The following is a 144179-nucleotide window of genomic DNA, read 5'->3' as shown; positions in this document are numbered from 1 at the left end:
CCGCGGCAGACGACGGGCCACGTCTGGTGTGCTCCAGCATGGCGCCGCCTTTTGTCTTCCTTCGCCGCCTGCAATGGAACACGCGCCGACAACAGAGAATTCCCAAGACGATCGAACGAAGTTTGCGCCCAATGTGGAGCAGCTTTCCTCGGCGAACGAAGGCAAGGAGGCGCGCTGCAGTTGGCTTCAGTGCTGGCAAAGGCACGAGCGCGAGAGCGATCTGCGGAATGCTCTGGGCTTCCCTGTTTTGAACAAAGGGAAACCGCTCGGTCTCGCAGTCGCGCCCACGGCTTTGCAAGCACTGAAGACAACTTGCGAGATAGAGCACGGACAACGGGGCCACGGTTTTGGCTACGTGAAGTCGAAGCGGGCAATGATTAGGCACGATTGCGGCATTGGAGTCCGGCTGGGACTCAATCAGCGAGCTCACAATTTCCAGCTGAAAGCTAAGGCAGCACTCCTCTCCAATAACGAAAATAATCCCTGGGGAAGGGGAACGAGAGGGACAAAGGACAAACACAAATCTCCAAACACAGCTAGGTGACTGGTGCGCGACTGAAAGAGTCCGCCTGGTCCGGGTATACGAACCCGGGACCTCTCCATTTCCAGTGGAGCGCTCTACCAACTGCGCTAACCAGGGCTTAGACGTCAGTAGAGCCAACAGGTTTTATCAGCCCCCTCCAGTGAGCCTCGAAGCAGTTTCCCGAACGCGCGATAGGCCTGTTCACACGTACACCGTCGGAGCGTTATAAGCACAGCGCTGACTTTGCGCTACGAGCGTGCCCACGGGAGCGTTCACCAGATTTGTACCGCACCGTCAAAACTGTTCCTCATGGCAGACGATAAGAAGCTGACGACGCGTGAACAGTGGCGCCCTCGTTAGGTTACCTTTCGTGACGTCATTACCTTGCGAACAGCAGTTCGATGGTGTTTGTAATTAGCATGGCGGAAGCTTGAAATCATAGCGTTCTTGAACCAACACTGTAAACACCGTCAAAACTGAAGTCCTCACGCTCCTCTTATTTCCGTCCATGAGAACTCCTTTGCTGACGTCATAGTCAGCATTCGGCCAATTGTGGAAGGCCGACCACCGCGACGCTTTCGATCGCGCACGTCGCCAATATCAGCGTTCTGCCGCATGTGGGAACCGGCCTTTAAAAGGGCGAGCATGAAGCACTATCAGCTCGTGCCAAATCGCCTCGAGGGAATTCCACATTACAACATTAAGCGCAATAAATAGTGATACATAGAAATAAATAGCAATGAATAAACACAGAGCCCCAAAATCTGCGAGCAATATACGGCTCTAATGGCCAATAGGAATCGCGTGACTGAAGACAGGCGTGGAAGTAATGTCTCCGAGAGATAAAAAAAAAAAAAAAGAAGTCCTCCATCTCCATGAAGGGCGCTTTCAACGTTCGCGTCGAACGTCCTCGGTCGTCCAGTGATCCGTCAGGAGCGGCTGATCCCTCTTCCCCGAGACCGTCGACAAACACGTGCAAACGATCGACCTCGAAAAGCATCCATCCGTCCGCGCTGAGAACCTTGAGAAAGCCCCACCCCGGTTCCAGAGTCCCTCCGGCAGGGACAGTGAAGACGAGCGGACCTATCTGGCAAACTTTGCTCAACAAAACACGACATGGTCAAACCGTGTAAAGACCTCAGCCGTATCACGGACTGCCAGGCGCCTGGGCCGGATTGCTAGAACAGCGTCTCAGCTGACGTTGGGTGAAAAAAAGCACTGCAAAAGCTGGGCGCGCGAACGTCTTGAGACGCGGTTTGAGTCCCGCTCAGTTCGTGCGCTGCCTTTAACAGTGCTTTCTGTCTCTCAGTCTCAGCTGAGACTGTTTCTAGCAGACTTGTTACTGAAAAAAGTAACCGATTACAATTACAATTACTTCACTGTAAAAAGTAACCAGTTACAATTAATTCACTGTAGAAAGTAACCAATTACAATTAATTCACTGTAAAAAGTAACCAATTACAATTACAACCTCAAAAAAGTAATCGCAAAATTACCCTAAAGTAATCGATTACTTCCTACGTCACTTTTCATTCAACTTTTTTATTACAGTAACATAATCCTTGGAATCTCGCGCTCAGTTGTTCCGAAAAAGAAAAAAAGCCTCTACCGTTTTTGTTTAGAGCTGAGTGAGTCACGAGGGACGCCAACACTCCCATACCTACCCCCCCTCCCCCCCGCCCCCCGAACGTAGTCTCCGGTGTACCAAAAAAAAAAATGTACCCAGGAAACGAAGCACAGTGAAGTGGCTTATAGCGAGTTCGTTTCACACGCACTGGCACCGTTCGAGTTCTCTCCCAGAATGCATCGCACTCACAGAGTGTTGCACGGAAAACTGGACTAAAACGAACTCGCCAAATGCACCGAGTGCAGAAGACTGATGTTGCCGCCATCTATGTTGTAGAAAAGGTACCGGCTTCAAACCGAAACTGGCGCCTTTCTGTTCGGAGTGATGCGTGGGAACGCGAGAATGCAGTCGGCTACCAACGTTTATCTACAAACGTTGGTCGCTGCAACCTGTAGTTTATAGTTGCGATGACTTCAAGCAGCTCGGCTGCCGTAGAGATAGTTACAGACGGCGTAAATTTCCGCACCCAGTTGTGTACAAAGCAGCTGGTTGCGATCTTTCAATTCTTATAACCGTTTACACTGAAGAAAACTGATGATGCTGTCCGAGCAGAAGCTTGATCCGTTTGAACATGGTATTATGCGTGAACCACTGAAAGGGTACGGCTTAAAACTAGCCTGTTGGAATATCCAGCAAAACTGGGACTTTCGATTTGGATCGTCATTATAGGTGGATCAGATATTAGCCTTGGTGAGGGCGTCAAGAACGAGAGCTTTCTCGAACAAAATACGACGGGGCAAGTCAGCTGACGTAGGTAAATGTTAAACATGATGTTGCCCAATCCTCGGGTAAAGTTACCATCTTTAGCTTTCTCTGATGCTTATTGGGCAGTCAGAGGTTTCTGCTGGGGGAGTTTTGCCGACAAATGTTAAATTTTTCACCCGCACACGGATGATGATGGACATCTCGGGGGCCGCTGTTACGTTTGTTCTGAGCATTTCTTTACACACTGGTATAAATTTCAGCGTTTGTACGGCAACAGAGCGATTTAAAACCTGCAAATAAATCACGGGTTGTCAATTGCTTCCTTCGGGAAATAGCAGACGCCCACAATTCAAGCTCGCGTTCGATTTCGTGGCCCGCGGGACGCGATTTCTATCAGAAAATCTACTTTTTATTCCGCTCGGTTCCGCGACACATCGTAGCAGACGAACCCTCGTCGTCTGCTCCCGCTCCTCGCCGGCCCCGCCGGAGCGAGGCATGACGGGATTGCATTTTGGCGCACTCCCGATTTTCTCGGTGCAGCGAGTGCATGCACGCGTGGGGTATCAGCGCTGAAACGAACTCGGAGAGTGCAACCACTCGTGGAGTGCCGGCCGAAACGAACCCGTTCCACGCTGCGAGTGGGCACGCGTGGGCACGAGTGCCGTGAAACGAACTCGCTATTACTAATCCTCGAGATCACGTGTGTAGTAGCTTCGAAAAAAAAAAAAGACTGTTGCCCAAAGTTGAGTGACTCCAGCACCCCCCCCCCCCCCCCAAAAAAAAAAAAAAAGATATTGAGAAAAACTGTACTGAGTAATTTTGTAATCGATTACAGTGAAAAAGTAATTCGATTACCAAGGATCGTTACTCCTTAAAAAAGGTAAATGAAGCGTCACAAAATTACAGTAAAATGTAATTGATTACAAGTAATCCACTGTAATGCGTTACGTACAAGTCTGGCTTCTAGGTACGCGTTGTATTCGTCGGAACCAACGTTACTAAAACCCTCAGTTGGAAAACTCACCCTTGCAACCTGGGCCGCTGGCGTCCACCGAGACCGAGCTAAATACGATAACAGCGCCACCCTGTAGCGACGAGTTGGAACATGAAAGTTGCTTTACATAGCTACTGCGAGATGGCCCAGCGAGATGGCGCCCTTGACCGACTCGACGTGCAGCCGCGCAGTTCCCGGAGTGGACGCTGCGTGAGAAATGGCGGCGTTGCGATCGCCATTAGCTCGGTTCTCGAGTACGGATCGGAGTCACTTTTTTAAAAGCAGGCTCTATGGCAGTTTCCCAACTGAGGGTTTCTCACCTTAGCATGGACTATTGTTAGTCGCGTATGCTAAAGGTGCGAGCTAGCTGCTTGGGATAAAGCCTCTGCGGCTGCACGAGCGCTCGAGTAGCGAGTGCCCCTGTCAAGGTATGCAGTCAAGGCAAGCCGCTCGCGCTTGCACAGCCTTCGCAGTTAGTCGATGCTAAGGTGAGACTATGTATAAAGGTGTCGCTAATCTGTGGAGGAGCTTCGAGCTTGGCCACGTTCGACTTCTTCGAACTAGCGCGAGGCATACGCGGAAATTGAAAACGAGCTGACGCCGTCTGGCGAAGATAACGAATTAAATCAATCGTTATTACCCGCCAAAGTAATGTGCGAATCCATACCCGGGGAAAGGGGAAGGGGACGAGGGTTATAAAATAAGAATTGCAGTGTGAAAAGGGCTCCCTTTACTGTTATGGGAAGGAGAAGTGAGAATCATAAAGTAAAATGATGAATTGGTGGACAGTTGGTGACGGCTGTACCCTTTATAACAAGCGGTAGCCTCTGCCACCTAACGGTTGAGGCGAGGGCTCTGCGAACTCCAAAAATGGCTTCGCGGATTCCAGAGGGCTCAAACCACTAAACTACTTTATAAAAGTTTTTTTTTTTCTTAATGAAAACTTTAACATTTTTGTGTGGAAGTGTGTTAACACCGTTCAAAAGTTGAGCCTCGTCGAATTTTGGCTAATCGTTTGGCAAACCTTGAATATCGTTAAAACGCCCCTGTAAGTTTCGATTCAGTATCACTTTAAGTTTGGCTTCAAAGCCCGTTCGACAAAACTTCACGACGTCGTAGCCGTCCGATCCTGACTTAGAGCGCCTAGTACGACCCCTATAGAAATGACTTTTGACTTTTTATTGAAAACGTGTTGACTTCTTGTTGACAAAAGGATTACGTCCTTTTGACTTTGACGTTCTGTTGACATGGTCAACAGAAAGTTTGTTGACTTTGTGTTGAAACTTTTCTGATGATTTTCTTCAGCCTGAGTCAAAAGAAAAGCTGTTGACTTTCTATGTACTTTATGTTGATTTTTTTTCTGCTGGCTTTCTGTTGACATGGTCAACAGAAAGTTTGTGGACTTTGTGTTGAAACTTTTCTGATGATTTTCTTCAGCCTGAGTCAAAAGAAAAGCTGTTGACTTTCTATTAACTTTATGTTGATTTTTTTCTGCTGACTTTCTGTTGACAGTGTCATCAAAATGACTGCAGACGTTGTTTACTTCGCGTTAAAAAGTTTCTGTTGACTCTCTGTAGCCAGTGTCATCAGAAAATCAACAGACGTTCTGTTGACTTTTTATTGAACATTGTACACCTCGACTAGATGTCAAAAGTTGCTAAGTTTTAAAATATTCTCTGACAAGGTGAGAACGGGAAGCAGCTTCAGTTGTCCCGCCTCCAGCGCGAGCCTACTACCCTTGACAACGCTTCGGCGTTCGCGCACCTTGAGCGCGCGCGTGCAGTAAAAGCTCGACGGAAGGCATGGAGCCTTCCGTCGTGGAGGCCAGGAGCTCGAAAGGCATGCCCTGCCGCTCTGACTCTGTAAGTGACCATAGTGACTTTAATGACCATATTGAATAGTCAGCTAGCAAAGAAAAGCAAAATAACTATTTGAAAGTGGAGGAACTGCCTTGACTCGCTTCGTCCTGAGTGGTAATATGCAGAGAAGCCATAATATTTCTTATAGGAGCCGTTTTTGTGGATGTTGTTTTAGCGACTGTGCCGAATTATTATAAGTAGTACCAATGCTTTTTAGTAAGAGATATTGTCCACGAACTTTGAAAAACTGTTTCCCTTTGACAGATTCCCGAGGAGAAGTTCAAATACTTGGAACCTAATAAGTGCTGAGGGAATCACCGACCAAATGATTACCTTCAATATGTAGGCTATATAAGGCTCTCGGGCAGTCAATGGGCCTGTGATTCAGGTGTTCAGTGCAAATAAAGAAAAATAATTCAGGTGTTCAGTGCTTTGTGTTCGTCCCTAATGTGTTTGTTTGTGGTGTTTGTGTTCGTTCCTAAAATGTAGTTGGGGTACACGTAGTAGTGACCTCAAATTCCACACAGACACCGTTTACTAAAAAAATATAAAAAAAACAAAATTCGCTTTTTTTAAACTTTATTTTGCTGCAGCTAATTTGGAGGAGTGGAAAGCCATAGTAAGCTTCCAAAACATTGTTGAATGAATAGCTACGCTGTCAAGAATTTTTTTTTCTTTTTTATCTTCTGTAGCTTTTCAGTTGAAAAGCTGCAGAAAAAGCATCTTGGAGGCGACAGAAAGTCTGTTGACTTTCTTATTACAAGGTGGGCAAGTATTCAAAAGAAAGTCAACGGAAAAGCTAGAGAAAGTCAGATGAAAAGCTGTTGACATTTTATATCCTCTGATGACTTTTTTCAACAGCTTTTCAACAGAAAAGCATAACAATTTTTTATAAGGTTTCGTAAAGTTTAAGGTGTCGATACTCTATAGGCTTCGCCTATAGAGTATCGACACGTCACACTCTATGGGTGTCCTACGAAGCGGACCTTCCACTGTAAAACGAGCCGGAAAAATCGGCGCCTGCCTATATAAAGATCGAACTTTGACCGAATGTTTACTGAATAAGTCAGTCTTACCGTTTAAAAATTCAAAACGTATACTCTTTCTGTAAAAAAAAAAAGTTTTAAGGTTAAGTTTGGGTGCGTTCGCAGACCACCGAGTTAGCGACTCCATTTATTTGTGGCGCCGTCTCCCGACAGGCGTAGCGAGCAGACGACAGTGTGCGTCGTCTGCTGCACCTATCAGGAGATGGCATATAGCGTAGCTTACTTGGTCGTGTGCAAACGCGGCCAACCTTAACTTCGGAAAGTTTTAAAGCGATAGCATTCTTTAGCTACGAACCCCCCCCCCCCCCCCCCCCCCCCCCGAACGTTTTGGACTTTCTGGTCTCCTAACGCGCAGTAGACCATTTCTGCTCACATTCACTCCATCACATTCGCGCTCTCTTCGAAGGACCTGACGGCCTTCACGTGGTCCTAGAGGTCGTCCTTAAGATCGCCCTACAGGTCATTCTAGACGTTGCCCTTGAGGTCGCCCTAGACGTCGGCTGATGTCGGCCTCGACATCCCCTTAGACGTCGTCCTTGAGGTCGTCCTAAACGAATGCTATCGCAGTTCATGGACAACCAAGACGAGTAGTTTCCGCTGCCAATTTGTTTGCTCTAATTGTTTATTGGGAGTGAACTACGCCTTGAAATTTCTCACAGTAAAAATGATCTGGTTAGTGCACATTCAGTGAAAGATTGAGTTTTCTATGCGCAGATGGCGATTTTTCCGAGTCGTTTTACAGCGAAACGATTAGTTTTGCTGTAAAACAGGTTTACTCCTGCAAGCTTCACTTCCACGACGTTGGTTTTTCGCAAAGCGACAATCGCGCTTTTGTACAGAACACAAGTTTGTCTGTTCATGGCACTCTTACAGAAGTCCCCTTGAAAATACTTATTAAGATAAAACCCTATTGAAAATTCCATCAAGCTACGTAATTTGGGACACTGACTGCCAGTCAGCAGCCTTGGTGGAACGTGATGGACCATCAGACGTCATCTGATGGTCCATCAGATGACGTCTGACTGCCACTGCCAAGGGATTTTCATCAACAAGGGCAGCATTTATATAAGAGTAAAGCTATACGCACTCATAAATATCGCCAAATGCCTCGATAAAACAAAATGTCCGAGAAAAAAAAAAAAAAAGCAGGACCACCGCGCATCGACCCGCGACCACATGCGTACAAATCGGATACTTAAACCCTTATGCCACGCCACCGTTACAGACACTCGATTTGACTATTCGTTTTATACGAGATGTTTCGGCTGCAAATGCAGTTAAGCCGTCAGCATGTTATGCAAAGCACTCGCACATCACTCTCCGTACTTCAGTTCAACTCACCTGCCATGTAGAGTACTTTCGCGCCGTAGAACGATCCTTTTGTTCGCGCGTCGCCGGCCCAGTAGACCTGGTACACCTTGTCGTCTTCAACTACACCGCTAAAGTCCCTTACATCGTCGGAACACACAACAGGCTGGGTCTTGTCGAGTAGAAATTCTACTAAAACATAAGACATTGTAGAGCCCGGGCAGGATCGACAGGTTGGAGCAAGCGGGCAAACAAAACGAGTCGAGAGCGATCGTTCATGAAAGCTCGGCGAAGCCTCTATGGGCGAAGCGAAGTGTCGTGTTCGGCGCTTCGGCGGGCTTCTGATCAAGGTTGTCGGACGGTTGCGTGTCATATCTCTAACGTCAGCGGTTTTATGGGCTCACGTCCCGAAATCGTTTTCTCGTGCGTAGATTACTTTTCGTATTCATAGATTTGACGAAATAGTGGTATCCGAACGAACTTTACGTGCTTTGACCGTACGTCTGTCTGCACGTCAAAGCTTTCTGACGTACAGTCAGAGACAATCGATGTACAGTCAGAATCACCACCAAGACGTCCTGATGGCATTTCGCGGCGGCCGACTGCCACCAGGAAACCATCAGAAAGCCGACAAGCGGGGTCTGACGGGAGTTTGACTGTCGGTCAGAGTAACTTGTTCGCCAATCAGACATGCTTGACGTACAGTCAGGCACAGTCAGCGGTCCACTAGAAAACATTGACTGCCAAACAGGGTTACATTGATGAATTTTTCCTTCGGGAAGATTGACGAGGAAACAAAAATCTTGATGACAGGGCAGAGCATCTTCATCCCTTTTCACATACTTTCCCTGAAACCTGAAACAAAAAAAAAAAAAAACATTATTTAGCACACAGAAGTGTAAAAGCAACCGTGAGCTTTTATTTTTTTCTGTCACATTGGTGATTTCGTGTTTCTTTTCACCATCCATGCAGTTGTTGTTGAAGCGATGTTTATTAGGAAATCGACGTTCTGTTAGTTACGCTCTGGGCGCACTTGTCACTGTCGATGGGAAAGGGAATTAAGGGAAAAAAGAGATAGAAGAGGAGAGAGGGGGAAGGGGGAAGAGGATTTTTTCAGAGTGTTGACTTTCCTACTGCTTTCGGTAGAGAATCGCGGCTCCTGGAACTCCCGAAAACCTCTGGATGTAAGATCTCTAGGAGCCCCAGGAGCCGCAAGCAACCCAGATCTCTTGGAAGTCTTAGATGATCTCAAGGAGTTCCGCGCTCCTCAGGAAGCTGACTACACTCTTGAGTGCCTTGTCCGTAGTAGCTCGTGAGGCTCTTACACGCAGGAGTTCCTCCAAGTTGGTACTAGGTAACCCTAAGCGGGAAAAGGCATCACGGAGGTTGGTGCGCTCACCTTCGTGATCACTGCAGTGCAGGAGGAGATGTTCGGCGTCGGCCGTTTCCTCGCAGGTCTGGCATATGGGGTTAACATTGAGTCTGAAGCGACTTATCCGCGCCGGGGTGAAGGCGCTTCCGGTCCGTAATCTGTGCATTACTGCGGCAGTTTGGCGTTCGAAGCCGCGCGGTACCCGAGCTGGGAAGGCACCCGCCACCACTACGGGGTCCGGGTGCTGTAGGGCGATGTCTCTTCTCACAAGGAGCTTGGCGTCTGAGAAGCGGGGAACGGTTGAAAGCGGGCACTCGGGGTCCTTGTGAGCCCGCACCGCTAGAAAATCGGCGACTTCATTGCCTCTAATGCCACAGTGGCTCGGGAGCCATTGGAAGGCAATGTCGTTGCCTTCTCGCTGAAGCTCGACCGCATCCTGCGTGATTGAACGGGCCAGGGGCGTGGGCCGTTCGAGCCTAGATAGCAGCTCGAGGACTGATCTTGAGTCGCTCAGGATGACCCAGCGCAAGGCCTGTGTGCAGCCTGTCCAAATACCCCAGAGGGCGAGCCGTTTGGCTGCTACCTCTGCCATGGTGGAGGATGCCTGGTGAGCCAAGCGCTCACTTGTACCCACAGCTGCTGCCTCGAAGAAAGCCGCTGCTGTTGCTGTGCCTCCGGAAGGGTCCACTGATCCGTCGGTGTACACTCGGGTCCACCCATCGTACTGGGTAACTAAGTGATCTTCCGTGAGTTGCCTTGCTACGACCACTGCTACGTTCATCTTGGGCCGCAGTCCAGAGATATGAAGGCTGATCCGCAGAGGGTGGGGATCTTTGTGCAGCTCTGGGAGTGGAGCGAGTGGTCCTGGTGTGCCAGCTATGTCACCAAGAATGCAGAGGTGCGCTCCTAGTCTTGATTCAACGCGCTCGGCGATCCTCATTAGGAGCGTGATGGTCGAGTCGCAGTTGCTCATTCGAGTCAGATGGCCCAGCGCCCGTTCTTGCATGATGTTTTCTACAGAGTTAATCCTGGATTCTGTGAGCGTATGTCGAGACGAGGCTGTGCGGAGAACTCCAAGGAAAATCCTGAGTGCCACGCGTTGCGTTTGTTCAAGGTTTTTGAGCTGGTCTGCACTGAGTGTGGTGAAAGGTAGGGCGTACAACGGGCGGGCCAGGATGAGGCCCCTATACAGTTGCAGCATCATGCGAGATGAGGTTCCCCAAGTAGTTCCGCCGAGCATCCGGAGGATGTTTGTATAGGTTCGCATCTTTTGGAGCACTTCCCTCATTGCTGGGCCCCAGGATAGCCTCGAGTCCAACGTGACGCCAAGATATGTGGCCGTTTTCGCCAGTTTCACTGGAATGTCCCCAATGCGTAGTGTGGGCATAAACTTGCTTCGCCTCTTTGGAGCGCAGCACAGCGCAATCGTTTTTTCGGCTGACATTGCCAAGCCCAGTTGGTGGAGACGATACACTGCATTTGTCAGGGCTCGCTGGAGAGCGCATACCATACGTTGCCTTCTGTAGCTGGGGCAGTGAACCAGAGTGCCACGTCGTCTGCATAGACGGCCATGCTGATAGGGTACGCCGGCTCTTCTCCAACCCTTGCCGCCGCTGGGAGTGACGCGATGGCCAGAGCAAAGAGCAGGCTAACAACGCTCCCTTGGGGAACTCCACGAATGATTTTCCGGGAGTTGCTCACCGCGTTGGCCTGCCTTTACACACATAGTGCGTTCACTAAGAAATGCACAAATGTATTTCAGTGGACGTCCGTTCACCCCGAAACGGTGTAGAGCTGAAATGACGGCCTTGTGGGGAAGGGCATCAAAGGCTTTGCGGACGTCCAGAAAGACGGCCACCGCAGAACAACCCTGCGCTTTTGCCTCTTCCAGTGAGCTGACGATATCTCCCATTGCATCTACTGTGCTCCGATGGCGCCGGAAACCCGAAAAACAGTCCGGTAAAGCTCTTGCCCCTTCTAGGTGGTAAACAAGACGGCGTAGCACCATACGCTCCATCACTTTCCCGAGGCATGATGTCAAGGAGATAGGCTGGTTTTGGGGCTTGCCGGGCTTCGGCAGTGGTATCGTGGCTGCTACCCTCCAGGCGTTTGGCAGCTCAGCTGTCCTCCAGACTTTGCTGATGAGAGCTAGCATCGCTGGGAGTGCCGACTCGTTGACGCTTCTCAGGGCCTGGTTGGTGACTCCATCCGGTCCTGGTGACGCGCGGTGTCTGGGAAGGGAATCAAGGACGTACTGCAGCTCGTGCAGAGTAAAGTCGGTGTTCGGTTGTTGCATCTGCGGTGCCGTGGGATGACGGAACTTGTCCCAATTCTCGGGGGACGGTCCCACTGTACCAGCGGAACTTTAGTGAAAGTATCCGCGAGGAGTTCTACCATGTCTGTTGGTCGGAGGTTCATGGCCACGGCCATTCCAAGAACTGGGTTTCGGGGAATCGGGCGGCCCGCCAGTGTTCTCGGCATCCTCCAAGCCCGGCTTCCTCCGGATGGTCTGTCTAGAGTACTACACTTGAGACGCCATTGTCGGCGCGCCAGTTTCTTTCCGTGTTTCCTGAATCTGGCGTCCAGTCGCCTATAGGCCAGGATATCCTCCGGTTTACCGGTGACCCATGACTTTCGCAGGGCTCGCCGTCTTCTCGCTCGGAGTTTAAGCCATTCGAGGTCAGGGTTAGAACGTGTTAATGGCACGCTGACTTCACGGGTGGCTTCTTTGAGGACGTGCGACAATGTTTCTGAATTGAAGGGAAATCCCCCCTCTAGTGCTTCTCCAAGCAGTGTCCTGTAGTGGTCCCAGTCGACTATCTGGCAAGTCCTAAGGGGGACTTTCGGCGGTCTTCCAATGACAATTGGAAGGAGATCACTCCCCCAGCTGTCCGGCTGAGGGAGTGAGCCTCAGGGACCAAGTTGTGAAGGTGAGATCAATCACGCTTCCCGTCGCTCCAGGGCGGATATACGTCTGGCTCCCACTTGTGATGTTCCCCAGGTCAAGTGCTTCGACCGTTGCCTGCAGCTCCCGTCCCCGTGGGGAGTCTTGCTTGTCTCCCCAAGACTGCGAGTGCGCAATGAAGTCTCCGGCTACTATAAGGTCTCCCTTGGCTCGGACTCGAATGTCCGCAAGTACATGGGTGTCCCAGGGTATGTTAGGGGCCACGTATGCTGAGACGATGGTGAGTGGACGTCTTCTCCATTCCACCGTCACCGGCTGTTAAGAATGGAACCTTCGGCGACCTTCTTCCGGGTTTCAACGCTGCGGAAACGAGTCAAGACGAGTCCGGGACCGTCGCCCGCTTGTCGGGGCCTGCGCGAAACGAGTCCCGACGAGTCCGGGACCGTCGCCTGCGTGACGGGGCCTGCGGCAACAAGTCTCAACGCGCCCGTGACGTTAGCGGGACGTGTGTGTGTGCGTGGTGGTTGGTGCGCTCGGGAAAGGGAGAGAGGCATGGCCTAACTGCGGAGAACTTTGGCTACGTCGCACTGGACGGCGGACTTTGCTGCGTCGCACTTGACGGCGGGTTGCTGCATCGCACTGGCTGCCCTGGCGGGGAGTGAGGGAGAAACGGACCCTATATAAGGCGGAGCGCGAGGCTGCTCCGTTGTTCTCTCTGATTTGACGACTGTATCGCTACCATGTAATTAAACCGTTCGTTACGTTACCAAGTCTCCCACCTCCACTGAACCCCTGGGTTCTTCACTTCGGGGAATGGACGTCGTCTCGAGCCAGGAAGCCTCCGGACGTGCGGCCTAAACCCCGCCTCGAACAACTGGTTGGCAGCGGTTGGGATCGGACCATGCGACATCGTGCTACATCTGTGGGTGAGCGTTTGGACTTTGTTTTGAGATTCGCCAGGCTTCAGATTATGGGTAATTAATTTTGAACTGCTGGGAATCCTTAGTGTTTGACTCGTGCGCTAGGTTTTTGTACAACCTCGCGACAAGTTTTAGAACAAAGCCAAAGCTAAAAAGCAGCGATCATGGATCTAATGAGGTTACTGAGAACAGATTTACTCTGTTTATGTGAAGAATTGGGTGTGGAGGTGGAGCAAAAGATGAAGAAATCTGAGATCAGTAAAGCAATTTCAGAGAGCGCGGAAGCAGAGGATATTAAAATTGCGTGGGAATTACTTCAGAACGCTAAAAGTGAGGCTGCAGCAAGAGAGGAACGAGCGCAGGCTGCAGCGAAAGAGGAACGAGAACAGGAGCAGGCTGCAGCGAAAGAGGAACGAGAACGAGCGCAAGCTGCAGCGAAAGAGGAACGAGAACAGGAGCAGGCTGCAGCGGCAGAGGAACGAGCGCTAAAAAGGCGAGAGCTCGAAATTGAACAACAGCGATTAAACTCGCAGAACAGTAGAGTTGGGGCTCCGGTACGAGCAAGTGAGGCCGAGTCGTATCAAATGAAGAAGCTCCTGCAGCCGTTTAAAGTTGGGGAAGACGTGGGCCTATTCTTAGTTAACTTTGAGAGGACATGTGAGAAGTTGAGCTTCGCCCCAGAAACGTGGCCGCAACGGCTTTTGACTTTGTTGCCCTGTGAGGCTGCAGAGGTTGTCGCGCGCCTTAGTACTATAGACGCGGACGACTACGACAAGGTGAAGTCGAGCCTTTTGAAACGGTATCGCCTTTCTGCCGAGGCGTTCCGTCAAAGGTTTAGAAACGCATCCAAAAAGAGCAGCGAGGGCTACTCGGAATTCGCGTACGCGCTTAAAACCAACTTGATAGAATGGTTGAAGAGCGAGGAAGTGTACGAAAGCCGCGACAAGGTAGTCGAGTGTGTGTGCCTCGAACAGTTCTTTCGTGGCATTCCGCAGTCAGTCAAGCTCTGGGTGCAGGATAGGGTAGGAGTCGACTCTGTCGAAAGGGCCGCTGAGCTAGCCGAAGAGTACGCAACGCGTAGAAAGCTGAGCGGAGAGGAAAGCGAACCCGGCCGGAACGATCAGCGCAAGCCCTTCCAACAGGGAAACGGCTCGCGAGAAAAAAGGCCCGAGAAGCCAGAAACAGGACAAAAGGTCCCAGAAAAGAGCGGAGATCCCTCGAGCGGAGATCCCTCGAACGGAGACGAGGCACGGAAAAGCCAAAAAGGGCAGTTCGAGGCAAGGAAGCCGTTCCTGTGCTACAACTGTCAGGAGCCGGGACACACAGCGGCCAGGTGTAACAAACCGCGGGTTGTGTTCTCGTACGTGAGCGGTAGTGACAGGGACCTGGAGCTTCTTCGTCCCTATCTTCACGAGCTCCAGGTAAACGGAAAGCCGTGCAGGGTGCTTCGTGACGGGAGGCACTCACTTGATCGAATGACGTTTTAGCGAACGCCCACGTTTGATCGAACGACACTTTAGCGAATAGTCGGATGCCGCGAAGCGGCGTTTTCGGGTGGGCCAAGCGAGTTCATATTTTTGTAATGAGTTGCCGTAGACTGTCGCCGCGAAGCGGCGTAAAGCGCAGCGCGACGGATGGGTTAACGCGCGCCCCCGTTATTCGCTAAAACGACCATTCGCTCAAATGTCGCCGTTCGCTAAAATGTCATTCGCTCTTGTGATATGGACCCTTTGGATCAAGCAGCTGCTCGAGAAGCACAGTGTCTGTCTGCCTATGGCGAGAGTAAGGATAACTGGCCCGTTCGGAGAGCTAGTGACAGAGGCGGCTGTCTCGCAAACAGTCCCGTTGGAGTATCCCTATTTGTTTTCTAACCGGTCAGATTTCCTGCTGCGCGAAAGGGGTCAACAACTGGGAGAAGGACTCGTTCAGTCGTGTACGAGGGCCAAATCGCGTCAGCTCGCCCCTTTGTTAACGAGTGATCCAGAGCGAAAGGCAGCTGACGGGGAGCAAGCACTCCCAGAGTTGGGTCCATATCACAAGAGCGAATGACATTTTAGCGAACGGCGACATTTGAGCGAATGGTCGTTTTAGCGAATAACGGGGGCGCGCGTTAACCCATCCGTCGCGCTGCGCTTTACGCCGCTTCGCGGCGACAGTCTGCGGCAACTCATTACAAAAATATGAACTCACTTGGCCCACCCGAAAACGCCGCTTCGCGGCGTCCGACTATTCGCTAAAGTGTCATTCGATGAAACGTGGGCGTTCGCTAAAACGTCATTCGATCAAGTGAGTGCCTCCCCCCAGAGTTGGAGGCAGAGAAACGGGATGAGGGGGTCCGGGTTGTAGAACAGCCCGACCTCGTGGCACCAGAAAGCGTACGCCGTCCCAACGCGCCGGCGAAAAAGGCGGAGGAAGACGGGATCATTAAAGGATCTCTCGTAGCTCTGGCGTCACGTAACTTTGGTCCTCCGTTACGAGTAGACAGAGTGTCTTTGACAGTCGAGCAGAAGAGCGACCCTAGTGTGTCAGGGTTTCGCGGTACAGCTCAGGAGATTGCTAGGACCAATGTGACGGGGCATGAAAAAGGCAGATTGTTTTATCGGCGCTATAAGGACCGCATTTTCACGTCTAGAAATCACGTGAAAATCGATCACTATGACTTAAGCGTAAGAAACAGGAAAGGCAAAATTTAACGGCAATGCCGAGGAGTTGAGCAGATTTTTCTGATATCACCAAAATGAGTAGGGATGATCTCAGAGGTTTTCGTCATCCACGGGAATGAGGATCTAAGTGGGGGCACTTCGTTAAAACCTCAAAATGACCTCACAAATTGCGAAGAGTTTTTGTCTTTTTGTATTTTGTTCATAGTGACCTTTTTGGAAAAATGAGTTTTGCTTTGGCGACAGCGGGTCTCGATACCCGAAATTGTCCTAAGGTTTTAAATTGCATTGTTTTGGCAAATTTTGGTAATCCGTAATTCAGTCTGGCGGGTCTCTGGCGGATTCCGAGCGTTTGACTGCGGTGTGGCGTGGTGTTGTGGGGGACGTTTCCGCTGATGCCTCCGTTGTGAGAGGTTTGGGAGTTTGCTTAGTGCTTGCAGCATCGTCTCAAGGCCTACTCCAAGCCCACCTCTTCAGGCCAGCGATAGTATCACCGGCCATTCGAGGTTTCCCTGGCCCCGGAGGGGCTGTTAAGAATGGAACCTTCGGCGACCTTCTTCCGAGTTTCAACGCTGCGGAAACGAGTCAAGACGAGTCCGGGACCGTCGCCCGCTTGTCGGGGCCTGCGCGAAACGAGTCCCGACGAGTCTGGGACCGTCGCCTGCGTGACGGGGCCTGCGGCAACAAGTCTCAACGCGCCCGTGACGTTAGCGGGACGTGTGTGTGTGCGTGGTGGTTGGTGCGCTCGGGAAAGGGAGAGAGGCATGGCCTAACTGCGGAGAACTTTGGCTACGTCGCACTGGACGGCGGACTTTGCTGCGTCGCACTTGACGGCGGGTTGCTGCATCGCACTGGCTGCCCTGGCGGGGAGTGAGGGAGAAACGGACCCTATATAAGGCGGAGCGCGAGGCTGCTCCGTTGTTCTCTCTGATTTGACGACTGTATCGCTACCATGTAATTAAACCGTTCGTTACGTTACCAAGTCTCCCACCTCCACTGAACCCCTGGGTTCTTCACTTCGGGGAATGGACGTCGTCTCGAGCCAGGAAGCCTCCGGACGTGCGGCCTAAACCCCGCCTCGAACACTCCACAAACTCTGCACTCTCAGTGCATAAATCATTGAGGCCCACCTCACTTTGTGGAAACTCTCGACGGACTAGTAGTGCTGCCCACGGAAACCCTTTTGCCACATGCGGTTTGCTGGCGTACACTACATGATCCGCACTGCGCATGTCGCCGGCTGACATTCTAGGTTCTTGGAGAGCTACTGCATTGTAGGCGTTGTCCAATAGGTGTTTGCGGAGCTCAGGGTGTCGCGTTCTCAATCCGTTACAGTTCCATTGAAAAACTGAGCAGGAGAGGGGTTGAAGATGCTTGGTGGTCCTCCTATTAATGTCTCCCATCGTGGATGAGTTGGTGTGGGCAGGCGAATGGTGAAAAATTGCTGTCCTGCAGCATTGAGATCTGTGATTCATACTGGTGTATGAGGTGTTTGTGCCTTAAATTATCTGATGAGAGCGTTTTACGAAGCGTATACCACATAAATTTGTAGAGAGCTTGTGATGAACAGGTTTCGTTCCACTCCATTGCAACAGGCTCAGTTTCAATATTATCTGGCTCATCTGTTCGATGCCATCTAGCTTTCAAGTTACAGTGAAGAAAATATCTGTACTGACAAATAAGGCTTTCTTGGAAACGCTCTAGCATAGCATTGCAATAATGGGTTCTAATGTGAGGACGGCTTTGATCACTTGATGAAGGGTTGATGTCTGTGACGTTGTGGCCAGTATCTTGCGAAGAGCAGTGAACATATCTTTAAACACAGAGTCAGTCTTTGTTCCACTTTCTTGGTTGGGTCCCGTCATGTGCACGTTGGAGGACTCATGTGAAGTGATATTTTTGATGTGTGGTTTGTCCCAAAACGAAGGTTTCCTCGAAACTGGCACTGTAGTTGTTGCGGTACATTTAGCGGTGACCAGATTTGCAGGCGTGCTCTCTACGTCTTCGAGAGGGGGGAAGTCTTGAGCAGTCAGAGGCAGAGTATTGTTGGCGGAGGCGCTAGATTCTTGTATGTTGTTTGAATCTGTTGTTTTGTTTGCCTGTCTTTTTGCATGCACAGCACTTTTTGCCTCACGAAATGTGGTGTTGTGCTCTAGCTTGTACCTCGCTACTTCTGCCTCCCTTGCCCTCACTGGGCACTCAGGTGCGTTGGAGGCGTGATTTCCGTGGCAGTTGACGCAGCAGGGGTTGGCTTCGCACTTGTCTTTGTGGCATTGTCCACACCGAGAACATAACTGGGTTTCTTCTGCGCAGGCAGCTGCGATGTGGCCGACTTTGTGGCACCTGTAGCACTGCAAGGGGCGTGCTCGGTAGGGAATTACTCCCGTTCTTACAAGACCGACATTGACATGTTGAGGAGCTACTTTTGTTGCGAACGACACTCGCACAACGGGTGATGTCTTGTTAAAGCGCTTCACTTCCGTTATGCAGGCGGTTGACTGCAAACGCGTTTTTATGTCGGTCTCAGTGCAGTCAGGGTCGATGTCTCGAAAGACGCCATAGCAATTCGTGCGGTCGCTAGGTAGAAAAGCACGCACCGGCAGTGCGCATAGCTTGGTTAGCTTCAGGAGTTCGGCTTTGAGTGCAGGCTTTTTAACGTCAACCGCAACGATATTACGAGCTTTGTTGATACGAACTAGAGTAACCATGTCTGGTGCGACGTTGTTCAGGTAGTCAGTCGGTTTAAATTTGCTGAGCGATGCAACTTTGCTGGTTTCAGTTGGCATGTACAGTACGGTGAATCCGACTTGCAAGTTGGTTTTCTCTTTAGAATGCGATGGCCGAGCTCTGGCTTGTCTTTCGTCTTTTCTTTCCATGAACGACCTCGTAGTCACCGTCGTCGGAGTGCAACTCGTCGTTAGTAGACACAATTGTCGATGAGGAACTGCTCATGGTTTCAGCGGTGCAGTGTACGGGCGGAATCTCATAGCCGTCTTTGATGATCGTCGATGTGCTTGCCTTAGCTTCATCCATGTCGATGGACATGGGAGCGTTCGATGACTCGATGTCCGAGGTCATATTTGTTGACATCCTGGCCTCCCTTCAGGAGGTCCTTTGCGCAGGAAGATCCTATGTCGTTTTCTTAGTTGCTAATCGCCGAATGTACTGTTTAAACACGCAATTTATCGGCTACATAAGGAAAATTCAGAGACACGAAAAGGGTTACCAACAGTAGTGTCGTCGTCGTCTTCTTCACTTGTTCCGATGGAGCACTCATCCATGCAGTCTTCATGGTCGCTTCTACCACTGGGAACACCGGCTTTATCATACGCGGATATATTACATGTTGAGTCTCGTGTGTCCGAGATCCTGATCGCTCAGAGCAATTTCTTCGGTGGGAAACCTCGTCGTAAAGTATGAAATTAAAGTCAATTGCTTTCACCGGTCACAACTTTTGTCGACAAATTAGGACACTAAATTCAGAGCACGATCATTTATTTGCCCATGGCCTCCGAGATCCCGAAGCGCGTATTTGCCACACAAAGCCCCATATGCGCTGCACCTTTCAAGCAACTCCTTAGGGTGTCTGATTTATGTGCAATAATAACATTTTCACGAAAATGTTAAAAATAATCCCAAATGCTGCAAACTTAGCTCGTGGATGATGCACGTAGCTCAAGTTGAAAACTACTTATTTTAACCTTTTTTTTTTTTCCTGGGCGGTCGAGGAGATTGATGGCTTGGGGAACACAAAACACGATGTCCACATATACGGAGAGAGGTTATGGATTGGGATAAAAATGAGCCGAAATCGCTGCTGCCGCCACGCTGATTTAGAGCAGCGGTTATATATTCGCTCAGAACAAGTGGTTAGTTAAGGGGGGGGGGGGGGGGGGCGCTATAGGATGGATGGATGAATCCGGCTGAGCCGCTTGGAACGGGCGGTAGCTTACGCCACCTAGCCATTTTGTTTTACCTTTTACCATAGTGGAGTAGAGTGCCTCCATACACACACGCGCTTTTGCTTGAGTGGTGACATCTCAGCCATTTTACCGCCCAATCATTTTTTTATGCATTTTGAAGTGCGCGCAATCCGGTGTCACTCAGCTCGAGCGCGTAGCTTTGGCTAATGCATAGACGCCATTTTACCGCCCAAGTCACGCACCAAGTGCGCGAGAGCGTTACGCGCTGGCACATTCAGGGCAACAATGGATGTCTTCACCCTGAGACAGACAGACATGTAGGCACCCTATAGACGCTTTGCAGCAGCTGTGCATGGACGCCGCCATAACTGACCTTCAGTTTTTGTTTCCTCTTATTTCGTTTATTTCACTTCATCATTACCATAGCAGGCCAGGTTATTGCCATATAAGATTCATCTGTGTCCTTTTCTAAAGCATCGACCTTTGTAGAGGATCGTCAACTACCGTTTCAGTTGCTCGGCATCTCGGTAAGACAAGAGAAGGTCAGCAATGGCGGCTGTAATTTGGCGCGTGTGTAAAGCGTCTATAGTGGAGTAAAGCCCCTCGATGTGTTTGTGTTTGTCTTACAAGTAGCGTCAAATGCGCGAGTGCACGGGGCACGTGTCTCGAGCGGCATTTGGAAGCAAATGGCGGCGCAGCACTGAAATGAGCGGCCCTTGGAAGCGAATGGCGGCGGAGCATTCGCTCATGGCACGTGTCTCGCGCGTTTCTATAACAATGGTTGGCGGTGCTTGTCAAAAACGCCTTTATCAAGGGGCTTTATAGTGGAGCGACGGCCAGCGCCCTCTGTCAGCGACAACACGAACCGACTGGACGATAGGTAGCCTCGGCAGAGTAGGAGAGGTATAACGGTGCACGTGTGACGGGATGCCTCCGATCTTGCTATTTCTCGGTTTCAAACCGCTTAATGGGAATTATACCCAACTCACACGGTCAACATAAAGGTACCTTTAACATAGGTCCCTTTGCTATCGGCGAATCAGCCGGTGCTCTTGAGTCGCGGGCACACGCCACGCGCGGAAGATTCTTGATTGATTGGCCGCAAAGAATAAAGGCCGGTTCTCACATGCAGCGAAGCGCTGATGTAGCGCTCCTCACGTGTCGTCAGCTACTTATCGTCTGCCATGAGCAACAGTTCTGACGGTGCGATACAAAGCTGGTGAATGCTGCCGTCAGCACGCGCTAAGCGCGAGGTTAGCGCTATGCTTGTAGCGCTCCGCTTCATGTGTGAACAGGCCTTTAAGGTCCCTTAGCTAAAGATACCTTTACGGTCGTGTGAATGGGGTATTACTCCTAAGGCCGGTTCTCACATGCAGCGAAGCGCTGATGTAGCGCTCCTCACGTGTCGTCAGCTAGTTATCGTCTGCCATGAGCAACAATTTTGACGGTGCAATACAAAGCTGGTGAACGCTGCCGTCAGCACGCGCTTAGCGCGAGGTTAGCGCTATGCTTGTAGCGCTCCGCTGCATGTGTGAACAGGCCTTTATTCTCGAGAGCAAGCTTTAAGAAAGGCGCAAATACTTTTATAAAGCAAGCACGTATATGCGACGAGCGAAACGTACGGGAAAGATGTTTCGGCGAAGTGTCCCTCCTATCAAGGGAAACGCGTGTGCAACCATGATGTTCAAATCCTGAGACTGGGGAGGAAACTTGAATATATGTAAGAAGAAACAGAAGGGGCATATAGGGAGTGTTCACTGGACCCCATATTTGAGGTGACTGCTCACAGCGCATGCTCGGGATGAGTTCTTATTTATGATCTGCCAAAGACGACCATATTGATGATGCGCAATGTGCGCGTTGGAAGCGTAGTGGAAGCTTGCCGTCAGCAGGTGCTCAGCAACAGCGAGGCGCCAGTGAATACCGCCTATAAATTGAAGGTCGCTAAGCTCGTCAAACACCAAGTTCGTGCCGAAGCTCGCAGAGCGTGCTGATTGAACTCTCGCGACGATGGCGTTACGCGGGACGAGATGTCAATCATAGCCAAACTCTTGCGGGTTTGGATATGATATTTCACAATCTCAAATTCCAGCGAGATTGTGAAACACCTCTTGTTCCTCTTCTCCAGGGATTATTTTCATCATTATTGTCCAGCTCGCTTGCACCTGTGCATTTAATTGCATTATAATAACAGTCGTAGCACCCTTTATCCGAGCGCGCATCACCGTGGAGCAAAACGATTGAACGGCTGCACTGACGACGTCGCGCCCGCGTATCTCTACATTCCTACGCTGCGTTAGAGTCTAGGCTGTCTAGATTGTCCCTAGGCGGGCTGTGAAAACTCTACGCCTTCTCGTCGCAAGGTCGTCGTTTCTGGGAGTTCTTGGTGACGACAAAGTGTCATTTTACAACTTTGGGAGCTGGGGCCACCGCCTCTTTCCCTTACCCATTTATGCTCCTTGCCCCCGCTTTCGATGCCACTGGGGAGGGTGAATCGCCCCCCCCCCCCCCCTCCCTCCCCGTTTCGACAGCCCTGCTTAGAGGCATCTGAGCGACGACGAGGAACAGCACAGCTTGCAATTGTAGAAATAATTGTTCTAGATGGAACTCACGAGCGGCCATGACACACTTTCAAGCAAGAGGCACAAGCCAGGGCTCGTAGTGTGCAGGCGCGTTCAGTGAAGTCCTTTTATAGTTCATACTCTTGACATCAAGGTCAGGATTCAGTTTTGAATGACAATTCGATGGTGCGTGTTTGAATCGACGGTGGCAAGTTTGATTGTGTATAATGGAAGCTTAGAGTCATTGTGTTCTTAAAAACATCACCGTCAATACTGACAACCTGACATTACTCTTATTTCTGCTGATGAAGGCAGAATTAATCCGTTTGGCTAACCTTGACAAGCCGACCATACCGATGCTTTTGGTAGCCTACGTGGCCAATACACCTTTGCAAGTGGGATCCCGGCTTAACCTCGAACCGCGCGCCAAGGTGAGGCGGACCTACTCTCCAGCCAGGACGTTCGCTGGTTGTCGTACAATGTTGCCAAGCGTCTCTCGTCGAAGCGCACACCACTGAGCGCAGAAAGAAATTTAAAAAATAACTATAAAACGTACACGTGTCGTCTTCGACCGCGAAAGAGCACGGATAATTAAATAAAATGCCTAAACCGGCAACAAATAGAAAAATTTCAAAAAGAACTAAAGTCTTAAGGCGCTCTTCAGAATCCGCCACAAGTCGCATGGCCTTTGCATCAACGATGGCTGCGCTCGAGGCAGCTCTGGCTTCCACAACATGCAGGAACAGAGGCTGCGATCGTTATAGAGTCAGCTCCAACCCTGAAAGATGCCCCGTCCTACAATATGTGATGCTACGATTCTGTGTGGACACCTCCTCCTGCGTTCCGACACAGTAAGTGTGCCGCTAACGTTAGCCATCGGCGATGCAGCAAACGGCACCATCTTGTCATCGCGCACCCCACTGACGTGCCCCTGGCGCACCCCAGCATGGCGGAAACGGTACGGGGCGCCAGCATCGCTCAAAATGGCAGCGCACAGGAGCCTTTCTTGCAAACGTGTATAGCAAAGCCTCCTTTATACTGACAAAGCCTGGCAGATCGCCATGAGACGCGGCCGCTGAAAGTGAAAAGGTAGAACGGTAGACAAGAGTCATGTAACGGGCGCCCCGCTGCGTCAAGACGCCAAAACACGCTTTTCCCGAGCGATGGAATGTACGCTCGTGCTTCTCGCGTTCCTCGGGCTACCGCTTCTTTTCTCGTCGGGTTTGAAAACCATGTTTCGGGTCCTCGCCGCTGCAAAAGCTGTGCGCTGAATTCCAGACTCCCCGAGAAATGCTCTGTGCTACCAGATCCCCCCGCACCAAATCTGCGACCGGGCACTCTATGGCTGCGTCATCGAACTGCCGGGCTATGTGAGTATAGAGGAGGCTATGCCAATAGTCACTAATTTGAAGAAAGAAAAAAAACAAAAACAACAACAGTAAAATGATTTTATTCAGCCGATATGAGGTGGGGGGGGGGGGGGGGGGGGGGGGCAACTACTTGGAGAAGAAATCCGCCCGAAAACAGACGACGCTAATCGACTGGTTCTGACCTAGCCACGTATAGCGCTAGACTTTGATAATTCAATCAATCAACCTTAATTTGAACAAAATAGTAGAACACGAGAACTGTGCGCGGCTGGCAGAAAGGTTACAAACCAGCACGCTGAGGCGCCTGCTAGCCAAGCCGAGAGAAATGACAGGAACGGCAGGAACGTTTTTCAGTAAATTCTGCTTTATTGGCGAAAATATGAAGGATATATCAGACTGTTAACTTCGATGGTGCTCATTTTAGAATGCATTTGTCTTAAGACTGACCTCCATGAAGCGAATTATGCGACGAGTAACTGACGAACGTCGCCCTACGGCACGCTCGTTTTACACGCGACGTAGCAGCCACTGTGCTGATTCCGCGCGCAGAGCAAAAGCCGCCGCGCAAACTTCGTCGATATTTGGCAGCATATTCGTCCCATGAAGTTCAGCCTTTAAAAAGTAACTGCAAAGAACAAAGTGTTTATTTATTTTATTTTTTTAGACAGCCTAATTGGGACAAACATGTCACAAAACAAATCTTCCGCGAAAAAAAATAGAAATATTTACGCCACAGGACGTAGTTTATACTCTGTTTCACCTTGTGTTGTACCGCAGGAAAGGCTACATTACATGCGCGCGCTCCTTGCTCTAGGGCACATCTCGGGGGCACAAGCTCCAGTGCACCAAGGGCAGCAGCCAACGCTATGAGCTCGCGCTTCTAGCCTTCGCTGCGGTACAACATAAGGTGAAACGGAGTATAGTCGAAGTCAGAGCCTCTCCACATTTGAAACTCCCGCTGCTTCGACCCGCGCGGAGAAGTAGGCCCCGCCCCTCACTCTTGGATTTGCTCTTGGGTTGACTTGGCTGCGGAATTGACCCCGTAAGTGATGACGTCACGTCCCAACATGGCGTCTGGGTCCAAACAAACCGTTGCTAGGGACGTTGCTATGGACTAATACATGGAGACTCCACTTGAGGCTAGATTTTTGCTTACAAGTAAATAATTTTTTTGTAAGCAACCTAACTTGTCGATATCTAATTATGAAGATGTTCTTGTCGTCTCAGTGTCGTATTGCAACAATGAAAGCCATTTCTGAAGTATTACACTCCGGTTTGCTTTGGTAGCAGACGACACGATAGGTTCGCTGGCCTCTGTTGCAGGGGCGTCTGCGTCGGTAAACAAGCGACAAAAACAAGTGCATTGCCGTGGCCGTAGAGGCCTCCGCAATGTGCTTTTTTTTTTTTTTTTTTCTGTGAAGAATTCAGCTTAGTTCAGAGGGGTGAAAATGCCGCAAAATCAAACCACGTCAGGCAGATCAATTACGACGGCGACCTGCAGTGCAGTACCGGCGTAGTGTAGGCCAGCATGAGAAACAAATCGTACGCCGTCAAGGTAAGTCATTTATTGTTATTATTGAGGTTGTCAGGTTATCAAAGAATTGCATGTCTACCGCAAATTCGCAATAATTTGCTTTTTTTTTTTGTATACATCAAATTTTGTGGATGAGCTCTTTCGATGAAGATCTTCATCGAACGCGCGATGAGAGTACAATCTGTAATATGTTTTAATATATCCACTTCTTTCGCGTTTTGGGATTTTGCGGAAATCTGGAAAAACTGCAAGAATCTTTCTCCACGCGATAGCTACAACTAGGTACGAAGCACCCTCCAATAGCCCGAGTCCGCCAACAAAATTTGGCATCTCTACCGATCGCCTGAAGTGCTCTTCTCACGGGTGCAATGTGATCTTTTAGCAGACGATCATCTCGATCGACGCCCGGACTTTTGATAAACCATATTTTGCATCGCACCCCACTATGAATTCTTATAAGTGTCTGAAACTCATCATATTTCAAACAAATGCAATATCAGAATATCGTCTTCATTCACACGATTCAGACGCCGGCGCCGGCTTGGTTGGCGAGTGTGTGGCAGACAGCATACTACTTGCATTCGTCGTCTGCTGCAGGCATCTTGAGGACCGGAAGTTGGAGTCGTAAATATTTTAGAAACAAGCGATTACCGGCACACTTCTGTCGAAACATATACGACATTCGAGCTTTCTACATCTGTGATTTTTAGAAGTTTAAATCCTCCTCCCGATTTCTGAACGGTCGGGTTTTCGTAGCGAAACCTAGCCACATGTATTTCTTCATAACAACGGCCCTAGCAACGGTTTGTTAGGACCCATGACGTCACACTTACGTACGGAGTACGTAAGTGTGACGTACGACGTACGCAGCTTCTCGATTTCCGGTGGGTCTTGTCGCAGATACGCCGCAGATCAGGGGGAAGGGGGGGCGCTGATGTACGCAGGAAGCTAGATCCGGTTTGCTTTCGTTGTTTTTGTTTGGATGGCGAAGATTAACAACGCACGTTAAACATGGCGCCGGTATGGTTTTGGTTTGACGTGACGCGAGAAGCTCCGCCGTTTGTGAGCACACGCAGCGAAGACGTGACCGGAGAAGTGCCCCTGTGATCTTCCCGGAAGACGGAAAGTATCATATTCGTAATCGTCGTGTGTGCTTTGAAAGCGAAGGGAGTCACAGGGTCCACGAGTGCGCAATTACAAGCCAAGGTTCACGACAGCGCTGCGTTGACTTCGGCGATCTCGTTCTGTTTGGTGCAACACGGCGATGCGACAAAAAACTGAAACGCTCGTGGTGTGTGTGGTGAAGTGTCTGGAAGTAGACACCCACACTAACACGGAGCGCAAATTGGTTGTTGTGGGGTTGAGGCTTAACGGGTTCAGTCCCGTCGCCGTCAACTGATCCAGTCAAACGGATCCGGGAGGACGCAACGAGCGTTTTTAAAAGTAAATCTTACTTCGTTCCGTTTTATAATGTGAAAAATTCCCGACGCATACCGTAAGTAAAAAGCTGCCGGCGTTTCCAACAAAATTACGTCGTTTTAATTGAACAATGGATTCCGTGTTTCGCGCTTTTCGCCAGGTGACTGGGGAAGTGCTTTTGCGAGGTATGCGCAATATGCAACCGATTTTATTATGCCAGTCGTTTGCGTCTCTCCAGCAAAACGAATAAGATGATCTACAAAGCCGCAATCACAAGCCAAGATTTACGATAACAGTACACATTCAATTCAAACAACTTTACCTAAGATGGTTCGAAAGCCGAGAGAAAGATCTGTCGGCTAACGCAGAATTCGGACGTCCGAAGGCTTCTGCGGACAGCCGTTACGTAATAACCTGGCTGTGCCAGGCTTTTTAAGTAACAGCTGTGTCTCAGTCGCGGACGTTCGGTGCACCCGGCGCAATCTCGAAGACCTCCGGAGCGAAATGACGAGAACATACCTGGACACGTTTGTCGCAACGCGAACGCTCGATTGTCTCCAGCCAAATAGCATCCAGCTTGTCACCTTTCCGGGCGACATGGCTGCTGGAAGACTCGCTGTCACGATCAGCCATCTGGCAGCACAAATACCGTAAAAGCCAATACTGGCAACTCCCGCGGAAAACGGGCGAAAAGTGACTGCAGCGCCCCTGGCGAGCTCGGAGTCTCCGCTAGCAGGCAAATTCTCCAAAATGCATTGGTTTTGCCTATCTCCGTCCTAGGTGACCAACGAAAAAAAATTGTCACGGACATTCGCTGCTTTGAAAGTTAAAAAATGGGTGCCAGCTCATGAGTGAAGGACATTCTTTATGCGTGGGAAAGATGTTACAGCTTTCTGGGTGCAATTTCGGAGTTCTCCCGAAGAAAACATTCTGTCACAACTTATGTAAGCCAAGCAAAACACGAATGTATGCCTTCACGCTGTTTCGTGAAAAAGGGAAATGTACAAACATTTCAGAACATAGCTTCGTTTCAACTTTATTGTTCTTATCGGTCAATTCGTTTTGTCGTTGCAATTCCCATTTTTCATGAATGTCTTGCTCATAACCGTTTAGTTGAACAGGCGAGCTGGCTAATCCCGTTAAGATCGTCTCCGGATGAAGAAGCAGAAGTCAATTTTGAACCACGTACGTTACGGCGATGTCAGTATGCTCCAAAAGAAGTCGTTGTGCATATGCAAATCTGACGCGATTATAGATTAACAAAAGCGGAGTTACGAAAAAAGCAGACTTCTCGCGCTTGCAAAGAAAGAAGGGGAGAGCGTCGTAGCCCCGCGAAAAAGGTGATTCCAGTCACGTTATTTTCAGTGCACAAATTCCGATTGTTAGCGCGGGGACGACCAACATCTTCTGCTTCGCTGCTTCTTTACTTCTACGACAACGGCCGACACCCGTTGAACCGTCTCCACTCTTTCCATTTTTGAGTCTTCTTTCTTTTATATTTTTGAGGCGACGCCACTCTGCCGCGTTATTTCTTCCTCCTGCTTATATGTTGCTGTGTATATTTTTTGTTTTCTTTTTGCTTTTTTTTTTCCCCGACGTGTAAACCATCGTGTATCCTTGCTTTGTTTGGTTTAGTTTTTACTCCCTTTCCTTCGCTTCGGCGCTACTACCCCTGGTTCGTCTGTGCTAGGCCCGGACATTTTGAGGAGGTTATCGCAGACGACAGTGGAAGAAAACAACAACAACAACAGCAAAGTTGCAGACGGCCCGTCTGCAACTTCAACAACAACAGCAAAGTTGCAGACGGCCCGTCTGCAACTTTGCTGTTGTTGTTGTTGTTTTCTTCCACTGTCGTCTGCGATAACCTCCTATTTTCGCCTTCGATTGAGTTTCTAATCCAAAATCGTCATACGTGCTTTTTGATTTTTATTAAATATATTAGGAAGTGTAAGCTCGTTATACATTTTTATTCGAATTTTATTTGTGTACTCCGGCTGGCACGTCTGCTACGGGTCATCGTTTGTTGATCAACCGGCCGCATTCGAGCATACACCAGAGCATACTTTGAGATGGCAGGCATGCCATGTGCTGCCTACCATTGCAAGAACAAGTTTGTGCGATGTGGTGGAAAATCTTTCTTCTGCTTCTTACGTCAACCTACGGACACCTACGTCAACAAGTACTTGAATGCACTTTTAAACTGCTTCGTCAAGCGAGCGAACGAACAACCCGCCAAAGTCACTGGAAAAAGAAATTCGAAAGCAAAAAAAGGTTACTCACTGCTAGCACATATAGAAGATTGCCGCCTGCGACCAAAACATTTCTGCGACTCTTTTTTAGCGGGCAGTGTGAGCTGCACTACGTTATTTATTTCCCCTGTTTTGTTTTTAGTTCGTACCTACGCCGCGAAAGCAAATAAAGAAATGTATAACAAGCAGCTGAAAAAAAAAGGGACGCATTCTTCTTTTTTCATTAGTTTCGTCTGTTGCTTCCGCTTTGTTTGTCGTGAATTCAACACCGTTGGTGACCACCAGCTATTCATTTGCTGCTTTCCATTTTTCCTTCTTTTTTTCTATAAGCGCCGCAACGATCGTCGTCGTTGAAATAGTTTTTTGCTAGCTTCTTTGTTTTATTCGCCTTTGTTCGCTTCTCTTTCCCGTTTCTTTTTATTTTCGTCGGGAATGGCGACACCATTTTTTCTGCAAAGTTCGGTAAGTGTTCTCACGGTCGTTTTTATCCTTACTTTTTGTTTTGTTTTTATGCTCCAGCAGCTCGTGCGCTTGCTCTGGTAATATTAACATGTCGTTTTTGCATGTTTAATGATTACGACGTAGTTCGAGTAGCTAAACGCCTTTTTTTCCGCTTCCCAGACGCGTTTCAAACACGTGTGATCCCCTGAGAGGCGTTTGAGACCGCTAAATAAACTGCTCTATCTTTGTTTATGCGCGCGTTGTTATTCGATTGTCGTTGCAGTTGCGATTAGTGGATACCCCTTTTCAAGCGGACTGAAAGTAATAAATTGTCTCTTCTGTTAGGGTGACGAAACGGGGCTTGTAATGCTCGAGGACGTCGCGGAGCCTATACTTTTCCATTGCGTCGACTGCTTCCGTAGACTCCGAGTCCGCTAGAGGCGCCACTGTCACGTTCGCCGCCGCTCCTATGTGTTTTCGGAGGAGTTTCCAGTATTGGCGAAGCTATATCGTATTTGGGCAGCACTTTAGAGCAATGGTGCTGCTCTAAAGTTGTTTGACATCTCCACAAGAAAACAGCATTTGCACGCACAAGCAGACAAAAAAAAACACGTTAAGAAAGCAAAGAGGAAAACGACAGTAACAAACCGCGCTATGAGAGCCACAACCCCGCGTCGCTTCCTATGATTAACGCCTGTGACAGCTGCTAAACGCACACTGCTTCACTTCAGGTCTCACTCAAGCACCTGGGTCAACGCGAAACACTGATCACTTCGGCGAAACGACTATCGAGGTAGGCGAGACAGCGGGAGCAGAGACTTCGGCGGCCATGAAAGACTGGCGAAGCTTTTGTTTTCTTATGGTATGAATTCAAACGAAGGTGTCCGTCTTGTAAACCTCTTGTAAAAAATAACAACTCTAATCACATGGGTCATTCTTTAAACATAAAAATATGCCGCTCAAAAGGAAATTACAATATCACGAAGGTTTACAACCCAGATCTAAGCTGGCAATCAATCTTTAGCCAATGAGAAGAGTTGCTATCGGACGTCACTCCGTGACGTATAGCAGCCAGTCCGTGACGTATAATACCCACTTTGTGGCGCGCAATTTAAGGCGGACGAAATAGCCGGAAACTAAAATCAGTCTCGCGCAATTAATATTGCTGTAAAAAATATTTTTCGCGAATAAATTGTTTTGAGACATGCTTGTCCCAATTAAGCTGTTAAAAAAAAGAAACACTTTTTTTTTTTTTTCAGTTACCCTGCGATGGAGAAATCCCGGAGATTTCTCCCTCGTGTGAATACCCCTTAAAGGGGCCCTGCAATCATATTTAAGCGTCAACCTTTTTTGCGGTTTCCACACCTCTTGGGGTTCGGGCAAGCCAGCGGGCACGGAGAGAGTAACTAAATACCAATGGGTCATTCCATGTCAAACGTCCCAGACGTTGCGCTCGACCACCTTCGATTTCTAAAAAAAATTCATGGCCTTTTGCCGCATTGTCCGTAGCCATGCCCTAAAATAATTCTGACGAACAAAAGTTTTTGATGGCGTGAGCGCAATTTCAACTTTTTAAAAATAGCGTGAAAATAATTTATGAAAAATCAGTTTTTTATGAAACACCGAACAATATTTTTTCTTAAATATACGCGGCTTTTGACTTGCAATTTGGTTGGGCTTGTGCAGTTTTGTATAATTTAATTATTTTTTAAACATTTTTTTTAAATTATAGCATTTGCGGTATTTTATTAAAAATATCTAATTGCTCCGGGGTTTAAATATAACCTTTTACCGGCTGCCCTGCAGGTATATAATCTATAAAAAAAAAGTTTAAACTGCTCAATTAAATCTCTCGCAGTAAAAAAAAAATATGTTTTGACGCATAAACAGTCGTTTATTTTACCCTGAAGTGGTCCAAGTAAAAATACAAAATATGGGGGGTGGAAGAACAATCGATTGTCTTTTGGTTCTGAAAGTTTAATCGAAGTAATTTTTGTTTAAAGCGAGAAAACAATTTTTGAAGTTGAACTTTCGCACCACAACCCGGCGTCGCTTCTTAACGCCTCTTCGTCGCACAGCACGCCACCGGCGACGATAACTGACACGATTAGGTCCAAAGAAAGAACAGAGTTTATTGCCCCTTCCCCTTGTCCGTCTTTTCAGCTGCAAGAGAAGCAACGGTGGGTATCGTGTACTAATCGGAGGTGTCGCCAGTGCGTAGCTATAGCAGGCCCGTTGTGCCCTTTGTATCCGCGGGCGGCTCCTCACTCCGGAACGCGATGCCTAATCGACGGGCGGCATCAGCTGGCGTGGCTGATGCCGCCCGTCGAACTTTGCGTTGAAACTTCGAATCGTTCGAGCTTGGGTAGGCTCGCGACAGCAGCTATAACTGTTCACCTACTCAATGTTGATAATCGAGCGTGTAGTCACGTGACAACTTGCACTGCACATGTACAGAAGGTAACCTCGGTTTTACCAAAAGCCCGAGTCTACTGCCTTGAACCATGCCTGAACATACTCTTGCTCCGCACGAGCGCGCGTGGTAGGCAGGCCCCTTCAAAGCGCGGAAAAAGCGCTCCTAACGTCTGCTACGCTTAAACTTAATAGGAAGTTTTCGTAGATCGTTTTTGCAGTCCGGCAACGCTCTCCGCAACGCGCTACGATACCCGGAACTCTACAGTCAAGGCTATCGGCGCGCAGGCGCAGCAGCGGCTTCTTCGTTGCGGAGGGCTTAGCAGACGGGGAAACGCGGTGTACGAAAACTCCCCAATATAAAATAAGCGCGCGCCACTGTGCCCACAATTTGAGCGTGAAATGTCAAAATAGCGCCACTGCCGTGAAGTCACGTCAAAGATACGAGTTCATGCATTGGCACTTGGTGCATTCTGCTGCCGCCATCACTTGTCGCAGGGGAGCGGCTGGTCGTAGACGCCCTTCACCCTGCGGTTGTCCGGGTCGAGGGGCGGCTTGGGGTGGAAGCTGGCCTTGTACTTCTCGCCCAGGGATTCGAGCCAGTAGTCTCCGGACGCCAGGTAGTCCGGCGACACGGCGGCGCCGTCGGGACGCCTCACGTAGCCGTACGCTATGCTCTTGCCCACGGCGAAACCAAAGTCGCCACGCCGGGTGAAGCCCACCACCTCGTCGCCTCGCCAGATGACTTCCAGGCCGTGCAGAGCCACGTGCCTGAAATTCGCGAGAATTTCATCCAGCAATGCCTCGCAATCTCTAAATTTCGTTTCGCTTAGCTACGAGCAAGACCGATCACCAGGCGTCGAGAGATCAGTGGACAAGAGTCCGTTAAACACGCTTAAAGGCCGACGACCAGACTCGAGATTCTGCAAGGCAGAAGATCCTCCTCACCATGGGGGATCTTCCCCCATGGCAACCGGCAACGGTAGACAGGATAGTAGAAAGAGAATAGGGAGGGAGGGGAATGTGGAAAGCGCGAAATCGGTCGCCGGCCTTTAAAGTATCTGACTCGATTCGCCGATGACCTCGTGGGCGCCGCCAATTTGGAGCGTAGAGCCAAGCGGGCGCAATAGACCCTTTTCTGAAGATGGCGCCATCTAGTAACTGCTGCGTCAATTACTTGACTAACTCCGCCATTATTTGGGCCCGGTTCCCGAACGTACAATGGACACGAGGGGTGCGTCGCCATTCGGCGTGAACTCGGTTTAAACGTATCGAAAACCGGTGTACAGCGTCAGCGCTCGGCGAGGACTCGGATCCAATCACACACACTTCGTGTCCATGGATGGATTGATGGATGTTAATGGCTACACCCCTTGTAACGGGCGGTCGCTTGTGCCACCTAGCCGAGCAATAAAACAGACAAATATATGATTCTTCCCGCCCTTTTAAGCCAATTTTCTCTCCCTGCTTCTCTCCTCCGAAAAATGGCGACCGGCAATGTTGCTCCACGGACTTATGAAAGGGGTCTATTGGCGATCGCAACGATTCAGACGTGCCGCCGGCTGAGCATTAGGTACACCGTGTCAGAAAGCTCAGGCGACATCGCCGCCCGCAATTCAGGTAAAGCTTCGGGTCACTCAACAACGATGATTTCTTTTAGGCACCAAAATGGCGGAAGTGCCGTACTCCGAAGCGTACCTCATTTCTACCCTCATTACACGGGCACACTTAACTGCAGTTACGCTAAGCCACAGTTACCCCACTACACTCTTCCACAAAGTTACGTGGCTCTACAGTCAAAGCTATGGGCGCACGTGCGCCTGCTCATCTTGAGCCCCCACCAATGCTGTGCACGCGCACTCTTCCCTTCTTCTGAAATAGAGGTACGAGAGTATAGTGTGGTAAGAGTATTAGTGGCTTAAATCTGAACTAATGTGAACCGTCTTTTACTCTATCCGAATGTGCGCCGCTAACAGATCTTTCTCGATCCGGCGCTGTCCGCACGGCGCCCGCGGCGGACTCACTGGTCCAGGGTGAAGCAGGCGATGCGCTTGGTGAGGCCCCCGGCCTTCTGCGCCTCCAGGGCCCGCCTTCCCAGGAAGTCCACGTCCGACTTGAGCTTGCAGGTGAACCCGAGTCCGGCCTCCAGCGGGGTGTCCTCCATCCGCACGTCGGCGTGCCAGTGCCGGAAGCCTGCAGCCATCAACGAGGGCACGCCGAGGATGTTACGAACACCGGTTGCGGCGTGCACTGCACGACACTGTTAGCGCGAACACGACCTCGGCGCTTTTCCGCAGTTTACTTGGAAACGGCACTGGCGGGCACCAGAATTTACAACTTAGGTGTTCGTACCGCAACCGAGCACTTTCCACCAGAATAGTAGCTTTTAGTGGCTGTTCTTTAATAGTGACCGCAAGACACAGAAAGCCGGCGATGGCTTGTTCCTGCTAACAGCGTCGCGGAGTGCATGCCATCCCCGCAGTTTGGTGTCAATTCATTGAACCTCCAATATTCAACGAAGCAGAGAAACCACAGCTGAAAATTTCTATTTCTGAGTAAGGCATTCAAATGGTGTTCCTTGGCTCATCCTATTGTACAATCAAGAATCAACATCTGGTGTGACTGGGTCCGGGTTTCCGAATTCCACAACAGGGTCTCAACAATAAAAGTACTTACATGCTAATATACACCGTAAAATGTATAATACAGCAAAACTGAGAGCAAAACGCCGTCACGGTATATATATATATATATATAAATTTTTTGTGGTTCCTGACAGGAGCAGTTATTTTTGTCCTCCTCGCCAGCGGCCAAGTTCAAGCGAATATTTCGTGGGTCACACCAGCGGCAGACTGTCTCCAGTCTACTGCTATTCCCGCCTCACGCACAGCCTAATTCCTTCTCTTTTTTTTATAAAAGCGTTTGTTCACAGCAGGAAATGTCGAACTCTTCGGTGCCAGTTCGCACGGGAAATGAGAATGCTAATGAAAGAGCACACACCGAGCCTACACTGCACACATCTTACGGTGTACAAACAAAAGCAAGCCTTGTGGAAGCCCCGAAGGCTGACGACAGGAGCAAAACGGAGTTCGGAACTTCAGATCATAGACGTAGTTTCGAGACTGGAGAGGTGAACGGGGAAGAGAAACGGTGCACTGACCGGTGCACGTGAGTGTTCCTCACAGTGGGATGTCAGTCTGGGTGTAGAAGTTGGACGATACCAGTTCCTGGGAACCAGTCAGTAGGGTCGTAAAGTAATTCGAATCGAATCGATCTCAACGTCACCAACAAAGTCCACGGACTAGAGAAGCGCCTCAAAAACGCATCATCTCTCACACGTTTTGTCACAGGCAACAATACTTTTTATAGCGTAATTTTCGACCCTGATTACAGAATAAAGAATCAGACTTTTTCTACACATTGAGCAAGCAAAAAGAAAATTGTCTGGGGGTTGTTTTCGGAGATCTGCTAACGTGTCGCACCAAGAAAAGCAGGCATCCGGCCTGCTCTAAGCGAATGCAGATGGAAGCCGAAAGCGGCATCGTTCCAACATCCACGTTCCTCGTACAGCCCCTGCCTCCCGCTGGCTCTTTCTGACTTCCGCGATCGCAGAAGAACCTTTCCGCTACCCTTCCGTGAGTCCAAGCGCCCTACACGGCACGGCACCATAAAACATCCCAAATAAAAAAAAAAAAAAAGAAATTGTTTCGTTTGTTTTTCTTTTGCATTTCCTCATCTTCGAGAAAACGCGCATCAGCTCGCGCTTCTTAGTATGCGTCCTCGTTTCAGTGCCACATCTGTGCTAACCGCGACACTTCACACCGGCGTTCGAATCGCAAGCGCGAATTGGATCTGCTCGTGTTCATCATCAACTGTGCGTGAATTAGTATTGCATCGTCAAGCAACCGCGTTCGCAACCGCACTGCGGATGCCGTTGAGTCGCCAATGTGAATGCGGCGCGTTAACGCAAACAAGCAATCGCCGATTTTTTTTTTTTTTTGTAGTTCTTTTACAGTTAAAAGGCTGGCATCACAACTACTAGAGCGGCCTGCTAAGCGGGAAAAATTAGCGTCCGCCCCAGGTGACCGCCACTCGCGCCAGCGTCCAAGACGGCATTTTGTTTTAAAGGACACGTGCAAAGGAGAAAACTTTGTTTTTAAACAGGCTACATGAAGAAAGAATATTATAAATCGAATTTACAACGAAGAAAGAAACAAATTAGAGCTGTATTTACGGCGCTATACGAATTTGTAGTTGGCGCCCGCGGGAGCCGCCGCTGGTCACGTGTTAGGCCTGTGCGCCGCCGCGCTGCGTCGCCGCCGCCGCAAAGTCACGCCGCCGCCGCTCGGAGAGCGTTGTACGACACCACTCCAACGCGTTTCTCCACGCCACCGTCGCCGCCGCCGCACAAGTTCGTCTGCTTCGGGGCGCCGCCGCCGTCATCTGACCGGCGCACAGGTCTATGACGTCTGTTTGCGCTTTTTCAGGAGTTTCCTTTGGGCTCTAAGGCCCGCTTCTGACGGAGCAATTTCACCCAGCAACTTGACGTCGCAACACTAGCAACACCGGCCGCTCGCGTTCACAGGCAGCAACCGAATTGCTCCGACTTGCCATCATCATAATTAAATTTGATTCTTCTTTCACTATTTAGACGCCCAGCTACGCGCTAAAAACGCGTTCTTATATCTTTGAACGTCGTTGAGAATACTAACTCATTTTTCTGAAACTGTTTATTTCCGAAAACGATCCACTCCAAACCAGAACTACGTCTTTAGCTGTCATCATCACCACCACAGGGGTGTCACGTGAAAATATCGCGTCTCTGATTGGCTGCAGCCGCTTCAGCCGTCTTCGAATTGTTCCGAGTTGCTCGCTTGTTCGAGCCGGACCCGATCTCAGCAATTCGCATCGATCTAGGGAAAGCTAGGGAACAACCCGCCAGCAACCTCAAAATTGCTGGAAAAGTTGCCCCGCCTGAAGCGGGCCTAAAAGTTACTTATTAATCTTAGTTTCTTGCTATACTTCAAAGAAAGATGAATAAGTTACTCGTGGAGGCCAAAGGAAGCTTCCGAAACAGCGCAATCACCACGTGACAAATAAAGGCCAGTCACGTGATAAATAAGGGCCACTTTTCCGCGGCGCCTGCGGGCGCCAACTACAAATTCGTATAGCACCGTAAATATAACTCTAAATTTTTTTTTCTTCGTTGGAAAATCGATTTATGACATCCTTTTTCCATCTAAGCTGTTTAAAAAAAAAATGTTTTTTTCCTTTGCATGTGTGCTTTAACGGATTCGTTTACGCAGCTCTACGTGCACCGATCCTTGGTGTTCCAATACCAGCGGAGTTTTCTCACGGCGGGTCGTGTCCACAAATCTCCCCCCTGACCCGAGGGCGGGAGTTCCCAGACACGTGAATCCACGCGGCCTGCAGGGCTCCGAAGTGCACTTGTCAACGGGCAGGCCGTTTCGTAAACTAGACCAAGTGCCGTGGTCGAGTTTCGAGCGCCACGCACACATGCGGAAACCTCGGATCGCGCTCCAGTGGTTTTGCGGACTAGCTGCGGGGTTCCCGAGCGCGACCGACGTTGACGTGCAGACGTGAACGCAGGTTCGGGTGAACCCCGCGAGGTGGCCTCCGCATTCTTGGAATCCTTGCGTGCCCTTCCGCTACGCTTGCCTTTGCCAGAAGTATGAGCGTCTTTGACATGTCCTTGGTTTATTCCTTTTTCCTTTTTAAAGTACCTAATTCTCTTGTCTATACTCTGGTGCGAAGGGAAGTTTCCCGACGATACACATTTTGGCGGATTTCGTCGGGATCCTCAGAGTCAGTTTATTTGATTTTTTTTTTTTTTAACGCGGCGCCGGACATAACGCTGCATGCTCGACGGCCATTCGTTTTTGGAATCCGGTTCACGGTTGACAAAACGCTCGTGTTGGGTCACTACTCACATGTTTACCAACAACGTGATGTCGTACCCATACTTTGTTCACCATTAAGCAGAGACTAGAAGCTCCGCCTTCAGTGCGGGCTCGCTGGCTTCCACAGTGCTTTGATTGCGCGTCAGCGCGTTCACACTACTTGTGTTAGCAAGGGCAGGAAGCTTGCGCCGAAGGCGGAGTTTCTAGTGTCAGCTCAAGGCGCATAAAAAGGGGAAGGGGAGGGACACTGTCGGAGTCCGGCCAGGTCGCTTGACGGGACAGCTTTCGGCACACTGTCGTAACCTCTAACTGGACGGAAAATCGTAGAGTTTGAACGAACTCGTGAGCGGGCCTTTTTTCCGCGGTGCGCCGCCTTGCTTCTGCCTTGAACGAGAGCCCCTGTTCTCCTCCAACAAGGTAGCCTCAGTCCACACCATGAGCGGGTGGACACTCGACAACGAGGCATTTATTTTTAACCGTTTAACTGCGTAAGTCGTGTGCGGCAGTCAGCTACACTTTTGCATGCTCGTATTGTCTTACGTAATTGCTTTACGTAGCAGAAAAGTTTAGTTGTATTCATTACAACATGAGTCTCCGAGTACGATAGCTCTTCGCCGTACTTCGCCGTCGGTTTTAATAATTTTGTTAAATGTATGTTTATACATTTGGAAGTTAGTCAGCCCCAATGGGCGTCTAGTGTCTCAGCTGTGGATGAGAAATAGAGTCAGTGCGGTACAACCGCTAGCCTTAAGTCTTTAACGCAAAAAAAAAAAAAGCAAGAAGTCTTTTTCAACTTCCAACCAGCAACCGGCATCATCCTCAGCCACGATTCTCCAGAGGTCTCCGATGGTAGGCACCCCGAAGGTGTTCATCGAAGTCCGAGATAAAAACAAAATAATATCTACTCCGCCAATACCCCTAAAAAATAAAAAAAAACGCTTAGCATTTCTACTAACAATGTCACGCAGTGTACAGATACTTGCGGCGCGTACCGTCGGAAGTTCCCTCCCACCGCCACTCAGGTGAAAACGTAGGCACCTATTCTACCAGCACTGTCATCGTCACAGAAGGACATGCTCGAGTCAGATTTTACTACAAAGTCTGGCCTACACATCAAAACTGGTCCCAAAGTGGCAACAAATGACGCCAGGGAAGCCGGCGTGTGTCATGTTGTCGGATGTCGCGATCCTGGCGGTTGGTGCTAGAAGCCTCGGTAAAAAGTACGAGCGAAAGCGGGCGTCGCTATCGTCGCGGCGTCCCAACTCCTGGCTGCGGAAGTTTCCGTGGACTGTCAAGCTAGACAGTGACCTGCAGCAGAACAGGCGTCTGTCACACCCACCACCGCTGCTGCGTCACCGCCAGGATCGCGACCGGCGACAACGTGACGCGTCTATGACGTCATCAGGCGGAAATAGAGGGACCACTTCTTAGGACGCGGTAAACGCACTAGTCCGAGGAGCGTTCTACTAGGCACCATAACTTTACGCCGCCCTTTTTTTACTCTTCGAAAACTGAAAATAAAAAAAGCGAGACTTTTTTTTTTTTTTAAATTACCGGTACACAGACACGAGCAGACGTGCCAAAAAATACCGCCTTTTTCGTACTCCAACATAGCTCACATGTAATGTAAGGCGGAATAGACAAATATTACATATTTATCCCTTAGTCTCCCATAAAAGAAGAGCAATCTCACCGCGGTAGCAGCTGCCTAAAAACAGAAATACAACGCGAACCAAAATTGCATTGTCCGCTAAAGTGTACAAAATATCACGTAGATTGGAACCCAGATGCTACGATTCTGTAGGTTCTCTTTTAAAGAAAGGATATTTGCGGCTAGCAATGAAACTAAAAGGTTAAGTTTATAAATAAAGTGATAGAGCTGAACGCTCAAACGTACGAGCAAAAAACGTGCAGGTAAAAACGAGTAGGTGCATGGAAATTCACCCAAGACACTTTAGGAAGTTTTAGTAGACCGTTTTGACACCCCGGACGACGCGATAACGATACGGTTCATGTGCAAAAAAGGCACCGGCGGAGTATCGGCTATGGTTGTCGGAACGATAGACTAAATCCACTACTACCGAACGAGATGGCTATACGTGCTACACTCCGTGGACAATAGAACGCCGCGACTAGCCAGCAAGTCTGCTCTCTGTCAACCGCTGTAGGAACCTCCCCCTCCTCCCACACACACGCATTCTTCCAGCGACGACATTCCGACCCACGGGTCGTCGTGCTCCGTGCAATGCCATCCAACCAGGTTCGTGTCGTTCTCCTGTCACTGCAGCTGTGCTTTTCTGATAGGAGAGGTAGCGGACCGGCATCGAAAGGTCATTCAGTCATGTATCTTTACTATGGACCCCGTTAATGTGAACAACTCGCTATATAGGCACAATATACGGGGACGAACTCGGCAAATACGCGCAATTTTCTCTCGGTATTGTGGACGACTTACACTGAAGACGATTTCTTTTTTTGGAGGGGAAACAAATAAGGTGTCCGTAAAAAAGGGGCGATGCAACAATTCTTTTACTTTCAGTAAATAGCAGTAATCGTGAAGAACAACCACACAAAACAAACAATATGCTTGTTTTTGTCGGAGAAACAAACTCGCTGTTCTCTTTGTTCTGCACGAGAAGAGGGCAATTCGAGGAGTTTCCAGGAAGTGAGAGCGTTGAGGCGAGCCCTCCTCCATTCGTTGTGTGGACGTTTTCGTAGAACAGGACGCTAGTCTACCTCGACGTATCTGGATATGCTACTCGGTCAGATAATTCCGATACTCTCCTTCTGCGCGCAGCTTTACAGGGGCCGTGTAACCCGCTCGGAGCATGGGCACTCACTTCCTTCGGCGGAATGCCAGACGCCGAGCATCCGTTCCCAGACCCGTAACTCGGAATTCAAGGGGTAAGCGCCACAGAGGTAATTTGGCCACCCTTACAAAAACGGGTCTCAACATTCTTTTTAACTTTTTTTAGACTTCTTATTGACTTTCCGCGATCCTACTTAATTCCTTTATAAACGCACTTTGTTCTGACTATTGTCAAAAAACTTTCAAAAGAAAAAAATATTGAATTTTTTTGTTGACTTATTTATAAAAAAATTAAAAAGAACTTGTAAAGGCGTTTTTCTGTAGGTTATTTTCTAAAAAAATTCAAAAGGAAAAACAATATATTTTGTTTTGTAGACTTATTTATAAAAAAATTAAAAAGAAGTTGTAACGACGTTTTTTTGTGGGTTATTTTCTAAAAAATAAAAAAATAAAACTTATTGACATTATTTTTTTATATTATTTTATAAAAAAAATACTCTTTTTTATTATTTTATTTGGTCTGCGGTTGTGTGCGGGGCCCGATATGACGGATGTTTTATTTTATTTTTTTTTGTTATTGAGCTATTGACTTTCTATTAACTCTACGTTGGATCTTTTTCTGTTGACTTCCTGTTGAAAGTGTTATCAGAAATACAGCAGACGTTCTGTTCACTTCGTGTTCAAATTATTCAGTTGACTTTCTGTAGCCAGTGTCAAAAGAAAAGCTACAGACTTTCTGTTAACTTTTTATTGAACATAATACATCTTGACTAAATGTCAAAAGTCACTAAGTTTCTCAATAGTCTCTGACAAGTTGAGAACCGTAGGGAGGAGCTTCCGTTCTCCTGCCTCCAGCGCGAGCCTTCTATCCCTGACAACTCTTAATTCGACGTCTCGCGCCCCTCGAGCTCGACTGCGCAGTCAAAGCACGACGGAAGGCAAAGGGCGCGTGCTGAAGGCCAGGCGTTCGAAAAACATGCCCAGCCGTTCTCACTTTGTAAATGACTATCGTGGCATTATTGACCCTATTCAACTAGTAAAGAAGAGCAAAATAACTATTTTAAAGTGGAGCAACCGCCTTGACTGGCTTCGTCCTGAGTGGTGCTATGCAGAGAAACGATAACATTTGTTCTATGAGCCGTTTTTGTGGATGTTGTTTTAGCGAACTACACAAAATTATTATTGGTTGTACAAATGCTTTTTAGTAAGAGATAGAGTCCACAAACTTCGAAACACTGTCTTCCCTTTGACAGACTTTCGAGGAGGCGACCGGAGGCTTGGAAACTTAGTAAGTGCTGAGGTGGTCACCGGCCAAATGATTACCTTCAATATGTAGGCTATATAAGGCTGTCAACAGGACTGTGAGTCACTGTTTCTGGTGTTAAGTGCTTGATGGTAAAAAAAAAAAAAAAAGTTGAGAGTTGATGGTGTTTGTGTTTGTTTACATTGCTTATTTATGGGATGTGTATGTACCGAAAAGACACTATTTCCTAACGAAATTCAAAAGAATATTTAAAAAATGAGTGTTTTTTTAAACGTTTACTGCGGTTCCGACAAAAGGAATTCAACAAAATTTATGTAAGGAATTCAAAATAATGTAAGAGGGATTTCTAAAAAAATTAAGTGGCCAATTTTAACTAGGAGTTAAATAAGTTGTCAAAACAAAGTCTAAAAAACAAAAAAAGTTTAAAAAGGAATTCAATACGACTCCAGAAAATTTTCAACAAAAATTCGAAAGGATTTAACTACAGATTTTTTGTAAGGGCAGTGCAGCCCCGACCAATCCCCTGCGACTTTAACCCTCGTCACGCACAAGTGACGTCACAACGCCTGTCCACAGAGAAATGGGCAGGGACTCCTGACGTCAGAGTCAGCAGCGCCCCGTAGCGCCAACCAGAGGAACTAAGGTGCGGTTTCCAGGCGGTTTCGCAGCGAGTGAGAAGCGAAATACAGCGGCGACAAAACATTAAGCCCTTTCTTCGATTTACCGCCCAAACTAAGCCGAAACGTCCCGCGTGGAGGATGCAGTTGCGATGTGCACGCCAATGTGGGCAACGTGACGCCGCCCTGTCACGTCGTCGTGCCGCGTGACGACATGTGGTCACGTGACACCCCGTGACCCGGAGTAACTTGATCCACGTCACCTGGTCACGTGAGGGCGATACCCCACGTGATCCACAGTGACGTCCCTAGTATTGGACGTAACCCCGCAGCTCGCCCAGCTGCCCGGCAGCAGCAACAGCTGGCCCGGTGCCGGCCCGGGACATTCCCGATACAGCCGAAGGCGACCGGCTTCCGAGGTGGAGCAACACGATCGTCGTCGTCGTGTAGACCTCCGTCCTTCCATACCTGCTGCGCCTGGGAGTTGCTGGTTTACGAGCCGCCCGAACAATAGGAAGGACGGGGGAGATGGTATGCTGGGTGTCGGGAGGACTCGGCATTCCTACAGCACCGCCGTCCATAAAACACGCTCGCATATACGCCTTCGCTTTCTTCGTTTTTAGTTCCACGAGGCTCAGTGCTCTTGCCGCCCTGAAACGGGGGCGGAATCTCGATATCTCCTGGTAAGAAAACAAAAATGTGCACTTAATTTATTGTTTTTTTTTTCTTCATTGCTTACGTACGTGCTTTCTTAATATTAGTGACAATAATCGAAACTCAAACGGGAAAAAAACAATGAATTTCTGTGGCAGCATGAAGGTAACACGTAATTGATATCCACATAGCAGCGCTATTCGTCAACCGACCCGTTTTAACGTTGGAATGAAACTTTGTGAGATCTGTTTTTAATAGGGATGCCGCGAACTTTTTTCGAATCGAAGTTTCGATGATCGAATCAAGCGGTTCGAAAGGTTCGAAAGATTTCGATTTTTCGAATTGTCTATGTCGTAAAATTCGACGGAGGTCGAATTTTCGAACTTTTTAAGCTAAGAAGTTCGACGCTTTTCGAACCGTCGAACTTATTACGCTAAAAAATTCGATATTTTTCGAACTTTCGAACTTATTGCGCTGCAAGGTTCGATGCTTGTCGAACTTTCGAACTTGACTGACCAAAAAATTCGATGAATTTCGAACTTTCGAATTTATTTATGAAGAGAATTCGAAAAGTTTCGAATTTTCGAATTATGAAAACTCAGAGGTTCGACGAACTTCGAACTTTTAGGGTAAAAGTTCGACGTTCGTCGAACTTCGAAAGACCGGCGGACGGTTTCATTTGATTTCAAGTAGTGGGGTACATTCGTAATTCTTTTTTCTCGAACCTTTACACGCGGTGCTGCGTTCCTCACGAAAGACAATGTCTTTTATTTCAATGTACTGGCATGCTTAGGTTTAAAGAAATAAACCCCCAAGGGGCGAGGAAGGACGACGGGATTTTGACGATTATCGCTTGAGCCAGATTTGAAGCACGCTGCAGCCGGAGCTATATAGGGTAGATATGTTATACTTTTTTAAAGAATAATCTATGTATAGCCTAGGTAAGTGCCGTCTTAAGATATGATTATTGTTATTCAACGTGAGTTTCGAAGAAATGTCCAAACATGTATCTGCATGCAATTATGACCTAAACTTGATATTTATTTTCGTCTAAGTTGTTTGAGGTATTGCATTTAAATTAACACCACAGACAGTACATATCATTGCCATCTGCAGAATACAAAATAATATATTTATTGTTTTTTCACGTTAAGGAATAAATTAACTCATGGGAGAAGATTTCTAATAGTATTCAAGTTCAGCACGTCATTAAAAGAAAACTTTCTTTTTTTCGCTTCACGTTCCTGGGACGTGTTTCTTTTAGCCTGTACACATTTTGGTAAGAGAAACTTGTTTGGAAGTTCTGAACCTCTGAATATGCAAGAATAGAACACTTCCGACGAATCCTTGATAGTTTTTTTTTTTTTTTTTCTCCTGCTTTTTATTCCCGAATTTATTTATTTTTTTTTTTTTTGCTACTATCGGCACAGGTGTTAAGGTCGAAAAGACAGCTTTGAACTTCCGAACCACTAAGCATGTGACGAGCAGTGCCTTCTGACAACGAGTTTTCGAGAATGACCATCTACTCGATCTTTTATGCAGTGAAGAGCGACAGTAGCTATACATATGCATAAATAATTTCAGATTAAAATAAGCTCGACCACGCCCTCTTTCCCCGTATTGTTTTCTTTAACAGCCCGAAATACCTGCAAGGTGGAGAAAAAAACTGTTGTTGTTGTGTGTGTGTGTGTCTGAATGCTTTTAAGCAAAAACGCCGAAGCAGAAAAGCTGCATGCTCCTCGAGACGCATGGTAAATATAGTGTGGACCATGGAGAGAGATTCACAAGACAGCCCAAGTACAGGGCAAAGTAAAGAAAGAAGGAAAACGGCCATATACCAGTCATTTATTTATATATGTTTACATTGCTGGCATCTGACCTTTGCTGGATGCGGATAGTATTTCGAAGGACTTCATTGGTAGTATCTGTGGACTTGTTTATAATTATATCCCTCAAGTAATGTACGACAAACATAAGTGAAGCTGTCTAGACAGTTATTAGTCCCCTCTCGACAATATTCTTTTTATGGGCTCTAAAATTGAGATTTTAGTTAAATCAAATTATCCCGAAGCTTTTCTCACGCAAACGGTGATTTTTTAAAACAAATACATGTGATAGCTTTGTTCCCATGATGAACCAAATGGCCATTAAAAAAAATGCATATGTAAGCTGTTCAATAGAAGAAAAAAAAAAGTCTGAATTGCCATGGTGTGAAACACGACAAAAACTCAATTTGAATATCTGTCGAGTTTGTTTATTTGTTATAAATTATTTAACTTGGTTATGCCGCTACTGTATTTTTATGTTAGCGGCATTAAATTGCGGACCATGTACAAAAATCTTTTTAAGCTGTAAGTATGTGCTAGATTTTTTTAAATCGTAAACTTGTTATTTCGAGCATATTTGCGTGGGATTTGGATTGCTGTAGCAGACTAACCATTAACACAAGCGACATAAAAAGTCTATCGGCGAGTAGCTATTAACACCAGCCATTTGATGACATACGTTTCATCATGAGACTGCACTCCCAGAGCCGTATATGTAGAGAGTTTGGTCAATGGGAGGCGCGGGCAGAGCCAGGGCGGGCGTCAGACTTGGAAAGAGGGCCTGGCATGCTCTTTTGACCAACCAGAAGCCGAAAAGAATCCCCTAGCGGTGGTAGCGAGAAACAGTTCTGATCGAAGGTCTATGTTCGTATATGGTTTTAATAAGTGCGTAAGAGTGAAGTGTAGTAACTCTTCGTGGCTGAAAATAGGGTGCACATGTTGTTTTCATCATGATCATGCAGAAAGATGTAAGAAACGAATGCGCGCTCAACTCTGTTTTGCGCGGACAGTGTGTGACCGCTCGGACGGCAGATTCCCGGCCCTCGGCGTTTGGCGTACGGATTATTTCGATCGTTCCGCTAGTCACATTCTTCCACCATCATTTTGGATGAGCGTGATTGAAACATCACGTGTACCATAATTTCAGCCACCGAGAGTTACTCCAATGCAGTTATCAGGTTTGTTTCTTGCGACCACCACCAGGGTATTATTTTTGGCTTCTGGTTGGTCACATTCGAATTTCTGAAGACGCCCTGGAACACGCCCAGCCCGCTTTCGGCCAATGGCGCCTCCTCATTTGTCTCCTATACTTCCCCAACGAATGGCCAAACTCTCTACATATACGGCTCTGTGCACTCGCTCAGCGGTTTCGAGTAAATCGTAGCCTTTTAAGCGGCCCCCTTCACCAACCCATGGGAACCGGCCGCATCATGCAACCAAAAAACGGAGAAACCCCCCTCTCGCCTAACCACAACCGAAAGCGAGAACTTCCCAAGCCTCGGCGGACATGTACAGGCAACGCGAGCGATCCGAATAACGGAATGTCGGTGTCAGGGGGCCCGCCGCAAGAACGGACAGCCAGAAGAGAGGCGTTTGAGGCAAAGCAGCAGCCCCTTCTCTGGCTCCCATGGGTGTGTGCGGAGCCCTCCCTGGCAGAAGACGAGTCTCCGGCGACGAGGGGCCAAGTGGCGTGGGATAATGACTTTCGCACACGACTCGGGTTACTGACGAATGTAAACACAGACGCGTCGGGCCGCCGCGCTCCTGCTCATGCTGCAGCTTGTATCGCGCCGCGGCCGAGCAGCAGCGGCTAGGGACCCGAGCCGGGGTGCGGGGGTGGGCCACGAGGCAGCCGCAAACGGAGGGTCCGGGGGACGCAGGTCCGATCTCACGGCTTGCGTTCTCTCTCTCTCCATCGGCCCGCTCTCTGGGGGCCTCGGTCCTGCTTTTGGACCGTGGGACTGGGCGAACGTCCGCGGGGAGACTCGCTTTCGGAATTATTGGGCGTGTGAGGGCTGCGCCACTTGTGGCTCTTTTCTCTGTCTGTCTAAGCGCCGTATCTTTTTATCTTTTTTTTTATAATAGGTTTGGTTTCCTTTCCATTTGCTCGTGCCCTCGTTTCCCTCGGGCAGGAGGCGGGAATTAACTGAATTAGCCTTTATTTAGCGCTCATTTATTTTCGAGCACAAAAAAAAAAGAGACAAATATTTATTTGTATATATATATATATATATTTTTTTTTTTTTAGTGGCTACGGCTTTAATCATTTGTCCACTTTCCTGCTTGGTCGTTACGACCCCAATCGATCATCAGGACACAGTCCGCTCCAGCATTACTGAAAGGGACGGTGCAACGATATTCAATTGAAATATTTCTCACTGTACACGAGTTTACTGACACTAGTTAGAACCAAGTATACTCGCACGCAACGCCATTAACCAAGAAACCTCTTGGCAGCGGGGCAATTTGAAGGAGAAAAGCGAGCGTCAGTCTCTCCTTCGCAAAACTTGATGACGTAGCGTGGGGGTCGCAGTATCCCCCAGTATTTGAATGCGGCTCATAGATTGGACCCGAGCATTGCGTGGGCACTCGATTCGGGCTCGTGATAATCAATAGCTCGAGGAGCATTCGGGTGGTGGCTCGTGTCCCATCGCTGCAATGACGACAATAGCCGAACCCTAACAATGTCTGGAGCTCGCCGCGTGCCCTGCGCTTTGCCAACTTCAGCGCGTGGCTGAGATCACCATTGGCGGCATATAGACGCTTTGCAGCAGCTGTGCATGGGCGCCGCCATAACTGACCTTCAGTTTTTGTTTCCTCTTATTTCGTTTATTTCACTTCATCATTACCATAGCAGGCCAGGTTATGTCCATATTGGACTCAACTGTGTCCTTTTTTAAAGCATCGGCCTTTGTAGAGGATCGTCAACTACCGTTTCAGTTGATCGGCATCTCGGTAAGACAAGAGAAGGTCAGCTATGGCGGCTGTAACTTGGCGCGTGTGTAAAGTGTCTATAGACGCTTTCAGGCAGCTGTGCATGGGCGCCGCCATAACTGACCTTCAGTTTTTATTCCCTCTTATTCCGCTTGCTTCAATTCATCATTACCACAGCAGGACAGGTTATTGCCATTTTAGGTGTTACTGTGTCCTCCTCCCCAGCATAGGCCCTTGTAGAGGCCCATCAACGCCCGCTTCAGTGGCTCGGCACCTAGGTAAGACAAGAGAAGGTCGGCAATGGCGGCTAAATTTGGCGCGCGCTGAAAGCATCTATAATCGGCTCCAGGTCACGTAGCCGCTTGTTCTGGCTACGAGTTGAGGGAACAGGAACGCTGCTCGTTTTCCTTTCATTTTTCCAGCGACGCTTATTGCGTGGAGAAAAACGAACGCGTGTTTCCGAACGGTCATAAACGTCAGGGATTCGTTCTAAGCGGTATTCGCGCAACGTACAAACATTGTTGCCCCGTTCCCTTAACAAACGATGAACGCGACAATCCAAATGATCACGTAAGACCATCGAAGTAAGGCACGTGATCAACGCCTCAGATGAATTCACTCCGGCAGCGCATCATTATCCAAGTTAGCGTAATTAGAGTAAGCGTAATGAATTCCCCCCTATGTAATGCCCGAAAGGGCCCTTAGGGTAAATGAATAAATAAATTACCGAGTTGCAATCGTTCAGTACTGTTTTCGAGGGCCGCAGTGAATAACGCTGACTCGCCAACCCATGAGTAAACGTTATCTTTACTCGAGTACTTATGCGCCTTCGCTTACCAATCGCTTCCCACTGGTCGCGTTGTCGAGACTCTAGTAACACGACAAAAACAGCATTATTAGTTTATGTAACATACCTCAGGTCGCCTGGTTAGGGCATTAAATGAGGGGGGATACAACATTTGACGACACAAAACACAACGTGCAATAACGCATTTATTAAAAAAATCATACAATTCTTTAGAAAAATTAATAAAAATAATAGTAACGCCGATAAATAAGATACAAAGAAATTCGCACGCACACATGCATCATTCGTGAGTACCATAAAATAATAATTCACGCGATGCTTTAAATTTTTGTTCTACCTGCAGAGATGGAACTGGGCAAAGCATCTTTGGAGCAATCTTGGGAGCAGAAAAAACTACACTTTGGAGCAGACTGGGAGCAGCAAAAACGAGGTCTTGGAGCAAGTTGGGAGCAGCATTATACAGTGATGGAAGTGCCATTTGACCTTTTGGAGCAGGCCTTGTAGCAAGCAAAATGTTGTTTTGGAGCAGGTAGTGGCCCTTCTGGAGCAGGGTCCGGCATATGTTGGCATATTACTTGAAAATGAAATAATGCTGGATTGCCATATAAAGCCCATCTCTATTATTGGAACACAGCGCCTGTCGCCTTTTTAAGACATGATATAGAAAATTCAACAAAGTAAACACAAAACAATTTTTTTAAATAAAGTTTATCTGCTGGTCAGATAAAAAAAATACAATTAAATATGTCGCACTGAGTTCTGATGGTACAGGATATTTAGTTTCATCAGCCTGCACTTTTTTTTTAAGTATCTGCAGCAGCATCAAACGACCCTCACTGTTGTGGAATGTTTTAGTTCAGATTAGAGTTGTCTTTCGGGCAGCAGCTTCAAATATTGTGGTATCTGATATTCGCTTCAAAAATTCCGATTCATTTTCGACGTGCTGGCGAAGTCACGATCGGATCACGGCGAGTTAACCCGTTGAGTGCGCTTCTTGGCTTGCACCGACGCGCTGCAGAGAACCGACACCCGCGGAGCAGACACTGCAGTCGCGCGAGTCGCGCAGTGCTTTGTGTTCCGAAAAGGACGGTGAGGCTTTACCAGCACTACATCCAGAGTTTGGTGCAACTCAACTATGGCTGCATTTACATGGATGCGACCGTAGCGCATCGAGTCGAGATTTCACGATTTTGATTGGTAGCAGTTGGGTAGAAGAGGAAGAAGTAAGAAGACAGGCTGCGTGTCATTGGTCCCTGCTCGATTCGATGCGCTACGATCGTATTCATGTAAACGTAGCCTATACTTCGTTTCAGCTTCGGTGCGAGCACAGCCGAAGCTACAAGCGCGCGCAAGGAGCCCGTAACGCTGCCCAAACTGCACGAGCCCACGCGCGAGTAAGGAATGCACAGAGCATTGGGCTTGCGCTAGCTTTGACTTCGCTGGTAGCTAGCGCACGGGAACAGGGCGAGCCAACATTAAAAACATCCACGAGCTCAGCCTTTTTTTTTTTTTTTTTTTTTTTAAATAGGCTGCTAAGTGGGATGGTTCTTCGCTTAGCCTCTGCGGCTTTGGTCTCAGATGTTGCTAACGCTGTTCCTTTCAACGATGATGACGATAATACGCCCTCGCAGTTTCGGTTTGCGTAAAAGTTGCGGCGCGGAAAATACCGCGGTAACGCCACGCGCTCTGATAAGACTTCAATTTTTATTTTTTTATTGCTACATCTCATCTCGGCGCAGGCATGGCGCAATTCTTCGGTAAAATGACAATGTGGCGCTACATGTAGCAGTATTCCGTCCTTGGCGCAATTTGGCGCTATTGGCGCAGCACTTCCATCACTGAGTATAAGAACTTTAAGAACGCTAAAATAGAGACTAAATGTCACCTGGTTTGAAAAACTCAAGGAAATATGGCATGTAGATAATTCCATGTTAACTTAACAGTACTTTACTTCAATTAATATTTTACTTTAAACGTCTTTCACGAAATTACATGAAAATTACACAAAGCACTTGTCACACCGCCCCAACGTCGGGGGAATATTGCGCACAATATTGGCCATGTTTCATGTTTTGCACCACGGCCCAGTATTGGGTCAATATCGGTTAACGATCGTTCTAAAAGTGGGCCAGAATCGGCGAAATTATTCGAGTTCTCGACAGAGACGGGCGAATATCGGTTAAAGGTCCGTTCACACATGCAGCGGAGCGCTACAAGCATAGCGCTGACCTCGCGCTAAGCACGTGCCGACGGGAGCGTTCACCAGCTTTGTATCGCACCGTCAAAACTGTTGCTCATGGCAGACGATAAGTAACTGACGGCACGTGAGCATCGGGGATCGCCTGTTACATTTAGCCTCCTCCCCCTACCCTTCCCATAATCCCCTTCCCCCGTCACGATTGGATGACTTTATCAAGAAATCGTGATGTATCCCATTCCTTTAATAAATACGTTTTCTCACTCACTCAGCGCTACATCAGCGCTTCGCTGCATGTGGGAACCGGCCTTAACATGGCCGCGACCACTGCGGTGTCAGCGCTCAGCGGACTTGGGCGAAGCGAACGTTACTAACTTACTATAGAATCAACCGATCAGTTGGGAAACTGCCATAGAGCCTGCTCTGAAGAAGTGGCACCGATCCGTATTCGAGGACCGAGCCAATAGCGATCGCAACGCCGCCATTTCTCCAGCACCGGCCACTCGAGGAACTAACTCTGCATGCGACTTCTATTTTGGCTTAAATCGGCCATTTTGGCTCCGAAACAGATACGGTGGAAGGGGCTTCAAGGGTGCCACCCCCGACTCCCAAGCGGACGCGCCGCGAAATACTGCCGAAGTTAGGATGTGCCTATAGGTCGGGACGCGCCCTGAAATCATCGCTGAGACATGGTTGTATAAAAACAATATTAATTGTGCCGCAAACCTTGTAAACTAAAGATTTTAGAAAACATCACGCGCCCCCCCTTTTGTACTAATCTCCAATAAAAGTTACTACAAGAAGAGTTTTTTTTTTTTTTTTTTCGTTTGTTTGTACGGAAAAGTTTAGTTCCAGCCGCTGATTTTCCGGCGCGCCCTCGGCGCCGCCCGTGGCAACAGCGGCGGCCGCCGCGATTGGCCGGCGCGATTTACCGCGATTCAGTATCGTTTTAGAAACGGTCAAGAATTCCTAATACCGGCCGACGTAGCCGGTTCAGACCTCACAAATTACCGGAAAACGGCGCTGGAGTCTGCATGTCAGCGTGGCGTTCGCCGACCCAACTGATGTTCCGCCGACGTCGGCCACATCACGGTAATACTGGCCCGATGTTTACGATACAGTGCCAAATATCGGCAGTATCAAAATGATATTGGCCCTATTTCTCCTGTCCGGCGCCAATATTATCGCAATACTGTGTGCTGCCTGGGGCACGAAAGTGTGACAGCGAGCAGTGCCGGAGCAAGGTACGAGCTGAAAGCTATTTCTTCATGTTTGCTTATATTTACCTCTTTGCAAGTCGGTTCCCTTTCAGCTCGTACCTTGCTCCGTCACTGCTCGCTCGCCTTTGTTATGTTCCCAAGTTTTCTGCGCGGGGCCTCGGGGCGGGCCAACGCGGGCTGCGGGCTTGCAATATACCTTTTCATAAAATCATTCATTGCTGTTTGTGTGCTATGCACGCGCAGTTTCTGGATGGACAGTGATTTTGCACGTGTGGACTGTCATTTTTCCTAACAGTGGAAACGTCTATAGTCACGGAAGTACAGCCAAGAGGGAGGCGCAACAACTTAAATACACTTGAGTTTATCGCAATGTGGCGCCACTGTTTGGTCCACTATCCAGAAGAAGTGACTCCAGTACTCCAGAGAAGCACGCAGCAATGGCAGCTATAAATGGTTTTAGCTTATGTCCAGACGCAGCCGACGCTACGCGCCAGCATGTGGCCTTAAACAGTGTTTGCACTGCACGAGCGCGCCTTCTTGGCAGGGACGCTGAAAGTCCGGAGCTCGAGCTTGTAGCATCATCTGCGTGTGGATTTAGACGAGGCAGAGCGATAGCGAATGACTTCAAAGAGTGTGGTAGCAGAAGCATCGCAATCAGGAATGCTGCAACAAGTGTTTTAAGCTGAAACGATGTATAACCATGGCAGCGACCTTCGGATCAGTGGCGTCACCGAGGGTCAGCGGCACCCGGGGTGGTTCGCGATCGTTCCCCGGTTCGGCACGCCTATTACAAACCTATAGTGAGCCAAATCCGACGAAGTTTATCGAGTGATATTAATAAAGCAGACTGTCTTTTCAGACTGTGCTTACTTCATACGATGTTGACGCAAAACGCTCGATATTCCCGGTGAAAATGACAAGGTTCCGAGAAGTTCTCGCGCGTCAATACGTCACAGACTTCGCGCGTCGGACTACCTCCGAACAGGCCGATTTTGCGAAATCTCGGTTTCGCTAAACCGTTGCGCGTTGAAAAAGATGCATCGTGTGAATAAACTTTTACACGAACCCGGACCCGTGCACAACACACCGCCGCCGTCGGGAGCAGCCACACAAGGGGAGCCCAGTATACCCGCGGCGGGTTAAGTTCGTTGGCACCGGAAACCGGAAACACGTCCTCGCGACCGGGTCCCGGCCTCGAAGCGGCCCCAACCCCACCCCGGTGCGGGGACCCTTTCCACAGACCCCTCCTTGGCCCCCCTTTTTTGGGGGGCTGTCGGGTCTCTAGGCACAGGTAGTTGACCTTGAGAATAACCCGGTTTACGGCCACGGAGTGGTTCCCAAGGAAAAAAATTGGGGGAAAAAAAAAGGGAAACAAAAACGAGCGGCCGGGGGGGCTTTGAGACTGGGAGTTCAAACTTCAGGGCTGACGATGTACGCAAGCGAATGTATGTTTGTTATTTTTTTCTTTTTTTCTTACACGAAATGTGTACGAGACTAAAACATCGCAAAAAAAAAAAAAAATCCCCAAAAGTGCAACGAAAATACGTAAAGCAAGAGTGTAACGCAGAAGTGCTACGCACTAAAGGACTTACACTGTGCTACATTTAGCGGAACGATTTAACCCGCTAAATATAACCGAAACATTTTAATTGGTGTGTACTTTACACAAATTCAGGCTCACCGCTAATTCAGCGGACAGCCTGAATTGCGACGTTACATTCCGTTAAATTTTGCAGAACTTAGCGTCTCCCGAGCTCCCATATAAACACCAGGCGCAGCTCAAAACACGCGCCATATTCTGTTACCTGACTTTATCCCCAGAACTCATCAGATACATTTCTTTTCATACGGACCGTGTTTCCAAAAACGCTGGAAACATCCTTCTACCCTTGTAGCTATTTAAACACCTACTGAAAGATAAATCGCAAACACCACTCGCTCGCTTCCTTTGCAGAAAAAAAAACAAAGATAAACAAACAATCCCAAAGTGCAAGTGCAGTTTGTTCGTAGTTTCGTCACAAAGAGGATGAAAATTTTACTCCAAGGATGACTTGCACCGTTAGCATCCACCAAGTTCATTTCGTGATTTTTTTTTTTTTTTTCTCTTATCAGAGCGCTCGACGTGAGCGTTCACGTTCTCGCTTAGGAGAGAGGTTTTTCTTCCCCAAAAATTATGTCGCTTCTATGTTTAGACAGCCTCGACGCTAGTACGCCTCAACGGGCGACGAGTCTCCCAGCTGTACAGTGTGATACAAGGAGACGCCAGGCTCCTTAAATCGACCGCAAAATTCGGTTTCTTAACCTATCGCGCTACGACTTTGTGCAGCGATTTTGATCATCTTCAAATACCTTTTCAAAAACATTCTATTCTACCCCCCCCCCCCCCCCAAAAAAAAAAAAAAAAAAAAAATGGCATTCTTTATTTAGATTACAAGCGATAAAATTTAGGTAGTAGCACTTCGATGAAGATGTACCGTGTAATCAAGTTGTTGATAGTAATGCCTATACTGTGTTGTTGTATATGTACTTTATATTTTTGTTCGTGACAGTAATGCTTATAGCTGTTTCAGGGCGAAACTGTTCACTGTCCTATAGTATTCAAGCAATGTTTTGGTTTCTACTTTTTTTTTTTTCGGTGTCGCATTAAGAAGGCTTTTTTGGATGTTTTTGGACACTATCAGAAAATAAAGTATTATTTTTACTATGATTATCATAGGCTTAAATTTAACCCAGATTAAAAAAATACCATGAGCAAATAAAGATTGCAGTTTGTACAGGGCGTCCAAGATACAGAGCGCTCTGCGGGAGTGGAACCAACTGTATGTTGTTAGCAAGCGTCTTAAGAAAGTGCACGATTTTCACAGCGGAGCTGTTAAAGGGGTATTCACACGAGGGAGAAATCCCGGGGATTTCTCCCCGGCACGCACGCATCACGAGATGAAAACGCGAGACTTTTGCACATCGCAAAGCCTGACGTTTTCGTCGTGGGATGTGCGTGCCGGGGAGAAATCCCCGGGATTTCTCCCTCGTGTGAATACCCCTTAAGGGCTAGGTTCCCCAGGATCGTGTCCGTGCATGTCGACACAAACCTACCTGGAGAGCTACCGCCATCTATAAGCGATGGCGGCAAGCACACAACCAGTATGGTTTCCGCCGTCACTCGTAGATGGCGGCAACCTTTGCAGCTATCATAGAAGAATTGATAGTTGGGCGCGTTGGTGGGAATTCATCGTAGGAAACAGCACCAAAAACAGACGACAACGAAGAAGAAGCACACGCAACGAGCGCAGCGCTCGTCACGTTTGTTTCTTCGTCCTCGTCTGTTTTGCGCGCTGTTTCCTACGCTCTTATCAATTTCGGTTTGGGCTCACGATGGGTCGGCCGCGCGCCCTTTCGGGGAAAGGAGATAAGCAGTGCAAGGAGCGGCGACGTACGCAGCAGCGCGAATGGGTCCGCAACCGCCGCTGTCGCGTCGACTTCCACTGCGTCCATCGCTTCCGATTCCCTTGTCAAAGGGCACATTGCTCGCCTGGAAAGCTGCTACCGAGAACAGAACCAGCGGGCCAACGCCACGGACGACGATCGTGCCACGGAGGCCAAGCGCAAGCGCGAGGCCCGGCGACGACTGCACTCCACGCCGGCTGAACAGTTCCCGGGTGCGACAGCGAGGTTCCGGAGGGAGTTCGTGGAGAACCCGCTTGGCGTCACGTGCGCCGTGTGCGACCGACTCTGGTTCGTCGCAGACGTATCCACGATCGGCGGCGTGTCGGACGAGAAGCGGGAATCGGGCGCGTGCGCTTTGCGGCAGTGTATCGAGTACAGCGCTGGTCTTCCTTCTCCACGAAAGTGGAAAGGCTGAACGTTTTTTTTTTAGTGTGCCAAGTTATTTAATTAAGACAAATTAGATAACATTTTAATTATTCGTTTACGGATTTGGAAACTTGTAGAGCGCATTAAGGAGCAGACAAATAAGGAGTTTCCTACATGATAGTTCTGCGCACCCTGTAGTTAGGAATACGCGCAAATTCTAAATTCCAAAGCAGCCCGTGCGCAATATGCAATACAAAATTAAAACCACTCCACTCGACAGAAAAAAAGAGGGGGACATCCGTACGAGAGAATTGAGTAACGCGCACATATTTATTGACCACAAAGACAAGCGTAACAAAGATAACGGTTCTGCAGGCGTTTGAAGAAAGGTGTACTCCATTTCACAGTAAAGGCCAGCAAAGGAGAATTTACGCGAGCGAGCTCGACGCTTAAAATGGAACTGTAATGAACGCACGCTCGTGACGCGTCGTTCGGGACAACACATTCGTGTTTGTGGCGTCAGCTCGTTTGAACTTCTGGGAAACAGAAAATAGCTTTCCGGCGACGCAGCTGACGCTCAAGAGACGCTGGAAACAGACTCCCCGCGGTTGCGTTTTAACCGTCTCAACCTTCGCCACAAAGAAAAAAATGTTAAGAACTCCACACGATCGCAGCAACAATACGCCGCATTCGTTCCCCGCCACCTTGTCTGGCGTTATGGCAGCTGCCAACTCGTGCGTCTTGCCAAAGCCCCAGTCGCAGTCGTAATATTTCTGAAAACGTTCGAAGCTACTAATAGGTTTAGAAACACGTAATTCAAAGTAAAACTATTTCTTAATGGTACAAACATGACTAATGTAAATATTCGTAGGCAGCACTGCGCCAGAAGCGGGTGCTGTGAATCCAAACAGCTGAGGCGGCGCCATCTCGCAGGCGCCCTCCTGTGACGAAGCAGGTTACCACTCTCAAAAAAAAGGTGTTATATTACACCCCTTGTCCCATATAATACACCCCAAAACTTCAATTCGACGTACAGCGCCCCTTAATCGAACAGGCGGCCCCAAAGTTTATGAGGGAGCTTGGTAGCCGTGTGGTACAACTTATTAAGATAGCTGATGTACGTATTATTGACTACAAAAAAAGAGTATCGGGGTTTTCTTGGCCGTACTGCAAAAGCTCTGTGTTTTCTTTCTTTGGTCTTCGATACGTACTTTAGCAATTTAATAAGTTATATCGCACCGTTATCAAGCCCCTCGTAAAATTTGGGGCCGTCTGTTCGACTCTAGGGCTCTGTACGTCGAAATGAAGTTTTGGGGTGTATTATATGGGACAAAAGGGTGTAAGGTGATACCCTTTTTTTTAGAGTGTAGGATGCGAGCAGACGACGCGCTATGTCAAAGCGCGGGTTGGCTATGTTAGTTCGCATCTATGCCGATTATAAACGCTTCAATTGTTAAAGAAACGTGTATGACGTTTTTATGAGTGATCCTTCTAATCAACAACAGCGCCTCGAAGTTGCTTTTTATATATACATGTAAAAAAAAGCTTTAAAATGTTCAAAAACAATGCTGGAGCTTCGCATTACACCTTAAGCGACGTGCGTCAGGCCTATCACACAGCCTCTCTGATTCTTGTTTTTTCGGATCTGTGGAGGCTGCTGTAGAAAAAGGTCTCGCATTCACCAGAGTAAATGACGTGCTGTCTTCAGCTCTGCACGCGCGCACAGTTGTGTTGCAAAGCGTCGCACACTTGTTTTAGCTACACTGACCGCCGTATTCAGATCGCGAGGACGGATCCGTCCTCGCGATTGGCCAGCGCCAGCCCTCGCGCCTTCCTCGAGGAAGTGGAGGGGCCCAGGGGGATCGGTGGCCGAGTGGTCTAGCGCACACCAGCTCGGAGCACGTGGAGCGAAAGCTCGCGCTGCAGAACCCAGGGATCCTGGGTTCGAGCCCCACCCCTGCCCGTTTCGATCTGGATGAGCATCGTACCGGCGCGCGGTCGTGTATCACTACTGCGTGATGCACGTTAAAGACCCCAGGCTAGCGTCTGTACCGCACTGGCTAAATTTCTCATCTACAGCTGGGAGACTCGTCGCCCCTGTGAGGCAGACCAAGTTCTAGGCTGTATAAACACACACACAACCCAATTTTTTGGAGGGGCCCTTCAGTTTGAGTGTAGTTTGAGTGAGGTTTCTGAATTCGGCGGTGAGCTTGCCGATACCGACGCTTCTATTCAAGTGTGACTCGACAGTTGCTGCCGAGCAAATTCTCGTCAGAAACTGACACTTCTCCTCTAGCACTGAATACGTGGCAAAAAAGTTTGTCAAAGCGCGACATCTGTTCTAAAAAAAAGAAAAAAACAGTAATTTTTATAATTTTTTTAATTGTCGAAGATGGCCCCGCAAATTCAGGCGATTGAATAATTTGTTCTATCCCATGTTTACTAAGAATTGTTTACAAATTTCAAATCGCTGGCTGAGAAGCGTATCATGCATTATGTGAATTGGGTCCGCAAAATTAAACATACAAACGGTAGTAATTCATAGCAAGTGTATACCCACCTTCTTGGGACGCTGAAGCGTCGCCACTTGCCAGATTTAAGACTTCGATCGCGAGGGGGTCTTGCACGTTTTGGATCGACCGCGTGAATAAGCAAGGATTAAATTGAAACGACCCCGGAAGCCAGCCACCGCTTGTTCCTGCCAGTTATTTTGAGAAAATGTTCGTTTACTGGTTTACAAGATTAAAAAAAAAAATCAACTTGGCACTAATAAGATACCAGCACTCACAGAACACATTGGAACCAACAGGATAGACGAGGTCGCTTTCGCTGAAGTGTTTACTACACACGCGAGAGGTTCTCGAATTTCGCTTTCCTATTTTCAATTTGATGAGGTATTCCTTTCTCAGTTTTATGTTGTCGGAATAATAATATAATAATAAGATATACCCTATTCGTCCTGGTAAGTGATTTAGCGGGGTAAAGCGCTAGATATTCTATTTTCATTATCCAGCTTTTCCATACTGGGGTAGAGAACAGCACACCACCACCCGAGCGGTTCGACATCTCAGCGCCAAAAGTTTTTAGCAAGGCCGCGCGTGTCACGGTTTTAAGCTTTCGTTAAATGTTCTACTGCTAATATCACTTCACCAAATAAACAGAACGCGTGAAACAGACTTTGCCGCGCGTTAACCAAACAGCACATAAGGCCAGCTGTTAGCAGTGGTATCCAAGATCTGCGCGTTCTGTCCCAGTCTGTCCTACCCGTGACGTCACAAACTATGATGATGATAGCTAGAGAAGCGCCCCCTGTAGTTCGCGCACGCTGCCAATATAGGGCCACTCCTTACCACTGTTGGCGGCGTGCGCGAACTACAAGGGGCGCTTCTCTAGCTATCATCATCATCGTTTGTGACGTCACGGGTAGGACAGACTGGGACAGAACGCGAAGTTCTTCGATCACGCGGCTCGTCAGCTCGCTTCCTGGGTAGCTAAACTCGTCGAGCACAACTTTGTGTCCGAAAGTTGCGGAACGCGCTAATTGGACTCTCGCGACGCTGACGTCAAGCCGAGCGAGGTGCCAATCATCCAACCTCTCTCGGTGCTCAAATTCCAGTAAGAATGTAAAACACAAAGTCGTAGAGAGCTCCATCGAAGCGCGTGCGAGCAACACCGTGGTGCCAGCCGATTGAGCGGCTGCACTGATGATGTCTCGCCCGAGTGTCCCTACATCCCTACGCCGCGTTAGAGTCAATGATGCGTAGATTGTACCTAGTCGGCCGGTAAATACTCTGAACTTTCTCGTCGCAAGATCGTCGTTTGTGGAAGTTATTGGTGACGACAAAGTGACGTTTCACAACTTTGGGAAGCAGTTATTTGAGGCCAAAATCTTCGCTTCGGAATCGAGGCGAAGATTGAACTTTGTGATGTTGTGGAGCCGTGCGCGGTGTACGCGGGCGGCTTTATAGAGCTCATCTTCCGCCACTGTCAACAACGCCACCGGGGTCACCCGCAGGCGGTTTGTGTAGAGACGTCGGTAATGTCTGAGAGATGAGGAAAAACGGGGAATAACAAAAAAAAAAAAAAAAAAAAACCGAAGAAAGGGAAATAAAAAAAATTAAAGTCGTTTACAAATCTTTGTAATGCGAAATTAGAGCTCAACTCTTGAGGAGGAATAAGGGAGGGTACGGAGAGGAGGGTATGCCCCTCTTCCTCTCCTCCCCTCCTCCTCCCATTCAGTTTCTCCGCTAAATTTAGCAGGGAAAAGGACATCACATGACAATCTAGCGGAGAAGTGAATTCGCGTTGAAGTCACGTAGCTGGGAATTGAATTGGTGTTGAGATCATGTGACGTCAATTTCGCGCTAAATTTAGCGGGCCGGTTACGCCGAGTGCGACGCCCACGCCGCGAAACCCGGAAACGGGCGCCGAAGAGCTGCGCTCTAAAGAAAGAATTAAGGTACGACCAGCACGCACACACGCACACACGCACACACGCACACACGCACACACACACACACACACACACACACACACACACACACACACACACACACACACACGCACGCACACGCACGCACACACACACACGCACGCACGCACAAACAAATAGGAGTCTCAAGAAGGGCCGTAGAAATTGTTGGGAGAGAGAGTGAGAGACAATTGGGAGAGAGAGTGAGAGACAGGAGGTGATGGTGGTGAAGAAACGGGGATGTTCCTTTCCCCTAATATTCTATTATAACTCTCTGAAATGCTATGGTGGTTCGGGGCTGGGGGCGATACTCCCCCCCCCCCCCCCCTTATGCCCCTGCCCCCTCTTTCGACGCAACTGGGGGAGGGGGGCTAAATCCCCCCCCCCCTCCCCATCCTCCTGTTTCGACGACCCTGCTTAGAGGTGTTCCAATGAGCAATGACGAGGAACAGCACAGCCTGCAATTTTCGAAATAACGGTTCAAGAGATTCTGGAATTAAAACGACTCGCGTTCCATGAGCTCAAGGGTGGCCATGACAGACTTTCAAACGAAAGACTCCTGCCAGGGCACGTATATAGTGTGCGGGCGCGTTCAGTGACATCATTTTATAGTTGATACCTTTGACGATGGAGTCAGGATTATCAGTTGTGAACGACAAATTTGATGGTGCGTGTTCAAATCGACGATGTCAAGTTTAGTGTCCTTGCATTCTCGAAGCATCACCGCCATCACCAGCATATTGACAACCTGACATTACGTTTATTTCCTTATTTCCGTCGATAAACATACTTAATCCCAAACTGACTGATCTTCGAATGTCTGCCATAAAATGATTTTATCCCGCCGATGAAGGGACAACTGCCCGGAGGCGAAGTTCACCCGAAAATAGGCAACGGTAGTCGGCTGGTTGTGACCTAGCCACGTCGGGCTACACTTTGGCCAGATTCGAAAGGCCGAGATAAATCAAAAGAACGGCAGGGACGCTTTTTAGTATATTCTGCTTTATCGGCGGAAATAAGAACGATACCAGACTATCCACTTCGACGGTGTTGATCTTAAAATGCAATTCCCAAGCATTTATCGTGCTTTTTAGAGACCATCAAACATGACGGTCGCAGCTGATAATCCTTGTTGTGATGTCACACGTATGAGCCACGGTCGTCTCCGCGCGCTCTCTAGTGCTGCTCTTGTTCGGTGCCTAGGGAGGCGTAGGGATTTTTCGTCCCCTCAACGAAAAACGTCACGAAGACAGACGGATCTGCGGGTTTGTGAGAAAAGAAAACTTCGCAGCCATCTTTCGGCTCCTCCCCCCACTATGTCATAACACAAAGAATATTTTTGTTGACGAGTTTAGCGACCCTGCGCTATTTGGGTAACGCGCGGCAAAGCCTATTTCACGCGTTGTATTTATTTGGTGAAGTGATATTCGTAGTAGGATATTTTACAAAACCTTGAAACCGTGCACGCGTAGTCGTGCTTACAAACACTGTTGGCGCTGAGGTGTCGAAGCGCTCGGATGGTGGTGTGCTGTTTCCTACCCCAATGTAAAAAAAAAAAAAAAGCTGGATGATAAAAATAGAATATCCAGCGCTTTACCCCGTCACATTACCTGCCAGGACGAATGGTGTATTTATTATTATTAATTATTATTATTATTATTATTATTATTCGGACAAAATGAAACTGAGAAAGGATATTGTTTCATCAAATTTACAATAGGAAAGCGAAATTCAAGAACCTCTCGCGTGTGGAGTAAACACTTCAGTGAAAGCGACTCCGTATATCCTGTTGGTTGCAATGTGTTTTGTGACCGCTGGTCTCTTATTAGTTCCAAGTTGATTCCTTTTTGAATTTTGTAAACTATGACAACAAACATGTTCTCAAAATAACTGGCAGGAAGAAACGGTGGCTGGCTTCCGGAGTCGTTTCAGCTAAATCTCTCCTTATTCACCCGGTCGACGCGAAACGTGCGAGACGTCCTCGCGATCGAAGTCTTAAATTTAGTAAGTCGGTGACACTTCAGCGTCCCAAAAAAATCAGGTGTACACCTGCTATGAATTACTACTGTTCGTACGTTTCATTTTGCGGGCCCAAATACGTATAATGCGTGATGCGCTTCTCACCAAGCAATTTTAAATTTGTAATATATATATATTAGTTAAAATCTAATACAACAAATCAACCAATCGCATGAAATTGCCGGGCGATATCCGACAATTTAAAAATGTATGAACATTTCTGCTTATCTTTCGAGCAGAAGTCGCAATGTGGCAATTGCCACGCATTCAATTCGGGAGGACCTAAGTGTCAGTTGCTGACAAGCATTTGCTCGGCAGCAACTCTCGAGTAACACCGGGATCGAGGCGTCGGTATCGGCAAGTTAAAACTACCGTGCTGCGCTTTGCAACACAACTGTGCGCGCGTGCACGGCTGAGACAGTTATTCTGGTGAATGCAAAACCTTTTTCTACAGCAGCCCCCACAGATTCGAAGAAACAAGAATCAGAGGCTTTGAATAGCCCTGACGCACGCCGAACAAGCTCTGTACTGTGAAACTGCAGGCTTGTTTTTAAACATTTTAAAGATTTTTTTTTTTTTTTTTTTTTTACTATAAAAGATAACTTTGAGGCGCTAGTATTCATTAGAAAGATCAGCCACAAAAACGTCATGCACGTTTTCTTGATAAATAAACAATTTTAATAGGCACCGATGCGAACTAACACAGCCACTCCGTGCTTTGACATTGCGCGTCGGCTGCTCGCATTCTACCGGCTCCGTCACAGGAAGGCGCCCGTGAGGTGGCGCCACCAGAACACCTTGTTCTGTCCCGGCCGAAGATGACACTAGGCGGCGTTTCTGACGCTTAATTGCCTCCTGTCGGGTGGCTCCGGATTGCGAGAGGGGACAAAGCGTGCGGCGGCTTTGGTGCACCACGCGAGGGCTCTCGTTTCGTCCGTGGAAAACAGCCACGTGGCCAGGGGCACAGGCGACCACGGGCAACACCTCCTTGATAACGAGGACGCGTCGAGTCTTCTACGCTGTCCACCGGAGGCCAAAGCGGGACACAAATTGCACGCAAGTGCCGCGTCAGCGTTCGGCTGGGAGCCGCATTCGATAGAGAGTATTAGGGAACAGTTGTTGCACATCTGATACGGCACGATGGGCCTTCCGGCACGAACTGCGCATGCGCGGGTCTTCTGCGGTTGCACATGGGCAGTTCCTACCATATCGGATGTGCAAAAACGGTTTTCTAAAACTCCCTCATGAACGCATACACGACTTCCTGCCCAACCCTGACCTAGCAATCGCGATACAATCTATGCAACTGCGAGCATCTCGAAATTATTATCATCTTTCAATTGGCCCTAAAAGTACGGGTCTTGCTTCGTTACATATATGTGCATTCTACTCGCTATATATTTTGTACCCTTAAACATGCGGTTGTGCTTAGTAAATTAATTTACTTTTAAGATAGTTTTGCTGGTCTTCAAAGTTAACGTCATTCAGATCCCCTAGACGAAACAATTTAATCATTGTAAACATCAGCATAACATCCCCAGCCAAAACTAGTAGCTTTCTTTAAAAAAAAAGGGGGAAGGGGTATTTGCACATTTGCTTCTTTTCGCATTTAATACCGAGTATGTAACGATAAATCAGTCATGAAGCTTATACTGTAATGAAATGGAACATTATGAATATGTAGTTCACTAACACCCATAGAAATAATCGTGAATGAATTTCAGTTTCTTGCAGTATTGGCTACATATAATTGCCGTATATAGTGACCTCGTTGTTAACGGAGAAAAATACGACAAAAGAGAACGGGTAAAAAGCCAGTGTTCATCAAAAATGTGCTACCAGGAACCAAAATTACTACAAAAAAAAAAAAATGTCCCACTCTTTTCAATGTGCATAATATTATTGTTCAGAGAAGCCTTTTCTTTTTTTCTTTTTTTTTTCTCTCGTTTTTTACAAACACTTGGCGCACCCAAACCAGTAATTAGACGAATTCTTTCAGAATTGAATTGGAATTTACGAGCCAAAACTGCTCCCTTGAAAATAATGCTCGAATTCGAATACTAGAACATGCAAATACCTGCCTTGATGCGTTACTAACGAAATGTTGGAAGCTTCAACCATCTGAATATCCACTTTCTTTTACACCAATATATCTGTGCACCGAAAAGACCATGCACCTAAAAACCCATGCACCGAAAAGTCAGCACCGAAGCGTCCTACACCGAAATGTCCGACCGGCCCCCTGGACAACCATCATCAGAACTACGAAAACCCCAAAACAGCAATTTTTTGTTTTTTTTTGCTGCTCATTATTTTGCATAAATGTGCGCGTTTATACCTAAGAATGAACTTTAGAAAGGAGTTCACTGCTTCCATTAAATGCTACGGTAGCATAAAAAAGAACAGCGGGGTTTGGGGGGAGATCAGGCAAACACGAAGAACAAAACGGGAACAAGTGGTTAAAACTCCAAAACCGAGAGCATAAACACGGCAACCGTGAAAGAGGGCACTGAGAAACGTCATCCACTGCCACCGTTATCTGTGGCCCTTGGTTTTGTACGTACAATGTGCGTGTGTGTGTCTGTGTGTGTACATGTGTGAGTGTGTGTTTTGTGTTTTACAGGTTTATTTTTTTTTTCTTCCTTTTTTCTGACGATTACTCGTAGGAGAGGCGCATCCGAAACAAGGAGCCTCTTTATGTCGCTGGGGATGGAAGCAGTATGTCGGAAAAGAAACCCGATACGTTGTCGGCCCGTCCGCGCTATGCTGCGAGCGCGGAAATAGGCTGCGCCGACGGCAGCGAGCGCTTGCCTGCCCGCCCAAGCGCCGCAACTCCGGACTCGACAAGTCAACGCCCGACGCGGATTACGAGCTGCAACCGACACGAGAGCACAGCCTCTCGACACTCCGCTGGTGTGGGACCGCCACAAATCACGAGCTCTGGCGGCAGGGAATGTTCGAGGAGAGTCTACATCGATGCCACAAAAGCGCTAATAAAGAGTAAAAAAAAAAAAAATGTATTGTACAGAAACGCCAGAAAATTGGGGCTATAAAGTTGCCTTGGAATTCGATATGCTGTACACAGAAACTCTGCAGAGCAGAGAGCTGCGCCCGTCACATCCCGCAGTTGATAGAGTGGGAGATGCTTTTCTTTTTGAGGCGGGGGTAGGGGACATCCAGTGATTTTAATTTTTAAGGCCAACTAGCCAGCCTCCTTGCTTGCTTGCTTGCTTCCTCCTTCTCCTCTTCTCTTCCCTTTCTTTCCTTCTTTCTCCCTCCCTCCCTCCTTCCTTAACACACACATACACAACATCGATTTCTTGCTAATTCTTTTGGTTTTTCGTCTTATTTGCGCTGAAGCGGCAAACCTTCAAAACACTTTTGCAGTGTAGCACATATATGTATTCATGTGAAAATAGAGGTGATCCTTCTTGTGAGTTTATTTTTAGTTAAGCTATAGTTCAAAGCTTGCCTAAACCAAATTTAGAAGGTTTAGAAATCCTCTCGTTGCAGCTATATGAAATCTTAAACTTGAAACAAGTCACGACGCGAAGAACGCGCACGGGTCTTGTATAAAAGTAGAACCGTAAAACTGGGTCGTCACATGAACGTTCACCAAGTATTTTTTCCCCCTCAGCAGTCCGACATGGTGCGCGTGCATCATCTCGCTTTGATGGCGGAAAGCGAGGCAAACGGAAGCGGGTGTTCCCTTTCCGTAAATGCCCTTCTCCGCAGTGCACCAGTGCCCGGTCAGAAGCGCACTCAACGGAGCTAACTGACCCTCTTCAACAGACTTGCACCAATAATAATTAGTATTGTGAAACCCGAACACTGTCTTTGCTCACCCATAGAGTTATTATAATGTACGCTAGAGGTTCAAGTGGCGCTAGTGTGCTGACGCAAATTGAAGCAGACAGCAACCAGTCGAAAATTTACTTCCGGTAATGCATTTGAGTGCATTTTCTCTCTGCGCTCGATCATAAGAGCAAATATCCCAAATAATTCGTACGTACTAGGTAGCTTGGAACATTTCTCAGTCAGGCCGACGAAAGAATTGGTCAGTTACGGCGTTTTTCTTTCGATTTCAGAGCATTAAAAACGGTGCTAAAACGGCTTCGTTTCTGTAGTTATGTTCACTGTCGGACACTGTTAGCGTGAACGCGGCGTCGGCGAAATTTACCTGGAAAATCAAGAGCGGCGACAAGAACTACGCAGTAACATGGATCAGTAACTCGCAGTACATGTACGATAAAAATTAATTGAAGGCCACGTAATCTATTCAGATTTAAAATACCGCTTCATTCTTTCTTCCCTGAGCGAAGCTGCTTGTTCTACGTTCAAAATATCACCCGCGCGCTCGATATCTTTGAGAACAAGTGCGCGATAAAAGCTGCCCAGCAGAGAAAACAATACGAAGAGAGGCCTTTCATAGCCCACGGACTTTATTCTCTACGTTTTGAAGGTTTTTATCCGCTCATGCACGACGGGATCATTTTCATATAGTGACAGGACTGGCATATTATCAATATGCAAGCGTCACCGGAATGCTGGCGAGTCTTGAACACACTCTATATTGCTTTGGATTGTTATATAGCTTTGAATCGTCGCTTGTTTTTGCACATATGTTGCGGAACACACGTTTGGGACTGAAATGTAGCGAAGCTAAACACCCTACGCCGATGAAAAAAAATGCGCTAACTAAAGCAATTACACTTTTACAGTGTTAATCAAGGTACATGTTATTCGGTAAGACCCAAATAACCAAAGTGTTCCGTGTTATTTACCCGCGAAGAGACAAAATGCACGCGCGTTTTCCCATAGGATGCACAGGAGCACCTCAAAAGTAGACTGGTTGCTGTCTGCTTCAATCTGCGTCACGGAAGTCGCATTGACACTAGCGCCAGTCGAACCTCTAGCGTACATTATAATAACTCTATGTGCTCACCACGAGGATCGAATGAAATTGTACTTGAATTCTAGAAAATTTACTCGTGGTTACTGTTACACCCAGCAGTGCAGCAGAGCGGGAAATTAACTCTTGACAGAACGCTGTGATGGAGGCAGCAATAAACCTTATGGAGCAGCTCTAGTACCAGGCAAAATGTTGACTTATAAAGGTACTGACGTTATGGTAGCATGAGCCGGTAGCCCATCTTTGACGATTATTGAGGGCGCATTATCATCACTGAAAAATATTACTGATTATGTTTATTTATAGGAATACACAAAAATAGTTATAAAGATTTTAGAATTAAAACCGAACATTCATTTTAGACCAAGGTTCAGGTTGAAGTTGCTTCCGTTTACAAAGGTTATTACTCATAATAAAAACAAAAATGGTTGAAACGTCTGCCCTTCGGACAAATAAAGAAGACATTCATGTGAATCACAGTGCAACACTTCAGTTGAGATGAGGTGCCTTTCTCCAGCTCTCCCACACCGGCGATCAATATGGTTCCTCTAAAGTGCCGGATGAAACCAGCCTATTTGCTATTGTGTCAATCAATAAAAATATGTCCACCCAAGTAATACAAACTTGCCAAGATTCCAAATGTTGAAATAACAGACTGCAAGAACAACCATTAACCAAGATCAAAAGAAAAAATACATTTGTGCTACGTACGTACACAATATGTACGTAGCTCAGAGAATCTTTTGTCAATCGAAGCCTCTCGCAATTTGGAGAGAAGTGACTCCGATCTAGCAAAGTGCGTCTGCAAGGAAGCCTCGACCGCTTTCTGCAGGCACAATAAACATGTGCCCGTGACAACCCGTGTTATCTTTTTAATGCGAAAGCATTAACTGGTCCCATGGAGTGAACCGATGTCATCAGCTTTGAAGCTGCGCCAAACGGCACCTTAAATCCTTTCTCCAGCTCCCCAGCTATGAAACCATGCCAAACGGCACCTAGTTTCCTTGATCTTGAAAGAGCGGAATAAAGCTGACGGATTTCGACTTCGGTCCCACTGGCTGGCACGTGTCGACAAGGCTCCCATTGGCTGCTGCACGGCAGTTTCAACAACCGCCACCCCATGATGCCTGTCAGCGTGCCCTGCCGTCGACACAAATATGCTGCAGACGAAATAAGGGAGCGAGAGCATGACAGCATTGTGTTTGTCATTAGCTCGGTTCTCGAGGACAGATCGGGGCCACTTTTTCAGATAAGTCTCTATGGCAGTTTCCCAACTGAGTGTTTTAGTAACGTTGGGTCGTTACTAAAACCCGATGCAATATTTGTGGAGGGGTGTGGCGACTTGCAACTATCATGAAGACTGCAGCGCTGCGATTGTTGCCTACACGCGAAACCTCAGCCATGCCGGTCTTCACGCCTCCCCGTATTCTAGCACACTGCGATCCAATGTCACGTTTTCGGCATTGCCAGTAAAGCTTCTGGGGCAAAATTCGAAACTTCGGTAACGTTGCAAAAAAGATATTTAAAACCAGAAATTTGGGTTACTAGTTTATAAGTGTCTATTAGTGCATCGAACCAATTTCGAGCCAACTCAGTGACTACCAAAATTTTACCGGGTGGGAATGCACACACCAGCACAGAGAAAGAAGACTTGCCAAATAGAGGAGTGACAGTCATGACGGTGACATTGCGACATGGTTACACCCCCAAGAGTGCTGAAGGTCTCATAACAAATGACCTAAGATTCGTCTCACACCTGAATGGCTGCTTTTGGAGAGCTCGCCAGAGTGGTGCATTTAGAGCGAAAAAATACCACAATCCATTTTAGATATGGACCCCCTATTATCACCTATGATTATAATTGATTACATATATTTATTTCTAAATGAGTCATGCATGTTTTTATTATCCCTTCAGTATCCTTTCGACAAAGTTGAGATGCATTAAAGGATGCATATACAATTAAAATTGAGGAAGGTCGTACTGCAACTTATGCAGCTCAATTTACGAGCCACGTGACGAAGCAGAAACCAGTTCGCATTTCCAGAGGTGTTTGACGTACCTTTCTCCAGGCTGAGGGAGTCAATGGCCCGGTAACCCGCGTTGATGAGTCCAAACTTTGAGCCAGCCTCGATGAGTGCGCGGTACACAGGGACGCAAGACGACGATGGAATGTGCAGCTCCCAACCCAGCTCTCCAACGAACGTCAGCCGCAGCGCCCTAACCTTTGAAGACGAGCAGACGAGACTTGCTTCAGACCAATCAGTAGACATTAAAACCCATTCCTCACTATTCATCAATGAGTGAGGTGACAAGAAATGAATCGGGGGCAGCATTACCTTATGGCCCGCAAATTGGATGACTTTGTGCGTGGAGAAGGGAAAGGCGGTGTCGGATAAATCGGCATCTGTTAACGACTGCAGCAGCTCGCGACTGAAACAAAGCAAACAGAGAGGAGAGAGAGAAAAACAAAATTGTATATCAGGTAGGCCTTCGAAAAAGCAAGATAATTGCAATCATTACAGATTAAGAATAGCTTGCGAACAGGATTAAATGAGTCATTGACCGAATATAAGGAGAACTGGAACACACAGAAAAGGCTTCACTTGTGGCATAAACATCTCTAACCCAAAGTTGGGTTAACATTAATATTGGTATGAAGTGAACAGCTCCAAGACATTTACAGAGTGAAAGAATTCGGAAGCATATAGATTGCCTTATTTTGAAAGCTGTGCTGGAATTACCAACTATCATATTGTTCAATTTGATATTAAGATGATATTAAGATTCAGCCTATAAAGCAGTCCCAGTCAACATCAAACACAGAATTAAATTTTCAACAAGACAGGATAGACAAACAAATGATATGTAGTCAGCCTCAAACGCAAGATTTGATGTAAAATAATAAAAGAGCCTACTGTGTTTTCCCAAATCAAATCTCGTCTACGGCTTGATTTGGATATAGACTTGTTAAGTTATAATGAAATAAGACTTGTGAAATCCTTTTCATCTTTAAGTAAACATTCTGAAGTCAATCTGAGAAAGACCATGGTTGAAATTACAGTGAGTGCCCCAGTTAGTGCTTTTTATGCGACACAACGGCTTGTATTCCGAAATGATGAAGGGTGCTTTTGAATTATGCGTTTTCATAAAGTCTACTCTTTATTGTGTTTTAGCCCTGTTAGTATAAAATAGCACAAAGCAATTGTAGGTAAACATGACAAAAAAAGTTTGGACATCAAATGTTTCTCAACCCTTTAGGTGGCAGGTTTCTTTATTTCCGCATGCCGAGAGAAAATTTTTCTTTCAGTAACACTGTAGCATGCTCTGTGCAGAATATTTATTTAAAAAATAAACATACAATATTTTATGAGCAAAAAGTTCATTGATGTCTGCACGCCCCCAACCTATAACGAATTTCTCGTATTGCACTTTACAAGGCATGGTGCTGTGCAGTGGCACCTCGACCTCCCACACCAAGGCTCCTCTGTTGAGCGGACTTACTCAGCCTCTGTTAAGTAGGAAACTGTACAGTAGGCTCATGATAATTCAAACTCGGATATTTCGTACTTCCAGTTAATTCAAACAGATCTAAAAATATTGGTTGTCCCGCTATGTTTTTAATGTATTTATAAGCCGCTTAATTCGAACATCGTTTTCGCTTAATTCATACTTTTTTGTTCTCGCGGCCCTGTTGAGTGCGCTTCTTTCCGAGCACCGGTGCACCGCAGAGAAGCAATACCCGCGGAGCTTGTTTTTGCGAGTGTTGCTTCTCCGCAGTGCACCGGTGCTCGGAAAGAAGCGCACTCAACGGGGCTCAAGAAGGCACGCATCAGCGGAAAACGGCGTTCACATTATGTGCTTCAAGACTAGCAAAGATGACCAAGACGACATCGAGGGTGAGGAACAGCTCACTGGCATCATGCTTTCTGGCCTTGAAGCCCATAATGTGAACGCCGAGCTGGCGGAATATGCTAGTCTTGACGACGATGTGTGTGCTTGTCGTGATGACTCATTAGAGGACATAAGGAAATAATGCCAGCACAGTACAGAGTGAGAGTGAAGATGACAATGAAGAAAGGGATGACCCACTACCAACTGTCACAGCTGCAAAGACTTTTGAGCATATTGCTCAGCTTTGGAAGTTTCTGTCTACAAAGGAAGAGTCCCGTAAAGAGCTACTTGGCGTTGCCTGGTATTGAAAATTTTGTTTTGAGACCTCATGTACTGACTAAACAGTCCACAATCAACAACTTTTTTGCCGGATGAATAAACTTAACGTCACAGTTCTTTCACCAATGTGTTATGCCTGTACTTGCTTATAATTAGGCCTATGTAGAGGAAACTAGCTATCCATGTAACAAATCATAATGTTGTCTGATTATATTTAGATGAATTTCTGATAATTCAATCTTCTGGTAATTCAAACTAAAATCTGTGACCTCCTGGAGTTTGAATTAATGAGAGTCTACTGTAACTTCCTTGTTTTCAGTCACCAGATACCGAGTACATTAGTAATTCCTAAGCCTCAGTGTTTGCCATGAAGCGAACACTTCAATGACAGATTCAGCATTCTGTAGCAACAAAGGAGCATACCGAAACAGAAGTTGCCTGAACAAAACAAAGTTACATGCCATTAAAAAGTGACACTAGAAGATAAAACATTGTTTTCACCGCTTCATCATACATGCCGCTACACATAAAAAAAATGACCGGCCAGTTGAGAGGGTCAGAGATCAAAGCGAAACTGAAACTACAAGGGAATGCGCCCGGGTACATACTTGGATGTGGCTCTTAAAGGGCTAAAAGTAAAAACATATTCTCAAGTATTCCTCAATTGGATCAATTTGAGAACATCCTTAGCACCCCCCTTGACGGCTTTCATGGGGTGAGGTAATGGACTTTGGATATGTGATTGCCACTTAGATCGCCTGCCCAGCTTACTGTAAAATACCATGAATGTACCAAAGTTGCAACAGGTCCTTATACCCTGCCTTTAAAACATTTGAAACAACAGTGAAGGAGGAGCACATCGAGCTCCTACCCCAGCAAGCTTTCGAGGCCACGAAGCAAATTGAGATGCTCCTCCGCATCCGCCACTTCTCCAAGTACGGCGGTGCAAAGGGTAAAGCTTTAATCTCGTACATTGGTGCAAAATGGGAAGCTTCATGCGCAAGCTCCGGTGCAAAGCAGTGAAGCTTGTCACAAAAGTGGTGGTGTAACGCAGGGTTCTACTCAATCCTACACCGCTCTAATGCCGTTCCGTCAGACCAAGCAAGGGCCCACCCTACCATGTGCCCCAGCTGCTTTTCTGCTGCTGAAACTAACAAGCATCCATGCCGTATTTTTTCGTTACTATCTCAAACGCTTAGGCAGGCGCTTTATAGATGTTTCAGGGTAGTGATTGCACATAACAACCAGCTTTTCCTACAGACACAAAAACTGTTTGTTTACTGGCCCAACAAGAACTGCGTAGAAGCAGACGTGTGAAAGCATGTGTCGACCAACCTTTTGGGTCCCTGAACACTGAGCATCCCCATGGAGCCCGACCGGTCTTCAACAGAAACACGGAACTTGCGGTCTTGGACCACAGATCGGATGTGAGAAAGGCTGTGATTTGCACTAGCTCCCGCAGCTGCCACATAGAAACCCCGGCCTGCAAAAGAAATGCGGCAGCATAGGCAACAACTTCAATATGCCTCAGTTATGCCTCAGTATAGTATATGTTTACTTCATGTAAAGTCGGCCTTAAAAAAGATGAACACGGGTGATGCATGGCCAGCGCGGGAAAACTGCCAGACGCAGCGCTGTATTTCGCGATAACACGGGGGCAAGAGTGAAAGGGACGTTCCCACTTTTGAATCACAGGGGTGCTTGGAGAGAGTTATTGTTTCTAGTCATTTTTTTATTGTATTTTTTTACGGTGGCCTGCTTTTGAAGGTGATGGGTCATGCGTAAGACAACGCTTTCTATTTCTGTTATAATCAACACAGCCTTTGCTGTGATATATATTTTATTTGTTGTTTCAAATTTGTGCATGGAAGACGGAGTATTTCCCTTATTAAAACGCGAATCTTTCACATTGCAACACAATCAATAAGATAAAGTGTAGAAGGCTGGAAAAGAAAGTCTGAAGTTGACAGCTGAGCGTCAGTAAATCGTAAATGACTGTAAGATGCAGATAAAAAAACGTTCAGCCTTTCCACTCTTGTGAAGAAGAAAGACCAGCAGAGCTGTACTCGATACACTGCCACGACGCGCACGCTTCCCGTTTCTTCTTGTCCGACACGCCGCCGATCGTGGTTACTCGCACATGGCGCACGTGACGCCAAACAGGTAATCCACGAACTCCCTCCGGAACATCGCTGTCGCACCCGGGAACTGTTCAGCCGGCGTGGAGTGCAGTCATCGCCGGGCCTCGCGCTTGCACTTGACCTTTGTGGCTTGATCGTCTTCCGTGGTGTTGGCCCGGCGGCACCCTTTACATTGCTGGTTCTGTTCTCGGAGGCAGCTTTCCAGGCGAGCGATGTGCTCTTCTTTGGCAAGGGATTCTGAAGCGCTTGACGCAGTGGAAATCGAGGTGACAGCGGCTTTGCGGCGATTACAGAGCCGTTCGTGCTGCTGCGTACATCGCTGCTCCTTCCGCAGCAAGTCTTCTATCCCCAAAAGGGTGCACTGCCGACCCATCCTAAGTCCGAACAGAAACTGATAAAAGCGTAGGAAACGGCACGCAAAACAGACGAGGACGAAGAAACACACGTGAAGAGCGCTGCGCTCGTTACGTGTGCTTCTTCTCTGTCGTCGTCCGTTTTTCACGCTGTTTCCTACGATGAATTCCCACCAATGCGCTGCCCAACTATCCATTCTTTTATGATAGCTGGAAAGGTTGGCATACTGGTTGTGTGCTTGTCGCCGTCGCTTATAGATGGCAGTAGCTGTCCAGAGGCGTTTTTGTTGACAAGTGTTTTGTACCGGACACAATCCTCGGGAACCTAGCCCATAGCAGCTCCGCTGTAAAAACGATAGCCCTGCTCTCAAGGAGCGAGCGAAAACAAAACAGATGTGCACAGTCACGCTGTGTTATTTGGAAAGCGCACTATGGGAACAGCTTCAGTGTGCTGACGTCCCCCATGCATCAGAGAGTGGACTAATAAGGTAATAGCAGCCCCAGTGTGCCTACACAATCGTAGCGCCCCGTGTCGCCTTTCTGCCGGCCGCGCCATCACTCCCTTGTGTTCATCTTTTTTAAGGCCAACAGTACCACAAGTTTACCGAGCACTATGCAGGAGGTGGAAATTGAAAATTTTAACACCATGTTTATAAAGAAAGACTAAAACACAAAAAAAGAATGTTGCATCCAGCATATTCCATATTTTTTGGTTTTCAAAACATCAGGTCATGAACCAACTGACCCACTTCGCAATCCTACAGCAAGTAAACAAGTTCTAAAGAATGTGCAACATGTACACTACTGATTCAGACAGCTGCACATAAACATATAAAGTGGTTCTCAGTTGTCTGTAATCTAGAATAAAATTGACTCCTATCTGTTTTTTCTTTATTCCGTTGGTTTTTTTAAGGGTCTACTACTTTCAAACATTTCTGTAAAACATTCATTGTTCACCTTTTCGCAGCAAACAAAACGAGACTGGTTAATGCACCAATAGTGTACTGTTTATTCGAGTGAATAAACAACCATTTGTGGCTTGCCAAGTCACAAATTTCCTGCATTCTAGCAGGAAAATAAAGTACAGTGGAATCTTGTTAATTTGAACCCAAAGGGAACCAAAATTTCGTTTGAATAATGCAAGGTTTACCTATTTTCTCGCGCATTACCCACATCAAAACTTTAAAAAAAATCCAAGGCAAAGTTGGGGTGCGGGTAATACGCGAATTTTGAAGCGAGTGTGGCTTCACAGTATGCGGCTCGGCACAGTACGCACAGAGCCGCATGGTCGGTAGGGACGTATATTCCCCAGAATCCCTCTTAGCCGTTGCTTCTTAGGTACTTTCTCCCGTCTCTCTTTGTTTATCTTATTTTTTGGAGTTGCCATCCTTGCATTGTCTGCGCGCCAAAACACTGGACTGGCCGCGCACCCACGAAGGGAGAACGAAGCAAGAAACGTCAATCTTGCCATCTTGGTCGTCCCGTTCCGTTCGACATGAGCTGTGCTCGGCCGCAGTCCTTTACGGCAGAGCAGAAACTCAAAATAATCAGCGTTGCCAAAAAGATTGGGAACCGTGCGGCAGGCCGAAGGTATGATGTCGATGAATCCTGTACACGCGAGTGGAGAGCAAAAGAAGCGTGATCTTTAAAGTGCAAGCCGTGACCGCAGGCCCTCCCACGGTCCCAAGACTGGAGCCTACCCCAGATAGAACCCAAATTGGCGGAGTTCAATGAGGAGAAGAGAGGCCGCGGCCACGCCGTATCAACAGAGATGGCCCACATCAAAGCTCTGAGGTTCGAAAAAAAAGACGGCATATTGCGCGACCAGTTTCGTGCCAGCCGCGGGTGGTTTCACCGATTCATGAAATGCCAAGGATTTTTTATCAAGAGGTGGACGACCTTATGCCAATGACTTCCTGACGTCTATGAGGAGAATTAGTCAACTTCCAGCGCTACGTGATCAAGCTCCGAAAGCGACACGAGTACTTGTACTCGCAAATTGGTAATGCAGACCAAATTCTAGTGTACTTTGAAATGCCACTGGACACTCTCTTCAGAAAAAGGGCTCCAAGTCGGTGAGCATTTTGACGGGCGGCAACTTGAAACTGCGCCGCACAGTGATGTTGCGCGCGTTAGCAGACGGCACGAACCTATGGCCATACGTGATCTTTAAGCACAAGACGCTTTCCACTGATTTGCCCTCCGGGATAGTTGTGCGTGCGGAGGACGACTCCTGGATGAACAGTCATCTTGTCGTCGACTGGTTGAAAACCGCATAAGAGAACAGGCTGGGTGCGATGTTAGTGCGAAGGTCAATGCTAGTGCTGGACGCGTTCTGGGGCCACAACACCAAGGAAGTGAAGACCCGTCTCGCGGACAAGACGGACCTCGTCATGATTCCAGGCGGGATGACATTCGTGCTTCAGCCGATGGATGTTTGCTTGAACAAGCCTTTTAAGGCGCATATGAAGTGCATGTACACGGAGTGGATTGCCGAGGAGCAGTACGACCTCACGTTGACGGGCCGGATCCACAAACCTGACATAGCAGTACTTTGCAAGTGGATTATCAACACATGGAAGGCGATTCCTGCAGAGATGATTCGCAAGAGTTTTAGAAAGTGCTGTATCAGCAATCGCCTAGACGACATGGATGACGAGGCTCTTTGGGACAATGAAGATTCTTTAACTGATAGCTGCAGTGACTGCAGCGATGAATAATGTTCCAATAAAGGTATTGTTTTTGATGACTTTGACATTGCTTTCCGTGGGTAATTATGCGGGTAATATGCGAGGCCTTTTTTTTTTCTTTTTCTAACAATCGTAAGTTAGGGGTGTGGGTTATATGCAGGGGCGGGTAATACGCACTAAAATACAGTAAATTACCGGGAGTTTCCTTCCTAGAAACAGATAGGACGGGACCTGCATGTTAGTTTGAATTATCCGCAAGCTTGAATAAGAGAATTAGAATTAACGAGATTCCACTGATGCTGTGGTGTCTTATTTGACAATTGACAAAAAAGTCATCAGACTCTGATCCCTAAACACTTAAATTTCAAGTACTTTATGCAGAAACAGGAGGAGAAAAGCTGCATAGTTTTTAATCAACAACCATAACCATGACATGAGCCTGGCACGATGTCTGAACTTCTGGACATGTCGAGACAAGGCTTCCTTTCCCTTGCAATACCAATGCTGCCCGAAATTTAAACTGTACTACTTTAAAATATTAAGCAAGCATGCACCCAAAACTTGGAAATAACCCTAAAAAAACTGTAGGATAAGTGCATAAGTGCGTAATAATTTCAGGTGCGAAAAAAAAAAAAAAAAGGCTGAAGGGGCGCACTATAGGCTGATTTTCACAGCTTTGCACCTGTTTGCTTGGAGAAGCGATTGACCACACTGGCCACATCTATTTAAATATGTAAATACGGGAATAAATAGTTTGATCAGAACGAAGGCAAAGACGACCACATGCTCTCGAATTATTTCCAAATGTTTCAAAACTAGCAGGTGGGTGGTTATTCTGATAGCGGTGGATGATCGGTGTTTTACTAGAATGCTTACTTTTTGAAACTGCAACATTGCCTTTTTGATGATCATCTGCAACCTAACATAAGTAAACTTTCCAATTTTGCAAATCGATTAAAAAGCTAAGGTATGTCACACCAAAATTGTGAATATATATGAAAATGTTATTGCATGTCAATAATTCCTCACTGAAGACCCCCCCCCCCCCCCCCCCCATATAGGCTTCACAAAAGTATTGTAATTCCAATGAAAATCATTATCTCCTTCTGAACCGAAATTTCGACAGGCATTGAGAGTTCATTGCTCGAGGGGGCTTACCGTCAAAACTGGGGTCACAGGCCAAGCCGTCACCGGGATGAATGGCGCTGACAGTCAGGTCAGCCTCCACCATTCCCCTCGAGTTGAGCATGCAGGTATACACGGTGGAGCCTGCACAGACCAAGGCAAATAAATGACAAAAGCGTCGGACGCAACAACTCTCACTGAGAAAGCAGTACAAGCTGTTGAGAGTAACCAGGGTCATGCCATCAAAACCACATGATCACGATAACTTAATAAAAAAGTTATAGACCAAGGTGCAGCCCCATATACTTCTAAAAAAAAAGGCTATTCATGAAGTTGTTGAATGAAACCACCCCAGAAGTATGGTCGACATCAAACTCCCTTTGCTTCTATGGCTTTCACAAACTTCATTGAAGCACTTGTTTGAGCAGATACTCAAGTTTGTTGTCAAAAAGTACAGTAGACTCCCTTAATGCAAACTTGCTCAACCTGAACTCTCAGATGTGTCAATCAAATCGGGAATTTTCAATTAATTTCCCAAAGACACAATGCAAAAATATTTGCTAAGCACAAACCACTTGTGCACGTGTTTTGGTTACTTCGAACTTCCAGACTTGAAGGGCAGTACCAACAGTGCCGACCAGGAATTCTTTTAAGGTGGGGAGGGGGGGGGAGACTGGAATGGTTGGGAACCGACTTGGGAAGTGGAGAGGGGGACATAATGCTCAGAATGAATGACGAACGTGTGACAGCAATGGTCGAGAGTTTCCTGCCATAATGCCGTCTCGCTATTGGCCAATGGGAAAATATGGGCATACTCGGGTCGTGTTTAAGAGCTTCCTCAATCTCACTTAAGGGTAAAGGTTTCACACCCTTCGTCTGTGCAATCGGGAGATGTGACCAGCCAGACTAAGTGATCTATTGGAGTAAAATTAAGAACAAAGCGTCGGTGGCTTGGCGCTCTTGGGTTTGGGGTTTCAGAGGTGTTGTCGCGTGCTTCGTCTACTCTGCGCTGGCTTTGACAACAGCTCCAATGTGCTTTAAAATCTATGACAGTGCGGTAACGGTGGAGATGCATCTAAGCTCGACAGATGAACCTACTACTCAGTGGCATAGCCAAGAATTCTTTTGGGGGGGAGGCGGGGGTGGAGACTGGAATGGCTGGGATCTCTGACTTGAGAAGCGGGGAGAGGGACATAATGCATGGATATATTACAGGGCTGGCTGCATTTTGGGTGGGGGTGGGGGTCGGGGGGGGAGGGGGCTCCAGCCCCACAAGCCATACTGCTGGCCATGAAACTACTACAGCTCCGCCTATGAAGAGAAGAACATAAAAGTTTCCTTGGGAAAACTGGTATCCAGATTATAAACCTGCAACTTGGAAAAGTTACAAAATACTCCCTAGACACTGTGGGAGAGCACAGTTGCAGTTTTGGTTACTTCCTTAGTCATTTGCACGAGCAATGCACATTCAATCAGATTATGGCCGAATCTCAATAATTTGAAGCTTACGGGGACGGCGAAACGCTTCAAATTGAAAGCACTTTGAATGAAAAAACAAACACACTCAAACAGTTTGCTTTCTATTCTAGGAGACGTGCAACATTCTGCTAATGAAGACACAAACTGTTAACTACGCTTCGCAGATTGCAAATGTTTCTTAGGGGACGGGTGCCTTCGGCAGTTTTTTCGCCAAAGAAAATACAAAATTGTCCTCTGTGATACCACAAGCAGTTTCTGCATCAGCGGCCTTGGGCCACTAGGCACAGAAAGTGATGTAACCGTTCAAAGGCCTAACCACTAGCACAATTTCACGGTTTTGAAGCAGACTAGAGGCCACGACATGTTTGAGCTTTGTTGACATCAATATATTCGACGGCAAAACATCTGATAGGGCTGGATAACGCCTCAAACCAAGCTTTGTTGGCTGTACACACCGACCTCACTCAGTAAGAATGACTGTGTCGTGCGTGTGCCCGCAGTTGTGCTGGCTTGGCTCAGTGTGGCTTGGCCACTTAATTGGCTTGGCTGCCTGGTGGCCTAGCTGCACACTGCGCCCGTTCCCTTTTTTTTTTTTGACCACGCACATGGTAGATCAAAGTGATAAAGTGTGCACGGGTGCGATTTAAGTTGGGTCGGCATAATGGTGAGGCATATTCATGCTCCCGAAGTTGCCAGGCGTCTCGAGCACGTGAAACAATTCTCGGAAGTAACCAGTTTCCAAACCTGAACTTTGAATCACCTTACATTTTTTTCCCCCATAAACTCGTTTGTGTAATTGCCAGGACCACATCCCTCCTTTGAACTAACTGCAAATTCATAAATATTTGGGTTAGCTCTACAGGTTCGGTAATTTGGCTCATTCTGACAGGTCAACATTCTTTGGTTGCAATTATAGATCGACCCCTAATTATAAATAACAATTCTGAAGAAAAAAATGTTGACCTGTGTTTGATTAAACGAGGTAGTTGTCCATAGCTGTGAAGCTCCACGTAAAATAAACTGCTGTATGAGTGTTGCTTCCTCTAACACCTCATCTATGCAAGGCTATGTTTCCACTAAAACAGGAATAAACTGATACTTTTAATGCTGTCTATAAAGCTAATTAAACCGATTGGAAAAAATATTTATTTGTGGACCTCGATACGAGCCTTAGTTCAGTTGAAATGATTAAACGAAAGGGGATAAACGCGAGCTAAAAATTAAACAAGAGGAAGCAGGTATGACACAAGCTGCTGATACAAGCAAACAGTCACACAGCATGTGAAGGGTAAGCTTGCACACTACCTTCAGGCTTGCGCATGTTGTTGGTGAAGATGAAGTCAGCAGCGGCCTGAGCGTCCGGACCCGTCATGTAAAACTTGCCGAAGTAGGACATGTTGAAGGCTGCGACACCCTTTCGGCAACCCAGGCATTCCGACTTGATCTGCAAAATAAGGTGGCAACCGAGTCTTTGCCCGTCGGGCACACAGGATTCCTGGAGTGGTGTCACACAGCCAGACAACCCCCTGGAAGTCCAGGAATGTGCCACTTCGTTAATGTATTCTATTAGACCCTGTAAATTGAACATTAGCACTCCTAACTTCCAAATTTTGCCAACTTTTGTAAATATAAGTATGTTTGACAGAATTGTCTAGTTAGCTCCAGTGCTTTGCTACCGAAGACGTACTATGTCACATTCCCGCAGTGCACGGGTACATAGGGTGAAGCACTCCTTCAAGGTTGAGCAATGCGCATGTGTGGTGGTTATTTGGAACCAAGTTACAAAATGGTACAAAATCACCACATTCTTGGGTTTCAAACATTATGATTACAAAATGGAGCTTTGTTTACATAAAAGCTGCAATATATCCTCTTCAGTGGCCTGCCCTTTATTGCAAGCTGTGAATATCTAGACCAATAAGGTCATCAAACAAAGAACCTTACAAAAACCCGGGAATTCAGCTTCATGATCATTATGCAGTTAAGGACCTGCATGTTTTGCAGTGTGTTCTTTTGCTCTCAATAAGTGGGTTTGGACCTTCGAACTATCAGCATGGAACCTCTGAAAGGTGCCTATTCTATTTTAATGTTCAAATATTAAAAAAAGGTCCACCAATTCTTTAGAGCTGATTCATATGTGCGGTAATATTTTAGAGTTTATTACAATGGTCTTGATTACTAAGCAAAAATCAAACACAGCAAAATTATCTAAAACTCACACTGCCTTCCTGCAACTGGAGACTGATTTATATTTGTTGCAAGTCTGTTAAATCTATTCCACTTCATTTGTAATGAATATTAGTCGTGTCTCCTTAAAGGGGCACTGACACATCAAAATCATATTTTTTTTTATTATCCGAAACGGTCGAAAACGATGCCGGGACATTACCCTCAAAATTTGAAATTTGGGAATTCAGTATTCGTGAAGTAAAAAAACAATTTCCAAATGCCGAATTCGAAGTTCCCGCGCGATCGGCGCCGGTGCCTTGACGTCAAAAATTGCGGAGACCTGAGAGTCCCCTTTCCTGTCACCACTCCCTGCTGTTGCCATGGCGACCCAAAGCGAGGAGGAAAGGAGCGAGCGCCGGCTAGCGCCGGCGTTGCGGCGGACTGGTTTTGAGCGGTGTCGCCTGTTTTCCGTTGGAGGATACAAATCCAGGAGACGGCACCACAACGAACTCCCGATTTTTGGTATTTCAAAAAGAAGGGCCGTAGTGCGTTCGCAATTGCGTTAAAAAACATGTTTTAGGATTGCCGTCATTAAATGTTATAAAGATGCCGCCTACAAAGCTTCTAAATTTCCTGATTTTTGACGTCACCGATCAAAAGAAGCGAGGAGGCGAGAGGCGGGAAAATCAAACGGCAAAAATAAAAAGGCGCGCGTGCGCGCAGGAAAATTTTTTTTCGCGATGCGTTTTTTTTTGCGTGTTTATGGCTGCAACTTGCATCGTTTTAGACAATACAAATAAATACGACCTTTGGGGTGTCAGTGCCCCTTTAATATGAATGTCATTAAGGGGCAACACTAATCTTAGAGCTTTTTTGCTTATTTTACGACAAAACCCAATGAAACTGAACAAGCTTATTCAACTTTTCGTGCTGATTTCAAATATTTGATCATTTTCTCAGTCAGTAAAATTGTCCTTAGGATAATTAAAACTCACCTGCCTCTGTTTAGAGGAACAATAGGAAAAAAACTACTCAAAAAATATCCTCTTTAACATATAGCTAGATGCTAAAAAGTATAGAGAAGACAATCTTGGAGGCAATTTTCAGATTAACGCATTATTAGTGATTTTATCACACATTGAAGTTCAATGCTCAATGTGTGTTTAACAAGTATTGGAACAAAAGACCAATTAAAGTATTTTTAGACCTTAATTAAAAATTCTGCTCTCAACAATTTATGCTTCACAAATTTAGCTACATGCCTCAGAAAAAATTATACTTCTCTCTGCCCTAGATGCTAATATATCCCTCCTGCAAATTTTCAACGACTCAAAAAATTGTGTCGTGTGAAAACAGTGTTCTAGAGTCAACTTCAATGTACATTCAGCCTGCATAGACATTATAAGTTGATTTATAGCTCAAATATTCATCCACGAAATTAAAAACCTGGTAGATTCAGGAAAGCAATGGCTGTAGAAGTCTACATTGTCATTTTCAAAAGAATAAAATTTTAGGAATTTTTTTGCCTCCAAAGACTTATGTCCCCCCTTAATATGTAGAAAACATTTTCAAGGGCAAACTGGGTTTCTTGCGGGTTCACGAGTTTGTGTGCATTATATGTGCGCGCGAAATTGGTTCACGTGCCGTGCAAGTTGATCCCGCGTGTTTATTGCATCGTAAAATACGGGTCTGCTGCGTCTGCGATCCGCGTTTTTTGTTCCTGTGGCATGTGCATTCATAGTGGGTTCCCACGTTTTTTGTCCGTGATGTCGTTTTCTTTCATGCACGGCGACGGTGCTGCGCCGCTGCTCTTCGGCGAGTTTTCGGCGGGAGCGCGATAATTACGTTTCTTGACTTGCACTCGTGCGTTGCTGCGGTTCGGCGTGTTTTCGGTGGCCGCGGAGAGTTATGTTTCTTGCCTTGCACTTGTGCGTTGCTGTGCTTCGGAGTGTTTTCAGCGGGCGAGCGACGGATGTTATCTGGATTCCAAGCGTCATGGATAACCGATGCCAAGATCATTCAGGCTACGTGCCTTCAACAGGCCACACCTGAAGACCCTTCAACCCTAAGTGTCAAAGATTCTGATGCCAGCAAAGAAATGCCCCCACCTAGTGCAACTGACGTAGCGTGGGCGCTGGACACAACCGCGCGCTACTTCTCGTGCCAAGAGAATGCTGGTGCCAAGAAAATGCTGATGCCGCGTTAGAGCTAGCCTCCAAGCTCCAAGCGATGTTGTTGATTCACGAATGAGGAACCATGCACAGGCATGCATCACAGATTACTTCCGCTGGTGATCGGTGTAAATAAATGTCCCGGAACTCGTCACTCACGTGTTAGCTCAGTGCACATGCCCCACCCAACGCAGCGCTGCACGTAAGTGCTCGATTTAATGAGCTTTCTTTAATTCGAACAAATTTTGGTCCCCCTCGAGTTGGAATTAACGAGATTCGGCTGTACTACATAACGAAGGTTACTGTAATAATTGAACTTACGATTTCATGGTGCTTTGGAAAACCGAAAGTGTAGTCCATCTTCAGCCTGTCTCCGTAGGTGTCGCTTTCGTGCTTTTTATTCTCGTAACTTCCGTAGTAGTCATAGTCGAGGACCTGTCGCCAACCAAAAATGGGATGTAGTATAAGTTACGCAAAACTGCTGGCTACCATAAGAAGGCTCACTCCTTTACTTTCCGGCAAATCGTGCAGGGGTCAAATTAGCCAAATCTTGTGATTTAGAGTACAGCTCTGTTTTTAGGCCAAATTCTTGGCCGCTCACAATGATGGGCTCTCAAATATGAGGAAAAATCCTTGGGAACCATGAAACTGATCCAAAAAAGTAGACACTCCGATTTTTCTTCACAAATGGGCGAAGATGATGCACAAGGAAATGCAATAAACACCTCAATTTTCCCAAGGACCAAAATTTTCTCACCTGACAAATATTGCAAACAAGTGATCTGCAAATATTTACCACCCCACAGTAACGAGTACACAAAAAATCACTTCAAATCGAAACATATTTCTGAAACCCACACTTCATAAACTAATGCAAAATACTGAGCCCACGAAAATGAAGTCAGTTATAGTATAGCAATTTGCTGCCAATATTGTTACAGCAAAAGCTCATGAACTCGCTCCTCATTAATTTTAGTTTTTGAATAATTGGAACTAAATGCCATGGCCTGACCATGCTGAATAGACAGTTATATATAAAAATACTAATTTATTGGCTCCCAAATTGGCACTCCCAGTTATAATTCGAACCGTGCACAATCATGCAAAAGGAATTGCCAGAGACAGCACTGCCAATCAGGCAGCAAATTGCTATACTATAACTCTTTTTGTTCACCAGTTGCAAATTTGATAGTAACAAGCATTCCCAGGCCATGTGCTGCGCTTCCCTGACATTTCATATGTGCACAAGGATACGTGCAGCAAAAAAGCAGTTGTAAAAAAAAAGAAGAAAAAAAAAGTGGAGGATGACAAAAGCAAGGGGAAGGGCACACGCGCGCGTAGGGAGGGCAGCGTAAATGATCGCAAACTTTGCCGCGGAAATTTCAACTGGAGCTTAAGTTAACATATTTTTGTATATCAAATTATGGATATACAAGTCAAACCCGTTTATAATGAACAGCAGGAAACGCTTTGATAAGTTTGATATAGCAAAAACCATTTACAACGAACTTCCACAATTTGTTCGTTGTAAGGCGAGAGCTTCTCTTTCTTCCTTATTTCTTCACTTACACCTTGTAACTCGCGCAATATTTTTTTGTTTTTTTTTTTGCATGAGCACAGATTTTTTTTTTATTTTTGTAGTTTATCTCTTCTACTGAATCGCTTCTCTTCGTGGGCTACCGCTTCGGGATGAAATTTTTTTTTTCTATGCGTGCATGTAGAGTGTTTTTTTTTTTTTTTGTGGCTTTCTCCCTTTCTGAATGGCTTTTTTACGCTCAATTTTGTTAGCGGCTTGAGCTTTTATAATTTTCTTTCCTACTTTTTTTTTTGGGGGGGGGGGGGGGAGAGGGACAGGCTAGAAGACGATTGTTGGCGCGTTTTTGGAAGCCTTCCCGGGGGAGGGGGGGATGCTTGATATAGCCAATATGTTGTTTGTTATAAACAGTACTTTTTACGTGCATTTTTATTTAAATTTTTCGTGAGTTCGATATCGACAATATTTCGCTGTATGTGGGTTCGTTTTAAACGGGTTTCACTGTATCGAACTACTTTATGATCCCCTTTGAATTTGATATATCCCAATTCAACTGTAAAATGATAATGAAAAGAATGTAAAAGGAAAGGGAACATCAGTGTAGCCATCTGTGTTGCAGGTTACAAAGGCGTTCACTGTCATACACCTCTTCGTCAGCTAAGAGGGTGAAATCATGACTTCTGGTAAGCCCACGCACAACAGCTCAAACGATTTGGCAGCTCCAAGCATTGCCGGGCCTATGCGGAGGCAAAACTGACCCTTTTCCTTTGAGTTTCCTTAGTTCAAACTTTGATTAATTAAAACTTCTAAGCATTTCTTTGAAATTCAAACTAACAAGCTTTTACTGTACTAAGTCTCCAAAACATAATGCTACCATTTTTGAGACTATTCTAGAATCCTAAAGAGGTATCAAACAGTATTCAAAAATTATAGAAAACATGCTAAAAACTATTTAGCAAACAACTACAGTAAACAAATCTAATTTTGCAGAATTTGCAAAGTGTGCATTTTGGGAAAAATTTGCAATTGGGAGTGGTATGCTATGTTTTCTTTAGCATGTGGCAAGATATTTGTGGGATAATTTTTCGTAATACTTTCAAGTTGTGAAATCTACAGAAATTAGGTTTTTGCAAAACTGAAGTTGTTAACAGTATTCAGAAGGTAAAGCGAACTATCAGAAATGTGATCTTGTAAACATACTTTGAAACATGACTCACAGGAGAGGGCCCATCCTGTGCAAACCACCCTGGACGCTCCCAGCCCAGGCGCTCTTGGAAGACACACCCAGACTTGGACATCTCCTGCAATAGGCCACAAAACAGCAAAGGGTGAGACCTGCACACATTTTCACGGCACAGTGAATTAATGTGAAAAGTTAACAGACACAAACATCTAGACTACGTTAAACCTAGACAAGACAGCAAAGCAATATGGAATGCATGCGGTGAGTGCTCATCATTGGTGCATTTGAATGCTTTGGAATGATGTGACAGCCTATTACAAAAAGAAAGAAAGTGAATGCTCAGAAGCAAGGCACACTGCATGACCAGTACCACCTTCCCCCAAGTATTGCAGACAATACCTAAAAAAGACATGAGGTATGAGAGGAATTCAGTGAGTTATCAGCCTCAATCTAAAACAAAATAAAACAATGCTTTCAGTTTTTTATGTTCAGTATGGGCCAAGCCAGTCCAATCTGAAAGATTAATTCCTTAGAAAAAATATTAAACTATCTGCACCATAGGTTAATTAAAAACTATTATCAGCATCTTGTCCCCAAAAGGCTCCCTTTGTTGAAAGAACTTCTTTTTAGTTTTTGAACATGAACCACTCCGTCTGAGCTAGACTCATTATCATTAACCTATAATCCTGGAATGTGACATTTCCCCAGTGAAAAGATAGTGGTCTAAGTCCATAGTTCAAAGTTTATTTTCTAACATATGCATTGACATAGTCACCATGGCAAAAGAGATGCTGAGAAAACAGCTTAGCAAGGCCAGGGAGCCATTGAAAGGCAATATAACTACAATTACTTTTTTGGGAACAGTATTTTCTAAAAATAAATAAACCCCAATACTTGAAAACTCCAAAGGAAAAAATTATCAAAATGTTTGTTAACCCTGATTTTTAAAGAATCCAAAGAAAAAGGAATTTGTAAAATCATTCACTTCACAGTGTGCCTAATCACCCTAGCAAAAACTCACTTGTCAATCCCACTGCTCAATTCAGTTTTAGTTTCTAGAACCATGGGCCTACAAGCAGTCATAGCAGTTGTGCTGCTCTGCTTGCATAAACATTCACCGCTTTACACTAGTGCTCTTATGTGAAGTTTCACCCCGTGCATGAGTGCTTTTGCACGAAGCTTCACAGCTTTGCACCAGTGCACTTGCATGAAGCTTCACAGCTTTGTACCAGTGCTTTTGCATGGAGCTTCACAGCTTTGCACAAGTGTTCTCATGTGAAGCTTCACCCTTTGCACCAGTGGTCTTGTGTAAAGCTTCACCTTTTCAGTTTTGGGTGGGCAGAAATTGCCCACCCAAAACTGAGAGCACTTTAGGTAAAAATAAGGGGTAGGCTAACATTCGGTGTTCACAAGGTAGCTCAACTTGAGCCATTGAAAAATAGAAAGTCCTGCTACAAATCAGGATGGGCTATCTGTTGGGGATGGGTCGTCTCTCGGGATATTACGGTAGTGCTCTTGCATGAATCTTCGTCCTTTTCACCAGTGCTCTTGCATAAAGCTTCGCCGCTTTGTGCTAATGCACTTGCGTGAAGCTTCGCTGCTTTGCACCACTACTCTCACATGAAGCTTCACTACGTTGTGCCAGTGCTCTAATGTGAAGTTTCACTGCTTTGCACAATAGCACTCATGTGAAACTTCACCACTTTGCATTAGTGCTCGCGCATGAGGCTTCTCTGCTTTGCATTGGCACGTGCTTGTCAATCTTTATCGTTTTGCGACGACATGCTCGGAGATGCAGTTAGCAGAATGGAGCGCCCGAGTCAGATTGATGGGGTCGGGAATTTTCGCTCACCAATATAGGTCAACATCCTTTGGTCACAACTATAAATCAACCTTTAATTTTAAAACACTTCATCAGAAAGAAAACACTAACTCATATTTGAATAAATGTGAATGACATTAAACATGACTATTATTAGAAAAAGGAAGTTACATTTCGTGCCAAAAAATTGCCTCGTGAAGTGTCCCTCGTGGAGGCTAGCTCTGCACTGGCACATTCGTTCACCTGTGTCTGTATCAAGCCTCATGAAGCATTTGTTAGACAAATTTGATTAGGGCCACAGAATGTTTTTGAAGAACTGCACTGTGTACAGTCTGCTGGAGGAGAAATCTCAATCCAGATTTAGCTTGCTTACAGCCATATTAGTGACACCAAAACCACTTGACTAATAAAGTTTCATAAATGAACAGAATTTTTATTTTTAAACTATACCGGTACATTCTTTCTGATCCCCTGCAAATAGTTTCCACTGCCAGCTTTGTTCCCTTTCTTGACGTTTTCCTAGCTTTAAGCCTGGGTTCAAGCTGGTGCACTTGTGAGTGCAAACCTTGATCTATAACAAGCTTCATACAGTTGCCTCCACCTTAGTACTGGTCAGACACTTGAATGAGAGAGCGACAATGAGCACATGCCTTGAACCTTTGGTGTTATGTGAACACCCAGCGGCTCCACTGGTAATAGTAGCATAACATACCCTCCATGGTTCACGCTCATAGTGACTCCGCCTCACATGTCATGCAGCCATGACACATCATTTGTTACTAGTGGAAAGAAGTCAAAAACGAAGAAGTGGTAGATCAATGCTATGCTTAGCATCAACAATTTTGTGTCATATTGTCAAGGCGAGCATAACTTCCGCAATGCTCCAACGCTGTGAAGGCTACTTGTATGAGTGCATAGTTTTGTTTGGCACTTCCTTTACTTGAAAGCATGTGAATGAAAGACAAGAGGAAATCACTTTCCTAGCAATGCAGGGCTGCAGGACTGTGGAAGCTGCCCTAGCATCGACAACGCAGCTCAAAGTGATTGACGCCCAGTATAGGTGCCAACCAATCAGGGATGCAACGTGAAAATTGGGAAACTTGCGAGTAGACAAAATATTTCTGAGACGGCTGTTGAGCCTGCAAAATGTTTCCTACCTCATGCAGCGGGTCTTTGCGCATGTTCCTCGAGGCAAGAGGTTCGTCACTGGGATAAACGATGGAGTAGTTCTTGACGTAAGACTCGTGGCTGCGTTCTCGTACCCAACGTGCATTGGATGTTAGCTCGGGCGAGAACCGCCTGCCCAATGAAAAAAAAGGTGTTTCGTTTCTTAGGAATTTAAGTTCAATAAACACAACACAACATTCTGTACAACTGAAAGTGACTTTCTTAATCAGCAAAACAGACCCCATCTAACTTTCTTATGCAACATGAAGAGCCAATCGTTAGGATTTACAGAACACCAGCGAATGACGACAATCTTGCCATCATGCAATGTCCTCGAGTCTGACTGAACAAAACAAATGCTTGCAGTATGCCGGGTTTCCAAAGGCTGTGGTTGTATCTGTAGCAGAAGGCGTCCTTAAGAAAATTAGAAAGGACGTTAGCCCGCGCCCAGAGGCAGGTCAAGCGAGACAAAAAGTTGCAGTTGTGCCCTACATGCACAGAACAGCGCACAGTCTGGGAAAAATAGCAAAACGTGTAAACGTAAAAGTTGTTTACTCTGCACCCGAAAAGCTCGCAAAAATGTGCAAGATGACATATCCATTCCGCAAGGTACCGGCAGGCTGCCCAATCAAGCACAGGAGTTCGTTTGTCGTGTGCACGGAAGAAGTGGTGTACCGAATTCCGCTTTCATGTGGCAAGATTTATGTCGGCCAGACAGGCAGATGTTTAAATGTACGGTTAAGGGAACACCACCAGAAAGAGAAAGGAGTTCGGGATGGCCATCTGTCGTGTTACTGTCATGACTGCAGGTGCAAACCATTATTTGCTTCTTCTATTGTTCTCGCTAGACACAAAGATAAGAGTGTTAGAGATTATGGAGGCTGACGCTATAAATAGTTCCGGCACGTGTCGTGCCAGTCTGGTGTCAATTGACTTGGCGGATAAGGACTTAGCGTACTTGCGGTCAGTGGCGGGGCCACGGATTGGTTGAAATGTGGTGCGGTGACGCGGTGACGCAGTGTGTTTCTACGCCAAGGCTCTTGATTTAAATCAGTTGAAAGTTAGCGCTCTGTGGTGTCTGTTCTTCCTATGTCCCTGTCTTGAAAGCGCAATCATGTTTTCTATCGTACCATACCAACTTGCCAAACAATCAGCACTTGTCAACAACACAAACAATAATAATATAAAAAAAAGAAAAAAACGCCATTCAAAGTTGCGGTGTTGCGGGAACGAGGACAGCAAACAAATATATTAGTAATTTCATTTGGTGATCTCGACTTTTATCGCAAATGAGGTGTGTGGTCGTGCAGGTGCTCGGAAGCAGTACGAAGACATGAAGTCGATCAACCAGCATGCACAGCAACACAGTGACACTAAACACAAGTTATGCACCTCGAGTGCCTCGATGACAGAGTTGAAAACGAGAAAGGCAGAACCGGACAGTCGAAAGCCGATTCAAACAAAAAGGAGAGAAGATGGAACAGGCGGCACGCTGCAAAACGCAAACGCAAGATATAACGGCGGTGATTCTGAGATGTTGCGCCTAGTTAGCCTTCTTGAAAATATGATGTTCGGCACCGCTAATTACACAACGCGGCAGCCCCCTATCGATGACTACTTCGGGCAATGTCCTCTCGTTTTGAGTAAGATGTACTTCGAGATTCAAGGCTTTGCACAAAATATTTTGTTGTTTTCTTACGTTTTTAGATAGGTAATTCGCAAATCCGCTTAATTCGCACATTTTTCGCTGTCCGACCAGCTTCGAATGAATGAGGTCCTACCTTCAGTCAAGTTACGTGTAGTTCCGGAACTACCTGGAAGCACAAGTGTGTCCTCTCGCCGTAAAAGCTGTACAGTGCAGTCCACTTACCGTAAAATACTGAGGAAGCGCCCATACCCGTACAAGCACTTACCATTAACAATTTTGAAATTCGAAAATTTGGGCAAGTACACATCAAGCGTCCTAATAAGCGCCCCATAGTTGGCTTTACGCGTATCTCGATAAAATGGGGGTGGGCGTTTCTTCAGTATTTTACGGTATAATGATAGCACATATAACGGTGGACTGCTTATAATGATCAGTTTATATAATTTCTAGACTAGAAACGACCAGTTTCTAGTCCAGATTCAACAATAATAGGCTATAACGATTAAAACTTCGCGTTACCTCTCATAATGGTTGTAAGTGTATAACACGAGAGCGCATGACACTAGAGCGACGACGGGAGAGCGTGCAACAGGAGGGCGCCACGACAGCAAAGCGCACGGCAACAGAGTGCTGCTGCAGGTGAATGGTGCAACATGAGAGCGCGTGTCACTAGAGCGCGCATCACAAGAGACCATATGTGCGCCTTGGGAGTGATCGATACTGGGGACTTTAAACAAATCAAACACACAGCCGTCTGCGCAGTCACACCATTTAAGATCATTTATTCTGTTCAGGTTATCCATTCCTAACTCAACATATTACCGCGTAGCTGTCGTCGCTGCCACTGATAAAGTGCTCCTTTTAAAATGGTCACTACTTTTGCTCTCGAGAAAATTCTACCCGTCATTTTTGTTCCTCAGAAACAAAAATCTGGTTCACATATCAATATGGGTGGAAAAAAATTGGTTTGGCAATGAGCTTTTTCCCAGGAATAAAGATACGTGCAGGTGTTACATTATTATCATGTTCAATTCTAGCGAACGTCAGGAAAATATTGAATTTAGAACATGCTAGAAATCAATCCGTTCGTTCAGGACTATGATTAATGATAAAATGTGAAGCTGCACTCCCGTATTGTGCAGTGCTGGCTGTCAAATAACAGCCAATCCATTGTATAACAACCCAGTTACTACAGAAGGGGCTTCGATACTTGAAATTTCCGCCACGGGAAGAGGCACCTTAGTGACTGCTGCTGTTGTTCAGCGCCCTCGTGACGTGCACTCTGGTGTCGTGCGCTCTCGTGGCGCCCTCCCCGTCGTAAGTGATCACTAAGAGACGACACTCACTTGAGCACACTCAAATACAAAAGTGTAAACGGTGGTAAACACCATCTGCGAAGACGTATCCCAGGCACCCTAGTAGGAGGTGGGGCCCCTGCCGCCAGGCCCTTTGGGGTGCACCCACCGTATGTCGTAGGCATACATGTCCAGGTTAGGCCTGCCCTGCAGCACCCAGGCAGCCAGCTCCCTGCCGCAACCGCCACCCCCATTCATGCCCAGGCTGTTGAAGCCGCAGCCGTGGAAGAAGCCCCGCAGGGAGGGCTCCTCCCCCAGCAGGGGTTTGTGGTCGGCCGTGAACGACTCTGTGACGGGGCCAGAGGAGACCGGGCTCGAGACGTCCGTCGGGGAGTTGGCGAATGGGTTACCGTAAAACGCAGCTTCTCATACTGATTGACTTCAAGGCCCTTTCTCTTAGTCGATAGAAGAGGAACCCATCCCAATCTCGGCGACAATCAGTTATGTTCCATACCACGTGAAAGAATTCCCTTTCTTGGGTACAAAAATTCCCTACTTGAGGCACGTTCCCTGAAAAAATTTTAAATATCACCGCATATTTTTCTACATTTTTTTACCTTTCTGTGATGCGCATCACAGCCAATTTCTGTGATGCGGGACACTTTGTGCGCATTTTCCCACAAAAGACGCATGAAATCGCACATTTAAAGAGAAGGAAATGCTACTGGCCACTTTATAAAACGACCCTTAGACATAGCAATTTTGCTGCGCTTAGGATTTGTTAATACCTTTCCGTCCTAAGCCGTGACTTTATCACTTTCTCTTCTTGAAGCTCTTGGACCACCAGATGGTTTCTCGTAATATTTAGCTCCCTCTAAAGTTTCTCCCAAATTCCCTCGTTCATCCTTAAAGTTACCCGCAATCACATTAAAATTCCCATTCCCTTCAGAATCTTCACTGCTATGTTGCATTGTTGCCAGTGATGTTCCATTCAGGTTTTTTTTTCCCCTTTTCGAGGGATTTTCGGCCTCGGTTTTGGTGAAACAAGAAATGGGAATTTTAATGTGATTGCGGGTAACTTTAAGGATGAACGAGGGAATTAGGGAGAAACTTTAGAGGGAGCTAAATATTACGAGAAACCATCTGGTGGTCCAAGAGCTTCAAGAAGGGAAAGTGATAAAGTCACGGCTTAGGACGGAAAGGTATTAACAAATCCTAGGCGCAGCCAAACGGCTATGTCTAAGGGTCATATTATAACCCTGAATGAAACATCACTGGCAACAATGCAACATAGCAGTGAAGATGCTGAAGGGCTTTGTGAGCTATAATGCATATATCAGGGAGTGTAGGGCTAAGTTATACGTCAAAGGGTGACTCAGAGGAGTTACAATAGTGCTTGAACTGGAAAAATGCTTTACTTTGCAGCAGGGCCTGTTGAGCAAATATGCAAATTTCGATAACCCACGAGAGTATTCTGGGGAATGCCTGGGTCCGAGGGACTCAGAACGAGATCCCATGTTGCAGAAAATTGACCAGGCACCCGCTTGAGCATTGAAGATAATCACGAAAAAAATGCGACAAGCGCTCGTTAGGTCCCATGGTGGGCCCTTGCTTGATCCAACGGAGTGGTATGGGAGCAGTATGGGGGTGTGGCAGAACGCCTAATTTTTTAAAGCACCTGCGTCGCAAAAGAAGAGCTTGCTTCGCGCTGGCGCTCTTTCATCGAGCTTTACCTCTTTTCACCGAGGCACGTCCGTAACACTTCACCACTTTGCACCGGCTTCTACGAAAGGCAGCCAATGTGGAAGAACACACCGGTCAGCCTCGAAAGTTTGCTGGGGTCGGCGATCGATATGCTCTTCGCTTTTATTTGAAATTTTCCAAAAGTAGGGGTGGCGTTTATCGGGACTGAGGCGCATGCACGGTATTTTAAGGCGAGTCCGAGAAGCTGGCATGCCCACCTTAGTTCATAGCATTACGAACTGGCGTCAGCTAGCTTCCACGCGATGCCATTCTACGTCGATTTCTGATATGGCAACCGGCGCCAAATGCCTTTCATGCTGAAGGATAGCCACCCGGACACTTTCGTCGCACATTTTGTCAAGGGATGCGCCCCCTATTTATACGCCCTCCGAGGTTTTCGTGGCAGATTCAAAATGTCACCATTCGAATACGCTGCAGGCTGTGGCAACATTTAATTTCAGAGCACGCAACAAGAAAGATTCAACAATCTGGAGGTTAAGTCGGTGGCTTTAGACACCGGAGCGGTTCACAGCCCAAGTTTCTTGGCTTCTGATGTAAAGCAGGCTCAACCGTGCAACTCCTGCATAAAAATTTTTTTTTATATATACGGCGATAAGAGCCACACATCCGTTCTAAATCAGTGTCATGCCTCAAACAAGTTTCTGCAGCTCAACCATGTCATAGTCATTTACATAAAAAAAGAAAAGACCGAAGAACACCGGAAAATGAGGACACAGACACCAACTTGTTTGTTCCTTGGGTCTTGTGTTTTTTTAATTGTTTTTTATCTCTGTGTCGTGTTTTTTTTATTTGTTTTTTATCGTATGTAACATGCACCGAATTTCCCAACTACAAATCTTGCTTTCAACCGATTCATTTATCCTATCCGGTGGTCGGAATCATCATGCGAAGGCTTAAGGAAAGTCTGGAATTCACTCCTAGCGATGGAGACAAATTGCTTTTAGAGCGGGGATTTCCCAATGTGCGTATGTGCTCGGAAGCAAAGCTGACTATGCATACTATCAAGACTTGCTTGCGTGCTTTGTTAAAAGGTGTGATGCCATCGAGCCCCCAAGAAAAAGACCACTTAAGGAAGAGGAGCACCAACGAAAATTGCACTCAATGAAGAGGACCAGCAACGAATGCAAAGTGCGTGGGGTGGCAACCAATGAGTTGGCAAGGTGAAGGAGAAAGATCCAAGAGAGGGGCATAGGAGCGAGGACGCAAAGGCAGGCAGAGCGAGCTAAGAGCGTGGGACGTGGCTGCAAGAAGACAGCACTGGTCCCAGCAACAACAGGCAGCCAGTTGCCACTACGGAGCAGACGACTGGTAGTTGGAAGCGCCAATTCACGGATAATTCATTCACTGCAATGTGTGCGACAGACTGGTTTTAGGTGAAGGTGAGGAAAGGAGATCTTTTTTCGGTATGGTATGAAATTAGAACACATTTAAAAAACACAAAAGAGACAGCCAATTTTTTCTTTTTTTTACCTGGCCCACACACGGTGGATTTGATGCCCGTCTTCTCCAGAACCGGAACTCTGTGCATTCCACTCTCTATGTGCGTTCCAAAGACGTCCCAGTCGAGGTCAAACAGGCCGAACGCAAAGTTCTTGGGGAGCTGCAAGTGGAAGGAACCAATAAGTTCTAGTCTCAGACATAGAAAGCTGCAAGTATCAAACGGCAATTAAAAATAAAAAATAAAAATTATAAATAACATGCTAATGGTAATTCGGTAAGGCTTGCACATTTCACAAGCATTTAGGGCAATGTTTGGTCTCTAGTTGCATTATGGAGATGAATGAACCATACGAATTAAACGAGAATAAAGGTTTAAAATCCGCCGCAAAATTTCGCATAACCCGAAATCAAACTTCAGGTTACTGAAACTAAAGCGAGAGAGTACAGGCGAGCTGGTTTAAGATGGTAACCCACGAGCAGGGAGAAAAAGTGCAGTGTGCATTTCTGCTAGGTCGTGGGCCTATCTAAAGGGGCCGCGCAGTGATGTTCACTTGGAATGTATTTCACTTTACACGAGCGTACTGGCACTAGTGGGACTCAAGGATACTTGGCCTGAACGCCACTGAAGAAAAAACTCCTTTGTTGCAGTGTAATTTCAAGGACAAAAGCGAGCATTTTCTTTCCAATCCCTCCTTCGCAAAACTTGATGACGTAGCTGGGCAGTCACAGTACTGCCCAGTGACAATATATTTAAACGCGGCTCATAGATTGGCTCTGAGCGTTGCGTGGCAGTCGATTTGGGCTCATGATAATCAACAGCTCGAGAAGCACTCGGGTAGCGGCTTGTGTCCAATCGCTGTAATAACGACTATAGCCAAACCATAACAATGTCTGGAACTCAGTGCATGGCTATAATCAACATTGGCAGCATATAATCGGCTCCAGATCACGTGGCTGCTTGTTCTGGCTGCGAGTTGACGGGGTGAACGCTGCGCGTTTTAGAGCGCAGCTCTTAGGGGCCCGTTTCCGGCTTAAGCGGCGTCGGCGTCGCCGTCGCCGTAACCACGAGGTCACGTGACCCCCCGAGGTCACGTGACCCACCCAGGTCACGTGACACCCCTAGGTCACGTGACCCCCTTAGGTCACGTGACCCCCTTAGGTCACATGACCCCCTGAGGTCACCTGACCCCTTGAGGTCACGTGACCCCCAGAAGTCACGTGACCCCCTAAGGTAACGTGACCCCCTGAAGTCACGTGACTTCTGGGGATCACGTGACCCCCTAAGGTCGTGACCCTTCAGGTCACGTGACCCCCGAGGTCACGTGAGCCCCTGAGGTCACGCGACCCCATGAGGTCACGTGACCTCAAGGAGTCACCTATCCCTCAGTACGCTTCCATCTTCCTCCTCAAGAGCTGCGCTCTAACCGGCGTTACAGGAAATTGTAAACGGCTTTCATTTTTTCTTCAATTTTTTTCTTCAACTTTGATTGCATGTGGCGAAAAACGAATGGGTGTTTCGCACGTCATTAACGTCGGGGATTCATTCTAAGCGGTATTTGCGCAAAGCACAAAAATTGTTGCATCGCTGTTCTAAAGATGTCTTGGCTTAATAAAATTTTTGCCGTGTTGGGACTTTTGTGTTATCCATATCTCTTTTTGCCCCCTGCTTCTGGGTTATATGTCAAACTCCAGATCTCCACAGTACTGACAAAGAATGTTAACCCTTCCCTACTAATAATGAGTGTCACTTGTGCCACCCCCTACAGACCACAAAGCCTGACCACAAGTGTGGCTTGTGTTTCGATTTTGGCGCTTGTTTAGCACAATTTCTGTCAGATAGCAAAACCATCCCTGTTGCCCCATTTACCTTGGGTTGCTTGCTTGCTTGTTTTGCTGTTTGACAAAAAAATGAAATGCTCCCTATAGCAAAAAAAAAAAAAAAATGCAGTCGCTTCTAAGCGTTTGCGCTAAAACAATATGGCTTTGGCGCGGAGGTCTGTTTTAGCTGATGAAGAGATACAAAACCTTTTTGAAAGTAATTAATGCTCAGGCATATGTGACAACAAATCCTTCAGGCCTTCTGATTTTTTGGAATCGGACAATAGTTTGATGAAGAGTGACAGGAGTGATGAAAACTATGTGACTCCTGCAAGCATTCTATCGACTTCGTCGTCTGCACGTCAGTGGGACTTGGACCAGAAGTCTTGATTTAGAGCAAGATACATACCCCACCTGGAAGTCAAGAAAATGTTTTTGCCTTATTTTTATGTAAATTGCCCGTTTAAAATAATATTTCGCTGTACGTTCAATGAAAAAAAAAAAAAAAGAGTAGGCAAGGGGTTAACCCCGCACCCCTGCCTTGCCTTTTGGCATTTTCTATCTGTCCCATGGGTGCACCGAAACGGAATGTATCTAATTTTCTGACTGGACACCTTCCCTTTCTGTGCATTCGTAAGACAGGTAGGAAACACCGAAAGACAAGGCCGCTGTCATCTTGTCAGGGACCACAACCTTCCCACAGACCTACGGTACACAAAGAGTCGTGTGCAGAGCCGAGATGGCGCACCTGGTCAATGAAGACGGGGTTGGGCTCGTAGCCGCCCACCGAGAGGGCGTCCCCCTGCAGCCGCAGGTAGAGGGAGAGGTCGTGGTCCCGCACATTGGGCATGCCCTGGATGCCCTCTATGCGGTTGGTTACCACGTAGGCGTGCTTCATGGCCACCAGGGGAACACTCACGCCGGCCATTTCCCCGATGTAAGGGGCCCAGGCGCCTGCGGCACGCAACCGCCGAGCAACGAAGGAGTCGAGCATTAAAGGGACACTTTTCGTGAGAAGCGAAAACATCAGATGAGTGCTAAGGGCGAGATTTGTGGTCAGGATGAACACAAACTCGGTGGCCATACCCCCAAAACCATTTTAGAACTCAATCGAGTACTTTTAATATTAATGAATCGAAGAATTTCTTCAAAATACAAAAACTGTGTTAAAATTCATATAGTTCCTTTTTAGGATGACAAACCAGCTATCTTCACTCTTTTTTTACAAGCACATCCCATGTGTTTCATGATGCAAAAAAAAGTCATTATTACAAAAGTAAAGAACAAAGTTTTGTTTCGAATGCAATTTTTTTAAATCTTAAACAGGTAGATTGACTAAAATCCCTTCTCACAATATTCTCTAGATTCCGGTTTAAGTACGACAGATTTTTTCTCAGTAGTGTCATTAAACTCGAAGCAGTATGGGACAAGTAACTCATATTATAAATTTAGGTATATGTTAACTATAAGTCAAGTTGAATTTTTTTTAGGCTTTAACCAAGCTGTACTTGTTCTTTAGGACAAGAACCTGATTATTTTTAAATAAGTTAGCAAAATTAGTTTGAATTAATACATTAGCAAGTAGGAGCAAAAACCAGTAAACTTGATATCATCAAAACATAAATATATGGAATAAAAGTCAGTCAAAATAATGCAGATGTAACCCACCCCAAAGTAACAACTAAAACTTTTGTTAATCCTCTAACAGCTGGTAATTTCCTCAAATGATTGGATGAATTATGGCTTTTCACTTTGTAAAAAGAGGTAGCCTGTGCCATCCAGACTAAAATTCTGACTGCCCAAGTGATAAACTATAGATAAATTGACTATTAATAGTTTTTCAAAAACTACCAATAGTAAGAAAAAGCTATCAATAGTGGACTATCAGTAATGCTATCGATAGTCAACTATCGATAGTTGACTATTGATTATTGGCTTTCGGTTTACTATCATAGTCAACTTTCAGAAAACTATCTGGTATTAAAAAAAAATGAAAGTATAACCCAAAAAGGGCACGGCGAGAGACATGTAAGGGCGTATCAATCAAATGTTGACTGACATGTATTGAAAACTATTGACACATAGTCATAAATACTTGTCTATTGATAGTACACTACTATCAATAGTAATATCAATAGTTTTTCAATAGTCAACTATCGATACAGGAGAATCTGGTTAATTCAAACTCGCAGATAATTCAAACTAACATGCAAGTCCCGTCCTACATGTTTCTAGGAAGGAAACTCTCAGTAATTGAAACTTTGCATCTCAAACAGACTTCTGGTTTCCCTCAGGTTCATTAAAGGGGGGACACAACCTTGAATTGCACCTTTTTTTTAAAAAAAATGCCTATTCAGAACTGCAAAGTTTTGGCATGTATGGATAACAAAGAACACTCTCACAAAGTCTTGTCAATGTGCACTGACAAACAATGTCAAGAATAATTATTCTTTATATGTTGGTGAGGTGTGCTGCACTGCATAGCACTCGTCATCTACAAGTAAAATAGCTGAAAGCAATGTCAGTATATCAGAAGAAGTTTGAGGAAGACATTACCTACACTGGTGGAAAGAATTTATGACATTTAAGACGCAAAAATAAATTTTTAAAACGTCATCATGAAACTTTAAGTGCATTTATCTCAGCTTCACTTTTTAGTGTCGAATATCAGTTCAGGGAAGCTATCATTTCATAATCAAATTATGCGTGCAGATATATTGGTTTTTCTATATTGAAATTTTCTGGAGAACACGACTGTGAACTTACTTTCTGCTATTTTTATGCTCTTTTGTTATGAAAAGTTTATATTTCTTTTAAATCAAATGTACACCAAAAAAAACTTTTTGCCATATTTCTTTTCGTGAATACATTTTATAATTTTTAAAATTTCTTTTCAAAGTTGTCTGAAGCCAGTATTCTGCTGTATGCTCCAGCAAAAAAACTGGCCATTTTCATTACCCTTTCTAAATGATAGCTTTCCTTAGCAGATACTTTTTTATTATGAACATTTTATGTAACTCATCATGAAATAAATTTATAGGGTTGAAAATTTGCACAGCATCCTTGTCCAGAGCTATGAGTACACCCTGCAAATTTCATGTAAATAAGACAAATGGTTCAAAAGTTAGCCTTCCGGAGTAGTGTTTCCTCTTAACGAGATTCCACTGTAGTAATATCAGAATTATTTTTGCCATTTGTAGCTAGATTTGGCTTGCACCATCGATAGGATTGATAGTACTATAGAAAGTATTTGTGCTATTGATAACTATAGATTTGGCTTCTACTATTGATAATTTTGCACCACTTAATCCCCTTCCCCCCCCCCCCCCCCCCCCCATCTTCTCCACTAGTACATCAATTTCTTTCCCTCTATACCAAGGGTTCTCAAACGTTTTGGTCCCACAGAACCCCAGGAAGCCTAAAAAATTGCTGCGGAACCCCCCCTCCATATTTGCCGACCGAGAAGCGACATAAGTACAATCGCAGGCAATGTTGCTTGCGTTGCTTCTCATATATCCCCACCATATCAATTAATTGCATTGTCAGTACAAAGTGAGATGAAGGTGCTTTACAGGGTCCTGCTGCACAGCCCGCAGCGTGGGGAGGGGGCGGGGCCATTCGGGTGTTTGCGAAGCCCACGAGACCAGCTTGTGGAACCCGTGTTCCGCAAAGCCCAGTTTGAGAACCCCTGCCCTATGCCACTGCAACTATCACTAGATGTTGCTGGTGACAGTGTTGCCATGCACATGTGCATTCATGCAAAACGTCTAGCATACTAAGGAAGTTCTGTGAGAAGCCTCAAATTTCACTCTCTTAGCTGCAAGGTTGGTTTCTGAAAATTACTAATGAAACCTCAATTTGGTCTTGGCTTCGGTTAAGAGAAATCAAGTTAATCCGATTTTTTCCTTTATTTTTGTTACAGCCTACTGGCATGTACGAATTCTGCCCGAAAGAAGTCCTTTTCTATTTCTGCCGCCGGCGTTGAGAACAAACACAAGGAGCCTCCCTCGGACCCCTCCACCCCCGACGTAATGTGCAGTATGTGCAACACTGGGGCCTGCCTTATGATCAGACATCTCCTGTGGGACTGCTGTAGTCTTGAACTTATGAGGAGAAAACACAGAGGACCTCGCTTTGCCTCACTAGAGGCATGGACTACCCCCCGGACTTATGCCCAACGGACTTTGCTCTCCCTCTGGGAGTTTGTATGTGAAGCCAGCATAACTGGCAGGATATGATAACCCTTTCCCCTTTACTCCCCCAAAATTAGGCCAGAAAGCGACTCTTGTAGAATACATGTATTCCCTCTCTTCATCTCCACTTTTGCTCCGCTGCACCGCAGGATAGCGGTACTGAAGACACCACCACTCTACTCGACGGAGTTAAAGCTGCCGTGATTGCACACATTTTGAAAACATCCAAAATCATTTGACAATATTGATTTCATAGAGGTATCAGAAGATGCTGCCAGTTGAATCTACATTAGAATGTCTAAAACATTTGATTGTGTCTACCAAGTATAACTTGACTGACGGAATCGGTTTACAAAAACTTGAACCTAGCAGACCAAACTCCAAGTCGTGCGCCACACGAAAAGATGATCAAAACCTCACCTGTGCAATTTACGAGAGCATTCGTGCGTATAAGACCGAATGGCGTTTGCACTCCCGAAACTCGTCTGGTCCCGAAGTCGTCGACGCGCGTCTCGACCCCCAGGACAGAGCACTTCTCGATCACCTGCGGTCAAGTCTGAAATTAACGCTTTTCAAAAGAGAGTCACACTTGATTTTGCGACGACGGTCTACAGAAGGCCTGCATCGTGCATTTTTTTGCAGGGTCATTGTGCTTCTGCATGCCATTCTGCATGCTAGGAAGACAAAATAATGAAAGCAGGGGGAAGGGTACATTTCGAGGACATCTGAGATGATTATCACGTGACAGGGAAGCTATACTGTTCACTTTACATTAACGAAACGAGGCTTCTAGCCCGCATCCACAATCAACACACAATCATCTCGTGTGTTTGTGGTCTGCCAGTGGTGTTGGACGAGCAACCATTTATTTTTACAATTCGTACGATAGAGCAGAGATGCACATAGTGGGGGTGGCGGGGTCCTCAGGGAGCGGAGTCATTGTTGAGTACAGTCAGAAGTGGGGGGGGGTCGCCGGACGGCTTTCAAGTATTTTTGGGGTCGCGGGCTGGAGAAGTTTGCACATCTTTGCGTATGGTGATATCTTTTGAGTACACAACAGGTGACGGTACTTATTAGTCAATGTTCAAATTACATATGCATCTACAGATTGTGACCCTTGTTAGGCTTATGGTTGTAATGTAGACAAAGGGAACATAGCATAAAGTAGGCTCAGCATAAAAAGAAAATCTGCAAGGTGAGAGATTTTGCTCAAAGGGCAGGTTTCATATTGAAAAGCGCTGATTGCGAGTAAGGCCTCCTGGTGACTGCAAGACCCTAATTGACATTTTATCTTGCCTTACTATGCCACTGTCCTGCAGCTAGGGTATTGGGCTTCAATCAATTTAGTCTTGAGTGAGAGCTTCAGAGCTCCTTCATTACATCGTCAACGTCAAACAGTTCATAACTAAACTAATACAAAGGTTGGTTCAGTCATCGGCCTTTGAATGTGACTGACTGCACTATGACAGGTTATGATGAGAGGGCTGATATGGCAACCAATGTCCGCACAGCACATCATAATGGAAAGCAAGGAAAACTTTCAGCCTTTCCACTCTGGTGAAGAAGGAAGACCAGAGAAGCTGTACTATGGTCGGAATGAAGTAATGGCCGGCCGCAAGTCGGCAAGCCAGAGTGAAAAAACTGAAAAGATTGCCGCCATCTATGAGCGACAACGGCAACCAGACAACTAACAGCCGGTTGATTGGTTGCCGCCGTCGCTCATAGATGACAGTAGCTGCCCGCAGTGTCGTGTCAACATTTATCTGCTGGCAGACACAATCCTGAAGAAACTAGCCCTTAACAGCTCCGCTGTAATAGCAACACAGATGGTTGCACTCAAACAGAAATGTCTGATCCAACCTTAGCACACATGGTAGAGAAGAAATTCGCAGTGTTTGGCATCCTGCATCGATAGATGGCCCGGTATATGAGGCTCCAGGGTTCTGAGTGTGCAGACCAACCTTGGCACCTTTGGCGGTGCTGGCCCGTGCAAGGGAGGTACAGAAGCCAGCGGGGTCCACCGTTCCGTCTCCAGGGCTGTACAGCGTCCCGTACAGGTCTTCCACATTCATCAGGGGGTAGAGCTTCTTGGTCTCTTCAGGACTCAGGACATGAGACTCAATGCCAAATGCCTTTCCAATCTGGATGAAAGGGAGGAGAAACTCCCAAGTATGTGTACTCCTCCAATTGCTTTGGGCAATAGGTGACCGGCGTTTGGCAGCAGCCGCAAAGCACTCTGGGTATTCTTCACTTCCGGTTCGTAGCTAGCAGCCGACGCAGCCCCAGGACGGCTATGGAAGCGTGTGCGGGTGTTGAAACCCGATCAATCCGGGCCACCTTCCTCTGCTGCTGGGTGACTTACGCAGTTCTGAACGTCTCAACTTACTTCTACGGATATTTTAAGTAGTAGTCGGTACGCAGAAGCATCGAGAACGGCCACGAAAGCGCAGAGCGAGTGCGGCCGGCGGCAAGCTGCACTCGCACCGCGCTTTCCGGGTCTTCGCATGAAAACTGAGGTTAGATGTTTCGTTTTCCTTTTGAGCCAGCGTTTTTTATTTGGGTACTGTTTATTTTTGATGGTTACGTTAGATCACATCACGACTGAAATAGGTGCGAATGTAAGCCGTAGGACGCGGCCAGCTGAAATGCCCGATCGGAGGTCTGGCGTACTTTTCTCATTTTGTTAGAACACCTGAGACTGGGTAAGAAAATCTTGAAGCAATCAAAAGTTGAAGACAGGGAAAGAAGAAGGTCAGACGGCGTTTCAAACTCAGGTAATATGTTTTCTCGCGCGATTGAAACGCCACTTCCATACACAAGTTAGTTTCGATGACATCTGACTACGTGACAATCCTTGCTTTTTAAGACTAAAAATTGGTTTGCTCTGTATGTTTATACAGCCATGATGGAGATGCGCCTCAACGGGTAATCGGTCTCTTAGCAGTAGATGAGAAATTTAGCCAGTGCAGTACAACCACTAACCTGGGGTTTTTAACATGCATCACGCAGTAGTGATCACACGGACCCGTGCCGGTACGAAACTCATCCAGATCGAAACGGGCGAGGGCGGTGGGGAACCGAGCCCAGGAGGTTCTCAGCGCAAGCTTTCGCTCCACGCTCCGAGCTGAGACGCGTTAGCCCACTCGGCCACTTCCTCCCCTGCTTTTTAACACTCACGCGTTTTTCGTACTTCGACTAGGTTGTCCCCCGTAAACTACCATATCCCCCACCCCCTCTCACGTTTTATTTTTATTTTTATTTTTTTTAATGATGTCGAGTAAGAAAGCATGCATGAACGAGCACCGATTGTGATATGAGCTACGCAGGGTCGTACTACCGCTTTATTATCGGTCAATATGAAGGTGCTGCCATTTGCTTTTACTGCTTTATATTACAGCAAGCTGACCTGTTCTTTTGTTTATTTATATTATAGTAAGCCACCCATTCACCGCCGCTTCGCGGGAACAGTCTGCGGCGGCTCATTACAGAAAAAGTTATTCCGAGTTGTCGATATAAAAATTAAACGGCCTGGCGATGGCACTGTATGTCGACAAAACGTCATGCCATGAACTGATTGCCTGCGAGATCGCATCTCGCGTTCTCGCGGATGCCTTGTACAACAAGCAGTGCTCACCCCTTCGCGGCTTAATCGAGACCTTTTTGGCGGGTGCCAAAAGACTGTTAGAGATCGTTATTTCCCGCGGCCCCTACCTGAAGACAGAACACGTTCTACTGGCCTGTAACAATATTGGCCACGCATAAACGGTCACCGACGTTTGTCTGTCACAGGTCACTTCGCTCCATCACTCGCTTAACAGCGACGACCCATCGTTGCTTCCATGCTTTGTTTCACGGGAATTGGAACATCGTATGCCCTCTATGGCTTGCGTTAGAACAACGTACCGCGGAACTGCGAACCAATTTCACCGCGAAAACAGCACGGCTACCACGCCTAGAAGGGCTCTTGATGCAGCTGGACGCGCCACGACCGGCACCGGACGAACCGGAACCGTGAAGTCACGTGGTGCCTCGCTTCGAATGACGAAACTTCCGGCTCAAACGCCGGTCACCTATTTTATGTTAGAAAATGTCAGATAGTATATGGGCAGATCTAACTATGGGCAGCAAATGCTTCGACATTTCGTTCCCCGGCTTTGAAATCGCCTTAAAAAAAACACATTAAGATAGATCTGGGCACAATACCAGAAATAGATTAATGCTGCATCTTTTTACCACATCGAACATACTTTTAACATATATAACCTTTTTGTGGTTGGTTTGATTCCAGCAGTGATATTCTACTGTTGCTTCATTTACTGCATCATTTAGTATTTTTGTGTGCATTTTTTTTGTTCATCTATTGTACAAAATGTTGGCTCACGATTGCCTATGGGTCAGAGGACCTGTCAAGCTTCATTGTAAAGCTTATTTTATCTTTCTCCACCATTTGAACAAATTAAAAATTATTATTATAATCATTATCATCATCAAATCAGCATTATTCGTGCATTATAGATTTGCATGTAGTCACTGCCATAGCATACTGCAAATCAGAATCTTAGAACATAATCCATTTCACATTAAAAAGACACTGCAATAAAAAAAAATATTTTTTAATGGGACATATATATTGAAGGGGCACTTAAGTCATTTTTAAAAAAGGTCGTTTTTGATCTTATATTGTTTAAAAGATGTTAGTTCCCACATATACCAAATCCTATAATACAAAACTGCCTATTCATCTCAAGGCAATAGAAAAACATGTGGACTCTTTTTTTCTCATGGACTGCATTGTGTGGACCAATGAAAATCCTACAATACGCACAAATACCGAATGATTTTATTATAACTTGTTTCGAAGAGAGTCCGATAGGTGCACATTCCAATAAGACCCCTCTTTTCCACCGCGGGTGAAGCCATCGCCTGCAACTCGCCGACAAGTGCCCTTCGTCGACCACTTGTCTCGGAAGAAAATTCTTCACAAAAAGGGTGTGTCGCGATCTTTGAAGACGCTTTTAACGAGAAAATAAGCTACGCACGATTGTGATTTTGGGTCTGTTGGAATGCTTAGAGCGTCTAGATGGAGTTGTCACCACAAAAGGACGATCTAAGAATCAACTTCAGTGCCCCTTTACAAAAACATTTCACCACAAAAAAAAAAAAAAAAAAAGCTTTTTGAGCAATATTTACGTTGCTAGACAAAATTTAGGTTAACAGAGTGGAGGTCACAGCCAGCTAAGCCCCGCCCCATGCTTACAAGGTGCCTCATCTCTCACTGGCTGGAGAGATGATCGACATGTGAAAGGTTGGTTGTAAACTATCTCCGTGCTGTAATAGCATTTTAATCTACTAGCTTTTTATGCTTGAGAAAGAAATAATCTAGGTCCAGTCATTATTGTTTTCAAGGATATCCCGAAATCGCCTTTCTGTTTCAGTTTCAGACAATAACATAGCTGTCAGCATTTGCGGTGCGCTCAAGGAGCCTAGCTCGTTGACAGTTTATTTTTATAAGTGCGAGTCGTTCTGCATTCACCGAGATGTTTAGAGGAAGATCGCAACCAACCTTGTTTGCAGCAAACAACTGTAGCAAGTACACGCCTTCAGAAGTGCTGTGCGGGTTCTAGCTAGAAGGACTGCATATTCATTTTGTTGATTATTTTTAGTTTTCTTGGTCACTTCTTACAGTAAATCGACAGACGCTGACAGATGCTGGTATTAGACTGCAGTTCGTGCATGATGGAACGCTAGAACGCTGCTTTCATGGTCGCTTCTTTCGAGTGTTGCAGAAGATTTTAGATGGGGCGGAATAGCAGACGGACGAAGGCAAAAACAGACGCCGACGTGCAGCTTTCGTGTCCACATCTCACGGGCTTTGCAGACGACGATAGACGGTGGTGATATAGCAGATGATGCCTTGAGGCTGCTGTGCGTCCGCTCGCACAACTAGCAGGCAATGTCATACACCAGACTAGACGCACCAGATGTCGCGAAAGGGAGACACTCGGCTTGTCAGTGTGTTCAGTCGAGCAGCCAAGCCAATCCAGTAGTGATGGGTGAGGCCACTGTTTTGTGGGTAGGGCTTAGAGCAGGCCATGACTTCCACCTGAATTGTGTCTAAAAGCGTAATTATTGTGTGAAAAAATTTTTTTCGTAACAAAGCTATTTTTTTATAAGTATTTGTCCCAATTACGCTTTAAGAACAAAATGTATTTTTTCATTGCAGTATTTCTTAAAGGTTGACTGTAAAGAACGCCATGAGCCGTCCCGGCCAATTCAATGCCACGTGTCATGTGACCATCGAGAGGGGCACAGCAACGTGTGAGGCGCATAGTCACATGATATGTCCACAGCACTGGATTGGTTTGGATGGGGCTCGTAGTGTGCACTGCAGGTAGATCGTTAGATGGATTAGAGTACAGCAATGGTCATATAGCCAGCAAACAAGGGATGCCATATTTACTTGATAAAACAAGAGGTGCAAGTGTGAGTTACACAAGCTATTGACAACTTTTTCATGATCTCCATTCTTTGCAACTTCAAAGGAGGCAATGCCACACAAAGAAAAAGATGTGAAGGAAAAGCTACCAAGTGCACATCTAAAACCGGTGCAGTCTGGCGTTCGAAACGTGAAGCGGGGGAGAGAGGTTTAAATGCACGAGAATGGAGTTGCAAACAGCTATGGCTAGGATACTGTAAACGACTTAATTTTCGCAAGAACCTAATTTTCACGAACTTCACAAATCGGCTACTATTCCCAAAAAATAGGTCTCGCAAACAAGTCCAGTAAAATGTAAACACATTGGAATCTATATTGAGATCCCACTGCATCGCAAATTATTCCAAAATTCCAGCTTTTACCTAAATCGCAAAATATTGAGCCCGCAAAACAATAAGTCGTTTACAGTATATCAAATGGGTAACATAAAAAATGTGGTAGCTATCGACAAGCTCGACAAATTTGTTACCTACATCTAGAAGTCATCCTTACTGACTGAAGCCTGCAGAAAGATGCAGTTAGTTGAGTGCATTTATAATTTTCCGATGATTGCTTGAAAAGTGATCTCTGCGAACCTACTATACACAATATTTTCTATCACAAAATCAATAGAAATAGAAAGAATCTGGTGTGACATGCAAGCCATTCGAAAATTGCCGGGTACAAAAGTACTCACAGTCATCAGCCTCTTGTACTCGTCAAGACGCTCTTTAGAATTTGCGATGAAGAGGCCGCCATTGTTTATGAAGCCCGGGTACACGCCCGTTTCCTCCTCGAGGACGTTCATGAGCAAATGCCTCGTATGATTGAGGATTTGAATGTCTGTATCATTCGGCCGCAGGCGCCATATCAGCCCTGTACAAACACACACAAGTCCTTCACCATACAATCAGACTATATATACGTTTGCAAGTCTGGCTTCAGGGCACTGCCATCTTGCTTGGCTGGGGGTGCGCTTGGACGAGTCATAACCCGATTACGAAGCCTTGCTAAGGCGTCGTAATCGGATTATGGCTGCGCCCAAGAGTGCACCCCACTGAGGAAGATGGCGGGACCCTGACACCGGACTTGCAAACGCATATAGTGCCACATTCCAGCCTTGCAGCAATAAGGTTGTTGCTGTTCTAATATTCCTTGCCAGAACCGGATGAACCCTACAAAGTGACAGTTGTATGAAGCGTGATGCAACAGATGGAAATTTAATCCTAGCACTTTTTTTATTTTTACTCCGGCATTACATATTTCGTTACAACTCATACATTTCTATTAGAGGTTAGATTACCTCCACTTTGGCATGACGAACAAAGACGGGAGTGGAGAGGAGGCCCCACCAATCACGGAGAGTCGGAGAGGTTTCCCTTCACCCTCTGATGTTTGCAAAACGAAACACAGACCTGCGGTGTGCCACGTCGTTCCCGCCGTTAGGTTGTCCTTTTCGAGCAGCACAACGTTCGTACAGCCGAGCTTGGTCAGGTGGTATAATGTACTGCAGCCAATGATGCCTCCACCTGAAGCACAGGGACGTAACAAACGCGAAATCAAGATGATGCATCAACCTTTTTCCTATGCCGATGTTTTACAAGCTTACCTATGATGACAACGTCAGCGGATTCGGGTACAGAGCGGGGAGTCTCTACTGCATGCTTCTTGAGTACTGTCTGGTAAGGGACGGCGTTGGGCACTGCCTCCGAAGACTCTAGCCGCCGAAAGCTTCTGAGCGGAGCGCGGCAGCTCCTCAGAGCCGCGACACTCTTGCAGAGCCTCGACAGGAGCAGTGTTTTCGTCATAGCTGCAGAAATACTACGCGAACGAAACGCATGGAACACTATCGGTCACTGCGCCACTACGCATCTAGCCTTCTCGTTTTGTACTACGTACAGTCAGTCGCTTGGGGAAAGGAAAAAAACACTTGAAAGCGTTGAGGTGCAGCGGTGCCAAAAAAAACAGTAACACGTGATAACACACAACATAGCGTAACGGATGAGGAAACCAAGATGCAAACAAACCAATCAAACGAAACCGCCAAAAAGAAGAAAAAAAGAACGCGTTCGGTTTTTCGACTTCCGCGAAGTCAAGGCGAGAGTTAGCGCTCTTGGTGGTCAAAAAAGTTTGCAGGAAAAATGAAACTGGGAAAGGTAACATCGACCCCATCGACCAACGTTACGAACGTTACCAACCATCGAGTTACACGAGTTACACCTAGTTGAGTTATCGACTCTACGGTACCCACACCGAATTGCGCGTTTTACACCACCGTTGTCTTAGCGTATCTTAAATATTTCACATGACTTATTCAGTATATCAGAATCGAGTCAATATTTTCTCCCCAAACCATTTAACCTATTTTGTAAACTGCTTCCTCCACTTTTCGACTGCGATACGCAACTAGCACGAATGACCACGTATGCTGTCTGCTCGCAGCTGGCTCACAGCAGACGAGCCTTTTTAGAGCGCAACATTCCGAAACAGGCTGACCTCAACGCAAAACCTTGGCATTCGCAAGCCCGCGTGGAGCTTGCACAACCCCCAAAAATAACCTTGAACTTACCTTTACGTCGAAATCGAGACTTTCCAGACCTTCTACGCGCCCCGAAGGCTGCCCCCGAACGCACAGGTCAGTACCGGCTCCTTCTAACCATGCTTGTATCTGATATGTGTCCAAGTCGTCCATATGATATCCTACGTGCCGAGCATGGGCACACGAGAAGCCTTGCTATCTGACACTCGACCGGTTTCGGGCAGTCTCTGAGGAGTTTCGAGCGAGTTATCAACTCGTGGAAAGGAGCCTCTACATGTCGCGTGCCCCCTCAATCAAAAACACATGCGACACACAACGTAAATGCGTCAAGTAATAAAAAAAAAAAAAAATAACAATAAAAAAATTTTTTGTTGCGTTAACGGTGCTTTGGGGACAACGTTCGATAAATGCGGCAGAGGGTATGTAGAGGTTCCCGCCGGTTAGCTGAGGACTTATAATCGCGATAACAGGAAACGAGATTTTGTTGCCCAGTGCAATGAAAGCGCAGAGCTGCGTACTGCATACCTGGGTCATTATTAACGCTGCTTGTTTGCTTTCACGCTGCGCTGCGGATTAACTGGTAAGAGCGCATTTTTCACGTATTTCACCTCTTGTGGTATACTACCGTGTACATTTCGTTTAATTTTGCATAGGCGAGACCCGTGTTAACTTTCCTTCAAAATGTGGGCGCTTTTCCCAAATAATCGTGACCGAGATTAACAGATGTCAATTTATTTTGTTGGAACAACTGGTTAAAATTACATCATCCTATAAAAAAAAAAGCATTTGCTACTGCACTTCGTTTTAGAAGCATACATTCACCACCAGACTACGAAGCTTTGTAAATGAAAGTCAAGCTAATTACTATAATCGGCGACAGGTTCCACTTTAGCAGAGCGAACCCCTCCTCTCCTGCGTTCGCTCAGAAAAAAGTGGAGGTAGGACAACGAGGTAGAGGGTTGAGGTAGGAGGAGCTCCCACTTGAGCCTTAACCTGTCACAAACTTAAGATTAGAAGAAAAAAACAATAAAAAAAAACAAAGCACATGCCTTGCTAGCATTTTTGCGTCAAACTTCGATTCCATGAAAGTAAGGCTGTTTTACTTTCAGCCAAAATAACCCAACTATTGCTCCACAAACAGCATTTCAAAGGCAGCATCAGAGCAAGCAAGCTTGTCCGAACAGCTGTTTTTCCCACTTTCAGGGCAATGGATAGCAGGAACGTATCAGAGAAGGTGCCGGCTTTTGAAGAGCCCTTATGCCAGCCAGCCAAGAGGAACGAGATCACTGCATGCCCGACAAGAAAATTCAAGGCACCCGAAAACTCTACAGCAGAACAGGAGTCAGGCAAAGGAAGGCAACAGCCTCCCCCTGAAAATCAATCCAAGAAATGAGCGAAGACCATTCTTACAGATAGAATCTTCACAATTCAAAGGTCTGCACATCTGAAACCATTTGCTCAAAGCCACATTAAATTCTACCAGCAACCTTTTTAACGGTATTTTTCTTATTCATTGAACACCTCCGAAGTGTTTCTAATCAGAGGAAGGATCCAGTCACCTTCACCACCTGGTTCAGAAAACCGACGCACACAGCCACCAGAGCATCTCGGCACCCCATGCCTTCTTACTACTATATTACTAACTACTGCCCGTCAAGATAATGAAAAAATTTCAGGACACTCGCCATTCAGCACGCAAGATGAATCCAAGCGAAATTCATTTGTTTCTCTCCACACATTAAAGGCTTTAAGTTTCTGTCGCTCGTCGCATTTCTCAGTTTTCTAGAAAACGCCACATCGCTCTGGTCACTTTCATGCAGTTTGCCTCATCGCGCGACTGACCGAGCTACAGCAAAGTGGGTCGCCGTCGCTTGTCTCGTTGCTCGCCAAATCGGTTTAAGGGAAACTGTTGTAAGGGAACTCCCTCTTGGTCAGAGCAAGTGGTGCCAGCATCCACCCACATTTGCCAAGCCCAGCCAAGCACTGGGGCTGGCAGATGCAGGGGATGAATGTAATAAATAGCCTAGCCATCGTTAATAGTCACCAACAATACAAGAGCCACAGGGCATCTCTCGTGAACGCTTGGCCTTCAGCACAGACTTGTTGCCTTCCATTGTGCTTCGGCTCTGCGTTGCCAAAGGTACAAAGGACGAAACAAGTGAAACACTTCCTTGTGATTCTCATTCTACAGTGGTTGCAGCCACAGCGTTAGGCACACGCTCCAAGACCAATGCCTCCCCAACTAAATCCAGGCGGCATTCGGCTGTGGTGAACCTGGGGTACACCTTGCTGAGCTTTTTCAGAAAGAGAAGTTTTCACGTCGGCAAAAAGCTGTCTCGCGTTACTAGGCTTGTTCAGAGCTCTTCAAAGTTCATCAGACCGTTCAAAGTTCTTCAGACCCTTTAACTTCAGACAAGCAAAGCACAAGACAAACAGAGTGGTGGTGGGAGTGACAAACTGTATTTCCACACAGCACTGGTTTCTTCTTGGCAATGCCACATTAAACAAAAACTATGATTTAGACTCACATACACATGATGTACACAATGACAAGGTTTTTCTTGATTTTTTTTTTTTTCTTATCGCGATGAACTCGAAGTGTTTCAGAGAGATGGCAAAGACGGATGTACAAAACAAGGATGGGGCAGCCTCTGGAGGCCTTCAAGACGGGACGCCGGCACGGCTCGATCAGCGCCCCTCAACTGCAACGCAAAGGAGGAGAGAAAGAATTAAAAAAGTCGCCCTCGTAAGAGTGCAGAGATGGATGGAAAGAAAACGGTACATACTGTAGGAGGAAATGTCAATCTCGTCGGGCAGCTCGGAGATGTTGACGTCAAAGCGATCTTGGACCTCGTTCAATGTCTTGGCATCCGTTTCGTCGGAGACGAAGGTCACTGCCAGGCCCTTGGTACCGAATCTTCCCGCTCGGGCAACCTGAGAAAGCAGAAGAAACAATTCCTCACGCACCGCCGATTTCATTACATTTCATAGTTCGATCTCAACATTGCAAGAATTATTTTGAGCAAGAAGTGATGCTGAAACGTGCTTCGATTTAGCATGCAGACCCAGAGCAGAAGCATGCATCAGAATTGCATTTAGAGACACTAAACTCCAATATATTTCTCTGAAGTACCTGGATTGCACGTCCACAATAAATTTGCCCCAAAAACAATTTATAGAGAAATATTTACGTTGTGACAGTCAATTAGAGCAAGAAGCGATTCCGAAACGCAACTTTTTTTTAGTGCCTCAACCCCCCCCCCCCAAAAAAAAAGAAAGCAGAGAGCACAAGAATTTAAGAGTCAACATAAATTACGCACTGCAGTGGAATATCAATAATTTGAACACGAGGGGGAAACTGTTTTAATTACCGGGAGTTTCATTCCTAGAAACACATTAATGGGATCTGCATGTTGTTTGAATTATCCGCGAGTTTGAATTAATGAGATTCCACTGTAAAATCTTTTTTTTTTTTTTTGGGGGGGGGGGGGGGGAGTTCCCATTGAGGCTAATTATTTTTTCCCCCTAGTTTACTGTCTTTTTAAGGCCGAAAGGAACAGTGCTCACCCTGTGGAGGTATGTGTCAGAGTCCTCTGGCATGTCGTAGTTGAAGACGATGTTGACCCGCTCAATGTCCATGCCTCGGCCAAACAGGTTGGTTGCCACCAGTATGCGCTTCTGAAAGTCCTTGAACTGCTGGTACCGGGAAAGCCTGCGAGACGAAACACGGAAGCACCACCACTCAGTGAACCGTCCTGCACGCCAGACAAAATTATGCTGCAGCTGAGCGGTGGAAGGCTGAAGAGGGGCCAGCGCTGTAGCTGAATAGCAGGTCCTAGCGACTTTTCCCTGCATCTACACATATAAAACATCATCTAAACAGAATGTTTTAAGCCAAGAGATTTTAACATGTACCGTGATATTAATCTTTACACAATATATTATTATTGCGACGAAAAAAAAAAAGAAGTTCCACATGCACACAGAAAACCGGAATCTAACTCTGCAACGGAAATGTAGGAACTTGTACCTAAGCATGTGGGTAAGGCAGTAAAAAAAATATATAGCAAGAGCATTCCACAATTAGACACAGGATTGTCATAGCGTTCGTCCTGCTACGGTGCCACGGTAGTGCTTCCAGTATCTTCGCGAATCGTGAACTTTCCCACCCTACAAAGATGCCACCACAACATCAGAGCCAGAGCAGTGCTTCCTTCAAGCAGAAGATGAATTTATACGCCAAAACGAACAATAACATTGCAGCGGAACGGAACTTTGGAGTTTTGAAAAAGTGTGAAATGAGACGGCGACGGCAAAGGATTTTTTTGTGAAAGCATGGCTAGTATCCTGCAGTCAAGGGGGTGTTTCTGGAATGGGCCTCAGCGCCTCCTACAAAGACATAGAGGTGAAGGCCCGCACCGTCACCAACAAATGACCATCGCCCGAAGCAACTTTTAAGATTTCCAAGAAGTAGGTTGCGAATTTCTTAAAGTGGAATGGGCCGAGCCTAAAACACAGACCAGTCTGCCAGAAACTGCCCGACGCTTATGAAAAAAAAGCTGCAGGAGTTTCGCCGCAGACTTGAGTACACCTCACAAGGATAATGCTGCAGGGTAAGAGTGTTGGAAGAATAAAATCCAGAAAAGAAATGCTTTCCACTGAAAATCTTTGGCAAGGAACGCAGCTTATCAACTAATTTTTCGTTGGAAAAAATACTGGACGTGTACAAACTTCAAGGGATGAGATAACAGTCTTTGTAGGTAACAGAGAAGATTCAGCTTTCCCTTTAACCCATCAAGGTGCACAAAATGACACACCATAAATATACCGGGTGTTTGTGAGAAATCCGAAAACAGCTTTTCGCACCTAAAATATAAACTAAGCATTAAGGAGAGCTTAAACCCCGTCAGAATGTAGCCCCAGCTGTTCGAGCAAGATGCCAAAGTTTCAGCAGCAACCGTTATCGTATTCATAAGTTTTAAGCAATTTTCTAAAAATTTAAATGGAAAAATGGCGGCCGACCGAGCTCTTGAATACAAGGAGCTTTATGACGTCAGAAGCCGAATACCCGCAAAAATTTTTCCCGTTGAAAATTTCAAAAAATCACTCATAACTTTTGAATATGATAACGGTTGGTGCTGAAACTTTGGCATCTTGCTCAAACGGCTGGCGCTACGTTCTGACGAAGTTAGAGCCCTCCGCGATGTCTACTTTAATTTTGCGGTGCGAAAAGCCGGGTTCGAATTTCTCACAAACACCCACTACAACCACCACCATTCTTCTTTCTGCTATCAAACTATTAAAGCAGTGAAACGTGTCGATGCTGGACCAACAATTTGGGTGACGAAACATGGACTCTCAAGAGCGACGTGTGAAAAATTGCCAACGCCAAGTCGACACAAGCCATGCCACGCAGCCCAACACAAGATTATTGTGGAGGAGATTGAGGAGTGGCACTCCCCAGCATCCGCCTCGGGAACTAACACTGTATGGCAAGCAGACCCTCCAACCGCAGTCATTAGTGCATTCGCCACCATAGAAGACGGCAACGCAAGGCTCGTGGAAGATATGTGACACTATTATTTTCTTCTAAACATGTTTAGATAGAAGTAACCTAGCTCCCTCTTGCATTCAATGTCATCAAAGTCCTTTTGGCAGGAAAAACAAGCGCATGCATGGTCATGCGCGGGAGTGCCAGGACAGCGTTTGTGTTTTTCTCAATGATTCACGAAACCAGGGCTTAAAGTCTGGGGGTTCTCGAGGGGGCCTCGGACCCTCCACTGATTTTAAAGGATGGTCTCAGACCCCCCTTTACAGCCGCAGCATTAGTGAAATAAAAATATCTTGCAATAAAATAGCTTGTTTTCAGGGATGTAACATTTGGGGATTAGCAATTGGAGGGTTGCAGGTACAGCGTGGGTAGAGTCAGCAGTGGGGTTTATTTTATGTGCATCTAGTACATCTCATCAGAACCCCCCCCCCCCCCCCCCCCCCTTTCCTTCCTGTAGGGACCCCCCTCAACTTACGGGAGACTTTAAGCAATGCACGAAAAATGCATTTCCTATTTTTAGTTACTTTGTCTCTTGCGACAATCATGGACGACATTGGCAAAAGCAAGCGGTGTGTCCTCGAAGGAGAGGAAATGCTCAAATGCAATCATGTCATTGAATGCCCTCCGCGCTGCATATACCCAGTGCAAAAGCATGCTTTGAGCACTGCGGTATGCAGTAAGTGCACACCATATCGCTACAAACAAGTGAGCGATTGTTTGTGGTGATGATGATGATAATGAAAATGCACCTTCATAGTTTCGTCTCCTCACCGATTTGTCTCCCCAGAGCTCGAGGCATCCACTGTAGTTAAACTTCTAATTCCTAACTCTGCAAAGATTTTATTACTTGTAATTTATCACAGATTAGAACCAAAGTCAACAATTGTGCAGAAACAAAGTTCAATGTTTCTATCCAGTGGAAGGCAACATTCATTACTTTTGTTCCCAAGTCTAATGCACCCTCCACCTAATCGCAAAAGTTCCAGCTCACACTCCGGGTGCTAGTGGCGGGACCTCACCTCTCCTCCTGTGTCATGGCGCGGTGGATGGCAATGGCGGGGAAGTTCTGCTCTACCAGCAGCTGGGCGAGGGCCATGCAGCGCTGCACCGTCTTCACAAAGATCACCACCTGGTTGAACTCGAGCAGGTCGAGCAGCTCAAAGAGCTTGCGGTTCTTCTCATTGTCCTTCAGCTTCACGTAGTACTGCTGCAGCCCGTGCAGGGTCAGCTTCGCCTCGTCGTCCACATACACCTCCATCGGCTGGAAGCAGAATGCATCAGGTGGGCAACTCAACGCGGGTCTGTCGGGAAAAAAAACTCTGGGAAGCTAAGTATAGCAACGGCTTCCCCTAGTCTCTCGGCATGCATCCCTACACACAACAGGTCCTGCAACGAGGATAGTGCCCAAGATGAACTGAAACCCAGTTATTGCTGTGAGTTTCCATGTTCATAGATACTGTTTTTTTTTTTTTTTTGTTTTTTTTTTTATAAGTTAGCAATTCCCCCGTAACTAGACACACCATACAAACTACAAAGCTTGCACTTTTTTTTTTTCAGCTCACTAACCCACCCACCTTCCCTAGACCCTCCCATAGTCTGTCTCTAAATCAAGAAAACTACCGTAAGAAAACCAAACATAACATCCTCAAACAGAACAGAACACAAAGGTCATCCCCCCACCCCCTTTTCTCAACAGAACTCCGAATCTTCACCTCCACCCAGCCAACATTCCCAACAACCTGAAAACAAGCACAATGCCACCCGTGCCCCCCCCCAGATACCGTCCACCCAAAGACCACCAGTCCTCGGTCCGGCGTCCTCGGCGGGTCGCAGCCGTCGCCGAGCCAAGCCAGCGCCCGTCCGGCTCCGGAGCACGCAGCAGCAGCCACCGGCCAAGCTCGGACGCAACACACAACCTCCCGCTCCGGCGGAGACGACGAAGCAGCAACCGTCGCAGCTCTCGCCACACGACGACGGTCTTCAGAGCACAATGTCCAGATGCACGGCACCACAAGTGTCCATAACGCGAGGCGCGCCGACACCACCGATCTCGGCACCGTGACCCGACAACCTCGGCCCTCCGGGGTGACAAGGGAACCTACCCTAGCTGGGAGTGGAAGACGCAAGGGGGACCCCATCCATCCGGTCTAGCTAGGCTCTTCCCACGCAGGCGGACGCGCAGACTCTCGAAGACGAAGAGGCCAGATGACAACACCCTCCGACAAGCTCTCCCAGGGGATCCTCAAGCTCTGATAGACGCCCTAACCCTGCCTTCCCACGCGCAGACTTTTGAAGACGACGAAGCCAGATGACAATGCTCTCACGAGGGAACCGCAAGATTGAACGGACGCCTCGACTCATCCTAACTTGCTTCCAACGATGCCTCTTCCGCAGGTTGATGCAAAACCGACTTTGGTTGACGTCGCCGAAACTAACCCTTTGCTCTCGATGGACTCCGTGCGGTGTAAGACGCGCCTGACAACTAACACGCGAGCCCTGGCCATTGAGCGACGGTTCTCCCGATGCCAAACTTATTCAGCTTCCCCCGACATTGCGCACGTGCTTCTGACCTTCCCAAAATGCTCTATCCAGCTAGCTAGGCCTCAGCCACGGAGGACGGACGCAGGAGACCTGGACAACGAAGCCGGCTGGCCAAGTGGAGGTGTGGTGTGCGAGGGATGAAGGCTGTTGGGGGTAATTACGTCTTGCATGAACTTGAGGCAGACGGGCCGGATATCCTTGCTCAGCGTGGCGCTGAACATCATGACCTGCTTCTCGTGGGGTGTGTTGCGGAAGATTTCCTGCACGTCTCGACGCATGTCTGGAGGGGAGAAAGAAAAGCATACAAGGGTAATTCTAGATTTGCTCACTCACAGCCACATACTATATTAGGATACTGCCATACACACGAGAACAATAAGAGCCATGGCAGCTCCCTTAAAATGATCTGTTTAAAACTAGGCTCATAAAATGAGCGACAGTCGCAATGTCGGCTTTGCCACGAGGCAAATAGATACCTGCATAGCCTCAATTAAGAAGTACAGATGCCAGCAAATTTTACACAACCAGTAGGAGATAGTCTTTTGCTTAGGAACATTAGTTGTCCCACTATCAAAAAGGAGTCGCAGTGCAAGGTGCAACAAACAGACAAAGGAAATGAGACACTTACAGGCGCCTTCCTTCTTTCATGTGTCCATTGCTTTTTTTTTTTTTTTTTGCACCTTACACCACGATTCATGTTTGCCAATTAGCCCAATTGAGGGATGCAGCAAATAATGCCCTGCGTCTACATGCTATACCCTGTTCCATCATCGGAGCGAGCAAAGTAAATACTTCAAGCAGGAGCATGCAGTCCCAAGACTGTTTCAACTTCATGAGCACATTTATATAGCAGGCACACTGCAAGCACTGCCCTTGCTCTAATAGGTCCTCGTTCGCTCATAGTTAAGGTCAAAGGGAGTGAGCACTCAATTAGATAATTTATCCAGTACCCTAGTCAGCTTCAATATAATTGCTGTAGAAGCCCCACCTCCAGCACAAGCTTTTTACGCTCAATGATGCTTCGGCGTCTTGAGAGCACACGCAGCCAAAGCACAATGGAACGCAACTATCATGTGCTACCTTCTACATATCCTGCGTTACAACAGACCATAGCTCAATGAGGTCATGGGGCACTCCATCTGACACACCTTTTGCTGAATTACCTGAGCACCGAGGAGCATGTCTCAAGTGTAGTTAAATGCGCTGCACTTGCTGGCATCCAAAGCAGTAACTGTCCTAGAGCAAAAGGCACTTTACAAGTCCATTTGCCGAAGCCTCATTTTGGAAATTCCCTTCAAATCTCTTATGCAGGCAAGGTGAGCGTGTGCAGCACACATAGTCCTACGTTCCAGCAATTCTCTTTTGTGCTCAAGTAATTTAGCCATGCCGAGCTCTAATTACAGTGCCCGAAACGCGCCTCCGACCGGCGTTTACCGCATCCTAAAAAGTGGTCCCTTGATTTCCGCCTGACTAGATCGCACAATCGTTACAACCGCCGCCGCGATCCTGGCGGAGTCACGGCGGCGCTGGTGAATCTGGCAGACGTTTGTTCCGCCGCAGGTCGCCCGCCCTCCAGCTTCACAGTCAACCAAAAGCGTCGGCAGCCAGGAGTTGCAACTCGGCGTCGACAGCGACGCTCACATTTCCTCCCGCTTTTTCTCAGAACTTCTACACCCGACCACTGGGACCGCAACACCAAACAGAATAACGCTCCAGCTACTGCCACAGCATTTTTTGCACTTTGGCACCACTTTTGAGGCACGGACAGAACAGAACGCAAAACACTCGAGTCTGAGACGCGTCCCGGGCGGCGTGGTTTCGACCAAGCAGCAACACAAGGGCTTGGGCGGGGGAGCGAGGAAGACCCACCGAGCTGCTCGAGCATCTTGTCGCACTCGTCGAGCACAAAGTGCTTGATGTGCTTGAGCTGGAGCTTGCGAGAGCGCACCAAAGCCAGGGCCCTGCCCGGGGTGGCCACCACCACGTGGGGGCAGCTGCTCTTCAGCAGCTTCTCGTCGTTGCTGATGTTCATGCCCCCGAAGAACACCCCCACCCGCACTGAGGGCAGGTACTTGGAGAACCGCTCGTACTCCTTCGAGATCTGGAAGGCCAGCTCTCGGGTGTGGCACATCACCAGCACAGACACCTGTGACCGGGAAAGAACCTCAGCTTACGACTACCGCAGCATTCACAAGCAGATGTGGCCAGTGGCGCCCTGCCAAAGTTGGATCAAGATTGGTCGCATGCCCAGCCCCAAGCAGGCTTCCCCAGCACACCAGTGGTGCAAGTAAATTAAAATCTCGTTTGAAGACATGTCACCCTTTTTAACGGAACCACCAATCCCAAAAAATTTGTCCATTCATTTGCGCTTGCTCCCGTTAAACCGACGTCACGGTGTCGCAGCATGTCACAAAACAACGCGACGCCAATTTCCCCGAAAAACTTAGATGGAAAAAAGAAATTGCCTTCACATTTCAAGTTGACTGTTTAATGTTTTCTAAATTAAATAAGCAGATGCCTTTTAAAAACTAAATTGCAACTATTACAGGACTTCGGGGCTGTTTAGCTTCAGTATCCCAATTACACATGGAGAACTTGAGTAGAAAAAGAATAGAATGAAACACACTACAAAAGAAAAAAATGCTTGTTGGTATTGTATAGGTCTGAGGAAGTTAAACCACAATGTTTTTTCTAACACTGACAGTGGATTCTGCTTTCCATATAGCACAATCTAGATATTTCAGCAAAGGCTGAAGTGCAACAATATAAATTCAGCATTTTACTGATGAAAAAAGCCCCAACTCTGAGAATGAAAAGGTGCGCGGTTAATTTCCATGAAGCTGCACCAATGCAAAATTTTACCACTCCTACTGGGATGGCGAGAACCACCCACACCGTTGTGCTACATGGATGCGAGCGAGGGAAGTCCTCCCACCTGTCCGTCCACAGGGTCCAGCTGCTGCAGAGTGGCCAGCACAAACACGGCTGTCTTGCCCATACCAGACTTGGCCTGGCACAGGATGTCCATGCCCAGGATCGCTTGGGGAATGCACTCATGCTGTACTGCAAAGCCAAGGAGGGGGGGGGACACCACACAGGTCAGGCAAAAGTTTCTTTACCGAACAGAGGTGGAAGCAAGAACAAGTGCACGCTGTCACCATAAAAGCAGGTCACACATTTGCATTTGCCCAGCACAACATCAGCTTCAGAGCTGCGCCGCCCCTGTCGAGCCAACGACAACAAAAAAGAAAACTGCACAAGAGGGAGCATGACGCTGCGGTCATACTACGCAGACGCATGTGCAAGCAGCTTGCTCCTGCTGCGGGTGGCGAGGTTCCTTGCGTGGCTCGTGCCGGGGGCAACAAAAGTGGTTGTGATGGAGCTTCCAGTGCACCACCGACGCGGTGTCCAAGCTTGGGTCGTGCAGTTTGAAGGTCAAACTAATCAGAGTAGGATATACACCCTTGCAGTGCCCTACTCTCTAATTTTATTAGTTTCCAGAGGCCTCCAGGAGGCGCAACGTGCGTCGACGGCCACGTGTTCCCCTGTTTGCATTTCATTTCAACTCAATAGTAAATGTCAACAAACGTGTAGCACCAGCTGCAAAACTTTGTTCTCATACTATACTCTGTTACACGATAACTGGGAAAACTGTTGAGGCTGCAGTCCCCGTGAACCAATACGAGTGTCAAAGCAAAGCACGTGACAACACTATGGTCGAGATCACGGTGGCCTTGTTACCGCTACACCAACAGCGCCGTCCGCGACAAAAAGTGATTTTAGGCTTCTTTTTCTTTTAACAACCACCATACTATCTCTATCAAGAATATATATATAAAAAAGGAATATTCGCGACGAGTATCAATTATATTTAAACTAAAAAGAAGTGACGCGACATTCATATTCGTTCCTAACTTTTTTTCCCATTGTAGCACCGGAAGCAGTCACGTAATCGACTGCTTCCGCTCAAAACAGCACTTGGCCCTGGTGTTAGCACTCTCCAAAGATTCACGGGTAAATTGAGTGTAAGGTTGCCTCATGAACTGTTTTAGAGAGCACTACTCTAGCGGATGGCAATGTTGTGTCAGTGGACATTCATCCAAAGTTTGTTTCACAGCAGATGACAGCCAGTTACTGCAGGCCTCGCATTTGGCGCAGTGAAACATACGCAGTGTCCCGTGACACGGTATCACATTCCTTGCTCCGACGATCCTGACCGAGGTGCCCGCAATATGACGGAGGCTTATTGCGGAGAAGGCGCCGTGTACCCGAGCTTTCGGTTGCACGTCAAAAGATCCCCAGGTGGTCGAAATTAATCCTCAGTCCTCCGCTGGGGCGTGCCAGATGCCCGTCGTAGGTTTGGCACGTAAAACCCCCAAATTTGACTTGCTCCGACGCTCTACTTCGGTCGCAGGGGCCGTAGCCTCCACAGTCCGCCATGTTACCGTGAAATAGAGTACAACTGCAGACATTTACAAATTTATTTAACAGATTGCACACAAGCTGTCAAAGCAACTGGCACCAGCATGTGACCTCATCTAAAATTTAATTTGTGCAATCTGTCATACAAACTAAGAATGAATAAGACATTTGCATATACACGCATGTTTTTCATGTGACGTCATGGCACCGTGCCATGCTCCTGTGCTCATACCTTTTGTAGCCGTACATTTCGAACCATCACATCTTTCCTTCGCAGCAAGGCTTGCCAAGAACAAATTTGATGGGTCAAATGCATGCTGCAGAAGGTACAGGTACAGTGGGCATGGTGTGGAGCAATGGTGGCTGCTGCGACGTCAATGCAAGCCAGGTACTAGGGAGGGGACCAGATCGTGGCACCCCAAGCAGCTAACTCTAGAACTACACAGTTGGGGACAACAAATAACAATAACTCAGTGCTCTGCTGACTTAACCTAATGTCGCATTAGCGTTGAGCTGGAGTTTTTGTTTTTGGGTTGCCTGAGGGGAAGGAGGGGCTCTTTTGCTACCACTCCGACCTGCATGAACAATGCAGCATGCACAAAGCACATGCCCAGCTCAGCACAAAAGCCGACGAAGTGGCTCAAGCTCGCATTCTCCGACTGCTTTCAAGAGGGATCCGGCACCAACAATAAACGTTGCTTTGTTTATTGCTAGCATCTTTATGTTAAGACGTGAATATGCCCACAAGACCTGTGGGCATGTCTACAGGCTTTGTGTTGGGTAAACTGATGTGCGGGGATAACAAATGGGTCAGAGTGCTCCCTACAGTTCGATCTCCTCGCCCTTTAGCACAACTAACTGCACTAAGAGTGAAAATGAGATACTTTTACGGGTTGCTAGGGTAACCAATGTCCGTGCAACGCAGGAAGTCATAAATACATGTCTGAATCAGCCTTGAGTCAGTAAATAAAGTCGTGCCAAAAGCTTTGACAGAGCTGAACACCTTATACAAAATGGAATGAGCACCTGCCGCACTCCAAGCACACACAAAAAAAAAAATAACAGAGAAGACCTCACTCATCAATGAAATGACGCTGGTAACAGTTACACCAAAGTTGACAGGGAAAAAAACTGCTGGGCGTGGCGTAAGCAGCCCTGAAGCTTTGTCACAATTGACCACTGAAAACAGCTGCGCGAGGCAGAAGCCGAACGTGAGTTAAAAGACGCCCGCGATACGTTTGTTGTTCGTGTCAGCATCAAAATATAGATAGCTTCGGGATTTCGATCCAATGAACGCCATTTATCGTTTTGTTATGCGATGTCACCGACTACGTTCGACGCCCAGCGAGCGCCGCAAACGCACCTTCGGAAGGGTGCTCGAAGCCGCAGTCCACAATGGCGCGCAGGAGTTCGGGCTTGAGCAAGAAGTCCCTGAAACCGGAGCTGTGGATGGACACGTAGCCCCCAGTCGGCTTCTTCACCTCCGGGATGGGCTCCCCGGCGGTCTGCTCCTGCTCCTCTTCGTCCTCGTAGTCCAACAAATCGTTGTCGGCCATGGCTGCTTTGTCCCTGCTCGATTTCTACCTGAACGCGGGAGTCAAAACAATGAATCATCGGTGGACGCTCGCCAGATAGTTCTACGATTCGAAACAACAACTGCAATCATTCGTAGCTTTCTTTGGCCGGTAGACGCTTCTAGTTTTCTGTTTTTGAGATTACTACGGGGTAAACAACGCTTCTCGGTTCAGCGTTCCGCGACAACCAATGGAAGTGCCGGACAAAGACGCTAAAGGCGTCCGAAATACCGACACACCAGTTCTGAATACAAAAACTACGGGTCGTTTACTGTCAGCATATACACGCGTGATGATATTTCAATAATATAAAACAGATCAGCTATTCACAGTGATCAGATTAATCAGATACTTACCGAAAAAATTTCACCGACAGTAACGAAGCAAGATGGAGAAACAATAATCTGTTTTTCGGGCTGTTCAGCAGCAAATATTTTTGTTAACGCACATTTAGAAAACAATGTTATAAATTTACCGTAAACGCATTTCTAATTTAAATATTTTAATGATGTAAATAAAAATGTATTTACATTTTATTATTTAATATGTGTAGCCCTTAAAGTTTTGCGCGGCGCACTTAAATCAAAATGGCGCGGAGCGATGATGGCCCCAATTGCGGTTCTGCTTCCGGAGATCAGACGACTGCGGCCGAGGGAGGCTCCGAAGTTGACGAAACCTCTTACGATGAAGGCAAGTTAAGTTATTCTAGTCTTTCAGTCGAAGTTTTCATCGCTTTGTGAACTTTTGCATCACACTCCCTCTTGATTGAAAGGAACCCCTCTGAAGGCCTCAGATGGATGGTAGTGAGACGGCCGACGTCTCTAGCCACTTCGACGCCACTCAGAGGTTCTCGCGAGGTTAATTTCAATCCATTTTTGTACCAGCTTAACTATAATAGTGCTTTGTTTAGACCCGACCCCCCCCCCCCCCCCCCCCCCCCTTTGCGTTCGCTGATGCCGTGGTTAGCGGCGCGCGACGCCTACTGACGTGACGTTTCTACACTACGCATATCGCGTTGTGATTCTCGCAGAGTACGAAGCACTGAATGCAGCTATGGACGAAATCAACGCATGTCTGGACCACATAGAGCAGAAGAACAACGACCTCTTCGCTCAGATGCGCCAGTTCCTGGAGGCGACAAAGCAGGAGGAGATGGAGCTCGAAGAAGACGCTTCAGTGCGCACAGATGACAGCGGTTATCAGCCGTAGAGTGGCATTCATACTGCTGTTTTAACTTTATCGTTGCATTCCAGAGTGTTCCTATCCTTTGCTGGTCCCTTGAGCGTCCCATCATGTGATCGCTTAGATTTTCTGTTGCTGCTTGCACGCCAAAGATGTTTTAATAAAACCACAGTTCCAATACACACAATTTTGTATGTCTCTTCGCAGTGGCGTAGCCAGGATTTTATTTCGGGAGGGGTTCAACGGCACCCCCCCCCCTCCCCCCCTCGATGACGCAGGGTGAGCTCGCCGGCACGGACGCTCAGGCAAAGATTAGGGAAGTGCTGTTAAGGTAAAACGGGTAACTCTGCATTGTCATTTTTTCAAAATGGAGCAGACTTCATTTACAGAAATACGGGCGGGGTGGCTCACTGTTCATACTGTCGTCATAATTGCGGCCCACCAACTTTAAAAGCTTCCTCACAGCACACAACTCCCTTTGCTTCTCGAAGTAGCACCGCAATATCAACGCGTGAAGGCCAGACAAAACACAAGGATAGGTATACTTCCACAAAAAAAAAAAAAAAAAAAAATTTCGACACTGAAAGATTGGAGCAACCGACCAATCAGAAAACCAAAATCTATTATCTATGAAAGGCTTAACAAATTCGTGCTACAGAACCATATGCCAAAGTAAAGAGAGTGTTCCCTTCGCTAGGCCGTTTTACCTTGCAGCCTGGTCCAAAGGCAGCAGCAGCATATCCTCGGGGTAAGGAGAAGGCATCAGTCCGAACTCGTCGTTCCGTCACTCGGAGAATTGCCATGACGCACCACAAAGAAAATACACGCCAAACGTATAAAGGAACTTGACTAGCCTTGCGCTGCGCCTATGCGTAGTGAAAATATGAAGGCTTGTCTCTTCAAAGTTTCTGATGTTCCGTGCTACGAAGAGATTAAGCTAATAGTAATAAGGAATTGCATCGGATGCTACCTTGGCATACAAAGCAGAAAGCAAGACGAACTTCATCGCATCCGTGAGCGACGATTTTCGCAAAGTGCAGGAAACTTCGCCAAATATATGGACATTTTAGGCGTCCAATGCAAGAGGGAGAAACGTGAAGCGCCCGACACGTCCGCGGTATACAGGCGGTCGCCCCCTGTCCGGAGGCCCTATTTCAGAGCGTCCATCGTCTCCTCAAGATCCTAGTGGCTGAGCGCTCGTTCTCTGAAAGTCCGGAGCTTGCGCTTGTGGCATCGGCTGCGTCTGGACCTAAGCTGACACGAAGTATAGCGCTTTTGCATGTTCACCGTGACATTAAAGTTCAAGCGGAGGGCGTCCGGGATATTTTTTTTCCGTAAACGCAGGCGGCTTCATTTTAATGTGTAGGCATTTGGCATAAATGAGATGATAAAGAGAACCTGTAAATTGCATTCTAATATTACTAGTCGTAGTTACCTTTTTATTCCCGGTAATTTCTAGTCGAAAGCACGTAATTCTGATCACAAAATGTTTGCGTGAGCGCAGCGCCACCCGTTGCTTACAGTGCAATTTTTTTTTTTTTTTACAATCCATTTATTATTCCTTACATTTACGACATTGTTTTATATTATCACCGTGTATTCGTTTTATTATATTCATTTTGGTTTGATTGAACTGTGTATTTCAGTCGGGATAGGTTGTTATACTTTGCCTTGAAATTGCCATCCTTTACCCCACAAATGTTTCGAAATATTCGTTCTCGATATGTCTGAGATCAAGTTCCGCATCCCATCGAATAAACATGAATTAAGCAAAATTGCGTAGTTTATTAATTTAAGCCTTTTCTACCCCACAAACAAGTTTTCCGTGGTCCGTGCTCCCCCGTTGCTCGGTGCCTCGTGCAAAACCGACCGCGTGAGCAGGGGAGCGTGCGGGCCCCATTGGGGGGGGGGGGGGGGGGGGGGGGGTGTAGGGGGTTTCGATTCCACCCCCTCTCTTCGTCAGGTGCACAGTGTGGACTGCCTGCTAGCTAGACCGTCCCGCAAACGTGAGAAACAATGTTTGTGAAAGGAGAAATAAACTGCAGGAGTTGGCCCCTAGGCCGTCTAACTGGCCTACTGGCCTCTTCCTTTCAAGCCTGCAAACTGTTGCAAAAATATGTTTCCAGTTGAGAGTCTGTTTTCAAAACAGTGGAAGGTGGTTTACACTACCTACTGCACACCCCAATTGAAACGCCAAAGTAACGAGATTAGTGTTAGGATGATGAAATGTAATTTCTTTGGGATATATGTATATCAACCACACATTTTTTTTTAGACTAGTTTGTCTGCTTTCTACGTTATTCAGTAGGGTAATCGCTTACCCCCGAGTTCTGTTTAACGGGCATGGAAAGGCCAGACGAGTGTTACAGACATCAACCGTTCACCAAAGTATGGTCGCGTTCAAGTAGGTCGCATTGCATTATTTGAATAAATGGATGGATGCATACGGCCTAACTCTCTAAATCGGACTGTGGCTTGCAATTACAACCTGTGTGATGGAAACACCTCTTTACACCTTTTGCCCAGTGAATTGACACGAAAAGAACAAGACAGCATTTATTCTTCCCTTGACTAATGCCACCAGTAAAATAACTGCTCTGTTAACTCCACCTTGCTAAAGTCTAATTTTCCTTTTCTGTACTAAATCTGCAATGCCTTTATCAAACCAGTCTCACCATCAATAAAAGCAGGGTGAAGCCCTTCACAATAATGGTGAATTCGGGTGGTCGCCTCACTCCTCTGACCTTGATTCAGCAGAGCGGCCCCTCCTCGCCGCCAGAGCTACTCGGGATCCTTTGCAGCCGATCACAACTGCTGGCTTCAGAGCGCTCCGAGAATCTCAAAACCTCTTCATTTTATTAATGCATTAAAAAAAATGTTTCTGCAGCGTACGGTGGAGGGTGGAGCAAAATTTAGGCTCGCAACGTGATGAAATAACGGTTGTGACGTAAATTGGTCTACGCATCGGCATGTAAAAAAAACAAAAAAAAAACAACAACAGAACAGGGCGAAAGTTATTGCTTGGAAAGAGTTGTTAACTCGTCGCGTTTTTGACAGTGAACGCGCTGCGATAGTTGTCATGCGTACGGCAAAGCAGGCAAATGTGAAATGGTTAGAGGGGTGTCCAAACAGGATACTACAAAACGCACGACTCCGACAAATCGTGCGGCACTCCGCTTCCGGCCGACGAGGGGAAATATCCCCCCGTCAAATCTCCCCCCTCGCTAACTCCACGACGGCCTTGCTCTGCTCATCACGTGGGTCCGGAGAGCCACTCACACGCTCCGTTGGCTGTCGGTCGATCGCTCACAAGGAGGTTAGATGTTCAGAGGGACCACAGGAGCCCGGTTTCTTGCGCCCGGACTCCGGCGCGGATGGACTAGAGTGGGACCTCCCACCACACGACGTGGTCGCCCCGGACGATTGCTTGATCGCCGGACACCGCGCCGTGCCAGCCTCCAGCGCTGGACCCCCAACTCCCCCCGCCCCCCATCCCCGGCCACCCGGTATTCGATGCAACTAAATTAATCCCCCCTCGCGCGTACTCCGACATGCCCGCCCCCCCTCCCCTTCTACAAATCTATTTCTATCTCCCCCCTCCACACCCAACCTTTCTCCCCACACCCCCCTCCCCCCCGAGAGCCAGTGACCAAGCGCCCGGTGCGCAACCACTATTGGCCCTCTCCTCCCCCCCCCACCATCTTTCACAACGCTTAGAAGAAGAAGGAGGTTAGATCTCTTAGGGGGATCGGTGGCCGAGTGGTCTATAGCGCACACCAGCTCGGAGCACGTGGAGCGAAAGCTCGCGCTGCAGAACCCAGGGATCCTGGGTTCGAGCCCCCACCCCTGCCCGTTTCGATCTGGATGAGCATCGTACCGGCGTGCGGTCGTGTGTCACTACTGCGTGATGCACGTTAATGACCCCAGGCTAGCGGCTGCACCGCACTGGCTAAATTTCTCATCTACAGCTGGGAGACTCGTCGCCCCTGTGAGGCAGACCAAGTTCTAGGCTGTATAAACACACACACAACCCAATTTTTTAGATCTCTTAGGAGAGGGCACTTTGCAATATTGGTGAAGCCCAGTCATAAAAAGTTTAAACGATGTTGTGGCCAACGTGACCGTAGATCTCTCTGGCAATTGGTGCGCGTGACATGTCACGTGTGAGATGGACGGTTGATTCTAGAAGGACTCCTTGCAGGCTTGCGTGCGCTCAGTCCGGTAGGTTTTATCAGATAGAAACCTAGACTGTGGTGTATTCTAGTACCCCATGGCTAGACGATTGATTGATTGAAAACACGTTTATTGACCTTATATTGCGCGGAGCGCGCTGCGGAGGTCAGTTAGAAGGAGGATAAGGGATTAGGAAGCGGGGGCCAAAGAAGAGGAGAGGAGGAGGAGGGCAACATCTCATGGCTTCAAGGCCTTCGTCGACGAGGGAGGGGGAGGCCGTATCCTCTTGGCTGTAGCCGGAAGGAGCCGGTCCCCCACTGGAGGCGCAGTTGGGTCTTTTATGAAGGCCTCCCAGAGCTAGACGAAAGCTAGCTATAGGAAGTATTCACTGGCGGCCATAGCTGTGTGCACGACTGCTGAGCGCGTGCTGATGGCGAGCTTCCACAGTTCTTTTGTAACGTGCATTCCGCACCCTCAAGATTGCCGGTCTCAGCAGCCTATTAATGTGTGCTCGTCCAGAGCATGCGCTCTAAACATCACCCACAGATATGGCGCCCAGTGAATACTCCTTATACGGTCACGTGATCTGGTCACGTTACCCTGGTAAATGAGGAGAGTAAGGAGGAAAATGAGAAAGAGGCGAGGCGTCAAGGGAGCATGGCTTGTGGAGGCTACGCGGCTGGCGTCATTCCCTCTCCTACCCTTTTATCCTCCTTGATCGCTCAAGACCTCCGCCACCTCCGCCGCTTTGGAAGCAGTGTTGCCACAGTGCCACTTCGGTTTTTCCCTCGTCGAGCAGCGAAAATTCCCATTTTTTTCCCACAACACCATTTTAGACACAGAAGTTATTTTTAAGATACGCATGACGCCAAGTATATTTAAGTGCAGCAACACCTCCCGTATGTTTTCGTTTTGTAGAAGTTTGCATCGCATAAATTACAAAATGTAGAAGTTGACATTCGGCAAACCTGTCCCCCGTCCCCTTCTTTTCCGCATTATACAGGGTGATACAAGGAGACGCCAGGTTCTTTAAATCGACCGGAAAATTCGGTTTCTTAACCTATCGCGCTACGACTTTGTGCAGCGTTGCCCACAGATGGTGCACTTCTTCTTTTTTTTTTTTTTTTTTTTTTCTAAAATTTGCAAAGAGCGAACTTACCAGAGGAAAAAGAAAGAAAGAAAAAGGCTTAGCTCCTATTAAAGCCCCTCGATATGCTTGCGTTTGTCGTGCAAGTAGCGTCAAATGCGCGAGTGCACGAGACCCGGGTCTCGAGCGGCCCTTGGAAGCGAATGGCGGCGCAGCACTGAAATGAGCTGCCCTAGGAAGCGAATGGCGGCGGAGCACCCGCTCGCGGCACGCGTCTCGCGCGGTTCCACAACAATGGTTGGCGGTACTTGTAAAAAACGCCTTTATCAAGGGGCTTTAGCTCCTATGGAAACGCAGCGACGCCACCGGTCTGCAAACAACACGGCGCCGTTTCGCACGGGAGACAATAGATGGCGCAAGCGGTCGCGATGCCAACTAGGGAGGCTCAAGTGAGGGTGGGCGCAACTCAAAACCTGGAGAGCGTTTGCAATTCAATGGCGGCGCCTGAGGGAGAGGATTCGGGAGAGGATATGCCCCAATGTTGCCTGCACGAGAGCAGACGCCCGCTTTGTTGCAACTCTGTTGCTCCATGCGCCTTTCCTCCTCTCGCCTCCCATTGCAAGCAACGAACACATTGGCGCAGCCTCTCTGGCTTCCTCCTCGCTCCGGGAATTGCAAACGTCGAGAGGAGAAAGCAGGGTTGCCAGACAAGCAGCAACGTCCAAGATGGCGGAATTTACCATTTTTCGCGTTAAAAAAATACTTAACCTATCGCAACAAAACTGGTGGCTATGGAAAAGTAATCATTTATACCTTGCGTAAATTATTCAAGCACCTTAATGGGCTCTTATGACCTGAGTTAGGAAATAAAACGAGCCTTTGCCCCATAGACTCCCAGCAAAATTTAGCAATTAAATGGCGTCCATGTCCCGTGATCCCCGATCTAGCAGTTGCACCCACCCTCACTTGAGCCTCCCTAATGCCAACTGCCGCCAACGAACGAGCAGACGACACCGAGAGCCGGCGTATTTAGCAGACAAGGAACTGCAGTTCCTTGTTACCGCGCCTGTTCTTGTTTGTCACCGCCTGCGGAACGCGCGCCGCTTTTGAGTCGAAAAGATTGTCTGCTAAAGACGCTGGCTCTCGGCGCCGTATGCTCGTTCGTTGGCGGCGTTCGTTGCTCGATCTGTTGTCTCCCGTGCGAGACGACGCCGTGTTGTTTGAAGACAGGTGGCGTCGCTGCGTTTCCATGGGAGCTAAGCCTTTTTCTTTCTTTACTTTTTTCTCAGGTAAGCTCGCTCTTTGCAAATTTCACACACAAAAAAAAAAAAAAAGCACCATCTGTGGGCAACGCTGCACAAAGTCGTTGCGCGATAGGTTAAGAAACCGAATTTTCCGGTAGATTTAAAGAGCCTAGCGTCTCCTTGTATCACCCTGTACATTGGTTGAACGAACCCGGGAAACTAAATGAAGGCAGGTGGGCCATTAACTACACTAAACTAAAATCGCCTGCTCGTTTTCGTGTTGTGAAAGGGACCGCACCCACTGTGCAATCTATGATCTATCGCACCGACAGGCATACCTCGGCATTCTCACTCATGAGTGCGATCACTCACGATCACTCGCGCTCACCGTCAGATTTGAGGTGATCGTGAGTGGGGCCGCGAGTCTCGAAAAATTGTGAGTGTGAGTGTGATCGTGAGTTATGTGAACTCATGAGCATGGGCGTACCAACCAGGGGGGGGGGGGGGGGGGGGGGAAGGTAGGGAATCGCTTGCCCGCCCCCCCCCCCCCCCCCCCCCCCCCCCCCCCCCCCCCCGTTTTCAGAGTGGGGGGCAAGGCATGTGTTTTGCCCTTCCTGAGGAACGTTTTCCACGAAGGCTCCGCATCTCGCACCGAACGACGCGAAAATTTTCCTGTTTTCCGGAAAAGACTGATACCACGGAAGGAAGGAGGACGAGAGGAAAAGAAGGATAATACGGAAACGTGAGTGGGTCGCATATTACCGGCAATATCGACATTTTAGAGACAAGCCTACCCCCACGCGGGGATGGCATGGAGATGGACGAGACGGCCGCCGATGGCGAGAAAAGAATAGGCGGAATACCCGAGAGGGGTTGGAATTACATTATTAGAAAAAAGGATAAGAAAGTCAGCTCGTCCACCAGCGATGTCAAAAACAACATGGGGTCAACCGAGGAGCAGAAGCCAAAAAGGAGGAGATTCGGACCGATGCCGGGAGACGAGATAAAAATTACTGTTAGACCCGAAAAGGGTCTGAAACTCGGAGACACCAGAGAAGGATCCGTAGGCAAGGCACTAATTAAGGCCATCCGAAGAAACCATGCCCTCCGAGATGAGGAAATCACAACAAGAATATTGAAAGGTACCAACGCCATAATAGTCAGCACGAAAAGGGAAGACATCGCGAAAGCGGTGACAGAAATCGAAGAACTTGAGATCGAAGGGAAGAAGCACAGCTTCAAAGCTAAAGTCATCATGGAGGACACGGTAAAAGGAGTGGTATACAGAGTCTCTAAAGAGTTTACAGACGAAGAACTGGGAGAAAACTTCAGTGTAAGGGGCAAGTACGCCGACATTGAAATAATAGAAGCCAGAAGAATCAGGGATACGGAAGTTGTGGTCCTCACTTTTAGCGGGGACCGTTTGCCAAACCAAGTGTGCTTATACGGGCAAATGGCACACGTGTGGGAATACAGGCCGGTGAAGCAAGTATGTTTCGTCTGCATGCAGCCGGGACACAGGAGTGACGTATGCCCCACGCCAGACGCAAAGGGGTGCCGAAATTGCGGCCGAACGCACGCGGAAGGCGAAGAGAATTGCAGGGCAAGATGCGCATTCTGCGAAGGGGAACACCCCACCGGGGACAAGGAGTGCAAAAAGCGATACAAAGAACCGACGAAAAAGGTGCAGCCCAAAACTACTGATACACTGACCGACGTCAGCAAAAAGAAGGCGTGGGCGGAGGCGCAGAGCAACATAGAAGACTTCCCTACGCTGAGGTGGTTACTGGGCAAGCCAACTACCCCACAATAGAGGGAGAGAAATCGGACAAGCAGAAAATTTCCGAGATGGAGGAGACAATTAGAGAGCTAAAGAAGGTGGCAGAGATACAAAGGGAACAATTTCAGAGAACAATGGAGATACAAAGGGAACAATTCCATAAAATGGAGGAGCAAAAACGCCAAGATGGCGGAAACCATTTAAAAGACTGGAAGGAAACTCTTGGAGACAAGAAGAGAAGCACAAGAAAGAACTGGAGACTCTCCGAAGACGGTGTGAAAACAAAACGGACGAGCCGAAAACTCAGCCGAAGCCGGCAGAGGCACCGAAAAAGACGCCCAAGGAAAGAAAGGGTCCGCTCGAGGAAAGAAAGGAGCAACTAGACAACAAATTCGAGAACAAGTTTGAGCTACTAGAAAGCAAATTCGAGCAACTGGAAAACAAATTCGAGCAAAGATTCGCTAAAATTGAACAGATGCTCGCAAGTTTACTGGACGGGGCGGCGGGCCCGCCTAGGAGGAAATGTGCAAAGGACGGCTACGAAAGCGATGTCAGCTGCGTGAGCAACGAAGGAGCCAAAGCAGAGGCAAAGCAACCGTATGGAAGGTAGGCTTCTGATATGGCAGTGGAATTGCAGAGCCTACCGAGGAAAACGAAGCAATTTTACATTTTATCTACAGGACGAAGTGGAAAAACCGCACCTAATCTTGCTGCAAGAACCGAATTCAGAAGCGAATCTGAGTGGGTACTACGTTTACGGCAACGATAAGAACAAGCCCAGGGTCGCCACGCTCGTCAATAAGAACATCACGGTCATACATCACGAAACAAAGCAAGAAGTAGAGAACGTTCTGACGGAAGTGGTGCCTAGCAACAAGGGAGGCAAGAGCACATTCGTGCTAAACGTGTACGCGCAACACAAGGGCTACAAGACCGAGGACCTCGCGGAAATCATGGAAACGGCATGCAAGATGGCCGGCAAGGACAACGCGATAGTCGTCGCGGGAGATTTCAACTCGGCGCATACGGAATGGGGCTACGTAAAGGACACGAAGAGGGGCAAAGAGTTACTCAAGCTAATCGAGATGCACGAACTAACGATCATCAACGACACAGACTGCCACACTAGAGTGGGAAACAGCGTGAGTCGAGACACAAACCCGGACCTCTCGATGATCAGGGGAGCCACGGCGGGATGGATAAACACGCAAGAAACCCTCGGAAGCGACCACTGCATCATTAGGATCGAAGTAGTGGCAGACGCCAAGCGTCGACGCATAGGAAAGAATCAGAGAACAGACTGGAGAAAGTTCAGACAGGAAGTGGAAACAAGACCCATAGACGACCTTGCGCGGTGGACAAGGGAACTAAAAAGAGCCAAAGAAGACTACACCAACGAGGTAGAGCTGACCGAAAAAGTCACTGCAGTTGACTCGCGACTCGAAACGCTGTGGAAGAAAAGGCGCAATTTGACTGTAAAGTGGAAAATCAACAAACTGAACCGGAATTTGAGACGTCGAGTGGCGGAACTCAACGAGGAAATAGAAAAGTACGCCGATGACTTGGCGCGACAAAACTGGTGGCAAAAATGCGACAAACTGCAGAACACTTTGGAAACAAAACAGACCTGGAACCTGCTCAAATACCTGGCGGACCCGGCATCGACAAGAGGCGAAACCAACCGAACTCTCACGAGGATTGTACACAAATTCCAAGGAGACGTGCTAGAATACATCAAGAACAGGTACGTCCCGGATCAAGGGACACCCGAAACCGGAAACGAGTATACGGGACGAACCAACGAGAGTCTTGACAGAGACTTTGACGTTGGGGAGCTGGTGGCAGCCGCCGCCGAAACGACCAACAGCACACCGGGGAGGGACGGCATCACCAACGCCACGCTACGGAATCTACCGCAGAAGACTCAGAAGCAACTCACAAACTTTATTAACGAGGTATGGAACAGCGGAAAAGTCCCGGAAGAGTGGAAGCACTCGCAAATCAAGCTCATTCCCAAGCAAGGAAAAAAACCGCATATAGACAACATGAGACCTATCTCGCTAACGTCGAACGTAGGCAAACTCATGGAACGCATGGTGAAAAACAGGCTACAGCGCTACCTGGAGGAAGAGGGGCTCATGCCGCACTGCATGTACGGTTTTAGGCCACACCTGAGCACTCAAGACGTGCTACTTCAGATCAGGGAAGAAGTGCTGAGCGGCAAAATCCCCGCCAAAGGGGAGCACATCGTGCTAGCCATAGACCTAAAGGCGGCCTTCGACAACGTTGCCCACTCCGCCATACTAGACAACTTGAACGCCACCAACGGAGGCGAAAAGACCTACAACTACGTACGCTCCTTCCTGGAAAACCGCAGCGCCACCATCCAGATTGATGACACAAAGACTAAGACGTTCGACATGCCCAACAAGGGGACGCCGCAAGGAGCGGTGCTGTCACCCCTACTTTTTGATATAGCGCTCTTCAAGCTATCCGAGAGACTGGCAAAGATCCCGAACATAGAGTACGCGGTATACGCAGATGACATTACGATATGGATCACAAAAGGGTCGCTAGGAGAAAAGGAGGAAAGGCTGCAAAAGGCGGCAGAAGTCATACAAGAGGTGGCAAAAGCAAGCGGACTCCACTGCTCGCCCGAAAAATCAGAGATTCTGAGGATTCATGGACGAAGGTACGACAGAAGCATACCCATCAACGTCACGATAGAAGGCCACACAGTGCCCGAAGTGAAAGAACTAAGGCTGCTGGGTAAGTGGTTACAACATAATGGGAAAGCCACGCTACAATGGGAAAAGATCTCCAAAACCATAGACATCATGGGAAGGATGATTAAGAGAGTCACCCACAGGAAGTGGGGTCTAAAAGAACGAGACGTGGCGAAGATTGTTCAAGCCGTCGTCGTAAGTAGGATCACTTACTGCATGCCGTACCACCGGATCACCAAAACAGAAGAGAGAAAGATCGACTGCAAAATGAGGGGAGTGTACAAGCTAGCGCTAGGACTACCCATTACCACATCAACCGAAAAACTCATGGCCATGGGCATCTCTAACACGTACGGAGAGCACAAGGATGCCATGCTGACGGCGCAGAAAGAGAGACTCGGACGCAGCGAGACCGGAAGACGCCTGGCGACCAAACTCGGCTTCAACGACGTGAGGACAAAGGCGACCAGAACGGCCGACCTAAGCGATATGGCGAAAAATACGTACATCGTACGACCCATACCAAAACACATGAGACCGGATACGCATGAACAACGAAGACTAGCCAGAGCCAGGTACTACGAAAGGATAGCCAAAAAGGGAGAGGTGGCGTATGTCGACGCTGCCGACTACCCGGACCGGGATGCAAAGGTAGCCGTATACCTGGACAAAAACAAGATGGAGAAAAATAGCTGCTCGATGCCCAGGGCAACGACGGAAGAGGCCGAAGAGAGAGCCATAGCGCTCGCCATGATGGACGGCTATAGGAAGGGCAGTAGCATGCTCATCCTGTCGGACTCTCAACAGGCCTGTCGAAATTTTCTAAAAGGCAGGATTGGAGCGAGAACCGCCAAACTTATAAATAAGGTCACCCCGAAAAGTGCTGGAGTAACGCACGAAATCGCGTGGATTCCCGCTCACGCGGGCGTCACGGGTAACCAGGCAGCAGACGACCGAGCCCGTGCTCATACCTTCCGGGCCGGTCTGACGCAGCCGGGGAAAACCGTTATCGTGAACCCGAGCTACTCGGAGCTACTTGACCACTACAAGGCCTGCCGATTCCAGTTTCCGGAGCCCGCGGACAGGTTCGACAGAATAGATGCCGCCCTACACACTAAAAATTTCAACACCCATGTTCGTGTTAAAAGGGTGTTTTTCCGAGCTCACACCCTTCCTACACCATTTTTACATGATTTTTGAATATTCAAGGGTGTACGGAAAGGCCTACACCCTTCGTACATCCTTTTTACACCCTACGGCTACCGAAATCGTGTTAAGAGGGTGTTGCGGTGGTACACCCATGATTTCCGAATCGTCGAACTCGGAAACCGCCAAATTGCAGACATACGCGCCGACAGCAGAAGTCAAGAAGCAGCCTGCTCAATTTAGAGGATTTCGTGAAGTTCAAGTAAGCACAATGGGCAGCTGACATTCAAGCCAAGCCAACGCTCAAGTTGTTTTCAAGCCAGATGAATGCCGGCGTCGTGTACAAGTTGTTTACGTGCAAGCGACCACGAAAATAGCATCGGCTACTCACGCACTTCTGCTCAGAATGGTGAGACCACATCGGTTCTATTATGATACATTCCTTCTTATCCTGAGATGTACTAAAGCGAAGGCTAGACGTGCGAGACGGTTCGGGCTCACAGCTTTACTGTGAGCCTGTACCGTAAAGGTCGGTTCCGACACTTGCGTTTGAGTGTGTTTGTCTGCGTTGCGTTTAGAACCGAAAACGAGTCACCGGCACATCTGTGCTTCGTATGAAGCGTGGATTCCAATTCAAAGAATCATCTTGGCACGCGATATAAGCAGCAGGGATGTCCTGGTTTCTCGCAGCCGCAACGCGGTCAAACGCAACTGTTTGAACCAGGCTTTACGCGGTTGTCCTGTGCTTGTCCCTCGCGCTTTATTCTTTCGATTTTAAGTATTCATTTTCAACTCGCTCGCTTTTAACAGTACTAGTAGATACTCAGGCTGCACGAGGGTTCGTGCAGTGCGACCATCTAGCGATGCTATGAGCTTGTGCTCGAACCTTGGCTTTAATGGGCAATCATCGGGGACATATGACACACGATGATGCCAAGTCTGTCCACGGCGGACTCTCGTGCTGTTCTGATTGGAGGAGAAGGGGCGTGTAAAAAATTGGCAAATGGAACATGGTTAGCGACAGCGCAAATATATGTTGGAAAAGGTTCAGAACATTGAAGTGCAGCAGCCTGAAACTTTGGAGTTAAGCAATTAGAGAATCATTTGAAGACATCTTTAGAGGTTCAGCCTTCTCTCCCCCCACACCAATATCGAAGGCTGCTAGGATATTGGTTCAGGCTAAGCCCTCTGTCTTTCAGTCAGCGAACTCGAGCCATTCCACCTGACCTTGTTATTTCATAACAGATATGTTAGAAAATGGAATGCAGATTTTCTTTACACGGCCAAAACATAAAGTGTTATCAAATAATACCTGCCATATTCATATTCTACATTTACAGACCGGGGCTGCCCCGCCTGTGGAGGGTGAAGATGCGAGCAGCCTCGAAGCCCACCAACAGTGGCTGTGTGCTGAGAGCGAAAGCTGGTGCCTGACGAAGGCCAGATTGATCTTCGAAAGGATGCGACTGCCTGCAAATGGCTACATGTGTTGACATTGATGGGCATATAGACAGCACAGAATGCTTATCCCTACCTGATGGATGCTAGGAGGGTATGCGTTCCATATTTTTTTACTGATCTCTACGACAATTGCTAAATTGCGCTTCCCCGTTCCGTGATTGCGGCTGCCGGACGACCATCTTGGGACACGGAAAATTAACCTTTTGGAGCGTTGCAGAGGCTGGCCGGCAGCGTGCTGAAGACATGTTTTTTGCTCGTTTGTCGTCATTGGGAGCGTTAAAGTGGCCCTGCAATAACTTTTTGACTGGTTTTTAATTTGGACCGAACCTGAGCGCATTGAACGTAGTAATTTAAAGAAACTTTTCTTTTCTCAAATTTCGCTTTATTTTAAAAGTTATAGGCAAATTAGACTTACAGAAACAAGCAAAAAATAACATCCTTCATGACGTCGTAGGTCCTGGTTTGAGTGGCCGTGAAGTAGTGAGCTCATCGAGCGCTCACGGCTGCCGCACTCAGTGTCAACGGCTCGAGAGGGTGCCACTAAAGCACGTGTTGACTAGGCTGTATGAAGCGGGCGGCCAGGGCAGCTCGCATTGCATTTGCCGCGCGATTAAAGACTAATTCGGCATAACACTTCATTGGCCACAAACGACGGCAAACACGGGGTAAAGATCAGTTCAGAACGGGAGCCACTTCGCGCTGCCATACCGCCAAAGGGTCAAATCGCCAGCCAAGCCCGCGCCGAAAGCCTTGGGAACGCTCGGAACCGGTCGGATTTTCGAGCCGGTATACGACCGCAGCGCCACCGCGTACATCCGGGACCTTTCTAAGCCCATTGTTCGTCGGAGCCTCATCCCACTACGCCTTTCTAGTATGCGCCGTTTTTTTCACCGCTTGGTGGCGGGTTTGTCGACGGGTCTTTTCTTGTTTCCGTACTTTATAAACTGCATTTGTTTTTTTTCTGATCTAAAATACTGAACAAAAACTACTTTCATACATAATTGAAACGGTTCGCGACACTTATATTTTGTATCGACTAAAAAAAATGCTTTTAGTGGCTCTGACCAGTAGTAAGCCCAGGACCAAAGACGTCACATATTCCGCGCTTTCGGCAACGCGGGTCGCCCTCGTAGGTGGAGGAGGTTTCCGCGTCGTCCGGTTAAAATATGACTCACTGATATTTAGTTATTCTCTCCGTGCCCGCTGGCTTACCCGAACCCAAAGAGACGTGGAAACCGCAAAAGAGGTAGACGCTTAAGTATGATTGCAGCTCCCCTTTAAGTCCACACTCCTTTACTCCTACTCTGACGCTCCGAGTTTCATACTCCAGGCACAGCAACTAAACGGCACATGGCGTACACACCAAATCTATTGACGAGCCGCACAAGCTCCTTCCCACCGCACGGTTATGACGAACCTGGCATCCCGTGGATACGGGTGGGAGAAGCCAAAATTATTTCGGTGGTAAATTAATTAAAGCCAGTGTAGAGCGGCAGGGTACAAAGTAAAAGAGACGGCGACGTTATGAAGTTTCTACGAACGTTTAAGTATTTCTGAGAGGTTTGGAGACTCGCTTCGAGCACGTGCGGGGAAAGGCACCTTGGCTGATCTATTTATTGACCGTGCAAGCTGTTTATATTTGACCGTGCAAGCTGTTTTCAGGCGAGATGCACGAACAAACCTTTCCCGCAATGCTAACTGATGCTTCGGCTTTCCAATCTAAGTATCTTTATTCGCTGCAGCTGGACTAAGCAGTTTAAAAAGGGCAGCCGTCCCACTGTCTTCTCGGCAACTTTTCTGTCGCCGAGCTATCAGCACGCTCGTTCGATAGATCACTTTGTTCTCAGGCAAGGCACATGAACAAACCTTTTCCGGAATGCTAATTGCTGTCTTGGCTTTCAAATCAAATTGTTTTTACCTGCTGGATTAACCACTAATGGACTGAAAAGGAGCAGCTGTCCGGCTACGCCTTTTGTTTCAACAATCTCAACAATGGCACAGCCATCTTGTTTGTGGACGTGACATCACGGAGCGCAAAGAAGTCACTTGTGCTCCAAGAAATGCTCGGAGCACGAAGAGCACGCTCGAGTGTCAGTCTCCGGCGGCGCTCCCCTCTGTTTAGTGAAAGGAGCGCCAAACGCTCGCAATGTGTAAACAATAAGAATTTCCTTTGAAAACGCATAAAATATTTTGCAACAGCGCGGCACCGCAGGAAAAAGGCACAACTTGTCGAACGTCGAGTCTTGCCGGTCTTGCGGCGTGATCAAAGCTTCCTTGGCCTGCCAAACTGCTGCGTCTCTGTGCCTTTTCACGCTTGGATACTTATCAAGAATCAATGCCATGGCAGAGCTTTGACGGTATGTCGTACATAGGCGTCTTCTCTATCACCCAGCTGTTCCAGCGAGTTGCTATCAATAGGAAACGAAATCGGTGGTTGCTATTATGTATTAACCATGGCTATGTTCCAAATCTACTCAAATGGATCACATGACAGCACAAATAGAGCAATGCTGTGGAAGAAGGTAGGTTTTCGAAGGCAAAAGTATGAAGCCCGTCCATATAGTTGTGTGCAATCTGTCGCCGTCGCCATAGCCTCCTACCCCTCCTTTTTCGCCACTGGATCATGCCCGCTTCTGGACTGCAAGTGCCGCAAGTTACAAATACAGTCGTAAGAGTAAAGTAAAATGCTGCTCCAGAGGCACATGCATCTTCATGCTCTTTGCACTCACGAAACAAATCCACACGGCGTTAATTCTTGATCGGTATTCAAGCGTGCGAAGACAAAGATGCAGCACTTTGGCATGCCAAGGAAGCTTTGATCATGCCGCCAGAACGGTAAGATTTGCGTTAGACGAGTTGCCCCTTTTTCTTGCGGTGCTGAGCTTTCGTAAAAATTTCCACGTGTTCTCAAACGCAATTCTCACCGTTCGGGGTTTTAACAAACTTCTTCGGTAAATGACAACGAACGAGCAGAAAACATGTCTTCAGCTTACTGCCGCGCAGCCTCCACGACGCTCCAAAAGGTTGACTGATAATCTTTGTCCCAAGGTGGCCATCCGATGGCCGCACCTGAGCTGCAACGACCAACCGGAGACGCGCGATCCAGCAAATTGTCGTGGAGATCAATGGTATTGCTTGCACGGCGTACTATTAGTCTTCAGAGCAAACACAAGTGTCGCTGCGGTCGCCACGTCTTGATTGGGTGAGGTGTACCGTGACGTCTGGTGACGGACTCCGCTTCGCGTTCTGGCATCTAGCTGGCATCTAGCTGGCTTCCCTGCGCCCGTTTCCTCACGATCGGAGGTTTGTGATCATGCTGACCTACTGTTCAGCGCTGCAATGCAATTTCCAAAAAGAAGCTGGTATCATATTCTACCACCCGAAAACTTCGAGATTAAAAAGAGCGTGGACAGTCAGACTAAGGATGGGAAAGGCACCGTCAACATCGGCCGTTGTGAGCTGTAAGCACGTTGAGAAGCGGGGCTTCGTTTACCCAGTGTACAAGGCGCTGGGTGAGACTTATGCCGACAGAATTTTCATAGCTTTTCCAACCGTGTTTATCACGTTTACCCTTATAATTGGGTTATAAGTATGGAAAGCTATCGGTGGAGGCAACTCCGTCGATGAACCGCCCCCGCCCCCTCCACACGATATAAGGCGGTTGTGCAAGGGGTTGTGGAAGCGGCGGTGTAAGTGTTTCAGACACTGAAATTCTGTTCTTTGCAGATTCATGAGTTAAGCACGAGACACATGCGCGAAAAATCCATCCGATCCGACGTCCGATCCGACAGTACGACTGCCTGATCCGAAAAATTTGGTCGCTTCAGGCGTCAGATCGGCGATCCGACATGCGTCAAACGCGCCAGATAGTTTCGCACGGCGGACGGATTGTCGGATGCGTCCAGCCAATGACAGCACAGCTAGCGCGAACGTCATGATGACATACTTGGTCTGTCGGGACGAATAAGAAAACGGGACGGGCGACGGGAAGCCGGACGCGTAGATCCCGCTGATCCATTCGAGAAAGATGGCCCCGGCAAAGAATGCACGCGCTAACAAGAACGAGCTCCTAGCTTCGCTCGTGCGAGCTAAACCATCAATCTGGGACCAGAGATCTATGAACGCGGACCTCCGCTGGAGTGCTTGGAAGTTGGATCTCCTGGGCGGAGCCGAACGGATTGTTGTGTCGCTTGCAAGGTCGGAAGCGTGTGCGTGTGTCTCAATTCGGAGCGGCGTTCGGACTGTCGGATCGGACGATTCTGCCGTCCATTTGTCTCGCGCTTTAGGAGAACATCAGACCCCGCTTTGCGGGCATAGAAATGGCATCTAAGTCAAAGGCCTTTGGGCGGTCTCACTTGTAATTTTCTCCCCATGGCCCAGAATATATTTAACATGTTGCTCGAGCAGAGTGCAGCTTTTTCGCTGAGACGTTTTTGTTTAGAAACAAAGTTGAAAAAAACCTCTTAATTTATTCAAATCATCAGCAGCGTTGATTGTGCGAGATGTAAATATACTGCAATGCTCCTGCAAGTGTGGTGGCATTTCTTCCTTTTCATATACCATCTGTGATTCATGCACTGTCTGCCCTGGAAACCATGCTCGGAATGTTGGTTGAAGTTTCGCCTGCAGCTACAGGCCATACCTCAATAAGGCCGCATATAATAATTCGCATTTCCTACGTAAAATGCGCACAAAAAAAAAAAAAAAAAAAAACGAAAGTAATATGCCGACAGCTAACGCCGTCTCGGCCTTTGTAGGGCAAGTGAGGGGGTAAATTTTGTCCTCAGCAGGACGTCACCCCGGCTCGCTGTAAAAGGTCACCT

General features: G+C 47.1%; 3 protein-coding genes and 1 long non-coding RNA gene across 5 annotated transcripts; 2 read left to right on the top strand and 2 right to left on the bottom strand.

Annotated features, from left to right (window-relative positions):
- Nucleotides 1-31528: 31528 nt before the first annotated feature.
- Nucleotides 31529-110894, bottom strand: LOC8036170 (sarcosine dehydrogenase, mitochondrial). Its single transcript, XM_040215795.3, has 19 exons — nt 110500-110894; nt 109540-109751; nt 109346-109459; nt 108628-108806; nt 103417-103596; nt 101876-101999; nt 98011-98216; nt 95475-95604; nt 92410-92587; nt 89288-89429; nt 86343-86426; nt 83913-84026; nt 80557-80695; nt 77806-77916; nt 72799-72946; nt 69630-69723; nt 69353-69515; nt 33853-34021; nt 31529-32599 (listed from the first exon to the last, which is right to left on the bottom strand). Exons 2-19 carry the CDS (start codon nt 109736-109738, stop codon nt 32314-32316), a joined length of 2760 nt encoding a protein of 919 aa, XP_040071729.1. The 5' UTR covers nt 109739-109751; nt 110500-110894; the 3' UTR covers nt 31529-32313.
- LOC115314887 lies at nt 110593-111959 on the top strand. The gene is made up of 2 exons (XR_003917614.4): nt 110593-111049; nt 111673-111959. It is a non-coding gene; the product is annotated as an uncharacterized LOC115314887 (long non-coding RNA).
- Nucleotides 111960-112907: 948 nt separating this feature from the next.
- LOC115308193 (spliceosome RNA helicase DDX39B) lies at nt 112908-124996 on the bottom strand. Of its 2 annotated transcripts, XM_040502905.2 has the most exons (9): nt 124914-124996; nt 124347-124567; nt 121497-121624; nt 120431-120707; nt 118723-118841; nt 117040-117281; nt 114037-114181; nt 113256-113403; nt 112908-113171 (listed from the first exon to the last, which is right to left on the bottom strand). In XM_040502905.2, exons 2-9 carry the CDS (start codon nt 124537-124539, stop codon nt 113158-113160), a joined length of 1266 nt encoding a protein of 421 aa, XP_040358839.1. In that variant the 5' UTR covers nt 124540-124567; nt 124914-124996; the 3' UTR covers nt 112908-113157. The 2 variants fall into 2 exon arrangements, with proteins under 2 accessions (XP_040358839.1, XP_029829852.1); XM_029973992.2 differs by having other exon boundaries at nt 112908-113403.
- Nucleotides 124997-125126: 130 nt separating this feature from the next.
- LOC8043183 (bublin coiled-coil protein) lies at nt 125127-125926 on the top strand. Its single transcript, XM_040215797.1, has 2 exons — nt 125127-125247; nt 125588-125926. The coding sequence occupies exons 1-2, from the start codon at nt 125145-125147 to the stop codon at nt 125764-125766; spliced, it is 282 nt and encodes a 93-aa protein (XP_040071731.1). The 5' UTR covers nt 125127-125144; the 3' UTR covers nt 125767-125926.
- The last annotated feature ends 18253 nt before the right edge of the window (nt 125927-144179 follow it).

The sequence above is a fragment of the Ixodes scapularis genome, unplaced genomic scaffold, assembly GCF_016920785.2.
Source record: "Ixodes scapularis isolate PalLabHiFi unplaced genomic scaffold, ASM1692078v2 PGA_scaffold3__209_contigs__length_174095766, whole genome shotgun sequence".
Taxonomy (NCBI): Eukaryota; Metazoa; Arthropoda; class Arachnida; order Ixodida; family Ixodidae; genus Ixodes; species Ixodes scapularis.
Note: the sequence above shows the minus strand (reverse complement) of the source record. Positions and strands in the feature narration are given on the sequence as shown.

What these genes read in the sequence shown, in the direction of transcription:
- LOC8036170 (XM_040215795.3), bottom strand. Translation starts at nt 109,738, where the DNA reads ATGACGAAAACACTGCTCCTGTCGAGGCTCTGCAAGAGTGTCGCGGCT. An exon ending in ATCCACCGTGTGTGGGCCAG is followed by an intron (nt 92,588 to 95,474) that starts GTAAAAAAAAGA and finishes GCCCCGTCACAG; the next exon opens with AGTCGTTCACGGCCGACCAC. An exon ending in AGTGTTCAGGGACCCAAAAG is followed by an intron (nt 69,724 to 72,798) that starts GTTGGTCGACAC and finishes GCTTTGTTTCAG; the next exon opens with TCGCGAGCTGCTGCAGTCGT.
- LOC115308193 (XM_029973992.2), bottom strand. Translation starts at nt 124,539, where the DNA reads ATGGCCGACAACGATTTGTTGGACTACGAGGACGAAGAGGAGCAGGAG. An exon ending in CTTCGAGCACCCTTCCGAAG is followed by an intron (nt 121,625 to 124,346) that starts GTGCGTTTGCGG and finishes TTGGCTTTGCAG; the next exon opens with TACAGCATGAGTGCATTCCC. An exon ending in CAAGATGCTCGAGCAGCTCG is followed by an intron (nt 118,842 to 120,430) that starts GTGGGTCTTCCT and finishes TCTCCCCTCCAG; the next exon opens with ACATGCGTCGAGACGTGCAG.
- LOC8043183 (XM_040215797.1), top strand. Translation starts at nt 125,145, where the DNA reads ATGGCGCGGAGCGATGATGGCCCCAATTGCGGTTCTGCTTCCGGAGAT. An exon ending in CGAAACCTCTTACGATGAAG is followed by an intron (nt 125,248 to 125,587) that starts GCAAGTTAAGTT and finishes TGATTCTCGCAG; the next exon opens with AGTACGAAGCACTGAATGCA.